The sequence below is a fragment of the Paroedura picta genome, chromosome 3, assembly GCF_049243985.1.
Source record: "Paroedura picta isolate Pp20150507F chromosome 3, Ppicta_v3.0, whole genome shotgun sequence".
In the NCBI taxonomy this organism is placed as follows: Eukaryota; Metazoa; Chordata; class Lepidosauria; order Squamata; family Gekkonidae; genus Paroedura; species Paroedura picta.
Genome location: NC_135371.1, coordinates 133,842,455 through 133,986,310, shown reverse-complemented (window position 1 = coordinate 133,986,310; position 143,856 = coordinate 133,842,455). Strand labels below are relative to the sequence as shown.

General features: G+C 44.3%; 4 protein-coding genes and 2 long non-coding RNA genes across 13 annotated transcripts; 2 read left to right on the top strand and 4 right to left on the bottom strand.

Moving 5' to 3' along the window:
• Positions 1–857: 857 nt before the first annotated feature.
• On the bottom strand, positions 858–6,779 carry LOC143831328 (uncharacterized). The gene is made up of 3 exons (XR_013228826.1): positions 6,724–6,779; positions 3,503–3,632; positions 858–945 (listed from the first exon to the last, which is right to left on the bottom strand). It is a non-coding gene; the product is annotated as an uncharacterized LOC143831328 (long non-coding RNA).
• Positions 6,780–35,788: 29,009 nt separating this feature from the next.
• On the top strand, positions 35,789–39,430 carry LOC143832886 (uncharacterized). The gene is made up of 4 exons (XM_077327975.1): positions 35,789–37,766; positions 38,236–38,319; positions 38,499–38,582; positions 38,862–39,430. Exons 1-4 carry the CDS (start codon positions 37,145–37,147, stop codon positions 39,359–39,361), a joined length of 1,290 nt encoding a protein of 429 aa, XP_077184090.1. The 5' UTR covers positions 35,789–37,144; the 3' UTR covers positions 39,362–39,430.
• Positions 39,431–61,422: 21,992 nt separating this feature from the next.
• On the bottom strand, positions 61,423–67,870 carry WFIKKN2 (WAP, follistatin/kazal, immunoglobulin, kunitz and netrin domain containing 2). The gene is made up of 2 exons (XM_077327974.1): positions 66,989–67,870; positions 61,423–63,446 (listed from the first exon to the last, which is right to left on the bottom strand). The coding sequence occupies exons 1-2, from the start codon at positions 67,196–67,198 to the stop codon at positions 61,926–61,928; spliced, it is 1,731 nt and encodes a 576-aa protein (XP_077184089.1). The 5' UTR covers positions 67,199–67,870; the 3' UTR covers positions 61,423–61,925.
• A 25,404-nt stretch (positions 67,871–93,274) lies between these two features.
• LOC143832884 (uncharacterized) lies at positions 93,275–99,949 on the bottom strand. The gene is made up of 2 exons (XR_013229436.1): positions 96,148–99,949; positions 93,275–93,463 (listed from the first exon to the last, which is right to left on the bottom strand). It is a non-coding gene; the product is annotated as an uncharacterized LOC143832884 (long non-coding RNA).
• ANKRD40CL (ANKRD40 C-terminal like) lies at positions 94,065–115,778 on the top strand. Of its 3 annotated transcripts, none has more exons than XM_077327972.1 (5): positions 94,067–94,396; positions 101,729–101,892; positions 107,597–108,070; positions 110,830–111,005; positions 112,970–115,776. In XM_077327972.1, coding segments are annotated over exons 2-5 (798 nt in total). In that variant the 5' UTR covers positions 94,067–94,396; positions 101,729–101,891; the 3' UTR covers positions 113,117–115,776. The 3 variants fall into 3 exon arrangements, with proteins under 3 accessions (XP_077184086.1, XP_077184087.1, XP_077184088.1); XM_077327973.1 differs by lacking the exon at positions 94,067–94,396 and adding an exon at positions 95,200–95,217; XM_077327971.1 differs by lacking the exon at positions 101,729–101,892 and having other exon boundaries at positions 94,065–94,396; positions 112,970–115,778.
• Positions 115,779–117,510: 1,732 nt separating this feature from the next.
• On the bottom strand, positions 117,511–142,680 carry LUC7L3 (LUC7 like 3 pre-mRNA splicing factor). 6 transcript variants are annotated; one of them, XR_013229433.1, is made up of 12 exons: positions 142,441–142,680; positions 137,854–137,920; positions 133,547–133,586; positions 133,188–133,332; positions 131,583–131,660; positions 131,395–131,499; positions 129,876–130,037; positions 128,284–128,561; positions 127,480–127,640; positions 121,874–122,072; positions 119,673–119,866; positions 117,511–118,131 (listed from the first exon to the last, which is right to left on the bottom strand). XR_013229433.1 is itself a non-coding variant. In XM_077327969.1 (11 exons), the coding sequence occupies exons 1-10, from the start codon at positions 142,537–142,539 to the stop codon at positions 121,918–121,920; spliced, it is 1,290 nt and encodes a 429-aa protein (XP_077184084.1). In that variant the 5' UTR covers positions 142,540–142,680; the 3' UTR covers positions 117,511–121,056; positions 121,874–121,917. The 6 variants fall into 6 exon arrangements, 4 of the variants coding, with proteins under 4 accessions (XP_077184084.1, XP_077184085.1, XP_077184083.1 ...); XR_013229434.1 differs by having other exon boundaries at positions 117,511–119,866; positions 121,874–122,133; XM_077327969.1 differs by having other exon boundaries at positions 117,511–121,056.
• Between the last annotated feature and the right edge of the window lie 1,176 nt (positions 142,681–143,856).

Sequence of the window (143,856 nt, the reverse complement as noted above, 5' to 3'; positions counted from 1 at the left end):
TTAGAATCATTACCTAATCTGTTTTCAGAGCATTCTCTCTTTGCATGCAGACGTCTTTACTTAACAGCTGTTACTATTTCAAAGGGTTTCCATCAAACCAAAAATGTTATTAGGGATAGTTGACTGTGACATTTTTTTCCTAATAGGAAGAAGAGCCTAAAAAGGCTATGCATTTAGCATCTCCCTGCATTGAGCTAAATGTAGAATAGGGCAGAGTTGAACTTTAACTAAACAGCTTACCAGTAGTGTGTATACCTGGGAATGCCACCAGATGGTTTGTACTATGGTGACTGCAGTGCTTGGGGGGTGGGGGGATGTTAAGTTAAAACAAGATTAGATATTTTTAAAGGCTAGTTTGCATTTGGGGGTTGGGTCCTATATGGTTTGACTGGAGTTGTGCTAAATGAAGGCGAATTCAGTTCTTTCTTCCTGTGATCCCTGAAATTGTTACTTGTAATTGTTACTGGGAAGGGGGAGGGATTAAAAATGAAAACATTGATCCTGTGTGGAAGTGCCTCATGCAAGTGGAAAAGGGTGTTAATAAAATCTTGTGCAATTGCACATCACACAGTGCTTTTCCTTTTCACTTACCATCACTGAGTGTAGTGAAAGGATTTTGTCTGTTGGCTCCACACACACATTGGCTTGGATCCAGACAACTCCTGCTACAGAGAACTGGGTGATTTCTGCTGCTTTGTCTTCCTAGCACATGCCTCCTTCCAGGTCCCATTCTTCTATCTTCCTAAAGGTCTTTGGGGAGGAACAGGTGGGGAGGGTGCAGCAGGAACTACTTCACTGGATCCAAACCATTGAAGACCAGCCAGCACAGGATGTCCACAGCTGATTTTAAAAATTGCTCCAGGAAATCTTAAAGTGATCAACTCTGTAGATTAGTCTTGCAACAAACTGCAATGTAGATTGTTCTTCATTGTCGCTTGGAATATTCTGGAGAAGAACGCAATCATGTTGATTTCGGGAGGGCTTGATTTAGTGTAATACTTTCTCTCATACAATTGAGAGCTTGTATCGGAATGCATTCTGTTTACCACATTTGAGATTCAGATGAGTAGCCATGTTGGTCTGAGTAGCCGTGTTGGTCTGAAGTAGCACAATAAAATCAGAATCCAGTAGCACCATCGTAACAGTGGGAATGATGGCCAGTTCACAGTCTGAGGAACAGTGCTTGCACTTGAAAGCTCATGCCTTGAATAAATCTTTGTTCGTCTTAAAGGCACATTTGAGATGAAATTTACCAAACTGCAATAATGAAACAAAACATCTCAATGGCTGCAGCCCCACATGTAGCTGTCCTAGCACTAACTTTAGCAGAGCAGTTTGAATGAAATGGGCCTAGCAGTCTTGGTGCCAATGTAAGGACACACTTACTTGCCCTGGGGCTCCTTGCCAGCCAATATTATGTTTGCCCATACTTGTCACTGCTTATGTACTAAGAATAGCGATTTCTAATGTTCAATCTATTTCCCACACATTGTAGTAATCCTTACAAGAAGTGTGTAAGGTAAGAGAATAGTACTAGTAGGTTTCAGATGGGGAAATTTACCTTTTAGTTCAGTTTATTATTTATTATTAATTTATTATATTTATACACCGCCCACCCCTGAGGCTCAGGGTGGTTTACACAGAACTTAGTGAATAAGGAACAGTACAGATAACTTATGTAATAGTTGTAAACGGTAACAATACTGTGATGATAATAGAATAATATGATGGAACAGTGGAACATTAGAACAATGGTGAGAACAGTAATTTAACTACAGTATACTGATGGCCCCGTGGGTTGGACAAATTTGTGGTGGTTTTCATGGGAAGAAGGCTTGGCTAATGGAAGGTGATTTGTTCAGGTCGACTTCAACAAAATGCCTGGTGGAAGAGCTCTCTATTGCAGGCCCTGTAGAATTGTTCAAGTTCTGTTAAGGAGCTCATTACACCAGGTTGGGGTCATGATGGAGAATGCTCTTGCCCTGGTTGAGGTCAAGCGAGCTTCCTTGGAGCCAGGGATCACAACTTTAAAACATTTTCATATTATTAAGGTTTCATCAGAAAGTAATCTCCAAGTTGCTCACTGCATTGTTGATGGGGGAATCTGAGGAACTGCCCTTCAGTGGGTAATCTCCTTCTTCCATGGTCAAGGACAAGGGTCACCATCAGAGAGGATCAATCGCTTCCTTGCCAACTCCCTTGTGGAGTTCTGCAGGGGGTGGTCCTCTCCCCAACATTACTTAACATCTTGCCCAACTTGTCCAGAGTTATGGGCTTGGGTGCCACCAATACACAGATGACACCCAGTTCTATTTCCTGATAGATGGTCATCCAGGTGATCCTTTGAACTCCTTGGCCCACTGCTTGGAGGTGGTGATGGAGGAATGGCTTAAAACAAGCCACCTGAGACTAAACCCTTCAAAGACAGAGGTCCTCTGGCTGGGGAGGAAAGGACCAAACCAGGAAGTGTGCCTTCCCAGACTTCCCAGACTGAATGGAGTGCAGTTTACCATGGCAAAGACAGCCAGGAACCTGGAAGTGATTTTTGATGCCTTATTAACAATGAAGGTTCAAATCACAAAGGTAACACAGCTATCAGTGCCCTTTCTGGCCCCAGAATACCTAGCCATATAACGGTCACCTCCAGGCCTGATTACTGTAAGTCACTCTACATGGGCCTTCCCTTGGCTCTACTCAGGAAACTACAGCTGGTCCAGAACACAGCTACCTGGGTTTTCACATGGACACTGTGGAGAACCCATATAAGACCAGTCTTGCAGCAGCTGTACTGGCTCCCAGTTGAATTCTGGATTCAGTTCAAGGTTTTAGTACTTTTTTTTTTTACTGTTGAGAAACCCCTGAAACATTCTTGAGGCTTCGAGATGATGGTGTGGTGTGTGATGGTGCAGAATATGGTTGGGAAGCATAGTTGTGTACATGTTGACCTGAGGCCGCCTCCCCTTCCCACCCCCTCCAGGCCCATCATTAGCCATGCGGGGGGGGGGGGAGTTAACATGACTATATATTGTATCACCTGATAATTGTCTAACAATTTTTAAAATTTATATATAGAAAATGAATTAACTCCTCATTTGGGATACCCTTCCAGGGCCATCAAGAAACCCCAGGGCTCAGAAAACCCTGATTGAGAAAGCCTGCCTTACACCGTCCATATCTAAGGAACTGCCCTTCTGAAAACATTCCCCAGAAAGCTCTACTGTCAGCCAATGACCATGGGCTGCAGATCCCTGGCCCAAAGAAATACGTCTGGCCTCAACCACCGCCAGGGCTCCTGCCTGGTGGAATGGGCTCCCCAAAGAGATCAGAGCTCTGATGGAGCTTGCTAAGTTCCGCAGGGCCTGCAAGACAGAACTCTTCCGCCAGGCCTTTGGTTGAGGCCAGGTAGGGAACATACTAGAACAACAAAATCGAGTCTCCCCTCTTCCCCTTCCCAACCACCAACACTTAATGGTAACACTGACAAGCCAGAATAGTAGTCTACCTCTCACATGACTCCCTTTGCACTGCTTGAGACCCAGGCTGAAGTCCCACACTATGTAAACGCTCTAGATCCCGCTGCATATAGCGGAATGTCTCAGTCACTGTTGCCAACACTTGAAGTTCAAATGCACCTATAAAGAATAGAATTGTCAACAATCTGTCTGAAAGTGTAAAATGATAGTCATTGGCCACAGAGCTTCTGTACCACATCTGCAACTTGGTTCCAAACCAAACACTCCACATGTTTAATCAGTTTTAGCACTGCTTGAAATAAGTTTATATAAAGAAAAGAAAGTGGGGAGGATTAACCATATCTTCAGTATGCTTTTCAGTCTAATGTTCTGACTCAAGAAGCCTATTATGCCCAATTCCTAATACATGGATGTAGCTCCAGTCCTTGTGTCTGTTCAGTCAGATACACATTTGCAATACCCGTACTGATTAATTTATGGCTTTGTAAAGAGTACAGTAGCTCAGTATGTAATATTTTTACATTATTGTTCATATGTAACTTTTCTATGTGAATTCACAAAAATAAGCCAGGTCAAAAGGACACCACATATCGGTGACTGAAAATCCATAATAAATTACCCCCCCCCCCCCTGTTTTATATATGTGTGGTCAGTAATATACCTTGTACCACCATTTGTGATAACAACAATAAAAGAATGCCTGCCATACTGTGCCTTCCTTTTTTTCTGGGCCATTTAACTATAGCATGTGCAGTTGCTGTGAATTAGAAGAATTGCACTGTGGTGTACTAATTCACAACTGCACATGCTGTAGCTAAATGGCCCAGAAAGAAAGGTTATGGTCAGTAAAATTACAGAGATGGCTGAGATCAACAGAATCTGTGATCCCATTCTTTGTTTTTCTTGTTCTTCTTCCAGCCAGTTCTTTCTCCTTTGATTGTAAGCACTATCTGCTCTCTCTGCTGTTATGACATATTTTTGGTGAGGATGCATGCTAAAAAACTGAAGGATAATTCCAGCAAGATAGAAATGTGGATGATGAACGGAAGATCTGACCTGGGACTTAAAATACTCATTCTGGGTGGGATTGCACTGCCCTTAAGGAACAGGTCCACAGTTTGGATGTGGTCTTGGACTCAGGCATACCTGCTGGATTAGTAGGTGGCAGCTGTGTGCTTTACCAGCTTTAGCTAATTAGGTAGCTATTTCATTTCCTGGGCAGAAATGACCAGGCAACTGTGATACAAACTCTGGTTACATCTAGATTAGATTATTACTGCACTAGTAATAAGACTCATGGGGGGGAAATACAACGGGCTCTAGAAAAGGTGTGGGAAAAGATGCACAGTGAGGTGTAGTAAGGGGGTAAATGGGCCCATTGGCTTGCTCTCCCCGAGCAGCCTCTCTTCCCCCCAAACAGCCTTGAGCCTCAAGACTCCACCAAATAGCTGAATTGCTCAATTGCTCCCCCCACATAGCCCTTTATGTTATTGAGAGAGCTCTCTCCACAGACTCAGAGGAAAGTGAGAGGAAGAAAGATGCCACCAGATGACCTTGCAGATCCTTCCCAGGCTGGGTCTGGAGGGAGGCATTTAAAGCAGGGGTCCCCAACTCCCGGTCCGCGGCCTGGTACCAGCCCGCAAAGGCCATCGTACCGGGCCCCCAGCGGCCGCGCCTGCCTCCCCCCCTGCAGCGAGAGGGGGGGAAAGAGGCCGGCACGGCAGCCGGCGTGGCAGCCGGCACGGCAGCCGGCACACCAGCCGGCGCGCCAGCCAGTGCGCCAGCGACACTAACGCGCATGCACAGAACTGCCACGCATGTGTGTTAGCGCCACCTGGTGGCCAAAACGCGCATGCGCATTTATGAGCAACTGCGGCAGCCAGGCCGCTGGCTCTCCCCCACCCCTGGAGGCGGTCCCCGACCAGATGAAGGTTGGGGACCACTGATTTAAAGGGCCTGCCAAAGAACTGATTCAAATTCCCCCTCCCCAGGCACATCCTAGGACAGGTTTTTGTGGGGTGGGCTCCTCCCTTCCCCAGGCCATTTCCAGACTGCAGACTGTGATTGGCCATGAGTGGGGGATATTCCACCAATAGGAAAAAAGCAGTCCAGTTTTGTCAGTAGTTGCTGGGTGGATCCCTCAGACTGCCTTTTCTTATTGGTACCAAACATCTTCTTCTTTAAGTTGTCGCCACTACAGCTTGCGTTTTATATATATATGGAATGGAATGATGTTCCACATAAGGGCTGCCTTTGGGAAGTGTTTAGAAATCTCAGTTCAGAATGCTGTTGCGAGGATGTTGATTGGAGTGGGTTATAGGGACTATTCACACGAGTTCTAGTTTGTTTCCAGGCATGTTTCAAGGTATTGGAGTTGACTGTTAAAGCCCTATATGGTAAGGGACCAACAAAATTGAAGGTCTACAGATTCCCTACAGACAACCTTAGATATGCAGATGATACCACTCTAATGGCAGAAAGTGAAGAGGAACTAAAGAGCCTGTTGATGCGGGTGAAGGAGGAGAGTGCAAAAGTTGGCTTGAAACTCAACATCAAGAAAACAAAGATCATGGCATCCGGCCCTCTCAATTCATGGCAAATAGATGGGGAAGAAATGGAGATAGTGACAGATTTTATTTTCCTGGGCTCCAAGATCACTGCAGATGGGGACTGCAGCAAAGAAATTAAAAGACGCTTGCTCCTGGGGAGGAAAGCTATGGCAAATCTAGACAGCATCCTAAAAAGCAGAGACATCACCCTGCCAACAAAAGTGCGTTTAGTCAAGGCTATGGTATTCCCAGTTGCAATGTATGGCTGCGAAAGTTGGACCATAAGGAAGGCCGAGCGTCAAAGAATTGAGGCTTTTGAACTCTGGTGCTGGAGAAGACTCTTGCGAGTCCCTTGGACTGCAAGGCGAACAAACCGGTCAGTCCTAGAAGAGATCAACCCTGACTGCTCTTTAGAAGGCCAGATCCTGAAGATGAAACTCAAATACTTTGGCCACCTCATGAGAAGGAAGGACTCCCTAGAGAAGAGCCTAATGCTGGGAGCGATCGAGGGCAAAAGAAGAAGGGGACGACAGAGAATGAGGTGGCTGGATGGAGTCACTGAAGCAGTAGGTGCAAACTTAAATGGACTCCGGGGAATGGTAGAGGACAGGAAGGCCTGGAGGATCATTGTCCATGGGGTCGCAATGGGTCGGACACGACTTCGCACATAACAACAACAACAGATTCCCTTATGAACCTACCCAATCACTGCCATCCTCTTCAGAGACCTTGCTTTGGGTGCTCTTGTTGTCTGAGATTAGGTATTAACTCAGGATAAGGCTTTCTGGGTCATGACACTCAAGCTCTAGAACCGTCTCCCTAGAGACCCTTGTCTCTTGGAGAAGAGTTACAAGAGATAAGTGAAGTGACAAGTGGAGTGCCCCAGAGATCTGTCCTGGGGCCTGTGTTGTTCAACATATTTATAAATGATTTGGATTTGGATGAGGATTAGAGGGGGTACTTATTAAATGTGCAGATGATACTAAACTGGGAGGGGTGGCAAACACAACAGAAGACTGAATCAGAATACGGGATGATCTTGATAGGCTCGAGAAGTGGGCTCAACTGAATAAAATGAAATTCAATAGGGACAAATGTAAAGTTCTGCATTTAGGTAGGAAAAACAGTTTATACCAATATAGAATGAGGGAGACTTGTCTTGACAGTAGCATGTGCAAAAAGAATCTAGGAGCCTTAGTAGACCATACACTGAACATGAGTCAACAGTGTTGGAAGCAGTGACAGAATGGTTCGAGCAGAGTCGGCTGAAACTCAACCCCTCCAAGACGGAGGTCCTGTGGCTGGGACGTAGGGGGCAGGACCAGGAAGCGCGCTTACCCACCCTGGCAGGGATGCAACTCACCATCATGTCCCAGGCCAGGAACTTGGGTGTGACCATTGACGCCTCCCTGACTTTGGAGACGCAGGTCAAAAAAGTAGCGGGCCAGGCGTTTTTCCACCTTCGCCAGGCCTGACTACTAGCGCCCTACCTGTCCCCCGAACACTTAGCCACAGTGATCCATGCAACGGTCACCTCCAGAATAGATTTCTGTAACTCGCTCTACGCGGGCCTTCCATTGTCCTTGATCCAGAAACTTCAGCTAGTTCAAAACGCAGCTGCTAGAGTCCTCACTGGCACATCTTGGAGGGCCCACATCCAGCCAGTGCTGAGGCAGCTGCACTGGTTGCCAATTGCTGCCCGGATCCGGTTCAAGGTTCTGGTTCTAACCTTCAAGGCTTTACGCGAGTTGGGACCCACATACCTGAGGGACCGCCTATCGCCCTATGCCCCTCGCAGGGCCTTGCGCTCTGCGGGTGAAAACCTGTTGGTCGTTCCCGGCCCTAGGGAAGCACGCCTGGCCTCGACAAGGGCCAGGGCCTTTTCGGTCCTGGCCCCGACCTGGTGGAATGAGCCCCCGGGAGAGCTGCGGGCCCTGCGGGATTTTTCAACGTTCCACAGGGCCTGCAAGACGGAGCTCTTCCGCCAGGTTTATGGTTGAGGCCAGGGCTGATAATAGATCTATGCCTCCCCTGGGGACTCGGGTTCTGGACCCGAAGCAAAACATCATCAGGATCTCCTCTCCACCCGCTAGTAGTGGGAGGGAGGGGGGGGGAGTTGAGCTGCCATTGTTGCCATGCCGGCAATATTGGCAATGTTATTATTGTTTTTATGGGGTTTTAATAGGGATTTGTGATATTGTTACCCGCCACGAGCCGCAAGGGAGTGGCGGGCTATAAATCTAATAATAATAATAATAATAATAATAATAATAATAATAATAATAATAATAATAAGTGTGGCTAAAAAGGCAAATGGGATTTTGGGCCATATCAAACAGAGTATCGTGTCCAGATCATGGGAGGTGATGGTACTGCTTTACTCTGCTCTGATTTGGCCTCACTTGGAGTACTGTATTCAGTTTGGGGCACCCCAGTTGAAGAGGGATGTAGACAAACTGGAGTGTGTCCAGAGAAGGGCAACAAAGATGATGAGGGATTTGGAGACCAAGACGTATGAAGAAAGGTTGGGGTAGCTTGGTCTGTTTAGCCTGGAGAGGAGATGACTGAGAGGGGATCTGATAACCAGCTTCAAGTATTTAAAAGGGTGCCATATAGAGAATGGAGCAGAGTTGTTCTCTCTTGCCCCAGAGGGATGAACCAGAACCAATAGAATTAAATTAATTCAAAAGAAATTCTGTTTAAACATCTGGAAGAAGTTCCTGATAGTTAGAGCGGTTTCTCAGTGGAACAGGCTTCCTTGGGAGGTGGTGGGTTTGCCATCTTTGGAAATTTTTAAACAGAGGCTGGATAGCCATCTGATGGAGAGGCTGATTCTGTGAATGCTCAAGGGGGTGAGAGGTTACAGTTGATGAGACATAGTGCTGTGAGTGTCCTGCATAGTGCAGGGGATTGGACTAGATGACCCAGGAGGTCCCTTCCAACTCTATTATTCTATGTCTGTCCCCTTCTTTTGCCTTCTTCCACCAGTGAGTAAAAACTTTTGTTTTGTCAGGAGTTTCCTCAGTGATCTGTCCTTCTTGTCCAGTGTTTTAATTGTTGTCTTTATGTTTTTGCATGTGCATTACTTTTGGTTTTAATTGTGTTCATGTATATTTTAATTTGTTGGCTGCCTTAATAGCCCTTGTGAGGGCAGGAAAGTGGGATATAAATGTTGTCAAATACTCTATCCATTGTTGCCAGTTTCTACATGCATAGTTTCCTCTGCAGAGTGCACAAGCAAGAACTGCCACCCCCATCCTTCAACTTCCATCCTTTGACTTGCCTCCCACCCATCCTCGCTTACTGGTGTGAAATTCCAACACCTGAAGGAATGTCGACCTGGCTGTAGTGGCCAGCTGTACCCTGCTGCTGTTTGCCAGCTGTGTGAAAGATCATAAATAGTCTATCCTTTAACTGAAAAGTTAAAAAGAGCTAAGTTTCAAACAACCCAGGACCATGATGGAAATAGCAGCATGCCTGTTTGCACACAATGTACTATTGGATTGGATTGGTTTGGGACCTCTGATATGCTAGATGGTTCTATTAATGTTTGCATAAGAAATACCACAGAGTAGGGCTGCCAGCTCCAGGCTACAAGATACATAGTGATTTGGGGGGTGGAGCCTGAGGAGAGCAGGGAGGAAACTCACTAGGGTGTGATACCATTTTCCAAAGTGGCCAAGTAGATGAACTGATCTCCGTCTCCTGGAGATCCATTGTAGTCCCAGGAGCTCTCCAGCCATCCTCTGGAGGTTGGCATTCCTGCCTCAGAGTGTGAATGTCTAGTTCTGAAACCAATGAAGCAAACAGTCTGGTTCAGCACTTTTTTTTCCTTTTTTGTCATCAGCAAGTTGATTTAAATTGAATGAACAATGTTGGCTGCATTCCTCTCGTGAGTCGCATAAAAAAAAAAGTTTTGTTAAACTGTAAAATCCTGCTGAAGTGATTGTTCCAGAAAAGTGTAGTGGCTCGACTGGGCCTGGTCAAACAGGCTGCTTCTGTGGCTTTTTGTTCCTCTGGCTTTATTTCAGTGGAGAAAGCTATCTGTGCAGAAGGGAAAACATCTAGGAGCCAAAAGGACAGACCACACTCTCCTGGGTATTCTTGGCCTGTTACTACATGGATAAAATACGATCGGTGTGGAGCATTAAGAACAGATGTAAAATATTTTTAGAAAAGTTATAGGTAGCAGGAGAAGAGATGGACTGATTGGTTGCAACTGGCTAGGGATGGGGTGGTGGTGGGGGAGAAACTTACTGGGAGCGAGAGGGCGGCTACAGTGATGTATCTACGTCACTTCTGATGTGACCTGGTAGTGATTGGGGGCAACTCTCTGGCAAATTTAGCTTTTACCATAGAGTTTTTGCCCTAATACCAGAATGTTGCTGCAGCATCACTGACATGATGAGGTCACTTCCAGGCCATGTCACAAGTGATGTAGACACGTTGCTGCAATGTTAACTGGGCCTTGCTCTTTTTCCGGGTACGTTCCCTCCCACACACTGACCAGCTAATTGGTGATGGGGAAGTGGAGCCTAGTGGAGATGGGGGGTGGCAACCCTAATTGACTTGATCAAGGAAGCCACATGCTTCAGTTTGCAAGACCTGAGCAAGGCTGCTAACAATAGGAGGTCATTAATTCATAGGGTCACCATAAGTCAGAAACAATTTGATGACACTTAATATACACACACTTTTATGGGCAGTCCCTTTAGAACTCAACATCTGTTAAGCCACAATGTATCATCCCTGTAACCTGGTTCAAGTCAGTTTGGAGACTGAATCTTTTTCTTTTAGAGTTTTATTGATTAAGAATTTAAGTCAGCCTAGCAGTTTCTTAAGTCTGCAAATGTATACAGTCTTACTTGAGAGCATAAACGTAGGCAAATAAAGAAGAAGAGCTGTTTTTTATACCCCCTTTCCACTACCCAAAGGAGTCCCAAAGCGGCTTACGAACACCTTTCCCTTCCTCTCCCCACAACAGTCACTCTGTGATGTACGTGGGGCTGAGAAAACGCTGGCAGAACTATTCTGCATTCCATGAGAACATCCCTAAGAGACTACCCCAAGGTCACCCAGTTGGCTGGATATGGAAAAGGAGGGAATCAAACCTGATTCTCTAGTAATAGCCTGCTTCTCTGCCATAACCACTACACCACACTGAGTCTCATTGGACTGATTCAGGGTAAGCATGCATAAGATATCTAATTGAAGTTTAAGGCAAGAGCTGGTGGATGGGGTGAAGGGTGGGGACCCTGAGGGGAGTGACCATTTCCTCCTAGAATTCTTTTTGAGATGGGGGACCAAGGAAATTCGTAATCAGACACATCTGTTGGACTTTTGTAGGGTGGACTTTAATGAACTCAGAGACATGATGAGAATCATCCCATGGACCAGAATTCTGGAAGAGAAAGGAGCAAGTGATGGGTGGTCTTTCTTTAAACAAGAGCTATTGCATGCTCAAGACATAACTATTCCAGCAAGAGGGAAACATGGAAAGGGATCCAAGAAGTTTATTCGGATGAACAGAAAACTTCAGGAAGAGCTAAGGAAGAAAAAGGAAATGTTCAAGAACTGGAGGGAAGGACAGGCCTCTATCTCCAGGTAACTAGGCACTGGAGGTCAGCCATCAGGGAGGCCAAAACTGGGAGTGCGCTGAGCATGTCCAAGGAAACCCACTATAACAAGAAAAGCATTTTCAAATTTGTGAGGACTAAACGTAGGGTAAACGAGACAATAGGCCCACGGCTGAGTGAAGATGGAGTGACTCTGACAGAGGACAGATAGAAAGCAGAAAGACTCAGTACCTATTTTGCTTCTGTGTTTTCCCAGAAGAAAATGGAAACATCTAGGGCAACATCTAGTAGGCAAGGAATAGTGTCTGGGTGGTGGGTTGCCATGGACATAGAGGTTGTCAAGAGGCACCTGGCTGCAATGGATGAGTTCACAGTCAGAGTAATTCATCACTGGAATTGACTACCTAAGGAGGTGGCGAGCTCCCCTTCACTGGCAGTCTTCAAGCAGTGGCTGGACTGCATTTAACAGTGAGTTGGACTAGATGGCCTTTATGGCCCATTCCAACTCTATGATTCTATACCCCAGTTTGACTCAAAAAGAGTGTGTTTGATTAAACCTGAAATTAAAAACAGTAGCCATTTTTCAGATGACTGCAGCTCTGTGGGAAGGTGACTGCTACTTGTGGTTACACAGGACTTGGAGTATCCTGACAATTTAAAAGTCGCCCTGTAGTAATCACAGAAACCTTTTGTCATATTGCCATTTGCCAGAACAAGAAGGCTTAATTTGATCAGCATGCAATTAGGAAGAGCTCACTTTACACAGTGGATTTCAAATTGTCCTTCTGAAAACAACTGCCTGCTCTGGGAATAATCTAGTTTTGGGTGACACTAAAGAGTGCCGCTCTGGCATTTTCATGTCAAACCTTTTAGCCCTTTTGTTGGACACTGCAGCTTGTTTTCATTGTGAGAGTAGGAGGACATATCCCTTCCTGTCTGAAGGATCATTCGACTTTTTATCGACAGGGAAATAAGATAAAATAAGATTCAGTACAAGTAAACACTTGCTTCTCAGTTCTGGATTTTGATATTTTCACCAAAGTTCTGCTTGTTGACAAAATCAGAAGGACCAAGATGCACTGCTGCACAGACTGTATCATCGCTGTCAATTATTATTATTTTTTTAATTCCCTAAACATTCAGTGAACCACACGTAGGGTTGCCAACCTCCAGGTGATACCTAGAGATCTCCCACTATTACATTTGATCTCCGAGTTAGTTCCATTGGAGAAAATGGCTTGCTGAGGTCCTTCCCCTCTGCCAATCCCTCCCTCCCCAGGCTCCATTCCCCAGACCTTCAATTATTTCCCAACCCAGAACTGGCAACCCTAATCGTATTAGAGGAATAGGATGGTAGGAGAAGAGTGAAGCATATGGCCAGAAATCAAGGAGTGTGGCAGAATTGCAGCGTGCTGTGTGGGTCTCTCCATTCAATGTTCTGTCATCCACTCAGTGCTCTGTCATCCACTAGCTGACTTCTAGCTATTAGGAGGGTAACTCAGTAGTCAGCCAAATGCTCAGATCATTTCCGCATGGAGGTGTAGTTGTAAGCCACATGTTTGCCTGCCTCCTCTCGTGTTTTCTCTCTGCCTTGTCATACCTTTTTAACTCCTGATGAGGCTGCAAGGGAAAACAAGCAAACTTCTCCCCCCTCCCCAGCTCCTTCGTTTGTCAATCACAGCAAGCCACCAGTCACAGCATTGCAGTTCTCTTGCGGAGTGAAACTTTCTTCCCCTTTGAGCCCTGAAGTTAATTATTTTTTAAAGGCATTTCCATGTTACCATGTGGTAATGTCACAACACAGAAGCATTTTTAATAAAAAAGTAACACTTCTGTGTTGCTATGGAGAAATGGCAGAATGATACAGCATCCCCCCTTTTTTGGGGGGGGATTTGGGGTGTTTCGGACTCTATGTCTGAGTAGGTTTGTGAGAGGCTGGAAATGGTAACTGAAGAGTGATTTTGTGTAAAAACAAAGTGCACAGATGCCTGGCTGATCTGGAGAGGGCTGCTTCATCATGCCCACACTTCCCTGTTCATTCCCCACCACCAGAAAACACAAACAGGACTATGTTTTGCCTGCCTGATCCCAAAAAGACTGTGTCACTTTACAGAAGATTATATTTTATCTTTTACAAAGTAGCATCATGGTTCCGCTGCAACATGGACTGCGCCATTTTCTTTAAAAAAAATTCTTGGTGCAGGAAATGGAGAGGGGAGGGTGGGTGCGAAAGCAGGACAATGCTACAGAGACTATTGTGCCTTTCCCCCTCCATACAGGCTTACCCCTGGTTGCTCCCGATGAGAAACGAGATAGCAAGTGGCAAATCCAGTTTTCGCAATTTCCCTCATCCTGAGGCAAATCTGGCCAAAACTCAAGCCAGCCCCTGGACAGTTTTGAGATGCAGACCATGTCATGTGAAGGGGGCTCTAAAACCCACCAGCAACAAGAGGCTGTCCAGAGGCAGATTCCTCATGCGGGAATAGTCTCAGTATACAGAAGGCCTCAGATTCCAACATCTCTACTTAAAAGGTAGCAAAGAAGCTTGGGAGGGACCCCTCCCAAAGATCTTAGACGAATACTGCCAATCAGTTGAGACAATACTAGGCTTGAGGAGGTCAATGGGTCTGAGTCAGTATAAGCAGTTTGTTTATATGGTGTTATTAATATTCACTGTAGCAAACAGAGGCTTGGATCCATCAATGTGCAAACAGAAAATGACTGTATAGTTCTACTAGCCCAGGATGTTGTGCAATGGCTAATGCAGTGAGCAAAACTGGTTGCACTGCATGTTGTGCAAGTGGAAATGTAAGTGGAAATACATTTGACTTAGTACAAGCAGACTTTTTGTGTTCCCGCTTGCTCAAGGGCACAAATAAAATTTTGTACAGGATCCCACCCAGAACATGTAGTTGATGTTTGAAATCTTTGAACAGACATGAGTAAGTGGGCAGGAAGGGATGTGCCAGGGTTTGTCTCTTGTGGCCCTTCCTTGCCTACCCAGGGAACTGCTAATTGCCACTGTGGGGTGGTATTTGAATTTCCTCCAAGCCAGGCTGGATTCTGGAGATTTTTGGTGGAGGGATCACTTGGGCATGAATTTGGGGTCACTGTGGGTGGGCAGATAGTTGTGAGTTCCTTCATTGTGCAGGGGGTTAGACTAGATGACCCTTCCAACTCTATGATACTAAGTAATAAAAATTGTGATGCTGATTATGTAGGTTCCTTCCACGGGAGTGTAATTCCTTATCTGTGCTTTCAGAGCCTTTGCACTGGTGGGGTCTCCACGTTTCCCCCTCATACCTGCCATTCTACCTGTCTCCAGAGTGTTTTTTTCCAGCTTAAAAAAAATCAATAGTATGTATACAGCTATATTGAAATGACATCATGCCAATATACCTGTGTGTGTTAAGGGCTATCAATTTGCTTCCAACTTATAGAAACCCTATGAATTAGTAACCTCTAAAACATCCTACCATTAACAATCTTACTTAGGTTTTACAAGCTAAGGGCTGTGGCTTCCTTTATTGAGAGAAACCATCTCATCTTGGATCTTCTTCTTTTCCTGCTGCCTTCCACTTTTCCTAGCGTTATTGTCTTGCCTTCGCATAATGTGATCAAAGTCCAATAGCTTCTGTTTAGGTATTTTAGCCTCTAGGGAGAGTCAGGCTTGATTTTATTTAGAACCATTTATTGGTCTTTTTTGATGGTCAATGATATCTGTAAACCTCTCCTCTAATGCCATGCTTCAAATGAATCAACTTTCTTCCTGCTAGCTTTCCTCATTGTCCAACCTTCACCCCCCCCCCAGGACATTTAAAGAAAATGACAACAAGAACAACAACAGTATGCAGGTTTGGCTCTGAACATTCATGGGAAGATGAGGAAATCTGCATCCTCCTGTCCACACAGATCCCAAACCTACTCTGATTCCAATGTTTTGGGGATGATCATGCCAAATCAGATTTGGAAAAACCTTGAAGGTGGATGTGTCTGCATGGCAGTGTTGTGTGGAAGCCTCAGGAAAAATCTACTGCCATTGGAAGGATGGTTTGGGGGGGGGGTCAAAATTAAAAGGAAAAGAGCACTACGCTCCGCTACCGCCAACTGGCTGGTGATTCCTGGCCCCAAAGAAGTATGTCGTTCCTCAACAAGGGCCAGAGCCTTTTCTCTCCTGGCCCCCACCTGGTGGAACGAGCTCCCTGAAGAGATCAGGGCCCTGCCTGAACTCCTACAATCCCGCAGGGGCTGGTGGAGCAAAAGGGAGCTCCTCCACCAGGCATTCCCTTGAGACTGACCAGCCCAATAACATCTACAGGTCCATGGCCTACACCGGTCTGACCTCTTGGGAGGTTTATCTAAGTTGTTGTTCCTGTTATATTCTTGATGATCAAATTCATTGATATTATGTTATATTTAAACCACTGTTGGATTATTGTTGATGTTTTTTTTTCACTATGTTCTATGCTTAGGTTGTTCCATGTATTATCCCACAGTGATGTAGGTAAACCACCCTGAGCCGTATGGGAGAACGGTATAAAAATCTAATAAACAAACAAATAAACAAATAAAAATGTGGCCAATTACGGAAGTAAAAATACATCCAGAATATTGGATCGCAGTATATTTTGCAGAAGATAGGATGCTAGTTACTTGGAGAACAAACATTATTTGTTCCAGTCTCCATATTAATGTCTGCAAACTGTAAAATATTAGGAACCTGGGTGGGGCAGTGGGGGGTGGGGGTGGGAGTCCATTATGTAGAACCAGAAATAGTAACTAAGCCCCATGATACCAGGTGCATCTTTTTATGAGATACTTCCTGTTTTGCTTCCTGGTTTGTATGCAGCTGCTGTTGCTAGGTGAGGTATCTTCTAGGAGTGCCGGTAGCAATTAAGGGAGAAACCAGTATGGACACGCTTTTGCTGTGTGTCGCTAAACTCATTATGTTGGCAGTCAAAACAGACAATAAAAGCTGAGTAAGCTTCTCCTGTTCCTAGGCAAAGAGTCTCTGAAAGGAAAAACATTAGGACGAGGAGCTCACTTGCTTTCGCTTTCCACTGGACACAAATCCCAGAGGAATAGATGCATTAATCTCCAGCAGCAAAAAACAAACAATTGCATAGTAACATAGTAAAGGTTAATAGCTATAGTTTGGCCTACATTTTCACATGTTACTACTGCCTGCTGGTGTTAAATTCAGCTGGGTAGCTGTCTGAGCAGAAGAACAAAGTTCAAATCCAGGGGCCCCTTTAACACCAATGAAGTTTAATCTAAAGTATAAGCTTTCATGTGAATGCAAACTTCTTCAGATACACTGAAATGGGGGTTAGCTGTCCATACATATAAGTAGCGGGTGAGCAGCAAATTAGCATACATCTTTATTACGCTGTATGCAGGTGTGTCATACACAGACTGCTGGTTGGGGGGGAGATCAGTAAGTGGTTGAAAGAGTCATGAAATGCAAGGAGTAGCTTGTTGGTCTGTATTGGTCACATTTGTATGCAGAGCCTTCTTGTAAACCCAAGGACAGAACGACTCATTCACAGTTATTAGTGAGTGACTGCTGGTAATACTATATTTCTAGTCCAGGGGTAGTCAACCTGTGGTCCTCCAGATGTCCATGGACTACAATTCCCATGAGCCCCTGTCAGTAAACGCTGGCAGGGGCACATGGGAATTGTAGTCCATGGATATCTGGAGGACCACAGGTTGACTACCCCTGAGTTACACTATGCCAAGTCAACATAGAACCATGAGCATTTAGAGAGCCAGCTCAGTGTAGTGGTTGAGAGCGGCGGCCTCTAATCTGGAGAACTGGGTTTGATTCCTCACTCTTCTTCCACATGCAGCGAGCTGGGTGACCTTGGGCCACTCAGAGTTCTCTTAGAGCTCTCTCAGCCTCATCTACATCCCAGGATGGGTGTCTGTCGTGGAGAGAGGTTGGGTAGACGATTGTAAGCCACTTTGAAACTTCTTCAAGTAATAAAAAGTGGGGTACAAAAACCAGATCTTCTAAATTTTATTTCTGCTGATGATCGATTCACATAACTCAACAGACTTAAAGATTAGATGGGTGCCTCTCTTGTGCGGTCCCACTTTTGTTTCTGTGTTTAATCAGCTGCATGGATGGGCAGATCTTGACAACAGGAGACTAAAGATCAACAGATGCAGTCCACAAAGGAAAAAAGTTTCACCAGTTAATTCCTGCTTCTCGTACAACTGTTGGGTACATCATATACTCTATTCTATTGGGTATTAATTCAGCACTGCCACTGATGTGGTCCTCCAGCCCTTTCATCCAATACCTTCACTTTTCTCTTGCATACAATAGCTGCTTGCATCTTTGTCCAGGCATTTGCAAAACACTGATGGCAGCAGGCTCAGCTGACCTCCTGTTTATCAGGTTCAGCTTTGCTAGTGAACCAGAAGATCCTGAAAAGCTCAGGGTATACAAGACAGCAGACCTGGACTTTCCTAGTGCATGACAGTCTTACAAGACAACTCTTTTAATGGTAACTAAAACACACACCCCCCTTCAAGGATCGCTGCCTTGCTGTGGCAAGGGGCCTTGTGTAGCTCAGTGAAGCTATGAGCTATGCCGTGCAGGGCCACCCAAGACGGACAGATCATGGCTGAGAGCTCTGACAAAAGGTGATCCACTGGAGAAGGAAATGGCAAACCCCTCCAGTATCTTTGCCATGAAAACCCAATGGACAAGTTCAAAAGGCAAAACGATATGACGCTGGAAGATGAGCCCCTCAGGTCGGAAGGTGTCCAACATGCTACTGGGAATGAGCAGACGGCTAGTACGAGTAGCGCCAAAATTAATGAAGCGACTGGACCAAAGCTGAAAGGATGCTCAGTTGTGGAAGTAACTGGTGGCGAAAAGACAGTCCGATGCTGTAAAGATTTTTATTCCATAGGAACCTGGAACATCAGATCCATGAATCAAGGCAAGCTGGATGTGGTTAAACAAGAGATGACAAGACTGAACATCGACATTTTAGGAATCAGTGAACTAAAATGGACAGGAATGAGTGAATTTAATTCAGATGACCATCAAGTATACTACTGCGGACAAGTAGTAGAAATGGAGTAGAAGAAATGGAGTAGCCTTCATAATCAATAAGAGAGTAGGAAAAGCAGTCTTGGGATACAATCCCCAAAAATGACAGAATGATCTCAGTTCGAATCCAAGGCAAACCATTCAACATCACAGTGATCCAGGTCTATGCCCCAACCACTGCTGCTTAAGAGGATGAAGTTGACCAGTTCTGTGAAGCCCTACAACACCTTCTAGAAGCAACACCAAAAAATGATGTGCTTATCATCATGGGGGATTGGAATGCTAAAGTAGGAAGCCAAAAGATAACCGGGATAACAGGCAAGTTTGGCCTTGGAGTACAAAATGAAGCAGAGCACAGGCTGGTAGAATTTTGTCAAGAGAATACAATGGTCATAGCAAACACTCTTTTCCAACAACCCAAGAGACGACTCTACACATGGACATCACCAGACGGTCAACACAGAAATCAGATTGACTATGTGCTCTGCAGCCAAAGATGAAGTTCTATACAGTCAGTAAAAACAAGACCAGGAGCTGATTGTGGTTCAGATCATCAGCTTCTTGTTGCAAAATTTAGGCTTAAATTGAAGAAAGTAGGGAAAACCACTAGGCCACTCAGGTATGAACTAAATCATATCCCCAACGAATATACAGTAGAGGTGACAAATAGATTTAAGGAATTAGATCTGATAGACAGAGTGCCTGAAGAACTATAGACGGAGGTTCGCAACATTGTACAAGAGGTAGCAACTAAAACCATCCCAAAGAAAAAGAAATGCAAGAAATCAAAATGGCTGTCTGAGGAAGCTTTACAAATAGCTAAGGAGAGAACGGAAGTGAAAGGCAAGGGGGAAAGAGAAAGATACACCCAACTGAATGCAGAATTCCAGAGAAAAGCTAGAAGAGATAAGAATGCCTTCTTAAATGAACAGTGCAAACAAATAGAAGAAAACAATAGAATGGGGAGGACCAGAGATCTTTTCAAGAAAACTGGAGATATGAAGAGAACGTTTCATGCAAAGATGGGTATGATAAGGGGCCAAAATGGTAGGGACCTCACAGAAGCAGAAGAGATTTAAAAAAGATGGCAAAATTATACAGAAGAACTATACAAGAGGGAGCTTAACATCCCTGATAACCACAGTGGGGTAGTTACTGACCTGGAGCCAGACATCCTGGAATGTGAAGTCAAATGGGCCTTAGGAAGTCTGAGCAACAATAAAGCTAGTGGTGGTGACAGCATTCTAGTTGAACTATTCAAAATCTTAAAGGACGATGCAGTAAAAATGCTACACTCAATATGCCAGCAAATTTGGAAAACTCAACAATGGCCACAGGATTGGAAAAGGTCAGTTTACATTCCAATCCCAAAGAAGGGCAATTCCAAAAAATGTTCAAACTACCGCACCATTGCACTCATTTCTCATGCTAGCAAAGCTATGCTCAAAATTTTACAAGCTAGACTCCAGCAATATGTGGACCGAGAACTTCCAGAAGTACAGGCAGGATTTCGAAGAGGCAGAGGAACTAGAGATCAAATTGCCAACATACGCTGGATCATGGAGAAAGCTAGGGAGTTCCAGAAAAACATCTACTTCTGCTTCATTGACTATGCTAAAGCCTTTGATTGTGTGGAGCACAACAAATTGTGGCAAGTTCTTAAAGAGATGGGAATACCAGAGCATCTTATTTGTCTCTTGAGAAACTTATATGCAGGTCAAGAAGCAACAGTGAGAACTGAACATGGAATCACTGATTGGTTCAAAATTGAGAAAGGAGTTCGGCAAGGCTGTATACTGTCATCTTGCCTATTTAACCTGTATGCAGAGCACATTATGAGAAAGGTGGGGTTAGATGAGTCACAAATTGGGATCAAGATTGCAGGGAGAAATATCAACAACCTCAGATATGCAGATGATACCACTCTAATGGCATAAAGTGAAGAAGAACAAAAGAGCCTGTTTATGCGGGTGAAGGAGGAGAGTGCAAAAGTTGGCTTGAAACTCAACATCAAGAAAACAAAGATCATGGCATCCGGCCCTCTCAATTCCTGGCAAATAGATGGGGAAGAAATGGAGATAGTGACAGATTTTATTTTCCTGGGCTCCAAGATCACTGCAGATGGGGACTGCAGGAAAGAAATTAAAAGATGCTTGCTCCTGGGGAGGAAAGCTGTGGCAAATCTAGACAGCATTCTAAAAAGCAGAGACATCACCCTGACAACAAAAATGCATCTAGTCAAGGCTATGGTATTCCCAGTTGCAATGTATGGCTGCGAAGGAAGGCCGAGTGTCAAAGCATTAAGGCTTTTGAACTCTGGTGCTGGAGAAGACTCTTGTGAGTCCCTTGGACTGCAAGGCGAACAAACTGGTCAGTCCTAGAGGAGATCAGCCCTAACTGCTCCTTAGAAGGCCAGATCCTGAAGATGAAACTCAAATACTTTGGCCACCTCATGAGAAGGAAGGACTCCCTGGAGAAGAGCCTAATGCTGGAAGCGATTGTGGGCAAAAGAAGAAGGGGACGACAGAAAATGAGGTGGCTGGATGGAGTCACTGAAGCACTAGGTGCAAACTTAAATGGACTCCAGGGAATGGTAGAGGACAGGAAGGCCTGGAGGATCATTGTCCATGCGGTTGCGATGGGTCTGACATGACTTCGCACCTAACAACAACAACAACAACAACAACAACAAAACACACACACAGAGACCACATTCTTGATCAAACTCAGCGATGAACAGAAAAGTAAATGTATTTGTTATGTAAAGTATAACGTTGGCTGTAAGAACTGCAAGATCAGAAGCTTTTCCTTAATATGTAGTAGGTTATTTTTTTAATCAAATATAATTCCTTTTGAGCCTTAGTATTGCACATAAAATAGGAGGAAATTCCCCGAATTCACCAGGAAAAATTGCAGCTGGATAATTATGTAGAGAAGCCCTCCTGGGAGAAGGTGGTTAGTACCCTGCTGGTTCTGGAATGCAGCCATCCTCTTTTACCTAGTTGACAGTTAAACTGGGAATCCTACTTGCTTCTGCAGATGGAAAAAGAAAGCTGACAGAGCTGAGTTTTGTAACTTGCCTTGTGCATACAGGGTGAGGATTCTTTTATTTGCAATTATTATTTTATTAAATTGATAGACTGCCCCTCTCTGTGAACAGGCTTGGGGCAGTTTACAACATATTAAAATTCAGTCCAAAAATACCAAAAATAATAAATACTCCATGCTATGTTTTCCTGATTCTTCTCCATGTATTCAATGATGGGATGTTCAGGAACGAGAAGGAGGGAGGCCCATGTGATTTAATTTATTTATTCTTGCCTCAACCATACGACTGGTGGAACAGCGCCATTTTACAGGCCCTGCAGAACCTAAGTAGTTTCATCAGGGGCTGGATTTCAGCTGGCAACTGATTCCACCATGTTGGAGACAAGGCAGAGAAGGGCCTTGTTCTGACCAAGGCCAGACACTCTTCTTTTGGGACCATCAACATGCTGGTATTTGAAGATCATAGTGTTATGGGGGCATACCAGGAGAGGTGGTCCCTTAGATATGCAGGGCCCAGACCATGTAAGGCCTTGAAGGCTATAACCAAGACCTTAAATTTGATCAGGAATTCTAAAGGCAACCACTGCAGCTGCTGGAGGACAGGTAGAATATGGGCCTTCCACGATGTCCCAGTAAGGACCTGTGCTGTTACATTTTGTACCAGTTGCAGTTTCTTCATCAAGGTCAAGGGCAGACTCACATAGAGTGACTTACAGTTAATTGTTTATGTAACTTGGTATTGGAAGATTATTAGGTAGGAGAATAACAAGTGGGGAGGGCAGAAGGTGGGAACGATAAGATAGGAGGCTAAGTAGATAGAGATCAGGATAGATGGGAATAGCTGGGAAAGGTTAGATGACTAGATTAGCAAGGTTAGCAAGTAGTAAGATAGTAATAAAATACATCAGACTGTGATTGTAAGTGGCCAATGATGAAAACATTGAGACAAACCATAGGAGTGACTCGATTATTAGGAAGGCCTGGAAGGGCTGGGGATCTAGATGATCCAAAGGCTTGCAAGATATGGCAGTGGGAGGAGATTTGACAAGTGAAAGCATGCAAGATATGAGGAGGCTCGCACCCTTTTGAATGTGTTCCATTCCGAAAAACAATGATGTTGTGTAATGCCAGGTCAATCAACAACAAATCCTCAACCCTGAAAGCAACCTGGTGTGCATGAGCAAGATCTGGGTGAGGGAGGGTTTAATTGTTGCTCTGAGAGAACTTACCCCCCCCCCCGGTTTCTCTCTCCTTTATCAATCCCAGACCTCAGGCCAGGGAGAAGGGGTGGCTATCTTGGTTCAAGAGGCTTTCTCCTTCAGAGCACTCCCTGTGCCAATCATCCCAGGAACTGAATGTATTAACCTGGGTTGGGATTTGGTTGAGAGTTTGGCCATCTGGCTGGTGTGCCAGCTGCCCAATGTACTGCAGATGCCCTAGCTGGCCTGCTTGAAGCAGTTGCTGCCTGGCCATTACAGTACCCAAGATTTATCAGCCCAGGGGACTTTAATGTCCATACAGAGATATCTGCCTCAGGTTGGGGCCTTGACCTAGTGTCATCCATGGCAGCACTAGGTCTCTCACAATTTGTTACCAGCCCATCCGATCAGGCCAGCTTGATCTTTGGTGCAGGGTTGGAGGCCCAAAATTTGGTGCCAGAGTCAGACCACTATACTCTGAAGGTTCGACTCAAAATTCCACCTCCTCCCCTAAGAGGTGGAAGGTGCATTTATGCCCACCCATGAAGATTTATGGACCCAGAAGGGTTCCTGAATACTCTGCAGGACCCGAAATCTTTCAGTGGATTGCTAGATGAGATGGTCAATGACAGGCATAGCTGGATGTTAGCCGCCATTGATGCAATTGCTCACCAATGCCCTTTTTTCTTCTGCTCTAAGCCAGCACCCTAGTATACAGAGGAGCTATGTTGAAGGAAACAGAAGGTGAGATGATTAGAGTGAGTTTGGAGGAAGATGTGATGAAGCAGCAAGAACATCTTATAGGATGTTTATGAAAGACGGCCTTTTGACACATGATTTGTATTCTGTAAATGATGTTTTAAAAATTTCCTCTGCTGTTAATGTGGCTGTATTGTGAGATCTGCCATTTTTGTTTTGCTGATTTTAATACTTGTATTATTGTGTCTTTTATTTGATAGACGGTATGAAGGTGTTGTCTGAAGGATGAATTATAAACATTTTAATTACCATAACAGTAGCATGGTTTGATTATAGAGTTGTCCACCTTTTTTTCTTGGCAACTCTTTCTCTTTAAAGGACAGCCTAGACAGTGAAATTTAGGAACTGCTGCAGCTGTTAATGTGCAAATACAGTGATAGAGAGAGAAGTTTTATTTGCTGAATTTCTGCTTATCACATAGATGTTAGGAGCTGGCATCTCTGGAGAGAATCTGGTTGCAGTTCCTTTTTTCTCATGTCTTGAAAGGTTGTGTACAATACCAATAATAATCCTGGCCCTTACAAACCTCTACTTGGTGTAGTGGTTAGGAGCGTGGACTTCTAATCTGGTGAGCCAGGTTTGAGTCCCCGCTTCTCCTTCACTTGCAGCTAGCTGGGTGACCTTGGGATCACCACAACACTGATATAGATGTTCTGGCTGAGCAGTAATATCAGGGCTCTCTCAGGCTCACCTCCCTCACAGGGTGTCTGCTGTTGGGAGAGGAAAGGGAAGGTGGTTGTAAGCCACTTTGAGACTGCAGGTACAGAAAATCGGCATACAAGAACGAGCTCTTCTTCTACTACTACTGACTCACATTCTGCACTCCCTTTCCATTCAGGAGGGAGTAAAGGACAAAGACTGGGCCGAGAGCTCCTTGACAGATTTCCAGTCATAGAAGATCTAAATTCAATTCCAGTAGCACCTTAGACACCAATAAGGTTTTCAGGATATACATTTTTGAGAATGAAAGCTCCCTACATCAGATGCCCATTGAGTCTCTTAGCCAAGAGCTTTGACTCTTGACAGCTCATACCCTGAAAAACCTTTTGGTCTCTAAAGTGCTGGTGGACTGGAATAGTGCGCTTCTATTGTAGACCACCATGGCTATCCTGAGCTTAGTGTTTCCCACAGTGCTGGCTGTAGGGTTGCCAACCTCCAAAACAGTCTGTTGAGGGGGCTTTGCCACATTACAGGTTGTACATGTGCTAATGAGTTTAATGGTAATGGAGTGAGTATCCCCTCAGTGCCTGATCTGAGTCAGGGAAACAGTGCAGGGAAGACAAGAACCAATCCAAATCAGGACTCTGTGAACTGAGGTCCCAGTGGAGCACTCCAAGGCCCATTCCGCACAAGGATCAATGTGGCAGATTGCTTGCAGAAAGAAATAACGGAATTTAAAATGGTGGAATTCAGCGTAACGCATACCTGCCTTTGTAGTGGAATCCATTAGCGTTTCAATAGTTTCCCATAGGTTTCTGGTCTCGCCAAAAATCGCTAGAAAGGAAGCGATTTTTTCCATGCTTTGTCCCGCCCCTGGCCATCAATCAAAGGAACAGCCAATGGGCGGTTGTTATCATGCTCCAGAGAAGCCCCTTTCCCTTTAAGAACAGTTTAAAAAGAAAAAAAGAAAAACACACGTTGCAACGAATATGCCTTGATTCCTTGATTCCTCCTAATGTAGAGACCCATCTAGTTGGCAGCTGGCATGTGAGCTGCCGATTCATCGTTGCCATGCTCCCCCGAGTGAAAAAAAAATCCTCCCCCCATGCACGGGCGCGATTTTCGGCCGAAAATAGGGGAACTTGCAAACGGGGCTGTGTTGTGCTTGGTGACTTAGGGGAGCTTTAAAGCAGCTCTGTGGAGGGACTGCAGCCGGAACAGCCTCGCTGGGTGAATGAAGGCTCGCCGGCTCATTGGTCTCTGCTCGCTCCGAGAAAAAAAAATGGCGATTGCTTCACCGGAAGTTCAGAGGAGAGAGCCAGGGGGAAGGACTTGCTGAGACCGCAACAATGTTAACGCACAGGTCTTTTTCGCTAGTGTTGCAGATTGCTTGCAAGAATGTAGCGCTTTTCAGAGGGTGAATCCACTTTTCTGGATTCCCCTTTAAGCGCTACAATGAATCGCTTTTTGCTGATTGGTTTCAGGAGTGTGGCAGATTGTGTGCGACGTTGTGCATAACTGCAAATTAGTAGCGTTTACAATTTGCCACACTCCAGCTACATTGAACTTGTGCGGAATGGGCCCAAGTCCCTGAGGCAGGCCTGTGACATGTAGATAGGCTCTCAAGTTCAGTAAGTTCCTTTGTCCACCCACTTCTCCCATTGGTTCAGGATAGAACAGTAACTTTCTTTAAAACTTTTGCAAATAGCTGCCAACTGACCTGGCACAAATTGTAAGCTACAAATACCATAGTCTAAATACCATAATACAAAATCTGAAACTCAGGCAATGGCTTTAGACATTTTAAATATGTAACTGTAGATATCAAAATGGTCTGTTTCTTTGCGATATTTATGTATCAGGGACCACAAAAGGTGAGAAAGTGTTGGACACTTCTACAATCTTTATTTAGAGATGCTGTGTTTACACTTTGATTGCATATTTCAGCCTCCCGGGGATGCTGCTTCCTGTATATCTGATTCCATAATTGAAACCAGAAAATGTTAACAAGGTACCAGCCGCAAAGAATTTTCATGTGCGTGACAAAAAAAGATGGAAAAAGTTGATGGTCATCTCCAAACTAGATTTCTGTGTTTCAGTCCACACTGGCCTACCCTTGTCCTTGACCTGGAGGTTCCAGCTGGTGCAAATTGCAACTGCCAGGGTCCTCACTGGAACATCTTGGAGGACCCACATCCAGCCAGTATTGAGGCAGCTGCATTGGAAACCAGTTGAATACAGGATCAAGTTCAAAGTTTTGGTATTAACCTTTAAGGCCATTCACAGTCTGGGCCCAATGTTCTTGAGGGACCATTTAACCGCCTATGCCTCCTGCAGAGCTTTGTATTCTGCGGGCACAAACAGGTTGGATGTTATAGAATCATAGAGTTGAAAGGTACCTACAGAGTCATCTAGTCCAACCACCTGCGTAATGCAGGGACTCACAACTACCTGCCCACCCACAGTGACCCCAATTTCATGCCCAAGTGATCCCTCCACTAAAAATCTCCAGAATCCAGCCTGGCCTGGGGAAAATTCACCTACCATCCCACAGCAGCAATTAGCAATTCCCTGGGTATCCCTGGGTATGTCCCAGACCCTCATGAGCTTTGCCTGGCCTCGACCAGGGCCAGGGCCTTTTTGGTTCTGGCCCCTGTCTGGTGGAATGAGCTCCCAGAAGAGCTGAGGGCCATCTCATAACTTCTTCAGTTCTGCAAAGCCTGCAAGACAGAGCTCTTTCACCAGACCTGGCCCTCCTCCACCACCTTTAAGCACCTCTCCTGGGCATTTATTTACTTATGGCACCAATCTTGCAGCAGGTTAGAGAGGGTGGGAGGGGTCTTTTAATACTTATATTGAACTTTTACTGCTTTATGGTTAATTGATGTCAGCCGCAGGCTAGCTGACCTAGGACGGGTGGCATGAAAGTTAAATAAAGAATAAGAAAATATAAATAAAATTTAAGATCAGAAAGATAATAAAAGTGTGAATGCTCTTCTACTGGGAAAAAAAATCTCTGGAAATGCAGGACCCAGCCAGCTCCCTCTCCGTCTTGTACTTGGCATTTCTGGGGAAGGTGGTTGAAAGGGCTGCTGTGGACCGGTTATTAGCATACCTAGAGGAAGCTTCAATCTTTGATCCATTTCAGTCTGTTTTCTGGCCTGGCCATGGAGTAGAGATGGCATTGGTTGCTCTTATGGACAATCTTTGATGACAGATGGACCAAGGTGGGTTGGCGCTGCTTGTGATGTTAGATCTCACGGCAGTGATTGACACCGTTGATTATGAGCTTTTAGCTCACTGCCTTGCCAATGCAGGGATATGGCAGACAGCTTTACAGTGGCTGATTTCTATCTCTCAGGGTCACGGACAGAGGGTTGGAGAGAATTTATCACACCATTGCCGACTCTCCTGTGGATTGTGGCAGGTTGTGGTCCTCTCCCCAATTTTATTTAACATCTTTATGCGCCCTTTTGCCCAGTTTGTCCAAGAATTTGGACTGGGATGTCATCAATATGCTGCTGATGCCCAGCTCTACCTCCTGATGGGATGCTACCCAGACTTACCCCCACAGTCCTTTACCAGCTGCCTGGAAGCAGTGATGAGATGGATCAAACAGAGTCCCCTAAAACTCAGCCCTTCAAAGACAAGATCATGTGGCTGGGTGGGAAAGGGCCAAGTGAGGAAGCGTGCTTACCCTGCCTGGATGATATTCAGCTCACAGCTGTCCATGAAACTAGGAATTTGGGTGTGATTTTTGATACCTTATGATGGAGATACAGGTTACAAGGCTAGTATGGCTTCACCAAGCCAAGCTACTAGTGCCCTACCTGCCTCCTGAGCACCTACGCCAGCTTGGTGTAGTGGTTAGGAGTGCAGACTTCTAATCTGGCAAGTCGGGTTTGATTCCCTGCCCCGCCCCCTCACATGCAGCCAGCTGGGTGATCTTGGGCTTGCCACAGCACTGATAATGCTGTTCAGACCGAGCAGTAATATCAGGTATCTCTCAGCCTCACTTCCCTGTTGTGGGGAGAGGAAAGGGAAGGCGAATGTAAGCCACTTTGAGACTCCTTCAGGTAGAGAAAAGAGGCATATAAGAACCAACTCTTCTTCTTCTATTGATCCATGTGATAGTCATAGCTAAACTAGATTTCTGTAACTTGCCCTATGCAGGTCTACCCTTACCCTTGACCCAGGAACTACAACTAGTCCATAATGCAACTTCCTGCATCCTCTCAGGAACTCCATGGAGGGCACATATTCACCTATCCTTCGGCAGTTGCACTGACCTCCAGCTGAATTCCGAATCAAGATTCAGGTATTGGATCTAACCTTTAAGGCCGTATGTGGTCTGGGCCCAATATAATCAAGGGACTGCCTCTCTGCTTATGTTCCCGACAGAGCATTGTGCTCTGCAAATGCTAGCTGGCTGGTAGTCCCTGGCTCCAAAGTACTCTGGCCTCAACCAGGGCCAGGACGTTTTCAGTCCTGCCCCCACTTGATGGAATGAGCTTCCTGAGGAGATCCAGGTCCTGTCAGAACTGGCTAAGTTCTGCAGGGCCTACAAGACAGCTCTTCCCCCAAGGGAACCCCCCCCCCCCCCCACAGAGAAGATTACATATAGACTACACCAGAAAAAGATTAAACTGATTACACTGAGATGTGTTTAAAGATTTTAATGTTTTGCATTGAGATGTGTTTTGAAGGTTTTAACATTTTACTAATTCTTAATAATTAACTTATATTGTTGTTCTTACGGTTGTATATTATTGTTCTTACTGTTGTACTCCGTCTTAAGCCAGTCCGGAAGGGCGGACTATAAATCAAATAAATAAATAAAATAAATATATTGTACAACATTCAAATAAATCAAAAATAAAAGAAACTGAAAAGGATATCTCAGCTATAGGATTGCCAACTGCCTGGAGAAAAATGTGGCCTGCTCTTTTAATAGATGATTTAGAATCTTATTTACCATGTGATGCTATTTACTTCCATGGCATGAAAAACTCCTCCACATCAAGCCCTTATTGAAGGGTTACCACATTTCTCTCCAGTCCTGTTGGCAACCCTAGAAAAAGAAGTTTCAGAATAGATTAAATTAGCAGCAAAAGTAGAAGAATCAGAACACGGTGGATGGCTCCTGAAGTCAGGAAGCATATGTAATAACCAACATGTCTAGATAACTACAGATACTTACCATTCTAAGCAGAGTCTTATTCTTCCAAGTTCATTAAAATCAATGGGCTTAGAAGGGGATGGCTCTGTAATGTGCCTACATATCAAGGAGAGCTCTGTAGTAATAATGCATGCATCACAGAAGGAATTGTGGCATGTGCTATTTGTTATGTTAAGGTGAGTAAAGAATACTTTAATCCATTAACATTTCCCTCTTGTCTATAACTGTTAGGATGCTCTGTCCTCTTTTGCATCTGGCCTCCTTACTGTGTTTTTTTTTTTAATAACACCTAAAGGCCAGCTAAGCAACGAAGTTATTTTGGATCTCCATCTTTTGATGTTAAGCGCCACCTGGTGTTCTCTTGAACAAAAGCAATTGGACAACAACCTTTTTTTCAAGCACCATCTTGTATAACATTCACAAGAGACTTTCTGCCCTGAATCAGCATCTATAGTTATGCTGAAGCATTCACCCTCCCTTCCATCCCAAATCAGATGACGTTATACAGAACTTTCATTGTATTTTGTTTGGAACTGGAAGATATAAAATTTTTAAAGTCTGAATCTGAAACATACCACATTCAATTTCTGAATCCTATATTTGTTGGTTATGAGAGTTATCTCTATGGTGGCCAGGAGAAAAACCCCATGTCCCTCGAACAGAGGTTTAATGGGATGTTAATTGCCAGGTAATGTTATTTAGTTCCAGGACATGAAAAGCTTCAACTGTTGATTTCTAGGATTAAACCTTGATTCCAGGGCATGTTTCTCCAGGCCACTTGGCAACTCTGCTAATATTGTGCCTCATAGCTTTAAATGACATCAGTCATGTTCTTCAAGACTGTTTACTTAAATTGAGAGGAGTTTGAGGGTCCTCACCTAATTGCCTTGAGAAGCCTCCAGGCTCAGTATGTGGCAGTGTAGAGGCACTGTTTGCATAAGCAAATTCATATATATAATGCTCTCCACATAATTATCCCAATAAAACAAATTCCTGATTTTATTTGTACAAGCAGATTGCCAAAATGCTCTAGTAGAACTGTGTAGGAGATGAATCCTTAATGGCAGATCTACCTTTAATTTTGATTCGGCCCCCTTATCTACATTTTGAAGTTACAGTTCCCTAGGGATATTTTTGCTTGTTTTCAGTATGTAAAGATATTAGCTAGCTCCGCCCCCCCCCCAACTAGCCCTTTCCTTTATCAGCAGGCTGACATGCAGAAACTTAGCAGGTTAAAATTTTCCTGTCCTGTAGACAAGTAGTCTAAAAAAAGATCCTCTCTTCCCTTAACTGTGCTGGAAAATCTCACCATAAACCTAAAACTGTCTGATCTTTCCGTTCCCAGAGAGCAGCTGAGATTCCTCTCACTGTGGAGGTCATTTGACAGCTATGTTTTAATTTCCTGAAAGACCATTCTGATACAATTCACTATGTTGAAGCACAAATTAGTTCAAAATATGCATAAAAAGGTAAAGGTATCCCCTGTGCAAGCACCGGGTCATGTCTGACCCTTGGGGTGACGCCCTCTAGCGTTTTCATGGCAGACTCAATACGGGGTGGTTTTCCAGTGCCTTCCCCAGTCATGACCGTTTACCCCCCAGCAAGCTGGGTACTCATTTTACCGACCTCGGAAGGATGGAAGGCTGAGTCAACCTTGAGCTGGCTGCTGGGATTGAACTCCCAGCCTCATGGGCAGAGCTTTCAGACTGCATATCTGCTGCCTTACCACTCTGCGCCACAAGAGGCTCTTCAAAAAATATGCATAGCATATGCTAAAATATCCCCCCCCCCCCGCCAATGTTTTACCTCAGAACTTTCCTACTTTCCCCTGGCCCAAGCAATCTTGCTGCTGCTTGTTTGTGTGTGCATAAAAGAGAGAGTGTGTGCAAGAGCAGGTGAGATCAGATTGAGAATTAGGTGATTCAAAGAACAGAGAAGCTTAGGCAAGCCAAAGCTATTTCAATGAGGAGTTGTGGGATACAGTGAAGTTCTGACATCTCTCTCTCTCTGGAAAAGTTTATTTTTGAGAGTGCTGAAGCACAGTGCATTTATGGTAAAATAGGAGACAGATTCTGCACACCGTCAGGATTCTTCCTTTTCCTATGGCAGCCAAGCAGCTTTTGGAAGTGCACTGGAGCAGAAGGAAAAGTGCTTATCTTTCATGGGCCAGAAAGTGAATCTGAGGTCTGTTGGTGGGAGGACTGTGGTTTCATTCATGTGTGGGTTCCTGCTACAGTCTTTCTTTCTGCGGAGAGCATTACTGGTGAGGATGAAAAATTAAGGATATTCCAGCATTACCCACAGATTGTTCTATGTTTTGATGGAGTCTGTGTAAAGCTGGCTTCAGAATGAGTTAAATAGGAAAAACATGGTAAGCTTTGTAAGTTTTGATTGAAAATATGTTGGATCAGGATTGATACCAGCTTAAGATGAAAAAAAGTAGAATTCAAGAAATTTCTTCTGATGTTACTGGGGGTTTTGGTCGATTTAGACATAGAAGTAGATGGGCATAGTGGCCGAAGCACAGGACTGGGACTTGAGAGACGGGATTCAGATATCCACTCAGCCATGAAGCCCCCAGGGTAAATTTGAGCTAGCAGTAATTTTTTCTTTGCTTTTTTGTTTTACCTCAAAATGTTGTGAAGAAAATTGAGGAGGGAAGAACTCTGTACTCTATCCTGTGCCTTTTGGATGAAGAACAGGATGAAAATGTAGTAACTCCTGTGTAATGCAATGATTAAAATAGTGAACAAGGACCAAGTCAACCTGAGTTATAATCTCTCAGCCATGAAATTCAATGAGCGACCTTGGGCCAGTCATCCTTTCACGGCCTGTCCCACCTCATAGAGTTGTTGTGAGCATAGCAATGAAGAAGGGAGGATCTTGTCTGCGTCTCTTTGCTCTTTGGACATAAGAATCCTTAGGAAAAGGGTAATAGATTGATGATAAACAGGTATCACCTGAAGCTTGCTCCAGGCATGGTTGTACAGCATTCTACATTTTGATTCCCTGACAGTTCTGCAGCTCTTCAAGGAATGTACAGCATTCTACATTTTGATCCCCTGACAGTTCTGCAGCTCTTCAAGGAAACCTTGAGGTATATAGGAGGCTGATCTTTCCCCTTCTTTTAAAGACCTGCTCAGTTTTATTCATGAATGTGAACAACAACCTGTCTTTGTGCTCAAGCCAGGCATTGCCTCTTTATGCAATTTGACCTCAAATACCTGTGTTCATATTTCTATTATGACTGATCAAGATCAAAGTAAATGAACCACTGGAAACCCATGCCTGGTTCTCTCTCTGTCTCTCTCTCAAAGCAGCTGAATAAGGGCCCAAACTGGACAGAAACTACATGCTTATTTTAATTATTTCCTCCATGTTGCTCCTGTAAATAAAAATCCTCTTCTCAGAGTTATGTGGCATGCTGGGGACGTGGAGGAAAGCATTAACCCTTCACCAGTACTGTGATACCAATCCAATTCATGCATATACAAATGCTTTTAATAGGGCATAAGTCTCCTCTCAATCCATTTTCCTCATGTGAAATGGCCCACAGGTGCCATTTTGTGTCTCATTGGTAAATCTGCATGAGTTGATGGGCTACATAGGATTTCTCAGCTTTTTGATCACAGTGCTGGAGTGACAGAATGCTTTATGTGCATAAAGATTCCTCTTTTCATTCAACTCTTTCTAAATACAGGAGTCCTCATCAGCTTTAGAATATGCTAACCTACCTCTAATGGCAGTAACATAATGCATTCATTCTCCCCTGTCCAGCACATACAAATTGTTGGAATGAGAGACTCAGGAATATCACCCTAAGTGTGTATAGGTGTTATCTCCTTGAATGAGATGCCTCTCTTTTTCTCAATCTGGGAACTGTCCTCTGACCCCTCCTTCTCTCCACATGGCCTTCCATGGAGACACATGTCCCTGCAGGTTTCTTCCATAGATACAATGCCCTTAGAATCATAGAGTTGGAAGGTACCTCCAGTCATCTAGTCCAACCCTCTGCAGAATGCAGAAAATTCACAACTACCTATCCACCACAGTGATCCCAATTTCATGTGCAGATGATGCCCCTCCCCAAAACCAGAATCACTGGAAGAAATTCACCTCCTGATCCCAATGCGGTGATTGGCATTTCCCTGGGCATGCAAGAAGGGACCACAAGAGCCAAGCACCAACAATCCCTTCTGCCCTCCCACTTCCAATCTCCCTAAACTCACAGAATCAGCAGTTCTGTCAGATAGCTATCTAACCTCTGCTTAAAAACTTAGATATTCCTTTGGGTACTACAAAGAGGGGTACAAAAGAAAAAAAGCAGCTCTTCAAAAATTGGAGGAATTTACCTCATGTGTAAAGCACTCCTTTACCAAACAATACAGCTTCAAAAGGGATTCTCTTGTTAGGATAATATTATGATTAAGATATGTTTTAACAACAAACATACTGAGTGCCTTACAGGGCACGTGATGAAAAGGTTTCTGTGCAGAAGTCTTATAATCAAGGACAGATCTACACAGGATTATTTGGTTTTTGCTATGGATTTGATAGTTTTATCAGAAAGCAAGAAATCTGCCATCCAAGTATTTGGCACAGGATTTCATGGCTTGTCTATAAGGCCAGCTGGTCAAGGAATCAGCAAGAGCTATATGCAGGTGCCAGGTTGTTTACTGGGACTAACTGTTCAATAAAAATACTTCAGTGCGGAACAAAAGAAAACTGAAACTCTCAGACAGGAACAAGAGAGAGAGAATAGGAGAGGGCTCAATAAAGAGGTGATAAATGGAATAAAAGTACTACAATTTCCCAGCTTTGAAGATGGAAGGGTCCTTGAGCAAGACACCTGCAGAAGACACGCCTAACTTGGAAGAAATGTCAGGGAAGAAGAGGTTGCTGACTGGCCCAAGGTCACCCAGCTGGCTGCATGTGGAAGAGGAGTGGGAAATTAAACCTGGCTCTCCAGATTAGATGCCTCCGCTCTTTAAGCACTACACCACGCTGGGTCTCAATGAGTGTGACTTCTCATGGAAATAAAAACTGGAGAATTCTCTCATTGCAGCTTCTGAGCTTCTTGCAAAGTTAGAAAGGGAGGAAGCTCTTAACATTATTTATTTCATTTATAAGCCATGTTTTCCCTAGTGGAGACCCAAAGTGACTTATATCATTCTCTGCCCCTCCACAGTAGACCCTTTGCCAGTCAGGGGGCCCAGCAAGTACCCAGTTCTGTCACCATGATTAAAAGGGCACACTCCTGATGTTCACCTCCTACTGTCTTTTTCTCTATCCAGAAATTATCCTGTTCCTGCAGGTGCATTTTTTCTCATCACGCTCATGTGATAAGTGATCACCACACTTAGCATTCTTGTTTGTTTTTTTGTCCATATCTCTTAAAGTAGAGTAGACTTCTCAGGGTTTGGAGCTGGTGACTCTAGTTTCCTTTCCCTTCTCTAGGGGATGTCAAAAGACTGCTGCCAAGAGAAAGTTACCTATGAACATGTTACAACAGCTTCTGTAGTTAGGCAAAGGTTGACGAGAGGAGCAAGTTAGCAATGAGAAGGAAGAAGAAAGAGCCAGAGCTCCTCTCATTTCAGTATAGAGATAAACAGGGTCATGGATTATCTGCATCTAATATATGACCATACTTCCAACTATAGGGGAAAGTAAGTTAAAACAAAATGGAGTCTGGCCTCCATCAAAGTGAAATGGATAGGTCATATATACGCTCTGTACTAGGCTGGAACATGAAGGACGAAGCCCTGTGTAATTGCAAGGCTAAGCAGCAGAACATTACCAGGGAGTAGCAGTTGTTTCTTATTAGAAAGTTGTTATTCTAGCTGAACCATTCCATTTCTGCTCAATAATTCAGACATGTACAGTACCAGACCTATATTTTCCAGTATGTACCAGCCTTGATTTAGCTGATCTGTATATACTTTGTGTTCTTTGTTTTCAAAGAGCCTTCCTATCAATGGCCAGATTAAAAATACTACGGTTAAGTGGGCAGAAGTTACTCCTCAAGAGATCCATATAGCTGCAAATCAATTCTGGCAAAATTTGCAAAACACCAAGGACCTGCCCGCTTTGGCCCACTGTATGTTGTGGGGTGTGTGGTGGGGAGTTCACAGCAAACTTGAGCATTGGTGGTTTCAATTTGATCTACACTGGATCTCTAAAAGAATGGGGCTGCAGGTGTCCCGGGCTTTTGGAGCCTTCTTCCAGTGGTCCCCCATCCCCATCTAAATGCCTCCAAATAGAGAGCTCTGAGGGGCATTTCCCACGGCTTAAAAATAGCACAATGGTAGCTGATTGAAAACGCTACTAATTTGCCATAACGCACGACGTCGTAAACAATCTGCAACAATCCTGAAACCGAACCGCCAAAAGCGCTTCGTTGTAGCGCTTCTAGGGGAATCCAGAAAACTGGATTCACCCTCCGGATAGCGATACACTCCTGCAACCAATCTGCAACACTAGCGCTAAAGACCTGTGCGTTACCATTGTTGCGGGTTCTTCAAAGTCCCTCCTCCCGAGCCTGTCCTCCAAACTTCCGGCGAACTGTTCGCCATTTTTTTTTTCTCCGAGCGAGCGGGGATCTACGAGGCAACGGGACAGCGACTGGCTTTCAAGCACGATCACTTTCGGAAATTCTGCCCGGACACCACAAGAGTTTTTCACAAGCACAGTGGCACACACCGTCACGTTCCCAAAATTTGCCCAAAGCTTAAAACCCCGTCTACCATCGGCCAGTCCTAGCGGAGTCAACGTACAGGGAGCATTTTAAAAAATTTTCCTCTGAGCGTGCCAACGAACGTTCGCCGCTCGCAGTCTCCTGCTTAGCTTAGAGGGGTTCAATAGACATGATTCGTGGTGATATCATGAGGGGCGGCTTATGTGTAGTGGGTCTTTGTGTGGTTCCCGGTGCGTGCTTGTGCTTGGGTGCGGACAACCCCTTCCATTGGCGGCTAGACCTCCGGCAAGCGGAGTTGCCGTCCCCCGTTCATTTTAAAAAATTTTCCTCTGAGCGTGCCAACGAACGGTCGCCGCTCGCAGTCTCCTGCTTAGCTTACAGGGGTTCAATAGACATGATTCGTGGTGATATCATGAGGGGCGGCTTATGTGTAGTGGGTCTTTGTGTGGTTCCCGGTGCGTGCTTGTGCTTGGGTGCGGACAACCCCTTCCATTGGCGGCTAGACCTCCGGCAAGCGGAGTCGCCGTCCCCCGTTCATTTTAAAAAACATTCCTCTGAGCGTGCCAACGAACGTACGCCAGTAACATGTCATGTTTGGTTGATTTATGCTGTGGCTGGTGAATATTATTGGGGAACTGCCGAGTACTGCCGCACTTGCTCTCGGTTGAACACCGGCATGCGTTTGTGTAATGGCGGACATTTTCCTAAAATGGCTCCCGCTGCATGTTCAAACTGCTCTTCTCGCGTGTAAACGAATACGCGCATGCGTTAAGTCAAACAACAAGGGCGCCAATCTGGCCATTAGGAGCAGATCCTGTTCCCGCGCGAGGAGTTTTGAACGTGACATGTGACCTGATGTGGCCAATGTGCGTGTCCCCTGCTGCCCTCCACCAATCAGGAGCCGGCTAGTCCCTTTGTCTTTGTGTGCGGGAAGGTATATGATCCGTTGCACCCTGCACCTCCCACCACCATTTTGCTCAGCTACTAGCGAAAGCAACATGGAATCGTCTTCTCAAGCCTCGTCCGTCCCTGCAACCGGCCGTGGCCCTACTTGGAGGGACGCGGAGATCAGGGACCTGATCGGGATTTTCTCGGAGGAGAAAATCCAGGACGCGTTCCAGTCCTCCCACAGGAATAGGGAGGTTTTTGAACAAGTGGCTATTAAGATGCGCGCCCTGGGCCACAACAGGACCGGCCTTGAATGCCGGTCGAAGACCAAGACAATGAGGGCAGAGTACATGCGTGCCGTGAACCATAATAAGGGTTCCGGCAACGAAAAGGTTACCTGCCCCTACTTCGAGGAGCAGCGCCAGCTGTACGGGGACGGGGAAGGATCCGGCAGGCCGAAGCGCGTCGGCCGGAGCCTTAAGGTGGTTCGGAAGCCGGCTGCCCCGGTCGAGGAACCACCCGCTGAGGAGGATCCCGGCGAGGGAACCTCGTCCAGCTTTCGCCCTCCACCCCCCGTCCAGCAACGAGCCGCGGAATCGGTAACGCTGGACCTGATCGCCATCGCTCCTGGGGAGCAAGAGGAGGCTCCTGAGCAAACGCCCCTTGCCTCCGGTAAGTGATTTTCTTTTTATTTTATATTTCCTTTTGAGCAAATGTGTGTTCTGACGTTTGGGCATCGTTTTCTCGTGTGTTCGTTGCAACGCATAAGATGGTAGGCTGTGGAGTGCTTGCTGTGGTTACTATTTGAAACGGTTTTAATTTTATAATTTTATAATTTAATTTTTAAAAGATTTTAAAAGAAGGTAGGCTGTGGAGTGCTTGCTGTGGTTACTATTTGAAACGGTTTTAATGTTATAATTTAATTTTAATTTTTAAAAGATTTAATAAGATGGTTGGCTGTGGAGTGCTTGATGTGGTTAGTATTTTAAACGGTCATGTTTAACCCACAGCCCCAAAATATTTGCTGCATGCCTCGCCCATAGGCCTTCTGCAGTACTTTGGCTCACTACTTTGGGAGCTTGCTTTGTGGTTCATGGTGTATGCTTGCTCATTTTTCACTATTTTCTGCTCTTGTCCACAGAGACACAGTTGCCAGGGACGGGGCCCCTAGAGTCTCCAGCAGCACCTGACGTGGATAGTGATTCGGGGGCATCAACTAACATTGGTAAGTATTAGTAAAAATAGGGGGGGGGGCTGTTTTAACTGCTTTGTGCTTTTCTGTTTGTGCAGGGCAGCAGCACTGCTAAGAGAAAGAAGAGAGTCCCTCTGCGTTGCTGGTGTAGGCTTTGAAGCTGGCTTTGCCACCCTTTGGTCCTAGATCTGTTTTTTTTCCTTTTTTTGCAGATTTCATACCCGGAACACAGGAGGAGGAACAGCCTGGGGTGCTTGGACCTCCTGCCCGGCGCAGGCGGATACAGATTCAAGATGGTGAGCGTGCATGACCTGTTCCTTTCGAGCCATAGCTGCAGGACAATGTCGCTAGGCACTAACCATGTGCTCCCTTTTAATTGTTGAGAGTCCTGCTGTGAAAGTAGGCAAAAGTAAAAGCACAACATGGGCAAACAAACAATAGCCATGTGCTCACCGGGGATTGTTTAAATTCTTGGCAGGAAAACACGGGGACAAAAAAGGACACCATGTCCACCATGGTGTGTTTTGACTTTTTTGATGTTACTAACAGTTTTGTTTCTCATTTTTTGCCAACAGAGGTTCTTTCAGATGAGGAGGAGGAACCACCCCTGCCTCCAGGCAGCCCACCACCTAGAGGTGCGCTCCCAGCAGAGGAGAGGCTTACGAGGGAACGCGGCAGGCTGAGGCGCGTCTCCGTCTTGACAAGCGTGGGAGAGAGGCTCCTTGAGCACTGCTATGAGGAGTCACGGCGTGCCGCGGCCGCTGACCAAGCCATGCTCACACTCATTGCCCAGGAGGGGAGAAAATTGAGGGCAGTCCTTAGAGAGACAAACCAAATCCTACGCGAAGGCGTGGAGGAGGTGCGACTGATAAGGAGACTCATGGAGAGGGCTGTAGCGGTCATGGAAAGGGCCTACCCTCCACAAATCGCCCCCCCACCACCACCCACACCAACACCACCACTTCCAGCACCCACCCCACCAACTCCCTCTCAGAATGCCTCCACCCAAACAAGAAGGAGGACTATTCTCGGAAAGAGAAAAATTAAACCAGCAGACAAGTACTCCCCCTCCTAGTTTTGCCCACTTTTTCTATTTCATGTTATCTGTGTTTTGTTGTTTGTTGAATAAAGTTTATATTTTTGACTCTGTCTCTGTGTACCCTACTGTAGAATCTGCAAGGCTGAAAGCGGCCTCTCTAGTGATTGTGTATATTGTGGTACTGCTGTGTGGGTTGGAGGTTGGAGGGGTGTTAGTTCAAGGAGTTTTAGGAGTGTGGTGTGGGGTTAAATATGTGCGAGTTTAAGAAGTCACACTGGAGTCTTGTTATAAAATTTGCAATAACATTTTATTTTAAACAACATTTTAACAGGGGAAAAACATTAGGGAATGAAACTTGGAGCCCCACCAGCACCACCACCCCCCACCCCCCTGGAAAACCTATTTTTTTTAACAAAGGTATACATTTAACAGGGGAAAAACATTAGGGAATGAAACTTGGAGCCCCCCCCCCAACCCCTACCCCAAAACACAAACAGGAAACAAAACTCAGTTCCCACCGCTCCCCTCCCCAGCCCCTTCCATCGCCCTAACTCTCCTGCACAGCCGTCCCACGGTCCCCCTAACTTTGCGCCGGAAGAGCTCTTCGTCCTCCTTCTTCTTAACTGTGGGGAGGGAGAAAAAGTACACATTAGTACCACACATATTTTCAAATTTCTTTAGTTTACATGCATACACTTTTAAGTGGCCTTAGCCACAGTGTGAGATGAGTTGGGCAGTGGGGAACATAACCTACGTTCTTCCGCCTCCCTCTGTTGCCTGTGCTGCTCAATCTCCCCTTTCAGCTCTGCCACTTGAGCCTCCAGGGAAGTAACTCTGGCCTCCATGGCACGCAGCCTTGCCTCCACAGTTTCAGCTATAGAAATCAAACAAAGAATTTGATCACAGTCCAAAAGGAAGCATCACATCAGGCTCCCATATGGCTCCGTGTGGGTACACACACATGGGTCTCCCTCACAGACATAAAACTCTCACCTGCAGCCTGTCCCGAGGTGGAAGGTCCCTCTTCCTCCCCCTCCTCACGCTCAGGTGCTGTTGCCAGCTTGGATGGTGATTGTGTGGCTGGGCAAAGAAAAAGACAAATCATAATTAAAAGCACACAAAACAGAGATGAAACACAGCTGGTGGACACACCACAGTTAGAGTCTAAGCGCATAACCAAAGTGGTTCTACAGTACTGGCTGGCTAAGTCTGAGGGGGTTGACAGCATCTAAATACTTTCTCGAATTTCATTGGGGACAGTAGGGGAAAGAGGCAGCTAGTCATTCCATGCATGTTTAAGGGCAAAACACAACGAGGGCAGCACTCACCCATATGCCTCCTCATGTCCAGGGGGGGCTTCCCAGCCTTCTCCCATATTTTAACCATCTGGTCGTGGAAGACCGTCCTCCCACTTGGCTGCGGGATCCCCCCCCACTGTTCCAGACTGTTTAGGAAGTCCAGCTTAAGGCGCTTGAATTTTGTCCGGACCTGCTCCCAGGTCCGGACGTAGCCCCTCTCCCTCAGCTTTGAAGCCAACACCAGGTAGGCACCCTTGGTGTGGCAATGGGTGCTGGCCATTAGGCGGCCAACACTTTTTGATTGTAGCACAAGCTCCAGAAGTGCCTCAGCCTCGGCGCGCTGCCAGAAGGAGCCCTTCCGTGGCTTCGGCATCTTCGGAATGACGGTTAGGGAACGAACGTGCGTTGCTCCGATCGACCACCCCGTTTTTTAAATGTATCAAAGCTGCCCACCAATAAAATTATTCCTTGGAACATGAGTGGATTGATCCTCCGGTTTGACAGGGGTCGCCAATACTTCCTGGCTACCCGCCTCCCCGAACTTTCCCCATTCAGCGCTTCCGTATTGTGTTTGTCAATTTCAGTGGGGAGTTAGCATTTAGGGCTGTCAAAGTGCTTTTGGACCAGAGAATCCCCGTTTTTTTGCTGGCAAAGTACACAAACCGCACAAGACAAGGTTAAACAAAGAACACAAAACTTTATTCAACAACAGAGTAGGAAAAACAATTAAACACGCCTCCTGTTTCTGTAGATGTGGGTGGCTATGGCGTCCCGAACCTTGCACCCCTCAGCATATATCCTTTTTCTCCTTGCTTCAGGGATGTCCTGTGTATCCTGAAGGACTACAGGTTCAGGTTCGTCCTCAGGGAAGGGGATGTTATGTCCCTTGTCCTCGCATATGTTGTGCAAAATCACACATGCGATTATCAGCGGAGTCACATTGTCAATATGTACATGGAGTCGTGACATTAAACAACGGAACCGTGACTTCAAACGTCCAAAGGCACGCTCCACTACATTCCTTGCCCGGGAGTGACTGAGGTTGTAGTGGCTCTGCACGTCCGTCCTTGGCCGCTTGTAGGGAGTCATGAGCCAGCGTCGTAATGGGTAGGCTCCGTCCCCGAGGACCAACGCCGGCACACGCACGCCCTCAATGGTGGCGGTGGGGTTTCCTGGAACAAAGACCCCTTCGTCCATGGCTTTCCTGAGGTTGGATTCCCTGAAAACAAGGGCATCATGCCTCCTGCCACTCCACCCCACCTCGGCATCGATAAACCGGCCGGAGAAGTCCACTGTTCCTTGCAGGAGAACAGAGCAAAAGTCCTTCCTGTTCCCGTACTCTTTTATGCTTCCCCCGGGGGCACGGATAGGGATGTGGCTTCCATCGACGGCCGCAAAACAATGCGGGAATCCAAGCCTGGCAAACCCGTCCATACTCTGGAATAAGGGAAAGAAAAGAATATAAGCCATGGCATGTCAGCGTGGGGTGTATCGCGTCTTCGTTGCTGACCTGTCAAACAAGAAAAAAAATTTAAAGGGCAAAGGGGATAGAATGACACTCACCGCTCCAAGCCGGTCTCCGAGGCACACGACTTTGCTGAACAATTCCGCCTCCATGGCGAGGCAGAACTCCTTAAGGATATCGCCAACCGTAGTGACTCCGAGTCCGAATTGCTGGGCTACTGTCCGGAAGTACTGAGGGGTGGCCAAGTACCACAATGCGGCAGCCACCCTTTTTTCAACTGGAACGGGGCGCCGCATGCCAGTGACTTGCCTCTCCATGCGTCCACGTAGAGCCTCCACGAGTTCAAAAAATGTCCCCCTCGACATCCTGAAGTTGGCAATCCAGTGGTCATCATCCCAGCGAGTCCACACAAAATTCTCCCACCAGTCAGAGGATCGTTCGTCCACCCAGAACTGTCTGGGGAACCGGACCTCTGCCAGAGCTTGCCAGCGTTTCTTGGCCGCCATGGTTACCCTTACAGAACGTCTTCTGCTGCTGGTCAGCGTTCCGGCCACCCGTTCTCGGTACTCCGCGATAGCAGACGTCCGACGCGACAAGGCGATATTCATGCGCTGGACCACCGCGAGCATGTAAGCCAGCAATTGAAAAATAAGCCTCTCCATTGCAACGTTGACCTGTGCTGCGGGCAGTAGGCTACGCAAACAAAAGAGTGAGGCCGACCGCGTGTCTGCCCAGGTGCATATAAGCAGGTAACCTGTGGGCGTGTACTGTGGGCGGGGATTAACCAATCAAACATGTCAATGCATCTGGTTCCTAGAAAACAATAGAAAACACGTTCCAAGGGCGCCAATGATTGGACGATAACGCGTTGCTACGGGGTTTCCTGGGTTTTTTAAAAAAAAAGGGAACCCCGACAAGTTCGGCTTCAGGGTCGAGGTCAAAGGTGTGCCTGCAGTTTGATTGACGGGCACGGGAGGCCAGAAGCGCTAAAAAGGGACCTCCTTTGTAGCGATAAGACGGAGAACCGGAAGCCTGTGGGTTACGAAAGTGGCGAGAAGTGAAAGTGCCAAATTCCGCAAAAACCGCAGCTGTGCGTTACGGGCACGGCTAGTTACATTTCGCTACTTGAAGTAGCGCTTTCACAAACGGCAACCAAATAGCAACTTTGAGCTCTGTGCGAAATGGCCCTGAGTCTGTCATGTTTGTTCTGACAGAAAACCTCGATAATACTTCAGCCTTGCTGCCAAATCACCCTAGAAATCAAGGGAAGGAAGAACAGTTCATGTCGAAACCATCTGAGAAATGATCTCAAGGAGAGATAGCCCAAACGGCTGATTTATGGACCAGCAACACTTCGGGGAGCTCAGTATCAGTCCCAGAACATTTCCACATTAAGAAACCTACCTTGTTTTAGCCTCGGATTGGATTTCCTTTGGATCCTGCAAGTCAATTCTAACATTTCCGCATTTGGGCTTTCCTCCCCTTATTTCCCAGGCTGAAATTAGTGACATGCTTTCTGCACTGAGACCGGCAGGGGCAGCCTCCCGTTATGTTTTGCTCCCGTCCCCTTTTCAAAAAATGTGGGTTGTTTTGCAAAATGGTGGCTGCTTGCACATTTGTTTTTGTTGCTCCCCTTACTCCCAGCATTCTGTGCCCTTGATCACTTCACTCCTTCCCCTCAAAGTGTCCAGAATGCACTTATTTTCTTAAACCCTGAATTATAACATTATAATATTATAATGTTGCTGTGTAAGACTGCAAGACTGCTTTTTTAAAACTTAGAAAGAGTGTTGTAAAATGATCAACCCTTTAAAAGAAGGCAGTATTTTTGGAATGCAGGGAAGGAGGAGGGACAGAGGGAAGATGGTGACAAATTACTCACAATGGTGGACGCAGGGGAAAATTGGATTTCATGCATTTCTGCATTGAGCAACCCTGAATTAAACCCTGTTAGACTCCACTTGAAAGGTTGAAATCCAGTTTTCTGAGGATTCCTTTGCTAAGGAGCAAGTGTGGGGGCAATTCAGGACTGTGCCTGAAGAAGCAAATTTTAGTGCAGAAATGGATGAAAAAGTCGACCCCTTAAAAATGTAAGTCCAAATAATATTGCTACTGAATAAAATGGTGCATAATTGGAAGAGGGATCTGCCCTTTCTATGGCCATACCTAGCCCATTGGTGAAGGAGAGAGACCCCAGTTGGCTGATTTATGGGCCAGCAGCAACCTCAGTGAGCTCAGTCCCAGTGCCTAGCCCACCCCAGGGAATCCACAGCCTCAACATTTTGGGTCTATTATACATTCCCTGGAAACTTATCCTATTGTTCCTGTGATTGGGAAACAGTGATAATAATAATCTTTATTTTTGTATTTATTTATTTATTTTTTATTTATTTATTTATTTATATTTCTACGCCACCCATTTCTTTGCAGCTCTGGGCAGTTATATTTGTACTAGGAATAAAGCCCATTGTAGTGAGAATACAATGGGCGCTAGCAGGTGCTCCACGTTGTCGGGGGGCGCTGGCAGGGGTCCGTGGAAGTGGTATTGTACCGCGCGGCAGCGGCGGGCCCCCCGAGTGGGTAGAAAGGGAGAGGGGTGGCAGAGGTGCTGCATCAGCAGCGGCGCGTAGTTGGGGAGGGATCCCAGAGGCAGAGGGAGGAAGACGCAAGGGCAGCGTGAGGGCAGGTAGCTTACCGTTGCGAGCAGCCATTTTGGAGGGCGGGCGGCGGCTCAGCGTCATTGTAGTTGTGGCGGTGGGCAGCAACAGGAGGTAAGAAGGGAGGCCGTGGGCTGCTGGGGTGGCTCGTCGGGGGCATCCTGATGTCGCCAGGGAAGATGGAGGGTGGGCGGCGGCTCGTCGGTGGGTTGTTCGTCTTCAGGCGCTCCTTCCGCGGCTCGCCGCCGGCCTGCCCATGTTGGCGGGGATGTTGGAGCGGGGTGGGCGGGTTGTGGGAGGGCTCCCCTGCCACGCGGCGATGTCGGTGGCGAAGTTTGAGGACGGGCGGCGGTTCATTGGGGGGTTGTTGGTATGCAGCGCCATTTTGGAGGCTTGTCACTGGCCTCCCGATCTCGGAGTGGGGTGGACGGCTCATCGGCGGGCTCTTGGGGTGCGCGGCGATGTTGGAGGGTGGGCTGCAGTGGCGGCGAGCTCGGTTTGAGGCGTCGAGGTAGGAGCGAGGACCGTAGTCAGAGAAGGGCATTCACTGTGCGGCGGGGAAGTGTTTTTCCCCGAGCCCAGGGAAGTTGGACGAGCTTCCTCCCTGGTGGCCATCCGGGCAGGATGGCGGCTCGGGAGGAGTGGAGTCTGTGGTGCGGCGTTTGGGGAACGGGCCAAGTGTCGCGTGCCTCCCTATTGAACACTTGGCCCTGGAGTGCCACTCGGAGGATAGGCATTAAATTGTTCAAGCAAAGCAAACCCCCCCCCAGTTAAAACACAAAGCATGCCTCTCTAAAGTCCTCCCCCCCCAAAAAAAAATCAAATTAATTTTTAAAAGATTCAAGCCTCATGATTCCAAAAGGGGTGGCATTAAAAAATACTATGCATCTATAGTCAGATGCATAGATATCTCAACAGGGAAGTTTTATTTTTTTTAAAAAAATCAGTGACATTGTGGGCCCTTTAAAACATGGAGAAAGGTGATTGGCTGCCTGGCTTGATTGACAGACGGAGGAGAGTTGCCTGTAAAGCATGTTGCTCTCTTCTGCCATTTCAAGCAGGTGTGAGGAGTGCTAAGAAGCACAAGAAGGCGGCAGAGGAAATAAAGATAGCCAGAAGGTGAGGAATGGCCGGAGGCGTGTTATTTTTTAGTGTTACGTCATTTTGCTGGTGTAATGCTATTTTTTCAGTGTGCAGAATTGCCCTGAATTAACTCCGGCAAAGCCCTTAGCTCTTCCAGGAGCTCATTCCACCAGACTAGGGTCAGGGCCTAAAAGGCCCTAGCCCTGGTAGAGGCCAAGCGAACCTCCATGAGGTCAGGGATTACCAACTGCACTACTCCAGTGACCACTTGCACTACTCTAGTGACCTGAGCCTCCATTGTAAGTAAGGCATCAAGAATCATGCCCAGATTCCTGGCTGAGTACAAAGTCTGCAATTGTACTCCATCCAGGCTGGGCAAATGCAGTTCACATGCTGATCCTTTCACACTGAACTACAGGACCTCCATCTTGGAGAGGCTGAGTTTCAGTCAGTTTTGCCTGAGCCATATCACCACTGCTTCCAAACAACTGGAAAATATTTCCAAGGGGAATTGGGGCAGCCATCCATCAAGAGATAGAGCTGGGTGTCATCAGCATATGGATGACAACCCAGTCCCAAACCCTGGCCCAGATGTCCCAGAGGGTGCATGAAGATATTAAACAATGTGGGGGAGAATATTGACCCCTGTGGGACCCAACAAGGGAGTTGGTAACTATCCAATTGCTTCTCCCGCACTGCAACCCTCTGTGTCTAGCTCTGGAGAAAGGAGACCAGCCATTAATGGGCTGTCCCCCAAATTCCAGCCCCAGTGTGGTGGTGCAGAGCACTTGCTATACCCACTGTTTGGCCTATAAGCGTTCCTGATTGATGGAGTGGCAACCACACTCATAGAATCATAGAATCATAGAGTTGGAAGGGGCCATACAGGCCATCTAGTCCAACCCCCTGCTCAACGCAGGATTAGCCCTAAGCATCCTAAAGCATCCAAGAAAAGTGTGTATCCAACCTTTGCTTGAAGACTTCCAGTGAGGGGGCGCTCACCACCTCCTTAGGCAGCCTATTCCACTGCTGAACTACTCTGACTGTGAAAAACTTTTTCCTGATATCTAGCCTATATCGTTGTACTTGAAGTTTAAACCCATTACTGCGTGTCCTCTCCTCTGCAGCCAGCAGAAACAGCATCCTGCCCTCCTCCAAGTGACAACCTTTCAAATACTTAAAGAGGGCTATCATGTCCCCTCTCAACCTCCTTTTCTCCAGGCTGAACATTCCCAAGTCCCTCAACCTATCTTCATAGGGCTTGGTCCCTTGGCCCCAGATCATCTTCGTCGCTCTCCTCTGTACCCTTTCAATTTTATCGATGTCCTTCTTGAAGTGAGGCCTCCAGAACTGCACACAGTACTCCAGGTGTGGTCTGACCAGTGCCGTATACAATGGGACTATGACATCTTGTGATTTTGATGTGATGCCTCTGTTGATACAGCCCAAAATGGCATTTGCCTTTTTTACCGCTGCATCACACTGCCTGCTCATGTTTAGTTTACAATCCACAAGTACCCCAAGGTCTCGTTCACACACAGTGCTACCTAGAAGCGTATCCCCCATCCAGTAGGCATGCTTTTCATTTTTCTGACCCAGATGCAGAACTTTACACTTATCTTTATTAAATTGCATCTTGTTCTCATTTGCCCATTTTTCCATTGTGTTCAGATCTCGTTGAACTCTGTCTCTATCTTCCGGAGTATTTGCCAGTCCTCCCAATTTGGTGTCATCTGCAAACTTGATGAGTAGTCCCTCCACCCCCTCATCTAGATCATTAATAAATATGTTAAAAAGTACCGGGCCGAGCACCGAACCCTGAGGTACCCCGCTACTCACCTCTCTCCAGTCTGATGAAACACCATTGACAACAACTCTTTGAGTGTGGTTCTCTAACCAATTCCCTATCCACCTAACGATCTGAAAATCCAGATTGCAGTCCTTCAACTTATCCATCAGAACATCATGGGGAACCTTGTCAAAAGCTTTACTAAAATCCAAGTAAATGACATCAACGAAATTTCCCCGATCCAGCAAACCTGTTACTTGGTCAAAAAAGGAAACTAGGTTGGTCTGGCAGGACCTGTTGGAGACAAATCCATGCTGACTTCCTTGGATCAAAGACAGTGTCACTGTATACTTGTGTATTTGCGTATATAGACAGACAGACAGACAGACAGACAGACAGACAGACAGACAGACAGACAGACAGACAGACAGACAGACAGACAGACAGACAGACAGACAGACAGACAGACAGATAGATAGATAGATAGATAGATAGATAGATAGATAGATAGATAGATAGATAGATAGATAGAAGTGTAGGCAAAATTCCCATCCTGTATCTCTGGTGACATACTAAGTACACAGAGGTCCAGGATTTCAGAATGTCATCAATATTATTTGTCAGGAGATGTAAGGTTTGCCTTAATAACTCCTAAAGGCACTGGTTTTCACGCATCCAACTGTACAGTGTCCCTGCATTTGTACATAATGCTTTACATTAAGGATATAATTTGTTGTTTTTTGGGCTAGCATCTGCAACCAGTTTATTCATTACTCATATTGCAATTGTAGTGGCTCACATCAGGCTACATAATTATTGGGTGTATCCCTATTTCAGTGACTGGATGGGCAGGCAGGTTCCCTGTCATATTTTGAATCCAATCTTAATACACTATAGACATGCTGTCCATGGCAGAGTGGGGATTTTAAGCAGGGTCTCCCAGCATAGATGACACTCTACCATTACACCACATCAAATTTCTAGAAGGGAACACCTCTACATTGTCCTCCATGACTTTGAAATCCTTACCAATGACTCGTTATATGGCTGCAGTGCTAGTATTGTCAAACAGCGTTCCTGGTCAGGACACGAATTTAGACCAGCCTTTCTCAACTTTTTTATTGTTGAGAACCCCCTGAAAAATTCTTCAGGCTTTAAGAAACCCCAGAAGTGGTGTAATTGTGCAGAATATGGTTGTGAAGCATAGTATGTACATACTAACTCGGGGGCCCTTCCCACCCCCTCCAGGCCCATTATTGGCCATTTTCAGGGGGGGGGGGACCATCAATATGACCATATGGGAAACCCTTCCAGAGCCATCAAGAATGCCTGATTTAGACTATAAATGAGACTGCCTGTGAGGTTTCAGGTGATTGCCTTCAATAAGAAAACTCCATTTGCAGGAAAATCTGTTTTATTGAAAAGAACAATAATGCTAGCTACTTGGAAGCTTTGCTAAGACTAAACTTCCAGTGTCTGTTGTTCTAGCTTAACCTCCAAGTCCCAACTGATCCCTCGATTTAGGCGTGAAGATTTCAAGATGCCATCCTTTAGTTAGCTAGGACACAACCACTCTTCAAGGCCACAGCAGAGATATGGTGCCAGGCAACAGGACAGGACAAGTAATTCCCCACTAGCCTACTAACTCCCTACTGTTATAATTCGCACCTAGGCATCTAAAAGTAATCAATAACATGGACAGAAAACAGAGCAAAGTAATAAAAGAATAAATGGTAAAATCAAGCATGGTTTTGATACTGTCAAAATTCAGAGCTATTAAACATGCCTTTGAGTCTTTAGTATGCATGATTCATAAGCAGCGGGTCCTTTTTGCCCACAGATGACTCCATGGCATAAACCAATATGAATGACTGTGGTGGACATAGGCACCTTGAGGTTATGTCACAAGGCCACAAAATTTGGGCTCTCTACAATATGACACGTTGTTACATCTCTCTGCCATCTACACAACGGGGAACCTCAATGTACCAGTGTCTACAGCACATAACTAAATTGGATTGACGCAGGGAAGATTAAGCAATGATTTCAGTTGCATTCAAGTGTCAAGACTGAACATTCCAAACATTGTTTCTTTTTTGCTTCAAGAAGCACTGTACACGGTGCTCATTTGCTGCAGGAAGCGATGCAGGTTGTGCTTTGGGGCATCAGCAGGTTCATAACTCACTGGGGACCCTTTCACCCTATAGGGTTCCAAACAGACAGTGCACGCTGCATTGCTGAAACACCCTATGGACCGAATGGTTCCCCCTGCTAGGGGGCTTGCCACGATACAGGTTCATTGCCTCTCTCACAGAATTCCTGCACAGAGACTCCACCATCACCTGGCGGTCAGGCAATTCCAACTGATGGTTCGTCTGCTAGTCCTGACTGAGATTTAAAGCAGTTACTGTACAGATAGGAAGGATGTCCCCACCCATACTGATGCCACTTTTTAAATTATCCCCCACCTCTGCCATCTTCACTCCCCCCCCACACCTGTGACCTTTTTATCAGCTTTAAAAAACAAGCCAACCAGTAACTGCTATATTGTTAGAGTCATATACCTAAAACTGTATTTTTTTTAAAGCTGCCAAAAAGTCTCCTGGGTGGAGGCAATGGAGGGCACAAGAGGAAACATAGTGAATATCCTTACATGCATACTGCAATTGCCTCTGCACACATACATCCTCTGTAGAAACTGTCGGAGTTTCTTCCAAAAGCAGGTACAAAAATGCATTCAGTGGGTGTTTCCCCCCTCTGATGGATGGGGACTACTTCTTTCCATGCCACTCCATCTCTCTAAGTCCCTGAATTGGCAAGTTTGTTGGGAAGTCTTGCACCCTGAAGGGAAAACAAAGGGCTCTTATTCATGGTCACCCAGCAAACCAAACAGCTATTGCAAGCTCTACAGTTTGAGGCAGCTCTTTATGGTTCATCCTCGAGCCTGAGAGAACTGAACTCCCTTCTCTCCAGTTCTGTGTTATTTCCTTTTTCCAGCAACAGAGGGAACCTTTGAGTGGAAAACTCCAGTATCAATCAAGTTCCACCTAGCAATCTCTTAGCCAGGCAGGACTGAATGCCCACTGGCAAGGTTGGAAGGGGTGACAAGTGCTGGGAGCATACCTAATGTTTATCCGGAGTGTACACCTTTTCCTTGCTCTAGCTAACTTACTTCCTGAAAGCAGGAAGAAAATGTGTATATAGGCACAGAACTGTGGTGCTAATTTGTGGAATAATTTTTAAAAACACTGGCACCTGTGTAAGAATGAAGAAAGAGGACCAACAAAAAGGCTGATGAGTAAAGAATCTTTAATGTCAAAAATTTCTTGTATCAGTGTTTTTTGAGCCAAATCAAGATGGGATCTGGATTTATCTCCTGCTTTCAATATACATACTTTAGTATTGAAAATAGCTTGACCCTTCAATAAAGTTCATATATACGTATTTGGTACTGTTTAACATTTTCTTTACCACTCTAATGGCAGAAAGTGAAGAGGAACTAAAGAGCCTGTTGATGCGGGCGAAGGAGGAGAGTGCAAAAGTTGGCTTGAAACTCAACATCAAGAAAACGAAGATCATGGCATCCGGCCCTCTCAATACCTGGCAAATAGATGGGGAAGAAATGGAGGTAGTGACAGATTTTATTTTCCTGGGCTCCGAGATCACTGCAGATGGGGACTGCAGCAAAGAAATTAAATGACGCTTGCTCCTGGGAAGGAAAGCTATGGCAAATCTAGACAGCATCCTAAAAAGCAGAGACATCACCCTACCAACAAAAGTGCGTTTAGTCAAGGCTATGGTATTCCCAGTTGCAATGTATGGCTGTGAAAGTTGGACCACAAGGAAGGCCAAGTGTCAAAGAATTGAGGCTTTTGATCTCTGGTGCTGGAGAAGACTCTTGCGAGTCCCTTGGACTGCAAGGCGAACAAACCGGTCAGTCCTAGAGGAGATCAGCCCTGACTGCTCCTTAGAAGGCCAGATCCTGAAGATGAAACTCAAATACTTTGGCCAGCTCATGAGAAGGAAGGGATCCCTGGAGAAGAGCCTAATGCTGGGAGCGATTGAGGGCAAAAGAAGAAGGGGACGACAGAGAATGAGGTGGCTGGATGGAGTCACTGAAGCAGTAGGTGCAGACCTAAATGGACTCCAGGGAATGGTAGAGGACAGGAAGGCCTGGAGGATCATTGTCCATGGGGTCATGATGGGTCAGACACAACTTCGCACCTAACAACAACAACAACAAACATTTTCTTATAATATCCATTGACCATCGGTTCATATCAATCTCGTGGAGGATCTCATGTAAATCTAACTCTCAAAGCAGGTCTTTCAAAATTGGGGGACCTAGTTTGAGAGTTAGAATTACATGGGATCATGCATGAAAACAAGAGGCACATCCAGACCCCATTTTGGCTTGACTCAATGAAATACTGGTACAAGAGACTTTTGATCAGCCTTTTCATCAGTCCTCGTTCTTTGTTCTGCTACTAACTTGGATCAACTGGTCATCGTTGGCAACCATGTCAGGCCTCGTAGTTGAACCACAAATAGAGCCCAAGAATTCTAGGCAAATCCAGAGGTGGAACGCAGCACAAAACCCATGAATTTATCTAAAATGTATACCTTTAAAAACACTTTAAGAAAGAAGTGGTGGGTAGCAGAATTCAGGCAAAGACATCCAAAATATGTACAATTCCATGGTGCTTTCCGCATTCGTCCAAAATAGCACAATGGTTACTAATTGAAATCGCTACAGTTTTGCCATTATGCACAACGTCGTTGACAATCTGCAACACTCCTGAAACCGATCTGCAAAAAGCGTTTCGTTGTAGCGCTTTCAGGGAAATCCCAAAAAGTGGATTCACCCTCCGGAAAGCGCTACACTCCTGCAACCAATCTGCAACACTAGTGGGAAAGTTCTGTGCGTTACCATTGTTGCGGTTTCTGCAAAGTCCCTCCCCCTGGCTCTCTCCTCTGATCTTCCGGTGAAGCGATCGCCATTTTTTTTTCTCCGAGCGAGCAGAGATCAACGCACCGGCAAGCCTTCGTTTACCCAGCGAGGCTTCCCTGGCTGCAGCCCCTCTGTTTAAAGTCACCAAGCACAAGCCCGTTTGCTGGTTTATTTTCACTTTATTTTCACTTTATTTTCACACCGTTTTCGGCCAAAAATCACGCCCGTGAGGGGCGGGGTTTCACTCGGGGGGAGCATGGCAACGATGAAACGGCAGCTCAAACACCACCTGCTAGCTGGATGGGTCTCTCCATTGCAACGAATCAATGCATATTAGTTGCAACGTGTGTGTGTGTGTTTTTTTAAACCTTCCTTAAAGGGAAAGGGGCTGTTTGGGAGCATGATAACGGCCGCCCATTGGCTGCTTGACGGCCAGGGGCGGGACACAGCTTAGCAATAGCGCTTCCTGGCTAGCGATTTTTGCAGAGACCGGAACCCTGTGGGAAATTATAGAAACGCAACTGGATTCCACTACAAAGGCAGGTATGCGTTACGCCGAATTCCACTATTTAAAATGGCGATTTTTCGTTCAGCAAACAATTTGCTACATGGATCCCGGTGCAGAATGGCCCCATGTGTTAGCTTGCTGGACAGAGTGGGGCCAGCATGTGATCTTGCTCTCCTCTACAGTCCTCAAGCTGTATGCACTTTGAATGCCTGAAGAAGAATCTTGGGGCAATTCCGAACCCATTAAAGTAGTGAAATGCTTAACTTAAGCAGTTGTTATATTCCAGCCCCTCCATATGACGTCACCAGTATCCAACGTCTGGTCAGTAAACGGCCGGCTACATCCTCCATTTTAAAGTGCTAGTTGGGGAATCACGTAAAGTGCATTCACCAACCTAAAAAGTGCTAGCTACCAGAGAGCAACCAGCAGGCAACCAGCAGAAGGAAGGTATGGAGGCTCAAACATGCTAAAGGTACCTGCCTCATCCCACCCTCGCACCCACCTCCCTTGTTTTCAGGCACAAGAATGTCTTTTTTAAAAGGTAAAACCTCCTGGAGCAAGTAATAGGTGGACAAATGTGCAGGTGATGCCAGAAATAAATTTCCCCCCAAAAGTTGTTACACAAAGCATGCCTCTCTAATGTTTGCCCCCCCTCAGGAATGAGATTAATTTTTTAAAGTATCAAGACTCATGATTCCATAAGGAGCAGCGTTCAAAATGCACTATGTATCTATGATTAGATGCATTATTAGATGCCTAGGCATTTAAATGGAGAACTATAAATTAAAAAAAAATTAGCAGGTATTAAGGTAAAGGTATCCCCTGTGCAAGCACCGAGTCATGTCTGACCCCTGGGGTGACGCCCTCTAGCGTTTTCATGGCACACTCAATACAGGGTGGGGGGTGCCAGTGCCTTCCCCAGTCATTACCGTTTACCCCCCAGCAAGCTGGGTACTCATTTTACCGACCTTGGAGGGATGGAAGGCTGAGTCAACCTTGAGCCGGCTGCTGGGATCAAACTCCTAGCCTCATGGGCAGAGCTTTCAGACTGCATGTCTGCTGCCTTACCACCCCGTGCCACAAGAGGCTCTTATCAGGTATTACGGGACCTTTAAAACAAGGAGAAAGGGGATTAGCTGCCTGGCTTGATATACAGACGGAAGAATGTTGAGTGTAAAGCGCATTGCCCTCTTCTGCCATTTCCAGCAGCAGTTGTGGAGGGTGAGAAGTGCAAAGGCGGCAGACTACAGCGAGACAGCAAAAAGGTGTGGAGGGTCCGGGAGATGCGATAATGTGTAGTGCTACACCATTCAGCTGGCTAATGCTATTTTTACCAGTGTGCGGAAATGCCCTTGTATTATGCTTTTCAAACAATTGGGCCTGTCCTGTCTAAGGATGGTGCTAACATTTTGAAAGATGCAGGGGGTTGGACTAGATGACACATGAGGTCTCTTCCAACTCTATTATTCTATGATTCTATGACAATGCTATTCTTATGTCCTGCACTCAAGTTGGACCGAGAAGACTCTCAAGCCATTTTTCCAAATATTGCAAAAACTTCAGATCAGTCATTCATAGTCAGAGGTTCTCATCTTTTCTAAAGCCAAGAAAATTAGTTGCTCAGGTCAACAGTATATCGCACCAGTTCCTTACCAAGATAAATTGTACAGTTTAAAACAAACAAACAAATAAACCCCAAACAAAACCAAAACAAAACTCTAGCCTTTGGCCCTTATAGAGTAGTTTTCTGGCCCCCCTACACCTAGTTATTCAAAGTTATAGTTACAATCAAGGCTTTAAAATTGCAGCTCCTCTCAACAGCGCAATTAATAAATTTTTGGACCCATTCCAGTCTGTTTTCCGTCCTGGCCAAGGGGTGGAAATGGCACTGGTCGCCCTCATGAATGACCTTCAGAGGCAGCTGGACCAAGGCGGGTCAGCACTGCTAGCATTGCTTGTCCTCATTAGCAGCATTTGATGCTGTCAACCATAAACTTTTAGCTTGCTGCCTTGCCAACATAGGGATACAGGGATCGGCCTTACAATGGTTGATCTCCTTACTCCAACATCGGGGACAGAAAGTAGCTATTGAGGAAGAATAGCCACATCACTGCTTACTCCCATGTGGACTGCTTCAGGGTGCGATTCTGTCCTCAGTGCTATTTAACATCTATACGTTAAACACAACTCTTCCATCACATAAATGGTCCAAAGGTTCGGGCTGAGGTGTCATCAGACACCCAGCTCTTATCTGTTGATGGGTAGACAACCGGGCCTCGTTACAGGCCGCGGGAAGCAGGGGCCGGACTGGGGCAGGCGGCCGCTTGGCAGAAGTTTAGTTGGCCAGGTATTCAGAGGCCGTGATTGGGCGGCTCCAACTGAGCCGTCTGAAGCTTAATCCCTCAAAAATGGAGGTCCTGTGGTTCGGAAGGAAGGAAATGTGCTTTCCCTGCCTTGATGGTGTGCAACTGACAACTTCACACAACATCAGCAATTTCATAGAGGCTCAGATCACAAGGGCAGCTTGCCTGGCATTTTATCATCTGTGTCAGGTAAAGCTACTAGTGCCCTACCTGGCCCCTGAAGACCTCACTACAATGATCTATGCATCAGTCACCTCCAGACTGCATTACTGTAACTCACTGTATGTGGGGCTACCCTTGACCCTGACCCAGAAAGTGCAGCTGGTGCAAAATATGGCCACTCGGGTCTTTGTGAGGACCCCTTGGAGTGTGCATATATGACCTGCCCTTGAACAGCTTCATTCTTTGCCAGTTGAGTTCTGGATCAGGTTCAAGGTTTTGGTACTGACCTTTAGGCCCTATGTGGTCTGGGTCCTGTGTATGTGAGCGACCATCTCATCTGATATGTCTCCTGTAGAGCACTCCCTTCTTCACGTGCCAATCTGTTGGTAATCCCTGGCCCCAAAGATATATACCTGTTCTCGACCAGGGCTAGGACTTTTTTAGCCCTGGCTCCAGCCTCATGGAATGGCTGTCTAAAATCAGGGCCCTGATGGAACTATCACAATTCCTCAGGGCCTGTAAGACAGCACTCTTCCGCCAAGCCTATGATTGAGATCAGGGTGGGTTAATATCATTCAGGCCTCCCTCTTCTCCTTTCTGTCTCCCTCCTCTCATTCCTCTGCTGACATATATTTCCAACCATGCAGGGCTGCAGGAGGGGGGTCTTTGTCAGTTGCTGATACTTTAACAGTTAATTTTGATATTTTTATGCTGTTTTAACTGTTGTATTGATTGTTTTATCCTGCTGCTGTGAACTGCCCGGAGCCCATTCAAATAGAGGGGCAGTATACAAGTTGAATTAATAATGATAATGATAATATAAAAATAAAAGGGAATGTCCATACCTATCTCAATCTTAAAACAAATTAAAAACAAGTAAAAAGGTTGAGGGACTTGGGAATGTTCAGCCTGGAGAAAAGGAGGTTGAGAGGGGACATGATAGCCCTCTTTAAGTATTTGAAAGGTTGTCACTTGGAGGAGGGCAGGATGCTGTTTCTGCTGGCTGCAGAGGAGAGGACACGCAGTAATGGGTTTAAACTTCAAGTACAACGATATAGGCTAGATATCAGGAAAAAGTTTTTCACAGTCAGAGTAGTTCAGCAGTGGAACAGGCTGCCTAAGGAGGTGGTGAGCTCCCCCTCACTGGAAGTCTTCAAGCAAAGGTTGGATACACACTTTTCTTGGATGCTTTAGGATGCTTAGGGCTAATCCTGCGTTGAGCAGGGGGTTGGACTAGATGGCCTGTATGGCCCCTTCCAACTCTATGATTCTATGATTCTATGATTCTATGAAAACCAAAATAGAAAAAAAACAGGCAAAACAAAACAGGAAAACAGCAGCATCCCCCACCACCATTGACCAATTGCCACAGATTGCGCAAACAGGGCCCCCACTTAGGCCCGTTATGCACAGTCCATAAGGCCCGCGCTTGTGGCAGCAGCGCTTCGGTTAAAATCACCGGGAATGCATGCTGCCGCTGCCAGCGCAGACGCCTCTCGGCCCAGGGCTTTGGAAGACCTGCGTTAAGCAAACGCGGGATCTTCTCGAGCTTCCCGGGTAAGCCGGGGCTGTGGCAGCCCAGCACTGTGCATAATCGGCAGCGCCGGGCCTGTCGGGCCGCCCAGCCTCGACTTGTGGTGTCCCTTAAGGGACGCCGCATGCCCCTGCGGGCTCCGTGGCGGCACGGAGCTGGCAGGGGTGACCCCCGGCCCCTCCCCACCTCCCCCGGTTGCACTGCTGCACTTACCTTGGCTGGGCCTCCTAGCCCCGGTGCAACCCAGCATGCCCCGCTCCCGTGCGTTCATGGGAAATGGCGGGGCATTGTGCCCCACTGCAATGGCACGGTGCCAGCATGCGGAAGCTGGCCCTGTGCATAAAAGGCCGTAGTCACACATTCTAAACAGCTCAAGGAGTTTTCTGTGCTGTTCCATTCTAACTTCCTGGCTTCTTGCAATGTCATCATTTAGCACTTATCTTCCTTTCATTGGCAATTAGGTGGGAGGGTCAAAGGAGATAAGGGAAGAATAGAAAAACTAAATGTTAATGAACTGGCAATCAGAACTCCCTCAAAGGTTCTTTGAGCTACTCTCCAACCACAACCAAACAGGATAGAGGGGGAGATTTTGGCAACAAATCTCCAAAGCAAAAGAGTACAGAAATCAAAACCATGACTTTAAAAACTGAACAGAAGCTCCACATTTAGGTAAAGGGGATCGTAAAAATAAAATACAGAGATCCACTCAGCCTTCCTACCACTCACACTCAAATGAAGGACTAAGAGAAAGGGGTGAGGAGGAAGATTGTGGAAGGGAGTATAAATGAACAGCTGAATGCGACAGTGCTAAATTAAAGAGAAATAACCAAAGACAAAGCAGATGAGACAGCTAAAGTGAAAAACAAAACTTGAATATAATATATATATATAAATATAAATATAAATTAATATTAAAATATAATAAAGTAAATATAAAGTAAAACACTCCAAGGTCAGAACACAGTTTTGTAATGTCATTGCATCAGCAATAAATAATAAATATATAAATAAAATTGAGATTAAAAGAGGTAAACTGGTTTCTTTGTGTGACCCCCCACCCCCACCAGACTTAGCAAAGAAGGGAAACAAGAAAAGGGAGCTGTGGTCACTGGAAGGATAACAAAGCTAGCCAAGGCTAAAATTATGCAGATAAGATAAAAACTTCAAAACCTCAGGAAATGTAAAAATAATACAGCAAACAGCAGAGAAGCATCAAAGAAAGAAAATATATTACTATTATTTATTTATTTATTAAATTTAGATCCTGCTGCACCCAAAAAACTGACTTGTGTTGGGTTACAGATTTACAAAACCTTTAAAAATACCCCCGGCAGCAACAATCTCCAGTCCCCGCAGCCTTCCGGTATGCAGAGGGGTCCCCCGGATGCTGGCTACCCACCAACAGTGATGGTGCTTTCCTTGATCCAATGATCTTCTCCAGCAGATCTTCCATGCCCCAGCCTCAACCATAGACCTAGTGGAAGAGCTCCATCTTACAGGGTCTGCAGAATGCCAAAAACGGTTGGGGCCAGGACTGAAGAGCCCTGGCCCTGGTTGAGGCCAGGGGGGCTTCACGGGGCCAGGATTTACCAACAAGTAACTGTCTGCAGAGTATAAAGCCCTGAGGGAAGCATAGGGCAATAGGCGGTCCTTCAGATATGTGAGTCCCAGAATGCGAAGGGCCTTGATGGTCAAAACCTTGAACCTGATCTGGGCCACAACTGTTAACCAATGCAGCTGCCTCAGCACAGGCTGAATATGGGCCCTCCAAGGTGTTCCAGTGAGGACCCTAGCAGCCACATTTTGCACCAGTTGCAATGTCCGGGTCAGGACCAAGGGCTAGCCCGCATAGAGCGAGTTACAGAAGTCAATTCTGGAGGTGACCATCACATGGATCACCATGGCTAGGTGCTCATAAGACAGGTAGGGCACAAGTAGCCCCGCCTGATGAAGGTGATAAAGCGCCTAGCGGCCTACCTTCGTGACCTGTACCTTCATGGACAATGAGTTGTCCAAAGTCACCCTCAAGTTTCTGGCCAGGGGTGCAGTGTTCAGTTGCATCCTGGCCAGAGTGGGCAAGCTCGTTTCCTGTCCTGCCTTCTTTGTACCCAGTCATAGGACCTCCGTCTTGGAGGGGTTGAGTTTCAGGTGGCTCTGCTTCAGCCATCCAGCTATGGCTGCCAAATATCTAGTGAATGGTTCTGGGTGGGAGCCCGGCCAGCCGGCCATGAGGAGACAGAACTGGGTGTCATCTGTAGACTGATGACAACCCAGCCCAAAATTCCTTACTAGCTGAGCCAGAGGGCTCATAAAGATGTTGAAAAGAGTGGGGGAAAGCACCGCCCACTGTGGGACCCCACAAGGGAGTCGAAAGGGGCATGATAGCTCATCCCCGACTGCCACCTTCTGTGTCCCCCCTCATAGGAACTTAATATAACTCCCCTCATAGGAAGTTAAAGGGGAAAGGATAAAAATAAAACCAAACAGAAGCTCTAAAAGTGGGGCACAGCCTTGAACATATGCTATCTTCTTCCTGTCTTGCTCCATCCATTCATGATTTCATCCTTCCTTTCTTTAACATTTGATTCTTCCCTTAATATTTTAACTTTTTTTAAACCTTGGAACAAATGTGTCTCTTAGCAAATCCCCCCTCACTTCACTTTCCATTATTTTCTTTCTTGCCAGCTCTCCTTTCTTGTACATATCCTCCTTAACCCTTCCTTTCTTTTGCAGGATTAATTCTCCTGTTTTTATTCAATATTTTCTTCCCCCGCCTTTCTTCCTTCCCTGTTCTTCCCCCTCTTTTTTAATTCACCCCTCCTGTTTTCCAGTAGTGCCCCGTGGGAGCAAAGCTTCACTTGAGCCCATGCTCCCTAAACCACAGCTCAAGAACTAACTTTAATAGCAACTCTGGGAGACAGATAGTAGAAGTATTAAGACAACCTATGCAAAATGCTTGCACTTAACCAGCTGCAGCCACACATTGGGTGGACTGATGGTTTTCCACCCAATGTGTGGCTGCTTTCCAAGCAGACAAGTTCAGCTCTGGCAATTCTCAGTTAAGCACTGCCTGGAATAAAGGCGAAAGGAAAGAAGACGGGCGGTGGTGCCAGAAAGTGGACAAGTGCTGTCAAGTCACAGCTGACTCATGGTGGCTATGTAGCATTGTCAAGGCAAGAGACATTCAGAGGGGGTGTGCCTGCCTTTGCATCATGACACTGGATTTCCTGGGCAGTCTCCTATCCAAATACTAACCAAGGCTGACTCTTTGGGCTAGCCTGAGCTACCCAGGTCAGAGAAGAGTAGCACACCAGAAAGACCTGGGATCCTTTCTTACTCTAGCCTTGTTCCAGTCATCCAATCAGGGATACTGACATAAAAGAAGGACGGAGAGCGTGCCAGTGCAAAGAGTTTGTGTAGGCACAGGTTATGTGCAGAATAACTGATGGAGGTCAGGGCCAGGCCTTGCAGATGCTTCCTTCCTTTGTACTCTGCACCTCCTATTTCTTGAATTGGGCTAACAATCCAGAAGGGTCTCTCTCTCCTTCCTAGGTTTATCCAAACATTTCTGTTCCTCAAAAGATAGTAAAACTGAACAAAAGTTATACTGGTCTTTCAACAAACTGGTATCAAAAGCTTCCCTATTAGATTTGGAACAATTCTCTTATATGAGTAGGAAATTGTAATGAGATAGAAAAATGGTAACCACTGATTTAAATTCCTGCTGCTCGCTCTCTCTCTCTCTCTCTCTCTCTCTCACACACACACACACAGAGAGAGAGAGAGAGAGAGAGAGAGAGTTGGCTGAGCAGGTATGATTTACTCTTCAGGAGGGACCTGTATGGTCATAGCATGTGGAAGCATACTGATACCCACTATGGGTGGAGGCAGAAGCAGACTAATTAAGGTAAGGACACATCCTGCCTCTTCTTTAACATTCCCCCAACCTATAATACATCCAGTGATATTTTATTGCTACCATCAGCATGAGCTTTGCTGGCTTGTTCCACTTGATGAGGGACAGGGATCCCCAACCCTTTTGAGCCGGAGGGAGTCTTTGAAATTCTGGCAGAGTGCTGAGTGCACCACACACGCAGAGGAAGCTTATGTGCCCAGCCAGTCAGAAGCACGGCCGGATAAGTGCCCTGCCTGGGCTCATCCACTTTCTGGAAACATTTTGTTGGGCAGCTAGAAAAGGGGACCATGGTGGGGACCCCTGAAGAAAGACAGTCTACAGAAATCAAGTTGGTAAAAAAAGAATTCAAATAAAGATGAGATCTTTTCATGTAATGATCACACTTCTGTTAGCTAGTGTAATTATTGTAAATATAGACAATAATTTACATTTTCTTCTCTTACAGCCTGCTTACGAATATGATACATTTCAGCTGCATTTCACAAATGTTCCTATACTCCAAATGAGAGCAATTATCATTAGTTCAACAATGTATACAATTTAAATCTGAACCAAACAGAATGCTACGAATTTGGTCTTCTATGATGAAAGCTGCATGGGTATTAAACAATGATTGCCAGATGGCATTTCTAGACAAACAGACAGAACTATACATATAAGAATAATCACTGTTTGCTGCTATTTTAAGTGCTTGCCGAAAAAAGGATACTGCCTCATCACTACACATAATTAATGTGTTAATATATGGCTTGTTTGTAATACATGATATCAATAAGCAAACAGGTTTTCTTTTTAGGTTTCCACGCTAGCCTACCTTTTGTTAGCACTATATGATACACATATGTGGAAAGCAGACGAAATAAAAAGCAGGGTATTAGTGCAGTCCTTGTAATTCTCTTAGGAGCTCACAGGTTTTCTTGTGGATGACCTCGCGTAGCTTCCGAACACGCCGGATGCTAGAGGCCCCCACAAAGCTGTCTGGCTGCAAAACAGCCATTCCGTTGTGGACATCACCCATTATGATGAGCTGACCATCCGCTGCGGTGATGTTGGGGCACGGGCAGCTCCAGTTCATGTTTAAAAGAGTAATTTCCAGAGGCTCCTTCCCCAAGAACCTGAGACCCATTTTCTCATCCTTCAGAATCTCTTCCACAATCACCAGCGCATGTCCGGAGTCTTGGTCCTCCGTCAGTTCCGTTACATGGCCCAGAATAACAAAGTCACTCTTGCAGAAACTGGTCACCAGTTTTTGTCGGGGCTTGCAAGCCTTGCACGCCTTGCAATGCATGTTCTTGGGGAAAGGGCACATTTCTTCGCAGGCCTCTCTGCTCTCAAAGTTGTTCTCATTGCCCCCGCAGCCTCCGTAAATGAAAGACTGGCATTGTTTTGTCAAGCTGTTATACGCCCACCGGGGCTCATAGGCTTTGCAGTGACCTTGGAGGGCTGGTAGGTTGCAGATGTTGATGGGCCCATTCATGCAAGTCAACATGCAGCTCTCGTAGGCCTCAAAGTGGTTCAGGTTGCTGTTGCAGTTTCCGTAGATGAAAGTGAAGCAGTTGTTTTTCTTTGCGTCATAGTACCAGCGGGTCTGCTCTTCCCCGCAGTCTTCACTGTCAGGCTGCTTCAGACACTCATCTGTTGGGAAGTAAGTTTTGTTCTGCGCTGCTTCAATAGAGGTGGCTTCTCCTTTGATGACTGACAAGGGGAAATCTGCCCAGACAACACCGCCAATGTTTTTAGCAGTGCAAGTGTAGATGCCTGCATCTTGTAGTTGTGTGTTATAGATCACCAGCTGGGCAATATTGGTGACAACAATGTTTCCCCTAACATGATTGGGCCTCATGACGATTTTCTCTATGCTATCTGTCTGCTTCTCCCACGTAATTTCAGGCTTGGGTCGGCCAGTGACATCGCAAAGAAAGCTAACCGTCTCTCCTATGTAGACGGACTGATGTACTGGGTTGTTGACCAGTATGGGTGGAAGTATGTCAGTGATGGTTGTCTCTGCATAGGCAGTAGTGGGGTGAGCGGTAGTCTCTGGTGGAATAGGGCTGGTATTTGGCCAGGTAAGATGATACCGACAAGTTACCACATTGAGTGTAATGCCTTTGGTACATGCTTCTGCATCCATATAGCACTTGTTGTAATAGGTAAGCCCATCAGATGCACAAGTAAAACTTGGCTCTTTTTCACACCTGTCTTTGCATTTGCAAACAGGCTGCCCATCCCAGATATCACACTCTGAACCTTGCTGGATGCACATGAAACGGTCGCAGGTTGCCTCTTTGGGCATCCCTACAGGTCCCTTCTTCCCTCTGACATCCATGTACCTAGCTGCGACACAGCTCCTTGTTCCACAGACATTAGGACAGCATTTCTCAAAGGTCTCACATTCCTAAGGCAAAAAGAAAACAAGACAATAATGACAACATGGCTATAAATAAGTAAAGGTCAGTGGTACATTTCAAATATGGTTTGTTGAATTGTTATCTTGGAACTATGGAAAAGCTAAACAGCCAGTACTAATCTCTGTGTTGAGGGGATCCTCAAGAAGTGTAAATACCTTCAAAGTGCAAGTTCTCTACACATTTTATTATATATTCTGCCGCTTCTGTGAGAAGTTCTGATTTCACAGTTCCCAGACTAGTATTTGGAGAATGAAGGTCACCAAAATGCAGGTACTGACCACTTTATAGAATTTGGCTTTGGTTTTGGGTTATGCTAAAAAGTGTGGAGCATACTGTCTCAGCAGAAGAAAATGGAAAGTATAGTACCCAGGCTTCAAAGGAACTTTTAACAGGTTTCTTCAAAAGAATTGGTTGAGCCCCTATTTTCAAATGCATTGTCAGTGTGTTAGTTTGGCCTTAGTTCAACATTAGTAGCAGTAAAGCTTAAAAATCAAATAAATATCGAATCTCTTCTGGGTATGTCCAAGACAATGCGTTCTGCAAGCATGTGATGGGGGGGGAAAGTGCTACCTAAGACTACCCCCTGCTGCTGCCAGTCTAGTAGACAACACTGGCCTTGGCAGACAAAGGGTCTGATTCAGCACAATTCCGCATGTGCATTCCTGTTAGGCTGGCAGGCAAAACACTGAACGAGGTGTGTGAATGGAGCAAGTAACTGAAGTTTCAAGTCAGGAGTGCTAGTATCACATCCGTTTGTGCCTTTGGAAAGGGCTCTCAGCTGCTCAGGCCGAACCTTTGCATGTGAGGATGTTCAAAGAATAACAGGTGAGTGCTGTGAAGGAGCAAGGAGGAGGGCAACAAAGATGGTGAGGGGTTTGGAGAGGAGACAACTGAGAGGGGATCTGATAACCATATTCAAGTATTTAAAAGGCTACCATATAGAGCAGTGGTCCCCAACCTTTTTATCACTGGGGACTGGTCAACGCTTGACAATTTTACTGAGGCCCGGGGGGGTAGTCTTTTGCCGAGGGACGTCGCCGCCGCCTGAGCCCCTGCTCCACTTGCTTTCCCGCTGGTGCCCCTGACTTCCCACTGCCTGCTGGGGGGCGCTGCCAGCAGCAGCTGCGCAGTGCCACGCCAAGGGGGAGCCCCTGCCATGGTAGCTGCTGGAGAGCACCAAAGGTGAGCCGGCGGCAGAGTGGCAGGGCAGCCCCCGAGGCAGCAGCCAGGGAGGAGGACGAGGAGGAGCCACGGCCCAGTACCGGCTGATCTACGGACCAGTACCGGTTCTCGGATCGGGGGTTGGAGACCACTGATATAGATGATGGAACAGAATTGTTCTCTCTTGCCCTGGAGGAACGGACCAACGGGGTGAAATTAATTCAAAAGAAATTCCATCAAAACATCAGGAAGAAGTTCCTGTCAGTTAGAGCGGTTTCTCGGTGGAACAGGTTTCCTCGGGAGGTGGTGGGTTCTCCATCTTTGGAAATTTTAAAGCAGAGGATGGATGGAGAGGATGATTCTGTGAAGGCTTAAGGGGGTGGCAGAGTACAATGGATGAGCAATAGAGTGTCCTGCATAGTGCAGGGTGTTGGACTAGATGACCCATGAGGTCCCTTCCAACTCCATGATTCTATGATTCTATGTGGTGTGGAGAAGATCTAACTGCTGAGTCGTATGGGTTTAGCAGAATGGCTTTTCAGGACCAGTGAATGCTCTGTAAGATGGGATCCAGATTGCCTAGGCAGAGTTTTGTTTGTGGAATGGAGCTGTCTCCCCTCCCTCTTTGTGCTGAAGGGGTTGATGAGGAAAAGGGGACTCTCTGGAACAGTGTAGGATGTGCCACGTGGGGGCTACAACCGGATGGGGGAAATCCCATTTCAAATACAGAACTGTGGACCTGTCACAGAACACTGCATGCTCAGTAAAGCCCAGTGGAAGTCCACCAAGCAAAAAATGCAGAATTAAAGGATTTTGCCTCCAACAGCTACACCTCATGATTTGAGAAGAGTTTCTGCAATGCATTTTTTTGCATTGTGAGTGTGTCTATTCCACCACAAAAACTGATGCCATGTTATTTTCCTCCAGGAAAAAAGTAACCAACATTTAGTTAAGCTTTTCACTAAAATATATGGCCAATCACAGAGGATTTGATATTCTCAGTTTGTTACAACAACAACAACAAAATTATTTTTGTGGCACTTGAAACACTAACATTTATTGTGGCACAAGCTTTCAGAGAGTACATTCCACTTAAGTGATGCACAAGAACTTATGCCACAATAATAGTGTGATCCTATGCATTTATCCCAGGTTATGAGTAGCTGGATTGTACTATAAATTGTACTATAAATCTATTACCCCTCATAGTGTCCTTGATTCCTTTGCATTTCAAAAATTGTTGATGGGCCACTTTGGAAAAAAAGTTATAGGCCAATTCACATATTGAAACATCTCCTAACCAATTGCTGGCTATCACCGGGTCATAGTCTACTGCTGCATTCATACCTGTATAGCATTTAAAGGTCACGTAAGCTTTTGCTGATCTCAGTCGTGCTTACTTATACAGTTCCTGTCCTGTATGGAATATGATTATGGGTTACTTGACGATGACAGTGAGCTCTCTTATTATAGGTGGGTGTGTGAGACAGAAAGAGCCTGGGTATTTGGATGCCACAATGAACTGTTATTGCTGCCAGCTCGATGAGATGCCTTTTTAGCTTGCCAGCTCAAATGCATTTAAATTTGGAACTGACATCCAGGGGCTCATGCCAAGCTGTCGTTTTTACCGAGTCATTTCTTCTGCTAGTGCTGGACTTTAAAATAGATGCTAGCAGAGCCATGGCATACTTACATTGCACTGCCTTGGGGAAAACAAATGTACCCATTTAAAGCCTGTGCAAAATCAAGTCCCAACAAAAATGTCTTCAAAGGGTTCAATCCAGGATGGGGTTCGATCCAGGATGTTTGTGTGTACTCTTCTTGAAAGGCAAACACACTGTATAGTGGTCATGGTGGAATGCTCATCCAGGAGCAAACCAGTCGTGTGAAGCCCAGTGTTTCAATGCTGAACTCAGCTCAGATTGGCTTATGACATTTGATTCACACACTGCGGTTGTGCTTGTCAAAACCTGACCCATGCTGGGTTCAGCCCGTGACTTCCCCTAAGTGAGCTGTCACAAGCTGGAGCTGGTGTATGCTGACTCTCTCCTGTGGCCATCCAGCTTCTGAACCAGCCCTGAATGAGACTGCCCCGCCAAGATGAAAGAGCAAATTGAACAACAAAGCAGGTGAGTCAATGCTATTTACAAGATCCCAGCTCTTTTGCAGATTTTTAACAGCGTGCTTGCTTCACCAGCCGATGTTGGGCTCATTTAATAACAACAACAACACCCAGATCTTCCATCGGCACTGCATCCCTCTTCTGCCATGATCAACAAGACAAAAAGAAATCAACACAGCCAATCAGTGCCTATTTCAAAAGGCAATCCACTTTAACACGAAGAGGAAAGAAAAGTGCATCACTCACCAGGTCAGTGTCACACTCTCTCTTGCAGGTGCTCTGTGCATCTACCCAGAGGTTGGGATTCATATCATTTGGACATATCCCAGCATGAGAGTACCGTATGGGAGGCAAAGCCAAGCCTTTGAAAGGGGCCTGCAGCAGCAATAAGATGAAGGTCTCCCCAGACAACATCCATATCCACATCCATTGACGGAAGAGTATGAAAAAGGACATCTCAGAATGTCTCCGGAGAAAAAGATCTTTGCGTGGATTGGGGCTTGGGATGTGTCTGTGACTGAAGTAAAAAAACAAAACACAAACACAAAGGAACCAACAACACCTGCTTTTTCTGAACTCCCACGGGCTTGCTTTCCACCTTGGCCGACAGTGCAGTCTGGTCTGAACCGTGTTGGATTAAAAGTCTTGGGAAGTAGCCCCCTTATTTGAAGCAAAAGGCTCTTAGTCCAAGCCAGAGTTAGCTGTATTTATACCCTGCCTCTGTACAACAAGTTGGAAAAAGTAAACTCTATTTCTGTGACAGGCACACGCTTCTTATGTCCTGGTGGCAGTCGGACAGATTTGTTACAAGGGGGAAGGAAGGAGGGGAAAAAAAGCTGGAAAGATTTTTAAAGGCTGGAACAGCTACGGTGGGGACCCCTGCATGTTTCTGAATGGAAGGAGGCCTTCTTAACCCCTTTAGACCTAAAGTACTTCCCTATGCTAAGAATGGCATTTGCTTCTCTGAAAGAGTGCTTGTCTAAATAATATGACCCTACAGTCAGACACATTTCCCTATGCCATGGAAATATACAACCGCTTGTTTAAAAGGAGCAGCTCAATAGGACTGAAGCAATTAGAGCAAAGATATCACTTTTTAAATTTAAGGAATGAGAAAAAGAAATGTGGGCTGAGAGGAGGAAAAGGAGGAGGAGGAATAACATGTTTGAACTCAGGATCTGGAAAGCAATATGTCTTTACAAATTACCCCCCAAGTCCCTAGCCTGCTTTATTTATCTTTTTTCCCGGGTTTCTTTTTTGCTACACTCCAACCCCACCATGGGAAATTTTTTAAAATTCCTTCACAGTTCATGAACATGAGACCCCTATTGTACGACTTTTTGCTGACCTCTTTAAGGGAAAAAAAATAGGAACAGTTTAACTCTATGGAAACCTGCATAAAGGAATGTACTGCATTTTTTTTTTTGTAGAGGAGGGGGAGAAATGGGAAAACACAATCCAGCCACCCTGACTGTTGTAGGAAGGGCTTATAATACCCACCAAGAAGGGTGACCTCTTTCAAAGGGCCAATGAGAGAAGACACTGAAGTACTTGGGAAAGACTGATAGTAAATAGGGTCGGCGGGTAAGCTCCCCACCACCCTTTAGATTTTGTTCTACCTCAGCTTCTGTTATGAAAAGCATGTGCTGGCTGGGATCCAAAGAGCTACTTTAGGTGAGATCCAGGGCTTGTGTGTGCCCAGTAGGATTCTTAACTTTCAGCTGCAGACTCCAAGCTATATCGCAAACTGGTTCTAATCCCCTCACCCCCCCCCCATTTCAAAAGCAGCTTGCCAGTCACTGGCACAAGGGATGTGTGTGACAGCTGTTTGAGAAATGAAAGTCCAGAGCTTCCTTTGGGTACTCCCAATAACAGTGGTCTGGATCTCATTATGGCCAAGTACTAACCCAAACACGCCAGCATTGCACGTAAAATTCTACTTTCCTGAGTGTTGTGATTCTCTCCTTCTGTTCGCCACTGGTTTTGATTTGGGGTTTAAGAGTCATGTAGGGTGAGCTTTTACTAACATGTATGTGTATGATTTCTGAAGACTTTTACTCTGGTTGACACAAGATGGTGGGGAGTAGAAGGATGATTTTGTATTTATGTTCTTCTGAACTGCCACATCTTGTGTTACAATGTCCATTTTATTGGCTGGGTGTGTTTCAGCCTCCCTGAGTCATATCGAGCTGTGACTTTCATCCTTCACCTAGATCAGCAGTGGCAGGCATTGATGAAGGATTATTTTATATATGGAGTGGGGGAGCTATTCAGAGGCAGGGCTCATTTGCATAGACACAATCGGCTGCATACCAAAATGCAATCAAGCACAAGATTGCTGGATGGCTATATAATGGCTGGATACAACCTAGCCATAGGATAGAAATAATAATTTTAAAAAGCTGGCTTAGTTGTGCTGCCTTCTGCACTGTTGTAGCTGGTACAGGGACAACTAGTTGGCATCAAGATAGTCTTCAGAAGTACCTTGTGATGTTTGCTGCCATCTTGGCTATACAACAGTATGAACAACCAGCCTGATAGTTCTCAATATGGGCAGATCAACTGGTTCACCTAAGAAGGAGGGGAGTACTGGTTGTGGCAGCATGGTCAGTAATGTCTCTCCTGTTAATTCCTTCCCCATAGAAATTAGATTTTATTTCATACTTCACCTTTAGAGGGAGAAGTGTGGCATAATCAGTGCACTAGATGGACAATTTCTCTATATGATGAGAACATGGAACTATACCTGAACTTCCACCAGCCATCACTGCAGAGGGAGCACAAGAAGCAGACAAGCACCCACCTATCATGCCTGGATACAACTTCACTGAGAACTCCCTCCCCAAAATACGTTTTGTATTCCGTTTCAACTGTCACTTGCATTGGATTTTGATTCCTGGGAGTTGTTCTGGAAACCAGTTATTGGATGAAAAGCAGTACTGAATTGTACAACCACCTTTTGCCAGAAGACCTCAAATGAGCTTTTCCCCTCTAAGCCAGGTACATGAAATCCAAAGAGAATGGCTGTATACCAATGTATGGCTTAGCCATAGAATCTGTTCCACAGATTGGTTCCATTATTATACAGCCTCACAAATGGTTTCATCCAACATATTGTGCAGGTACTAAGTCAAATTTTATATCACATGAACTACACATCATCAACATTATCAGTGCTGGGAAGTCACACTATGCTGTCATCTTCTAGTGTGTCTGGTTTTAATGCATACTGTTGTTTAGTATCAGATCAGTGAGTCCTAGCAACTCTATAGAAATAAGCTTTATTTGTTGTTGTTAGGTGCGAAGTCGTGTCCGACCCATTGCAACCCCATGAACAATGATCCTCCAGGCCTTCCTGTCCTCTACCATTCCTCAAAGTCAATTTAAGTTTGCACTGACTGCTTTAATGACTCCATCCAGTCACCTCATTCTCTGTCATCCCCTTCTTCTTTTGCCCTCGATCACTCCCAGCATTAGGCTCTTATCCAGGGAGTCCTTCCTTCTCATGAGGTGGCCAAAGTATTTGAGTTTCATCTAGAAATAAGCTAGTAGGGTCCAAAGTTAGATTAACTACAGAATAGACTCAAATGCAAGACTAGACCCCCCCCCCAGGAATTCCATAAAATGGTGTGTGTGTCATTTTACATTCTCATCTTCCACCCCATGTCCAGGCATGCTGAGTTACTCATTCAAACGCCTAGTACCAAGACACAACAAGAAGGCAAGAAGATGGCTGCCTGGATTTTATTAGAGTTTTTCAAGATTTATTACTGAGATTTTCCAGATTTCTCCTTCATGGAAGTGATTCAGAGTAAGTGCCCAGTACCTCATTCAGGGGGAAATCGTGTAAGATGAACAGGAGAGTCTAGGTGCAGATGACTATGCCAAATATATTTATAATCCTTTCACTGCTGATGACAGCAAAGTGAAATTCCATGAGCGGGAAAGCTGAATACTGACTGTTCAAGCAGGTTGAAATCTGGATGAAGTGAGTACATTCTAATTTTTCCATTGCAGAACAAGAAACCTGCAGGGCCTGTTTCAGCATATACCCAACTTGGAAGGCTATAAATTACACCTCCACCTCTCCATCGTTCATCCAGGTGGAGGCAGCTGAATTTACCAAGTGATTTTCAGGGGTAGGCAGACAATGAGCCATAACATCTTTAAGTGAAAGCCTGACAATTATTTGGTAGTCTTTACAGCAAGGCAAAATTAAATTTCTCTCCAACTTCAATTAACTTAGTTAAATAATTTTCACTTAATTCAGCATGTGTATTATGAGCTCAGCCTAGTAATACATGTATGCTGGGTTAATATAAAACATTTAATTTAATTGTTTCAATCCTAGAGAGAAATATTACACTTTCTATACATGTTTAAAATACGACAGTAACAGCACCAACTTATTTTCTTCAGTTTAAAAACCTCTTTTTCCTCAAAGAAGGAGAAACAAAGAAATGTTGATCTGTTATGCATTATGGCTGTGAAATCATTTATTTTAATGAGTCATGAAGAAGCCCTGGGGCTGGGCTTGAAGTCCTGGAATTTTAAAAGGAACACTACTTTCAGTCTGGGTTGGTATTTTATTTCTGGGTCCTTCAGATTTGTGGTCAATTGCATATGAAATTGCCAAACACCAACTATAAGCCATCCTCATTATCTTCAAAGAACTCCTACAGTTAGGTTTGGAAAATTGGTCAATGTATGAAAATGCTGTGGAAATGTTAACTGGTTAACTTCAAGGGTTCAATAGTTAAAGGCAGATGATGAATCATCTTCAGTTGTTTAACAACCACCCCAATAGCTCTACCTTCCTTACTTGCATATTAAAGAAGACTTTTAGGATACCCAGAGGCAACTCCCATCCCCTCATCAGCCCCTCTCTGTGCCTGTGAGGTTATGGTGGTGAGGTCTGCTGTAGCAGTCACAAGATTTTAAGACTAGTAGGAAAGCCCTTGGCATTCTATAATACAATGGGCACTAGCTCATGGTTTGGTGTGGGTTTAGTGACTCATTTGGAAGCTGGCAACTCTAAGAGGAGGTCTCACTGTGCACAGCAGTCTTGACCCTAGTCAGGTTTATGTACACCTAGGTAGTGTGGAATTCCAGAATATGAACCTACATCAATCTGGCAACCTTACCTCCTCCATGCAATGTTTTCTTGACCTGAAATAGGTCAGGGGGTGCTATGTGGCTGGTTAGGTGGCTCTTGAGGCATTATACCCTTTTGAGGTCCAACTTCCAAGCCTCAAGGAATATTTCTAGACCAGGGATAGCCAACTTGCAGGTGGGGCCTGGAGTTCTCCTGGGATTGCTGCTCATCTCCAGACTATAAAGATAAACTCCCCATGCAAAAATGGCCACTTTGGAGGGGTGACTCTGTAGCATTGTATCCCACTGACGTTTAGGGATGCCAGCCTCCAGGTGGGGTTTGAGGATCCCCTGGAAGTACAGCTCATCTCCAGGCAGCTGAAGGGAAAGCTCTCCCCCCTCATGTGTGCTCCCACAAAAGGAATACACATGGCCACAGTCATCCCTTGGCTAGCACAGTCTGTTGCTTGGCTGGTAATGTCTGCCTGAGTCCTACTGCTGGCAACTACAGTCTCCGTTGCTATCTGCAAGGCCAAGTCATTGCCTAATAAAAGTGGATCACCTAGTTCCCTCCACTGTCTACTTTCCTGTAAAGCTAATTCCACTTGAAATTCTGGGCCACTTATGCCTTTGATTTCATAGGACCTTCATGGCAAATACTGAGGGTATTTCTGCACCCTTTAACTGTAGCATCATGCCAGTCAAATGCAAGCTAAATATTCCAGGGCACATCCAGCGTCTGGCCAGCTGACTGCTCACTACACCCTCCATTTTAAAGTGCTTCTCTGGGAATCCCAAAGAGTGGATTTACCACCCTAAAAAGTGCTAGTGACTGGAAAGCAACCAGCAGTCAACCAGCAGAAGGACGGTATGGAGGCTCAAATGCGCTAAAGTCATGTGCAGCATCCCTCCCTCACTCTCGCCTGATCCCAGGGACGAGAATTACTTTTTTAAAAATTGCGAACTTCCTGGAGCAATGGATAGGTGAACACGCGTGTAGGCGATGCCAGAAATAAAATAAAATTTAATTCAATAAAGTGTGCCTCTTGAAAGTTTTCTCCACTGCAGAAAAAAAAATCAGGAACGATATTAATTTTCTGATTTATCAAAGGACTCAGTTGCTTTGGCTTCAGCATCCATGGAAGTCAATGACGCCATAGACTATAATGGGAATCTTGGTGTTTCCACCTTTCTTGGGGCCTGGGGGGTGGGGGTTGAGGTATAGCCTCCAAATTATCAGGGTATCTTTGGGAGGCCCTTTCCAGACTCTCCTCTAAATTTCAAAATTATTGGTCCAAAGGGTCCATGTCTAGGGGCTCCCGAAGAGGGTGCCCCCATCCCTCCATTATATCCAATGGAGACAACTGGAGAGGTGCCAGCTTTAGGCTGGGAACTACCTGGAGACTTTGGGGGTGGAACCAGGAGTGGGCAGGATTTGGGGCAGGGAGGGACCTCAGTGGAGTATATTGCCATGGAATTCGCCCTCCAAAGCTGCCATTTCCTGCAGGGGAACTGTTCTCTGTCATCTGGAGATGAGCTGTAAAACCAGGGGTTCCCCAGGTCCCACCTGGGGTCTGGCATCCCTCAGCAGGGATCCTCACTGCAGTGCTGATGGGTAGCATGGTGCTCGCTGGCACATTTCCTGTGGCCTACCAAGTATTTCTAGAAGTACATGGGATTCTTACATAGCAGCGCTCTGGCTGGCCACTAAAGATCTGATTTGGTTTGCAGAATAAATACTTTTGTGTCTGCTGTCACAATGTTCCCCTCTCATGTCTCTTTTCCAACATATTTTAAATTACCTGTTTTCTTCCCTGCGGGCTCTGCCTCCTGCAGCAGCCATTTTGTGACTGGCTCTGCCTTGTCCTATGGCAGCCATTTTGTGGTCGGACCTAGCGCCCTGTGCCAGAATTCCAAAGGTGCCCACAGGAGAGTGATCTAGAATAGCACATACCCTTTGGTTTCCTTTGGCTTGGGTGAGCATTGGTTAATGTTAATCCAGGTTTTTAACAATTTATGCATCTTCCGGAATCCTAAAATTCTGTAACACTCTGTTATAAGTTATAACACACTGCCAGTGTTACCAACCAATCAGATAGACAGACAGACAGCCGACTGACCAACCTACCTATCTACCTCCCAGCCAGCCAACCAACCAGAAAGAAAAACTTGGAGTTTGTAACCCTCGCTTCACTACTTGGAGCCACTCTGGATTGTGCATGTGCTTCATTTCAAAACTGGGCAACTATGAATTTTATTTCTAGAATTTATGGTGGAATCATACAGAGAGTGGGCTCAATAAGAGCTGATTTAACTTGCATTCCAGTTGTGCTCCTGCACATGCACTATCTACATAAATGAAAACTATCTACACTATCTACATAAAGGGAAAAACAAAGCACTGCTCTCAGAGACAATGTTGCAGTGGAGGTAAAAACCTATCCTTATCCATATCAGTGATTCCTCCAACAGTGTCTTCATAGGGATACAGTCACAAGAATTACATCACTACTGCATGGCAGGGCCTTCACATAACCAGATTTACACTGGGCACCGCCAGTCATAATTGGTCCTACTTAACATATTGCACCACCTTGTTTTGCTGCTGGGACCAGGCCCTGCTCTGTCCAGCTAGCAGGTCTGGCAGAGACTGAAGGATATCCCAAGTCAAACTAGAAAGAATATGTGACTATAGTATCCCTGCATACTTAGTCACAGATGCTGCATGCAAATGATAAGCCTGGTTCTGAGTGCGAGATTCAGCAGAACCAATAAAACCAGAAATCCAAACAATCAGACAAGAATCCTGGATAAAGCAAACTAAAATACATATTTGCAACTATAGGGAGATCACAGCAACAGGGCAAAGACACAGATCTCTCTCCAAGCAAGGCTGACACATGGCTCTTAAATAACTGCTTGCACTCGAAAGCTCATGCCTTGAATAAATCTTTGTTGGTCTTAAAGGTGCTACTGGACTCTAACTTTCCTTCTTGTTACTTTGCAAGTCACACATTTTCATTGGCCTATACATCAAACTCAAGTAACTTTGACAATGCTTGATTGGCCATATTCTCAGAGCAATTGTTCGGCCCACCATAATGGGCAGAGTTACCTCTCTTACAAGAAGAAATTATTACAGGGTGATAGTAAAAGGTAAAGGTATCCCCTGTGAAAGCACCGGGTCATGTCTGACCCTTGGGGTGACGCCCTCCAGCGTTTTCATGGCAGACTCAATACGGGGTGGTTTACCAGTGCCTTCCCCAGTCATTACCGTTTACCCCCCAGCAAGCTGGGTACTCATTTTACCGACCTCGGAAGGATGGAAGGCTGAGTCAACCTTGAGACAGCTGCTGGGATCAAACACCCAGCCCCATGGGCAGAGCTTTCAGACTGCATGTCTGCTGCCTTGCCACTCTGCACCACAAGAGGCTCTTTACAAGGTGCTAGGACCATCCTAGGATAGCCCCTCAACACATTTCTAAACTAGCAACGCTTCAGCCTCAAAGGCCGTGAGGCCTCTTGCCACTTATTATAAGTTTCCTTTTGTTTTTGGAGTTCAGGCCCACGTGACTTTCTTGCTTGTGGCTAATGGCGCTGCCAAGGCTTCCGGTCTCTGTGAAACTTAGGTCAAAATTTTAGTCAAGCTATCTGCTACTAAAGCTTAAAGGAAAGATTTTATGAAGTCTGTTTTTAGGGTCCCACACAAACCTTGCCCCAATGCCATCTCTCAATGGCTGTAGGCAAGTCGGTTGGCATGGGAATCGGCACTTCCTCCTAAGGAACTCTGTCCACTGTGCTTTGATTTGTTTGCATTTGAACCAAGGTGCAGCAGAAAGTGTTCTTACCCACTACAAATTTAAGTACCCATTGGGGATGGATTCAGCACTGTGTTCCTAAAGGTGAAATGACTTCAGTCTGCAGAGTGCAACTTTCTCAGCTCCCTGCTTCCATTACAATCTGAAATGCCTCTTGTGCAAGAAGCAGCATTTCAAGCTGCTGGAGAGGGCAGAGCTGAGAGTCACACTCCACAGGTACAAGTCCTTGAACCTGTAGAAATGCTGTGTTGGAGCCAACCCATAAGTGCCATGTATCACCCTATATTGAGCCATATTTATCTGATACAGGGTTCTGCAATATCACTTCATGCAATCATGGCTGTGCTCGTCTCAATCATTCCACAGGGGCCAATTCCGCACAGTTGGAAAAGGCCAGGGCATTGTCAGTATGGACGCAGGGCTAATCTCTGTGTCCACATGATGTTGCTGCCATTCCGGCCCCTTTCAGGGCCTGCCGTGGATCCGGTACTCATCTGGTGCCTGCTAAGGAAACGTGGGAAAATCAGTGTTCCCTTTTCATGCTGTGGGGACCAATGAGGCCTGTCCCACAGCAGGCCCATGTGGATTGGAAGAGCTGGGCCTGAAGGCCTGGCTCCTCTCTGCCCTACAAAGCCCGGGAGGGAGCAAAAAATGCCCTGGTCAGCTTTGCGGAGCTTCGTGGTGCCACGTGATAGACCAGGACTTTTAATTTTATTTGGCAGGTATCCTGCAAAATAATCCTCCTCCGCCACATCTCAGCATGTCTGCCGCATCTGTGTTCCCCAGTGGGACACATTTTAATGGTGGACTGGGTGCCCCACTGAAATATGTCCCCACAGGGGGCACATTTCAATACCAGAGCTGATTCAGCACTTAAATGTGTCCGCTGTGGGAATGCAGAAAGCTGCGGAGTATACAGTTAATGCAGCTACACAACAACAGTGGCCTGGAGTGGTGCTGCTGTCACGGAATCAACCTAAACCTATGTTTAAAATGTGCAATGGGCTACAATGGGCAACAGTGCAACCAATGTGTGTGCGTGTTTATCCACTCCTGCTTGCCATTGTTAGTTCCTCTCTCTTTTTTCCTCCTCACCATTCATGAAGTTCAAATTGAATGCATGTAGTCAGAAATAATTTAGGTGTTTCTTATTTAGGTGTTTACAAGTAGACATCAGACAATGTTTTTGCTTGCCTTGTTCTTTCAGAAAGATTACAAACCCGTAAAATACGTGTAGAAAAACATGTTTGTAATCCAAATATTTTATTCATTAGTGTTTTGGCACAGTGATCTACTACATCCTGTGAAAGCTTAACTTTAAAAAAAGCAGCTCAGTATGACACATTCCCAGGAGGTGCTTAAAATTCTTACAGCTCTGTTAACAACAAAGTTGTATGTTATTGGTGTTTCAGTTGACTAAACAAAGGCCTATTATGCATGGGTGTTTTCTTACACTTTCACCATGCCTGCCTGTTGGCTTTTCTTTGTCATTCTGCATTGATTTTGCTCCCTTCAGTGCTCACTTCACTGTTTCCCCAGGTATTCTGATAGTGCTTTTGTGCTGATTTTTCTTTTGTTTCACTTCAAGGCAGAAGAATTCACAAGCATACATATTCCCTCAGATTCCCTCCCACTCTTTTGCCACCTTCACCCTTTTGTCATTCCACACTCTCTGCACCTTCTGACAATCTCCTTCCTTCATCAGTGTACAAGCTCCATTTCCTCTTTATTTAAAATTTTAAAACATTTTTTTACAAGCAGCATGAGTCTATCAATATGAGACTATCGCTAGTCCTGGATTAAGAAAAATTTAAAACGTCAGTTGAAAAGGAACTGTGTGATGTTTCGTTCCCTGCTGGTATAGACTTGAAAGGGGGATTGGAGAGGAGCTAAGCGGAAATGTCCCTTGTGCAAAAAATACAAAAGGATTTCAAGTGCTGCATGCAAACAAAATAGTGCAGAATAAAATCTACATGAGAGACACTGGGATGGGAAGCCCAAGGCTTCAAAAACAATTTTCCCTTTAGTGCTTTAGTGGACAAAGTTTGGGAGGGTGGACCATTTTGGCAGTCTCTGGAAGCCTAACATTAAAATGGCAGCTGGGCCACATGGAACTTCTGCAAACCACCAAACTTCAATCACTTGGGATCAATCCAGTTGGAGGAAGAGTGCAATCCATGCAAGAGAAGCTTTGAAAAACTGTCATGATCATGGCCAGTGTGCAGGATCAAATCAGAGAATCACAAAGAGAAAACCACACACATTTACAAGGAAGGGCCAGAAATTCGCATTACTCTGCAGCTGTGCTAGGGCATCATAAAAAAATATACCCTTCCCCATTTTTTCAGTTTAGTAGCAAATGACTTTAAAAAAACTCTCTTCAGAGCTTCTGCCAGAGAATTCCTCCCCTATGCAAAATACAGCCCTGTGGAAAACACAGTGGAGTTGCAGCACATTTTGCACAGGCGCACACAATGCCATATTGTGTGTCATTGTCCTCTGCTGGTATGTCAACCCACCTCAATGTACATTTTGCCCTTTAACTATGCCTCCATGCTACCCAGAAGTGTGTATGTGTTCTTGGATCTCCTACACACTTCACACTTGTGGGACTCTCCTCTCACCTCCTGAAATGCTAGCCATTTTCTTTTTGACCTTTCTCCTTCTGTGGACCTCTTTGCTTTGCGCATCCTTGTTTTATCCTGTTTTTCATTTCATCCAATTAAAATCCTGTAAAAACTGCCTCGTTATTTCCAATAGTTCTCATAGGGACAAATTCCCCTATACATAGATGGAGATCCCAGTTACCCCTCCTCTTGCACAGTCTCTTTTTGTTAATTCTCCCAAACTAAGTGGAGACTGCCTATTTTGGGTAAGAAGAAGGGATAACTCATATTTTCAAGCATCTGTAAAATGTTTGGACTGAAGGTTTGGAAGATGGGATCTCGTTCAAACTAGATATGATGGGGCATCCACCTGTATTAAGTCACATGTATTCCCTTATTCACATGTCAAGTGGGACACTGAGTCTTAATTTTGGCCAAAACTGTACATGCAGGTAAGGGGGTTTAATCTTCCCCCCCACTGTCCTCTGAGCCTCCCTCCTCTGGGAACCCCTGCTGATCTGTCCAACCCACAGGGCCATCAGTATGCCGTAGTTGATTCAAGGTTCTCTCCACTGTTCTACCATTCTAATATATTGTCTACAGTTACCATCATATTATTATTGTCAGAATTATTGAGTTATCTGTATTGTTCCTGTTCTATGTAAACTGCCCTGAGCCTTCAGGCAGGGTGGTATATAAATATAATAAATAAAAAATAAACATGCCTCCCACACGACTTTAGGCATTTTTCTCCCCATTCAGCTTGCTTCTGGTGCAGTAGCTACAGCAAATGGCTGCAAGAAAAATGCTTCCAATAGTGCTGTGCAGAGAGGTCAGCCACTGGGGTTATCAGGATTTCCCTTCCCTCACCCACAGGCTCAGTTGTCAGTAAAAACAGAATCTCCCTCCCCTCTGCTTTACTTGTAAAGAGAGGGTGGGTGGGGGGTGAATCATATTGGTTCCTTTTCACTTTAAATTTAGCCACTAGCATCTTGAGAAATTCAACGATGTTATAAAATGATATAAAAATTTAAAATTAGACAGACAGACAAAGGTAAAGGTATCCCCTGTGCAAGTACCAAGTAATGTCTGACCCTTGGGATGATGCCCTCTAGCGTTTTCATGGCAGACTCAATACCGAGTGGTTTGCCAGTGCCTTCCCCAGTCATTACCGTTTACCCCCCAGCAAGCTGGGTACTCATTTTGCCGACCTCGGAAGGATGGAAGGCTGAGTCAACCTTGAGCCGGCTGCTGGGATCGAACTCCCAACCTCACGGGCAGACAGCTTCAGACAGCATTTCTGCCGCTTACCACTCTGGACCACAAGAGGCTCGACAGACAGACAGACAGACAGACAGAATTTATGTCACTTTAGTGTTTGTTTGGTCAAGTTGTTTCCATCTTGGGTCCTGGGGTGTTCTGGAAAAAGGCAGGCATATAGATTTTTAAAACAAATAAATACATATTGAAAACTGCTTTCTTTGTAGCAGTGTTGAACAGTTTGGAAACTGATGCTCTGGAATCTTACACATCATAGGTTGCTGGCCTCCCTGCATAAGAATCCCCCACATATAAGCAAAACCAATCTGCTGCCATAACCTAAACACTTCCAGTGACATTTTAAGAGGTGTTTTTTAAATAATGTATACTTTTATATTTTATTATGCAACACTGAATTGTATATTTTAATACGTTGTGCCCTGCCCTGAGCCAACTGAGAAGGGAAGGTTATAAAAATAAAAATGCATTTATTTATAATTACTTATTTATAATTATTTGTAATTGTAGTCCATGGACATCTGGAGAGCCACAGGCTGGAGACCCCTTTATTAAAGGGTCTTTCAGCTAGGCTTCTGTGTCATGCATGGCTCCCAGGGTGTCTAATTTTGTTTCTCTTATCCTCAGTTCCCATTTTCTCCTTTCATTCCTTAGTACAATAGTTTGATCTCTGCCAAAACAAATCTTACAGCAGCAAATCATTATTCAGATTTTTGGTTGGTCTTAATGGTAATTTATTACATTCTGTTTTTTCTGGGAATTTCTCTGTGGATCAACATGAGTACCTACAATCTTTGCCTTCTAGAGATTACATACATTTAAGTAGATATTCATGCCTTGCAGAATTTATTCTCAGTGGAGAATTTATAGCCCATACAGTTTAGTCCATCATCTGTATGTGCCTGTGCAGCAGGAATAGTTCAACCCACATTGCTAAGATAATTTAACATGGTGTCATAGGCGATATTAGGTAGTGTGTCTGGCCCTTCTGTTGCTCAATATGTCAATCTTCTCATTCACTGCCCTGAACTTTTTGTGTAATTACCTTTGTCTAATTCTGTAGGCTGAGAACCATGTCTGTTTAGCATTCTGTATACCACTGAGCACGTGATTGGCTCAGAATATAGGTTTGCTCATAATGCTCCCTGTTCTCTATGTTAGAGGTGACTTATGTCAGAGATCTAAAAGCTCACTAGCCTGGCTTCAGAGGAGGAAAAGGAATTTGCACCTGTTCCTGCTGCCTTGCACCAGAGTGAGATATATTCATGACATCACAAATGTCCCTGGCATGAGGACAGAGGCAGGCAAGGTCACAGCCATCCCTCCTCCTCCTCAATGCAAAGTTATGTGTGAATGAACCCTAAACAAATAATCTATTGGGCGACTGGCTTGAAAGTCAATAGCAGCATCTGGCTCTTCACATATTACTTATGTTTTCCTTAAATATAAATAGCTCAGCTTTTTAGTTCGGGTTTCCTTGTGTTATGTGCACTGCATAGGCAAGAGGTGACTTTTGCAGATGCAATTACACTGAAATGCTTCTGCTCCCATTCATTTGTCAAATGAAGATCAAGCCACTTAGATCAGGCCTATCCCTGTCTCTGTTCCAGAAACTCCAGCTAGTACAAAATGCAGCCGCTAGGGTCCTCACCGGCACACCTTGGAGGGCCCACATCCAGCCTGTGCTGAGGCAGCTGCACTGGTTACCAATTGCTGTCCGGATCCGGTTCAAGGTTCTGGTTCTAACCTTTAAGGCTTTACGCGGGCTGGGACCCACATACCTGAGGGACCGCCTAGTGCCCTATGCCCCCCGCAGGGCTCTACGCTCTGCAAGTGAGAATCTTCTGGTTGTTCCCGGCCCTAGGGAAGCACGCCTAGCCTCGACCAGGGCCAGGGCCTTTTCGGTCCTGGCCCCCACCTGGTGGAATGAGCTCCCGGGTGAGCTGCGGGCCCTGCGGGACCCTTCAACGTTCCGCAGGGCCTGCAAGACGGAGCTCTTCCGCCAGGTCTATGGTTGAGGCTGGGGCTGCTGGGGTACATCGACTGCTCTCCCGCGGGCTTCTTGACATCGTTGACCTCCTTCTCCTCCACCCCCCCTTTTTTTAGGAATGGGGGTAGGAAGGGGATCTTATTATTGTGCTGCCATGTTGTGACATTTTTAAGTCTTTTAAGGGGAGTTTTATTGGGTTTTTTAAGACATTGTAACCCACCGCGAGCCATTTGGGAGTGGCGGGAAATAAATCGAAATAATAATAATAATAATAATAAATTATTCAGTGAATTTATTTAAACATTTTCCCTCCCATTATGCAAGATAAAATGCAGCACCTTAGAAAAATTAAAAGGCAAACAGTAAAGTAAACCATGGGCATTCCCAAAATATATTTAATAAAAGCAACAGCCAGCTACAAAATCAAAATATCAGAACACTAAAGCTGTTATTCAAAAGGAGAGACAAACATCAAGCATTTAAAAAACCCTGTAAATTCCATCTGCAAAAGAAAAAAAATTAATCTGCAAACCCTTGAGAAAGTAGAAACTTCTTAATGATAATTTCTGTTGAAGAAATAGAAGGGTCTGGTGAGCTTCAGCTCTCTCCTCCCCCAGCACCACAGCCTGGACCTAAATTGGCCAATTTATGGCTGATCTTAAAGAAAAGACTGGGGGAACCAATAGATTTTTCGTATGTGTAATGTTATCTTTAGTCACTTGTCTGGAGTAGCAATACTGGTAGATGAGCCAGTGAAACAAGCAGCGGCGGCCCAGCCTGCCCCCTGGGCCTAGAAGCACACCTGCAGCCTCTTCAAGGCCCTGGGTGTGCTTCTGGGCCTGGTGGGAAGGCCTCCTTCCCCCCTCCCCCCAGGTGCTTCTTGGCCCGGGAGGAAGGCCTCCTTCAGTACCCACGCCATGGTGCCGCTTCCCCGTTGCTTTCTGGACTGTCCTAGTGAAGGCCCAATCGGAAGGTGCTTTGCACCTTCCAATTGGGTCCCCACCCGACTGGCTAGAACTCTTGTCTGTCCTGGTGAAGGCCCAATCAGAACGCACTTTGCGCCTTCCGATTGGGCCCTCACCTGGACCAGCCCGGCCCCATCTCCACCCACGTAGGCCTTAGCCTTTTATTTAACAGCAACCCGCTGTTAAAGATGTGGGGAGCATCTCTTGGGATAGGTAGATGCAGCTAACTGGCCCATCCCAAAATGTCTTGGGCCAGCCCCTTAAGTATTTTATGGAGGATTATCACTGGATTATTACCAGACAGAGACTGCAGTAACTGTGAGACTGCCATATTTTTCTACAGAGGTTATGGTAGCCATGGCAAAGAACCAGTATGTGCATTTAGACTGTCCATTCATTCTTGTGAAGAGAGAAGAAATTGACCTCTCTAGGGATGCCAGCCTCCAGGTGGGACCTGGGGATCTCCAGGAATTACAGTTCATCTGTAGGCTCTGGAGATCAGGTTGCCTGGAGAAAATGGATGTTTTTGTAGGAAGCTGTAACTCTGCGTGCAAGAAGACCTAGGAGGGAATTGGTTAAGAGAATTCTCTCACTCAAAGGCACTTGGCAGTTGGCCACACTCTATCTTCACTTGCCTTCTGTTTTATATTCTACTAGGGACAAAGCCCGTTGCACCCAGAAATACATTGGGTGCTAGGATGCATGCCTCTACGGTGTTCTTCCTGGGTACTGGCTCTCCTCCCCCTGCTCCCTGCTTGATTTTAAGATCCAACATGGTGAAGTGGTTAAAGAGTAAAGGTAAAGGTATACCCTGTGCAAGCACCAAGTCATGTCTGACCCTTGGGGTGACGCCCTCTAGCGTTTTCTTGGCAGACTCAATACAGGGTGGTTTGCCATTCTCTTCCCCAGTCATTACCATTTTACCCCCCAGCAAGCTGGGTACTCATTTTACCGACCTCGGAAGGATGGAAGGCTGAGTCAACCTTGAGCTGGCTGCTGGGATTGAACTCCCAGCCTCATGGTCAGGGCTTCAGACAGCATGTCAGCTGCCTTACCACCCTGTGCCACAAGAGTAGCAGACTGTAGCAGAGGGGTGGGGGGGTTCAGACCATGCCCTTGTGTTTACAGTCTAGTTAAAGAGTAGCAGACTGTAAAAACAAGGGCGGGGTCTGATCCCCCCCTCTGCCTCCAGGTTCTGGCAGCTGGATTGCCAACCTCCAGGTGGGGGAGTGATGATAATCAGGAATAACAACTAATCCCCAGGCACCAGTTCCTCTGGAGAAAACAGTTGGAAGAAAAAAGGAAAGAAAAAAGAAAGAGGAAGGAAAGAAGCAAAGAAAAAGAGAGATAAGAAATTAAAGCTTTTGATAAGGTTCCACATGATATTCTTGTTGACAAGTTGGTAAAATGCGGTATGGATACTATTAGTGTTAGGTGGATCGATAACTGGTAGACAGATCGTATCCAAAGGGTACTTGTTAATGGTTTGTCATCCTTTTGGAAGGAGTGACAAGTGGAGTGCCTCAAGCATCTGTTCTGGTCCCTGTGTTGTTCAACATATTTATAAATTATTTGGATGGATGAAGGAATAGAGAGGGGTGCTCATTAAATTTGCAGATGATACTAAACTTGAAGTAGCAAACACAGCAGAGGAGGGCAACGAAAATGGTGAGGGATTTGGAGACCAAGACATATGAGGAAAGGTTGAGAGAGCTTGGTCTGTTTAGCCTGGAGAGAAGATGGACTAAGAGGTGATATGATAATCATCTTCATGTACTTGAAGGGCTGTCACATGGAGGGTGGAGCAGAGTTGTTTTCTGTTACCTCAGAGGGTCAGACCAGAACCAATGGGCTGAAATTAATTCAAAAGAATCTCTGGCTAAACAACTGGAAAAAGTTCTTGATAGTCTCGGAGTATGTTCTTGTCCAAGAAAGATTTTAAAAATGCCTTGCTGGGTCAGACCTTTTTCCTCATCTTTATAAGATGCCCAGCTACCAGCAGGTTCACTGACCATAGAGCAGTGGGTCCACAAGTGAACCTCGATTTATTTTCTGCTGCAGTTTTTAAGGTTAATGTTGTGATGACATGGGAGCTTCTGGAAGCAGTTGTTTGGCTTTCCACGCTAGAAAATCCTGTTCCCTGGCATTGATCATTTTTTAGTGCAAAGCAGGGACCAGCAGCAGAAAAGAGCTTAATACCCTGGTACGACTCTAGTGAACAAAACAAATATTAATCCTTCTTTTAGTTCCTTTAAAAATAAGTGTATCTTTCTTTGTAGATATGTGTATTTTACTACCTCTCACATTAAAGTAATGGGAACAACAATCCAGCATTAGAATAATGAAATATTTGCTTTGGATTTTAGTGAATCCTCATCTGCCTTGACACGCACCATTACAAATCCACCAAGATAAAAGCAGTGGGTCAGCTGCATTCTGCTGATGGAAAAGATATACAAGCTTTTGAGTTATGCAGAAGAGAGAACTGTAGTCTTTGACTAGTGGCGAGAATGACTTTTGAATGCTGTCTGGTATAATGCAAATGTCCCTATTTCACATTTGTTTCTGTGCTGGAAGAAATGAACCTGGAAGCCTTCATCATCCATGCACTGCTGCTTCTTTCTTCACACTGAATTTTCTCATTAATATTAAGACATATAAATGGCATTAATGTGGTGTAAAGTGCATTCGTGGCATGAAACCAGCCAAAGAACAGTCAGTGACAACTATGAAGATAAAGTGAACTGGAAACAACATACAAAATTAAAAAGAAATGAAAATAACAATATCTATTCATCCCTGGTTTTGGCAAAATTCACTCTTCAATGGAAGAAGCTCTTAGGAGACAATTGAATGTCAGGGGAGTTTATTACATGGCTGTTAACCCCTGCATAAACTCATTTATTTTAAATGGGAAGAAGGAGTAGGTAGTTCCCAGCAGCATAATTTATGCCCCTGCAGATGGCTTCTGTTTACGTAGCTTTATCTTTCGAGAACAGGCAATACAAGTAATCACCATTTGTTTTCTTGTTGTCTGCAGCAGTAACCTGGCAAGGAAGTCATTGCAAATTGGATGGCAGTCCATTCAAACTTGGCTCATTCTGTCTGAATTGCGAGAGATCAGAAAACTACAAATGTTAATCTTTGGCTGTGAGCTGCAGGGTGAAGCTAGGATGGTTAGGTCCCCCTAGCCACCAGCAAGGGACAGAGGTGGGGTTGCCAGATCCAGGTTGAGAAACTCCTGGAGATTTGGTGATGGATCTTGGGGAAGGACAAGACCTCAGTGGGGGGACAATACTATAGACCGCGCCCCCCAAAGCAACCACTTTCTCCAGGGAAACTGATTTCTGTAATCTGGAGATGAGCTGTAATTCCTGGGGATCCCCAGGTCCCACCTGGAGGCTGGCATCCCTACGTGAACCTGATGTATATTGTTGTTTGCTGCAATGGATGTTCTAGACATTTAGCCTAGTAGGACAATAATGGGGGTGCCCATATTGATCCTGTGCTGTATCTGTGCCCCGTTGGAAATTGTGTGCAAGTTGTAATACAGTGATCATGTGCAATTGGATTGTCTCATCCACTCAGGAAAAAACAGTTGGAAATGTTCACTATAGTGCAATGAGACCATAGTAGCCAAAGAAGTGTAGATGATGTGCTGGTCAGTTAGAGAGCTGATATCGAGGGAGATACAATGTGAGAGTATACTGACTACATAAGCCAAGCTTGTCATGAACTCAGGCTTCCATAGCATAGGCAAGACCCTTCCTTAGACTTAATCCAAATGACTCCATGGAGTAGATAGGGAATAAAAGTCCTTATTGAAGGTTTTCACCTGGCCAATAGAACAAGCAAGAGTGGAATTGCTTAGATTAGAGTAACAGTCACAAGAGGCTGCCTGTAAGGCTATTCTGTTATACAACGCTGCATAGCAGCAAGACCCAGAAGTGAATTTGGGGATCTGTCTTGTCTCTAACCCGTTATTTGGAGGGATTATTTGGCAGCATCCATCTAGATCTGAAAACAGGCATCTATTTTACAGCCCTCTGGACCCACTCAAAGGCATGTTGTAGGCTTTGATTTATGAGGCTAGTATCATTTGCAGGAACAGGGTCCAGTGACCTCCATGACAGATTCAACCTGTGGTGCATGGATTTGGCCAGCCATACCACTCTGAAGTCACAGGCAGGCAGGCAGGCATATATTAATGGCACTGAGAGTTCCTGTTGCTTATTGGGACTACTCTGATTCTTGAATTTCAAGACCTTGTTAACTGCCAGTCAGTTAGTAAATAGCCTGCCTTTGATCCTTCCCTAACATTTAGTGAGGTCACCTTGACCTAGCAGAGATGCACACCTCAGGTATTTAAGGCCACACTGTTTTTCCTTAGGTTCCATCTAAAGCCTTCAGTAGAGATATAAGGGGGGAAAGGCATGTCCTTCACAATGGAGATAGAGATTTAAAAAATGAAAACTGGGAATTCAGAGATTTGTTATAACGATTCTCAATTGCCAATTAAAAAACAAAACTTAAAATGTCCTGGTAGCTGGGAAGTGGGAATAGCAGGTTCTGGTGCACTTGAGTAAGGAAAACATGGGGAAACCTACTACATGCAAGTCCTGTTGCTGCTGTGCTGAACTGCCGGTTGCAATCATAACTACCCAAGCCTGTCTCAGTGTTGAAAACACATAAATTAAGTCCCGGTGAATTCAATGGAATAATTTGGAAAATAGTGCTCAATTTTGTTGGCAGAGCAGCATAGAGCAGCAACAGTGTACAACCTGATTAAAGGTTTATTCAGGAATTAACATGCTTGATAGAAAAGAGGAAAGACAAAGGTTCTTAACTACCTCTCGAGCTAAGAGAGAGAGACTATGGTGCTTCTGAAGAGAAGGGGGAGATTGCTCTACGAGTAGCATTCTGGAGACAGAAGGTGCTGACCTCCTTATCCTGTCTAATTGTCTTCTTGCTGGCCCCTGCAGAGTCCTCTTCTCTTCTTCTTTGAACACCAGACACTGCCTTTTCCAACAAACATTTGCTGAGGAAAGCTGTCCTCTTTTTTATTTGCATAATAAAAGGGACATTTTGTTTTTAGAAGTTCCACAGTCACACTTTCCTTTTCATTTCAAGGCTTGCATGTCTATATAATCTAAATCTTTCCCATTTACCAAAATAATCCATTAAAATAACATGATCAGAAATATAATTTTCAACCAAATCCTTTAAAGGCTGAATAGTGTTAATGTCAAACAAGACAGATTTGGATTCCAAGTTCATCATAGTGATTTCTCAGGGGAAATCTTAGGTATATCATAAAGAACTGGACAGGCAGACACACTCATATATACCCAGGTTAACAACAGTAGACGCTTTCATGGCCTTTAATCCTGATGACAAAATTACTTGAACAAACACGTCTTGTGTCCCCAATATATATTATGTAAAACCTTGTGATTTTGATTATGCGTCTATAATACAGATTAGTCTGTTTGGGTGTTTGGTGCTGACCTCTAGTAAGCTTCTAAGCAGTAATAAGAATTTGTAAGTGACAGGCAGGCAGAGATGCCATTCTTCTTAATTGTGTCCTACAAACTCCAACCAAGTATATTTATAAACTGTTTTAACTTTGCTTCTTTCAGTGGTTTATTTGTTTTTCCTCTTTTTCCCACCCACGACTTCTTTGATCTTAGTGCTAACATGGCACAGTATAACAAAGACTATAGCTGAAAGATCCATCTATTGCTTGATTTGTAAGTCTCTGGTAGGTAACCTACCAGTATTAGGATCTGAATTCTAGGTCCATGTGATAAACACATCAAGATAGAGATGGGTTAGTGGGTTGTAATGTATTTTTGTCAGTATAGCAGACATTGTTCATACTGATAGGTATTTTTTAGATCATTGGGTTGAATGTACCAAACTTTCATTTGACTTTGAAATAAAGTACACATACTTGTTCTTTACTGTGCAGTAAATATAGTATGCGCCCGAGTGCTCAAAGAACTTTCTGGAGAGCTCGTGGAACCCTTGTCCATCATTTTTAGGACCTCTTGGAGGACTGGAGAAGTGTCAGAAGACTGGAGAAGAGCAAATGTTATCTCAAGCTTCAAATAAGTGAGGAGAGATGACCCGGGAAAGTATAGGCCAGTGAGTCTGACCTTAACTGCAGGGAAGATAATGGAGCAGATTTTAAAGAGGGCAGTCTGCAAACATCTGAAGGATAATTTGCTGATCTGGGGAAGTCAATATGGATTTGTCTTTAACAGGTCCTGCCAGACCAACCCGGTTTCCTTTTTTTGACTGAGTGATGGGCTTATTAGATCGTGGAAACTCAGTGGATGTTGTTTACGTGGATTTCATTAAGGCTTTTTATTATATATTATTATTATTTTTATATTAGATTCATTTCCCATCACTCCCAAGTAGGCTCATGGTGGGTTACATGTAATAAAAACCCCACTAAAAACCCCAGTTAAAACATAAGGTTCCCCATGATATTGTGATGGGTAAACTGGAGGGCTATAGACTGCATTTTCAGATGATTAAGTGGAACTGGCTAGAAAACCACACCCGAAGAATTATTTCAGTAGTATTTCGTCAGAGTGGACTTGAAAGGCTGGCTCTCCTTGCAGGTCCCCAGACCTGCAAAGTCCACAGATAAGAGGATAGCAAAGGTGACCTGGAGGAATTCTCTTGAGATCAGGAGGCCAAAAGGAAAAATGAAGTGTTAGACAATATCCTCAAGGTATCTACAGTCAAGAGCCACCCAAAGAAACCTTCCAGGGGTCCCACATCCCATCCGGATTCAGACCAGTTGTCATACCATAACAAATAATGCCTCATGGGCTATTTCCCCACATTCCATTCTTCAAATTTATATCTTACCAATTAAGACAGTGTGAATGAACCTACACCCATTTTATAACAACCCTATGATACTAGGCTGACAGACAACTATCAAAAGTCACTCTTATCTTCCTCTAAACAAAATGACCCTATTATTGTTGTTCTTGATGATGATGATGATGATAATGATAATAATAATATTTGTACCCCACCACTCCCGTGAAGGCTGGTGGCAGATAACAATGACCATAAAACCCCCAATAAAATTCCCTTAAAACAGTTTAAAACTCAAGCACTGGAACACAACAATCTATGCTCCGTGGCAAAGAAGCAACCAATCTATGCAATAATAGACTCAGGGGTGGACAGAGGGTTTGATCTTTACTCTTTAATCCGCCGATAGTAGCCCAATGGAGGGGTGGTCTAGATCTTCCTTAAACATAAACCTGGCGGAAGAGCTCCGTCTTGCAGGCCCTGTGGAACGCGGAAAGCAGAAAGCTCCTGCAAGGCCTGTAGCTCTACCAGGAGCTCATTCCACCAGGAAGGGGCCAGGACCAAAAAGGCCCTGGCCCTGGTCCCGATGGCCGGGAATGACTAGCAAATTTGTACCTGCAGAGCATAGAGCCCTGGGCAAAAGGCGGTCCCTCAGGTGGGTCCCAGACTGCGGAGGGCCTTAAAGGTAAGTACCAGCACCTTAAACCAGATCTGGACAGCAACCGGTAACCAATGCAGCTGCCTCAGCACAGGCTGGATATGGGTCCTCCATGATGTCCTAGTGAGGACCCTAGCAGCTGCATTTTGCACCAGCTGTAACTTCTGGATCCAGCTCAAGGGAAGGCCCACGTAGAGTTATAGAAGGTGACTGTTGCATGGATCACTGTGGCCAGATTTTTGGAGGACAGGTAGGGTGCTAGTAGCCGAGCCTGGCGAAGATGGAAGAATGCCTGGCTGGCTACCTTCTTGACCTGAGCCTCCAGCGTCAATGAGGTATCAAACGTCACTCCCAGATTCCTGGCCTGGGACGCAATGACTAGTTAAGCGCACTTACAAACCTGCCCCCCTATTGCCCAACCACAGGACCTCCATCTTGGAAGGGTTGAGTTTCAGGCGACTGTGCTCTAGTCATCCAGCCACGGCTTCCAAACATCTGGCAAATTTACAGATGCATGCTAGAGGTACCTTGGGCCTCCAGTAAAGGTGGGACTTTCAGAATTTTGGACCCCTAGTCCTCTCTTTCATTAACCCTGGTCAAATCCTTCCCTCTTAACACCAAAGGCATACAACTGGAATAATGCAATGTGCGAATCAAGTACACACTAATTCAAATAGCTATGATTGTGGGCAAGATGCAAGAAGATATTCAATGCCAAAGAGTCTTACTGCCCTCCATATAATCCTATGTTCAGCATTGCTGCTTTGGCAATAAATAGCTGATAATATTTATATATTTTATATACGATACTATGGCTCTAGTGATGAAATTATGAGTTAATGATTTAAAATTTGCATTTGATTCCATAAATCTTTTCAAATGTTATAAATTCATGAGTGGAATAACTTTTGCAGAGTTCTCATCCATCAACAATTTCCTTGGGTTATGTGATTCTGTTTAGGTTCTCAATATTTCTCTCCAAGCAAAAGCAGGAGTATTTTGCTAATGACTGTCAGATTCCTTCAAACATAGGGATGCCATATTTTGCAGCTTCTGCTGTTGTGACTCCTAAAGCCAATGTGACACTAGAAATTTAGCAGATGTTTGTTTGATATAGAGATGAGTGATGGGGAAAATACTTTCTACTAAATTTCAATGCATTTGTTTGCTGTTAAAATGACATCTAGTGAAAAAATAGTAACTTTCTACCAGCTTGACTCTAGTTCTAAAGGCACATGCATATATTTTGTTTTATTTTAAGAAAAGGACATCCCCATTTATTGAATGAATTTGGCCACAGTTAGTACTTGCATGGGAGACAGCCTGGGAACACTAGGGATTTCCAACCAGGGGTCTATGGGAGTTCTGGAGTCTTTCCCCTCCTGCCTTAATGACTTCTGTCACAAGCCTGTGAACTGGCCCCTTCTGTCGTTCCCTGTACTACTCTGCCAGGCCACATCTAATCTGAGTCTCTCTCTGCACCCGTGGCCATGGGACTGCAGTCAAAACACAGTCCAAGAACAGGGTCACATACTCCAAGGTCAAGCTGGGAATGAGCAACCAGGTTCAGTAGGCAGAGACAAAATCCCAAACAAGGCAGAAAGTGGTTACCAGGAGACAATCCTGAAGCAGGGGAGGCAGGCGGGGAGCAGGATGCTGGGGCAGTAAGTCGAATCTGGAGGAGAGCTTGGTGGGTTGTAGGAATACGGGCACAGGAGTCAAGTTATCAGAGAGAGTCACAGATCCAAAGAGCAAGCTGAGGTCATAGTCCAGAAGTTCAAACCAATGGAGCATTGCCATAGCGAGACCAGAATCAGGAGTCCAAGAGGATGGGCAGGAAAATGTGAATGTTGCACTTACAAGGAAACCCCATCACCCTTTAAATGCAGCTTTGCCGCCCTTCCCCAGTACCGTTAGTACCCCTGCTCAGTCTTCATCAGAAGAAGGATCTCCAGCTGTATTCCATCTAGCCTGACAGACAGCTGCCAACTGCACTACACTGGCATGCGGTCAAGCTGGCTCACCTGCATCGCTGCTGCCATTGTGGGGACCCCTCAAGGCTGGAAGTAGATGGCAAGGTGGATTCTGGTCTTACAGTGCACTGAATGGGGTAGGCTCATGGCTTGGGGCTGGCAGCACTGGGTCTTCAGTTCTTGGTAGGTCCCAATCCCCCATGGGCTCTCTAACCTCGGAATCTAATTCCGGACATGCTGGTTTGGGAGTGAAACCACCCACTTGGCTCCTCATCCAGGTCTGTCTCAGACACCTGCATGTCTTCAGTCAACGACCCCTCCAGCTGGGACATGACAGCTCCCCCTCCTGAGAGTGAGTTCTTTCAATGTTTCTATGCCTGGGAGGGGGGCGGAAACTGCATGCTTACCACCAGCTTAAATCAACTCCTGTCTCTGTCCCCAGTCCCGCCTGTTAACACAGGAGGTGATGTCACTTCTAGGGCATGGCAAGGGGGTGTGGCCAGCTGATACCACTTCCAGGCCTCCTTGAAACCTAAAAAAATATTTCAGGGCCTCCATGGCCAACAGGTTGCAAAGGGCTGGCCTAGGCAGTGCGAAGGAAGGCAAGGACAAGCCACTTCTGTTTCTTCTTGCTTTGAAATTCCCACAATGGGGTTGCCATAAGTTGGCCATGACTTGATGGTCAATTTGCCATTTATTTATTAAGTTATTATCCAGAGCCAAACACTGAAGCAAGGTGGAGAGAAAGACAGCAGGCTGAGTCTCAAGAAAATATACATCATTATGCTCTGAAGTAACTTAAGAAGAATGTTATTCTTGTCCTATCCTATGGTTGAAGCCAGGAAACTAACATCAACAAGATGCCAGCCTCCCTATCTAAGAATCATCTTCCAAGAAACAAAACCTGCCCAAAAACTGACCAAGCCCCCCCCCCCCAAAAAAAAAAAAGATTCTGGTTACAATGAGGAGGTGGCTTTTCATTTAATTTTAACACCTAAACTCAACTTATTTAATTAATGTTATATTGTGTGTGCATTGTAATATATTGAAGCTGGATGTTTTTAAATTCTGAGGTTACCTGCCCCGAGCTGACTAGGGAAGGGTAGGATAAATAACAACAACAGCAGCAACAACAACATTAAACTGTGGAGACTGGTCTTTTCAAAGGATCAAACAATTTTGAAATAATGAGATATAATATTCTACATTATTTTGACAGTAGGCCGTGGTATCACCACAATATTAGGAAATTGTTTTGAGGAACACACTTCTCTCACAACCACTGTGAAAAGATGGGGAAACAGGGAGGCTGGCTCTGCAGCTCTTTTTATTGTTCAATTTCGACCTCTAGTGGCTTCATGATGAAATGACTTACAAACACTTTACATTTGAAAGACTCCAAAGGTACTTCCACAGTCTCTCACACACGGCATCACCATAGCTCCATCATTGTTCACTGGAATATGATGGCAAATTAAATGAGATTCTGCAAGAAAGATCTAGGGGCAGAAGAAATGAAGACGTTTGGAATAACATATGGAGATCAATACAATTAACATAAATGTTTCACAGGGCAATACTAAACACATTACATCCTTAAGACCAACAAAGATTTATTCAGGGCATGAGCTTTCGAGTGCAAGCACTCTTCCTCAGACTATGAACTCCTTACACGTAAGGAAGCATCTTCTCTCAGGCCAATCAAGTGCACTGTTAATATTAGGCAAGATAACATTTAAGATGTTAAGTGGCATTTTTATCAAATGGCCATCGACAAACAAATCTGTTTTTTGCTTGGAGGGGTATGCACAAGAAAGAAATTACTGTTTGGTACAAAGAACGAAGGTGCCAGACTCTTGTCTGCAAAGGAGAAAGCCTCAGGGTAATATATTTATGCATCCTAAAACAAAGATCAGCTTGTAACTGGGACCTCCTTACTGATATTGTGGAATTCTGCTGCTGCCAGTGTTGATGTACAGGCCCATTCAAAACGATTATTATCCACTGTTTAATAGCGCATTGTCTTATTTGTAAGCATTTACGATGCGCTTTGACTGAACAGGCCGCCGGACTCCTCCGTTGTTAAGGCAACAGGCCTGAAGCATCCATTCCCACGCCCTCGTGTACCAAGACAGGCCTCTCCACAGGCTCAGAAGGCAAGAGGATTTCTACCTCTACGAGGAACACGGTTTCCTCAGGCTACTTAGGGACCTGCCACGCACCGCACGGTCGGGAACAGGAAACCAGCCGCCTGGTGCGTCACTGACCATGGAGTCCCACGACTAGAGGCGGGAAAGCCCGGGCCGCCGCCGCCGCCGCCGCCAGGGTGCTTGGCCTTGAAGGCGCGCTCGGGGCGAGGAGGAGGCGCAAGAGCAGCCATTGGGAGGACAGCCTCTGAGAAGCCGCCGCTCCAGAAGCGAGCTCAATGGCTGGTAAGGCTCCCCTCCCGGCGTCTGTGCCGGGCGTGCGTTCAATGGGCTTACTTTAGCATTTCTCCACCAACACGCCCCTCTCCAGGAAACTTCTGTTGAGGCGAGCTACGAGTGCGTGTGAGAAGGAGGCCCGCGTCACCGCTCTGCAGGCGGGCTCTAAAGCAAGACAGCTGCTTGAGCCGGGGGCCAGCCGGAGGGAAGCCCTTACGTCGTTTATCCGTCTTGGCAATACACTCTCGCTATCCCTGCTACCAAATACGTGTTTTATTTAGGGTTATACTTGTCCGGTTAAAGGCACTTTTGTGACCCCCGCCCCCCACTAGCTATAGAAAGGTTCTCAAAGGAGGGCAACTCTCCCCAGGGGGATCCTTTCATTTGGCTACTTGTCTACGAGAACAGCGAAGAGGCTTTTCAAGCGTTGATTCTGGATATCTCTGGAATATATAGCCGCTCTGCGTTTTCAGTTGGGCTTCGGCTTCCTGGTTTCGCCAATCTGCTATCCATCAGGATAGTTAATAATATTTTATAGTGCTTTAAAAAAATCAACAGTGTGCAAGCATGTCACTAATAGTCTTAAAAATGATGCTGCAAACAGGTTAGGATTATTTCTGTCATATTACCAATATATATTTAGTGCAAGAGAACAGTGAACTGCCATGGCCGTGGTGAGATTTGAATCGGGGTGGGTACTCCACACTCTTAACTCCTGTGTCTCATGTCAGAAAACAGGTGACAAAATTATACAATCCTGTACTTCTTCCTAAGGACAAGTCACAATTTCCGTCCATTGCTTTGTGATATAAATTCTTTGCATGATCCAGGTTAGGTTAACGGAAATGCTAGATTAATTGCTGAATTATGGATTTGAGCAAGCTCCTGTTGCACCAGCAATGAGCAGTTGTCTGAGGATGCTTCTATGTGGAAAATTATATTGATGCCTTCAAAATTTTCCATAGCTCAAAACATGGTAGATGTTTTCATATCTAAGGTGAATGTGAGAGCTTTGGTCCACCTAGTCTTGTGTTGTCTGTATTGGTTGGCTTCAGCCTTACCTAACCTGGCCACCTGACAGCCTTTCAAACTGAGATGCTATGGCTAGAGAATAAGTCTATGGATACCTACTAACTATGGTGACTGAGGGGAACCTACACATTTAGAGGTACTAAAAGTCTGAATCCCTGAGCCAGGAGGTAATATCGGGGAAGACCTCCACCTCTATACCCTGTTGTTGGCCCTTCTGAGAAACTGGTTGGCCACTATATGAGACAGGAATCTGGACCAGATGGGCCACCGGTCTGATCCAGCAGGGCTCTTCTTATGTTTGTATGGCCTTCATGGAAAGCAAGTGCTCTACCACTCCCCACCTTGCCCCGCATCTTGCTCCATCTAATGAGATGCGAGGATTAGTGATTCAGTAGAAGGATGCCAGCATGGTTGTTTTCATATGGATTGATTGCAAGCAGAGTAAACATTGTGACTCTGGCATTTAAAGAGGTACGAAGCATCAAAAATAAGCATCAACTTTCACGACCTTCAGTTTAAGTCTGATCATCTGACCAAAGTTGATTTGCTTATATTTCAAATACATTTCAAATATATTTGCTTATATTTGCTTATATAAGATTTGCTTATATTTCAAATATATTTCAAATCAAAAACATAAATAGTATGTTTTTGTCATAACTAATGGACCCTCTATTGTTGCTAGATAGGCAAGAAAACAAAGAATTATGAAATGAAACTGGGGTTACCATTTCAGTCCTCTTCATAGGAAGAAGAAAAATCCTGTAGCACTTAGCAGAAGGCTATTATACAGAACAAAGTATTCAGATTGGCTTTGTCCATATCATTTTTCAAAGACCTTTGAAATCATATGAATGATAGGCATGACAAAGTTTTCCTAAGGCGGGAGAGACAGAAAGACAAAGACTTGTTAAGCGTCAAAGTTCACATGGGGAACAGTGTGAGGTGGGAAATTCAGTGCATGGTGTCATTTGACCAACATAGTAGATTGCAAACTAGAGCTGGAACATTCATTGCCCTCTTTTTGTTATTTTCCAAATCTAGAATTGTTTACCACAGTGGGTAGGGCAGTTTTCAGAAAAAGTGGAATTTATCATGAGATTTGGAAAAAAATATAATTTGATTTGTACTTTCTGTCTTTCAAGCTCCTTTGATCCAATGACCTCGAGAAACGAATAAGGAGCCTTTATAAGGAAAATATGGTGGAGAGATATTTGGCCAAAGGTAGTGTAGCCCTTGGATCACTGTCCACCAACAGATTTATTTTACAATTTATGTCTTTTAATATAGTAGGAGGTAATTTAAAAATAGGAACAATCCATACTAGCTCGCAATAAAAATTATGAGGACATTCCAGTATTATATGGGACAAGGAGTCAACCTTCTTCAAATCACTATGACAAAGCATATCCAAATAAGGCAGTTTACATTATCTCCCATATAGGACTGCTGAAGGGGCAGTGTTCAGACATGTGAGCAAGAATGCTGTACAGTAACTGTAATTTATAAAAATTCCACCCTTTTTTGGTTACTGACCTCTAAAAATTTGCATAGAAGACCAACCTTACAATTCTGTATCTCTGCTCCTGCTTCTTTAAGGAAGTATTCTCTTCTGAAAATAGGACATCATGTGAATTGTCCCGCGTTTACTTTGGCTCCTGGCCAGCTATCACCAAGCCTGGGGTTATTTCCATGATTAGGCATTTACACCTCCCCACCTAGAAGTAACCTGTAGGTCACATTCATAGAACTCAAGAGACCAATAAATCTCTTTGACACTATATCCAGGATTGTGGGAAAACTTGAACATATTTCAATTGACAAAATATTGCTCTGGCAAATAAAAAAAACTCTACTCTCCTCCTTTTGTGTGGCTCAAGTCTGCTGTAGAGAAAAGGGAGAACTCTTGGAGTGCTTTCGTCTTGGTAGACGAGTGAAACGAAGTGGTCTCTTAGCATCTTTACTTTTTTATTTGTATCTCAATGACCTCGTAGCTGCTCTTTTCTTCAGCAGAATTTCATCTTCTGCCCTGAGTTTGTGAAGATAAATGTGAAATATAAATTTCAAAATACATTATTTATTTATATGATTTCTTAACCACCATGCCCAGCATGCTGGCTCGTGACGAGTTACAATGATAAAACCCCAGAGTAAAACAATAAAAACAATCCCCACCTTAGAACCTTAATGCTCCCCAATGGCAAACACTAAACCTCGTCCTCTCCCCCCACACTCAACAGCACCCCCAGTGCCTCAGGGAGATTAAGGGGAGTGTAGCTTGCTGTCTTGGCTAAGTTGAGGAGGGGTCCCTGATCTTAATGACCCTGTCCTCAATCAAATGCCTGGTGTAAGAGCTCCATCTTGCAGGCCCTGCAGAACTGTGAAAGCTCTTCTGGGAGCTCATTTCACCGGGTTGAGGCCAGAACTGAAAAGGCCATGGCCTGGTTGAGGCCAGGTGTACTACTTGTAGACCAAGGACTGCCAACAGATTTGCAACCCATAGGGATAGAAGTGGAGCCCAGACCATGGATGGCCTTGAAGGTTAATACCAAAACCTTGAACTTGATTCAGGACACAGCTGGCAACCAATGCAGCTGCCTCAGCTCCAGCTGGATTTGGGCCCTCCAAGGTATTCCAGTGAGGATCCTAGCAGATGCATTTCTCACCAGCAGCAATTTATGGATCAAGGACAAGGGAAGACCTGCACAGAGCAAGTTGCAGAAATCAATCTTGGAGGTGACCATCACATGGATCACTGTTGCTAGGTGCTTGGAGGACAAGTAGGGTGCTAGTAACCTCTCTTGGCATAGGTGTAAAAACAATTGAAAAAGTGATATAAAATAACTTGGCAGACTATGAACATCTCGTGGTCTAGAATCACACAAGTGCTTCGGGGCAAAGCAAGTCAAGTGATCTCTAGTGGAAACCACCTTACATATGCTAGATGTGTTCTCTCCTGGGCTAGTCTAAAGTTCACATCTATGTTGTGTTGCTAGTGTCATCAGAGACAGTAGGTGGAAGGGTGTGGACAGAGGTTTCTGAGTGCTCAGAGGAAAGAGGAAGGAATAATTCAGGAGGCAAGGCAACTAACATTTTAAAGCAGAGAGGAAAGTTTCTTATGTTGCAGAATACAATAGTCTCAGTACAGTTGGAGAAGTTCTGAAGTAGCTAGAGGGAGTCTAGTAATTTCAGCAGTGGTGAGGCAGTTCTAGGGAGCTAAAAAAATAATTTCTCTCTTGATAGCTCACACATTTTCACCTGGGCATATACTATTAGGACAGAATACTATTATTTGAATTTTTGCAATAGAGGTGGAGAAGAATCAAGATCCTGGCTTTTATTGGCAGATTTTAATTTAATTGTTAGGAAAAGGGTAAAGGAGAGAAAAAGGTAATGGAGAAGGCAAAATACGATCTGAATGATCAGGCTAACAAAGGCCAGGATTGTTTCTGCAGTTCAGACTTTGTTGAGATGTCGAATTTAAGCCCGATCTGATACTTCTAAGTTTACTCTACTGGTTCTGCAATAGGGCCTTTAAGCGAGGATCAGATCCGCTGAAAGCTTTTTACACTCACTTCAGAAGGAGTCCGTGCTGCCTGCCTATATGCATTTCCTCATTTTCAGAGCCTTTTTTGCAAATGCTCAGCAAGCATGTTTTTACTGCTTCTTTTTTTTTAAAGCTTGTTTTTGCAATATAGTGAGGGAGGAAAGGGCTTCCTTGGGATCCCAAATTGCTCTCAGTCATAATGAATATTGCTGGGAGTGCTTGGTGAGGGAGAAGAAGAGATAGAAGTATTGCCCTCAAATGTCTAAGTAGAATTCTACTCCCCAGCTGAGGGGTAAGCCAGGCACCTTTTCTCCCTTCACATCCAATTCACTGGAAGAATATGCTGATCGATTGACTGAGGCCACGGGAGTTGCTAGTTCCTACTCTTGGTTTTCCCAGTTGCAATGTATGGCTGCGAAAGTTGGACCATAAGGAAGGCCGAGCGTCAAAGAATTGAGGCTTTTGAACTCTGGTGCTGGAGAAGACTCTTGCGAGTCCCTTGGACTGCAAGGCGAACAAACCGGTCAGTCCTAGAGGAGATCAACCCTGACTGCTCTTTAGAAGGCCAGATCCTGAAAATGAAACTCAAATACTTTGGCCACCTCATGAGAAGGAAGGACTCCCTGGAGAAGAGCCTAATGCTGGGAGCGATTGAGGGCAAAAGAAGAAGGGGACGACAGAGAATGAGGTGGCTGGATGGAGTCACTGAAGCAGTAGGTGCAAACTTAAAAGGACTCCAGGGAATGGTAGAGGACAGGAAGGCCTGGAGGATCATTGTCCATGGGGTCACGATGGGTCGGACACGACTTCGCACATAACAACTCTTGGTTTTGCTAAGTAGCAGCCCTTCATGCCAAAGACCAAGGCTGGTGGGCTTTGCTTTTAGTCAAAGGCAGAAACAACCACAGCTAGCCAGAAAGGACCCTGCATCCCCCCTCCCCTTACATACCCTCCCAGGCAAAAGTGGCAAAACAAACACCCTCCACCTTTTGCCCTTTTATGCTTTTCTTCTGCAAACAAAAGGAATAGGTTCCTGGACTAGAAAAGAGATCACCTATTTCTCCCCAAATGAGGTGTGTGTGTGTGTGCTTTTGGAGAAACTTTTCTGAGCATGTGGCACTGGCTTAAAAAAACCAATAACTCCAGAATCATGATATTCACATCTAGTAAACACAGAGCGTCCCTCTTTCTGGCAGCTCAAGTCAGCCAAGAGCCAATCTACAGCTTGACTTGCCATTTAAATGTAAACAGGATACTTGAAAGTCACTGAGGAGGTTTGGTTACTTGGGGCAACCCCCCCCCCCACACACACACACACATTGTATAGGTACACAGACTACAGCCTCCAGTCCACAGATAAGGCAGGCAGCTTTCTGTCCCAGATCTAGCTTTCCTGCATTCAGGCTTTGTTGCTTGTCAGCTCTGTCCTATTCAGAACGTTATAACGTTGAATTCCATAATTCTGCATCCCCAGAAGGTGGGGTTTGGATTGTAACACAATCCTGTGCATTAAAAAAAATACAGAGGGAAGGGGGGAAGGGTGAGAGGAGAGGCAGATTATGGGTAGAAGTTGATAGGCCATCACTTGAAGCGAGAAATGGAGGGGGAAGCGGACTTGAACCTTGTGCTTCCTTCCTGAATGTAAATTCCCTCCCAGGGGAGGTGGAAGAAGTAGTGTTTTACCAGAATTCACAAACTGCATGGCAAACAGGAAATACCTTCGGATCTGCGCCTGAATATTAAGAATTTTGTGTGAAATGTTTGTGATTTCGTGGAGCTTTAGGGCAGCCATTACACCATTTTTGGTGACTGCAAGGAGAAAGCTCATGACCCTAGCTTCCTTATGACTAAGTTTCTAGAGAAGTGTGCATCCAATATTGAGATCTCTAACACCGAGATCATGGTCAGATCTATTGTATTGGTGCCACCCTCTTCTGAACATTATTCTCTCCACCAGGCTGAACTAAGATCAGAATTGTGACCACCGCCGCTATATGTTATGTGATATGTTATATGTAACTTTTAATTGGGGTTTTTATGGGGATTTTATTGTGTTTTAACTATTTATGTTGTAAACCGCCCTGAGACCTATTGGGAGAAGGGCGGTCTAGAAATTAAATAATAATAATAATAAATTCTAAGACAGATTTTTGGATGCTCCTAGAAGGCTGATTATTGTTCTTCATACCTCATTAAGCTCTCGGGAAGCCAAAGAACAGCCATGGTCAAGGTGTGTCTGAGCTCCCAGGAGAACCTGGCTTTTCCCTTATGCACTGATTGCCTGTAGCCATCAGATCAGCTTTAGTATCCTTTCCCCAGCAATATCAGATATCACTGAGCTGGAGAAGTCATGAAATAGGGTTTCAGGTGTGTCCCCCCAATAAGCAAGAGGCCATGGATCTTTCCTCTGTTTTGGTAGCATTCCTTCTCTCATTGCAGCCCACTGGACTTTCTGAAATATCCCTCTTCCACTAGAGGAAAATTTAGATCAGGTTCAACTCAGGTGTAATTATTCTTGATTCTGGCTAATGATTACGAGTTTGAAGTATTAGCTTATAGAGTAATAACATAATGGTTTGAAAACCCTGCTTTCCACATCTGTATTTTAAAGTCCAGCCTGATGAAGAGTCATGCTGAACTCAAAAGTGTGCACATTGATCAGTGTCAATTTAGTTGGTCCTAATAAAAGGTATTACATGGATTTTGTTCTTGTTATTGGATTTTGGAGTAAGGTTACATTGGCGTTTGTATTTCACACACAGGATATGCTTGCACTGGGCTTGCAAGCAGGGTAATACCCAAGTGGTGTATTATTTTGATGCTGGTAAGGAGATTATCACTAATAAAGACCTGGCAGCACATTTAACTACGGATATCGAGATCAAGAGGATGGTATCCTTGACATTTTGAATCAGTCCTTCTAAAAGTAAGTTATAAACTTTTACTGTAGCCCTTCCAGCCAACTAACCCCCTTCACACATACTTGTATGTAATGGTTGAGGACATATTGTTTCACTGTATCTGAAGAAGTGAATAGAACTTAATTGGTCTTAAAGGTGCCACTAGATTCAAACTTTGTCCTGCTGCTTCAGGTCAATTTGGCTACCCACCTGAATGGATTATGCATCTTGATTATGCATCTTGATTCTCATTGGCCCTTCCTGGCCACTAACCTCCTCCCTCCTCTGTCTGTTTCACTGTATCTGAAGAAGCATACATGCACACAAAAGATGATATCTTGAAGACGACTTTGTTGGTGTTAAAGGTGCCACTGGATTCAAACTTTGCCCCCTCCCCTGCTACAGTTCTGTATATTAAGCTTCATTCATGAGGATCCCCTCCAATATTGAGATCTCTAGCATCGAGATCATGGTTAGATCTATTGCATTGGTGCCACCCTCTTCTGAACATTATTCTCTCCACCAGGCTGAACTAAGATCAGAACTGTGACCACCGCAGCTATATGTTATATGTAACTTTTAATTGGGGTTTTTATGGGGATTTTATTGTGTTTTAACTATTTATGTTGTAAACCGCCCTGAGACCTATTGGGAGAAGGGCGGTCTAAAAATTAAATAATAAAAAAAAATAATAATAATGTGGGCAGTTCCAGGAATTTGTGAAGTTCATAAGGGGAGGAAGAGCAACAGGGGTTGGGTCTTTTCTTACTCATTTAACACCCTGATAAAAATATTTATTTAAACATGTCACCTGGCTTAATTTTTTGTATGATTTTTTTAATTGCCCCCCTTTTAATTCTTGCAGCATTGAGTTTGATTCTGTGGGATGGACAAAAGTTGCATGAATCCTTTGCACAAAAGGCTCTGTTTAACATGATGCTTTTTAAAATTAGCATATTATTTAGGATCCTTGTGCTGTGCTGGCAGCTGCCACCACCAAATAAATGTTTTTTTTAAAAAATCTGCAGACAGTCAGAAGCCTTGTTGGGCAGAAGCCCCATCTGATCTTACCCACTTTCTAAAAACACTTGACAGGTGCCGGGAAAGATGAAAGTAGGTTGGAGACCCCTTTGTTATTATTACTTATTAAATTTCTATTCTGCCCTGTCTTGGGCAACATGTTTAAAATTCCATAAAAATATATAATTCACTCTAAAATCTAAATTATATTAAAATTAATGTTTGCTTACAAAATACTAGTCTGGAACTTGGGGGGGGGGTATGATGTTCTTTCCCTGATGGTCAATCAAGGTGGCAGATGGGGGTGGGGAGATTCGAGAGATTGATGTTTACCCTTCTTAGGCTACAGCCATAGGTCTGGTGGGAAAGCTCTTCTTCAGTGGTCCCCAACCTGTGGGCCGCGGCCCGGTGCTGGGCCGCGAAGGCCATGGCGCCGGGCCGCAGCTCCCTCTCCCCGCCCCCCCCCCCGCAGTAAAAAACTTGCCGGGCCGCAAGCTTGCGGCCCGGGAAGCTTCTTACTGCGGCAGGGCGGGGAGAGGGAATTGGGGCCGGGCCGCATCCGATGCGAGGGCGCGGCCCGATGCGTGGCTCGCGGGCGTGGCCCGATGCGTGGGCGTGGCCCGCGCGCCCTGCCGGTCCCCAACCTCAGAAAGGTTGGGGACCACTGCTCTTCTTTACAAGCCAAGCAGAGCTGTCACAGAGTGTTCCGTCAGGCTGGAACCAGTGCTGATTTGATCTTTCGGGCCAGGGATTCTAAATAGATGTTGATCATTCAACCTTAATGCCCTATGAGGTGTAATGGAAGAGGCAGTCCTCGATGTTAAGAAACCCAGTCTGTTAAGGAACCAGAACCTTGAAAATGATTTGGTCTCCCATCTGGAGCCAGGGCAGCTGGGTGGGCACAGTTCACAGATGTTACCACATTTTAAAGGGGAAAGGAATGAACAAAGAATGAGTTTACCTATCTTCAGTCTGCTGAAGTGAGTAGAATCATAGAATTTGTCTGTTAGTGTTTCAAGTGCCACAAAAATAATTTTGTTGTTGTTGTAACAAACTGAGAATATCAAATCCTCCGAGATTGGTCATATATTTTAGTGAGTTAAAAGCTTAACAAAATGTTGGTTACTTTTTTTCCTGGAGGAAAATAACATGGCATCAGTTTTTGTATGGTGGAATAGACACACTCACAATGCAAAAAAATGCATTGCAGAAACTCTTATGAAGCATGGATTTGGGATGTTTTATAAAGCCGTGAGTCACCACAATTCCATATCATCCATGTTTTCACAATGCCTGGTTATAAAGGACAGTTCAGGTGACAGCAGTATCATCTCACTTCCTATTCCAAAACTGAGAACCCAAGGTAACACATGATCAGTAGCACTTTAGAAGAGCAACACAAAGGCCTGCTGGTTAAATCAAGTTATTCTTCTGAATTAAACAGCATGTTAAGCTATTGTTTGTGGGCATTTGCCAAGGACAGTAATATTTTTCAGCACACCACTGAGGAAATGTGTGACCCAACAGCTACAGCCGAATCGTATCTGACCACAATGCATGAGAATCTTACAGTGTACTTCTCAAATCATGAGGTGTAGCTGTTGGAGGCAAAATCCTTTAATTCTGCATTTTTTGTTTGGTGGACTTCCACTGGGCTTTACTGAGCATGCAGTGTTCTGTGACAGGTCCACAGTTCTGTATTTGAAATGGGATTTCCCCAATCCGGTTGTAGCCCCCATGTGGCACATCCTACACTGTTCCAGAGAGTCCCCTTTTCCTCATCAACCCCTTCTGGAGAATACAGCACAAAGAGGGAGGGGAGACAGCTCCATTCCACAAACAAAACTCTGCCTAGGCAATCTGGATCCCATCTTACAGAGCGTTCACTGGTCCTGAAAAGCCATTCTGCTAAACCCATATGACTCAGCAGTTAGATCTTCTCCACACCACATAGAATCATAGTGTTGGAAGGGACCTCATGGGTCATCTAGTCCAACCCCCTGCACTATGCAGGACACTCACATCCCAATTGTTCATCTACTGTAACCTGCCATCCCTTTGCCTCCACAGAATCAGCTGCCTCTCCATCAGATGGCTATCTAGCCTCTGTTTAAAAATTTCCAAAGATGGAGAACCCACCACCTCCCGAGGAAGCCTGTTCCACTGAGAAACCGCTCTGTCAGGAACTTCTTCCGGATGTTTAGACTATCGTGACCTGCCACGAGCCTACGGAAATAAATCTTAATAATAATAATAATAATAATAATAATAATAATAATAATAATAATAATAATAATAATAATAATAATAATAATAATAATAATGGGATTTCTTTTGAATTAATTTCATCCCATTTGTTCTGGTCTGCCCCTCTGGGGCAAGAGAGAACAATTCTGCTCCATCCTCCATATGGCACCCTTTTAGAGTACAGTGTCTGTTATTAGGCAATCCAGAGATTCGGTATAGGGGACCTTTAGAGTTCCCAGTTAGCCTAAGTTTATCATGAGAAGGTAAGGCAGCCATTTTGGTTGCCAGAACAGCAATAGTTACAGGAGCTGGCACAAAAGAATATCAAAGAAATAATTGTAAAATTCAGGGTGAGTCCAGGATATGAATCTGTGGAGTTCCTGCCTCTGATTGAGGGAATGGGCTTACCGGAAAGGTATTAAAGGCAGATTGTACCAGGCTTCACCCATTCCTGAGGGAGTTTGGGAAGAGAGGCTTAGGTAAGGTCTGTAAAAGCAATCAAGCCCACCTGGCTGCATGATGGCAATTAGAGCTTGTATCTAGGAAGACTTGCCCTGGCTGATGACTTTACGTTTATAGATCTAAGTGAGTGCCTGGCTTGGCAATGGGTAGGTATGCACAAATCCCATCAGTCAGCAGCCCTGTTCTGGCTGCTTGTTAGAATAGCCTGAGGAGAGCCATGACCTCATCTTCTCCAAAGGATAACATTGCTAGCTCCTAAAATGACTGCCAAGGTAAACTGAGCCAAGATGGAATCAAAGCAGGCAAGCACACCTCTATGGAAAGAGCCCCTGGTAACACTCGCATCAAGCAGGCCTGCTTGGTCCTCTTATTGACACGCACAAACTGATAGTGAGTGAAATGCGTCATTCAATACTCCTTTCAGCAGCACTTGCAGAGGAAGACAGAGAACAGCTCCCAGCAGTTTTCATTGTTGCAGTTTTAATCAAAGAATCTTGGATAAGGGTTCCTAGGAACATAATAGGAAAGCCACCATGGCCAAGGATTGGTTGTGTTTGGGATGGAGTGACCACAGTAAAGTTAAAGTTTTTAGTATACAGTTGTTTTTGATGTTTTGTATTAGTCTGTTTTTGTATCGGTGCAAGCTACCCTGAGACTATTTTGGAGGGTGGCCTAAAAATCTCGTTTTTTTAAATAAAAAGAATGGCCACAGACTTGGAAAATAATGCTGCATTGTTACTTAGGTGAGCATAGTGAGACCTAACTTTACAAAAAAAACCCTGAGAAATGCATTGAGGTGGATGTTTTCACGTAAGGCATTGCATTTGTTCGAGCAGTCTTTCGAATTCTGGAATCATTTGATTCCTTTTGTGGGGGCAGGGTAATGAATTGGACCGGCTTTAGGGGATTTGTTCAAACCATTAGGCAAATTATTAGGAAGAACGGCTAAGGCCTAGTCTGAGGTTCCTTTCTCAAGTCACACTAATTGCAGCATTCGTACTTTGTCCTCCAACACTGTCCTACAGGGATTCCAAAACTTTTTCTGAGCTCCCCAGAGAAGTGCATAGTGTGTAAACATGTATAGCAGGGAAATAGATTGAAGTTTTCTTTGGTCTATATATCTGCAGATTTCACCCCCCCTCTCATTTAGCACACCACTAAATCAAACAAAAACAAAGTTCAGCAGGAGGTGCCTCCCATGAGCCAAAGACTTGATCATCCAGCTGCCCTGGATAGCTCCACAAGTACAATAGGTGAATTATACTGTATTTAGTTTTCATGAATTATTGTACCACTAGTAATAAAGCCCGCTGTATGGCGAATACAGCGGGCTCTAGAAACTGACCTTTTCGGGCGGCGGGGCTCACGGCGGCGGAAGCTCTGTTGGGCGGCGGCTGTCTGAGGTGGCGGGCTGACGCGGCGAGAGTCGCTTTGCACCTCTCGCCGTGTCAGGCCGCCGGGCAGGGAGCCCCCGGCAGCCGTGCTCCGCGCAACTGCCGGGGGTTCCCTCGGGCGGCGGCCTGACACGGTGAGAGGCACTTCGCGCCTCTTGCGGCATCAGGCCGGGAGCAACTGCGAGCTGGCGCGCAGTTGCTGGGGCTGGGAATCAGAGGGACCAATCGGCAGGCGCAAAGCGCCTGCCGATTGGTCCCTCTGATTGTCTGTCCTGAGGAAGGGTCCAATGCGGACCCTTCCACATCCCGGACATATCCCGCCCCAGAACGCCTGTTTTATTTAGTCCGTTGTGCCCGCGGCGCCACGGGCGGTGTACAGATACTTTATATTGGTTTTAACTGAAAAAAAAACCTTTTGTTATTTATCCACATCTTCTAAGATGAGTTTCTCATTTTGAAAATGATTGCCTCCTGAGCCCCCCGGGAGGGCGGTATATAAATATAATAAAATAAGTAAATAAATAAATCGTGCAATTCTGTCACATTTTAAATGGAGGAAAATATTAACCGGTTCTATTTTTTTCTTTGTCCTAAACTTCCCCTGAAGTGGAAGATGACAATGATGAACAGAATGATGTAAACCTGCCAGCTGTTGAAAACTGTATGACAAAGCTACCATTCCCTGACCAAGAAAGAGAAAAGGTCTCCAACCCCTCCGAACTTCAGGACACAAGCACACCTACCTCTTATTTATCCAAGGGTGACGCCAGCTGTTGTTTATCAACAACTGAAGATGACAAGGATTGCAAACCCTCTTCATTGTGCAATGAAACTGAACTAGCTGGACAAGGCCATAGCGAAGGAGAATGTGGTTTTCCTATTGGCATGAAAACATCCCAATGCACAAAGCATAGCATCCACAGCTGCCCTGTTTGCACATCTTCAGTGTTTTGCAACAGAACTCTCTTTACTTCAGCTGCATCTACACAACACATTCCTCAGCAAACAAGAACCTGTATGGACACTGCACTGTCAGGGCAGCCAGTACTTCTCACAGGAACATTCCCATCTAACATGCAAGGTAGTAAAAGGTCATTTACCATTTGAATGCTTTTAACCATCTAGTTCAGCCTTTCTCAACCAGGGTTTTGTGATGGTGCTGGGTTTCCTGGATAGGTGGGAATCAATTCTTAAATTTGTTGAACATTTATCATGTGATATGACAATATATGATCACATTGACTCCTCCCAAATGGCCAGTGATGGGCCTGGAGGGGGTGGGCCTGGCTGGGCATGTACACAGCTATGCTTCCCAACCATATTCTGCACGATTGCACCACTTCTGGGGTTTCTTAATGGTAAAAAAGTTGAGAAAGGCTGATCTAGTTGTAGATTTAAGATATGTCTGCTGGGTTATCCAAATCTTTCTGTCCTTTTTCTTAAAAGAAGCTAGAGGCTGATCAGATTAGAGCTTCTTGCTTTGTGACAAGGAGTCAACTTCTGTGGCAACTACATTTTCTGCCTTTCTTGGTCTAATGAAGTTGAAAGATGGATCCATCCTTCACTGCACAGTTGGTGTGAGAGAAGGGAGAACTGATGCTTGTGTAATGAAGTTAGCTTTTCTCTGGCATAGGACATGGAGCTGCTTCTCAGTGTTTAAAAATCTTTTAATGAATGGGTATCTGGGTGTGGTGCAAAGGATGGCAACGTTATAATGGAGAGGGAATATGTCTCTTTCACTGACTGGCCCTTCACTGAACAATGAACCCCTCCCCCTCCTCCCAGACCACCTGCCTACTCAGGGGACTCTCCAAGTGTGACAGAAAGCTGCAACTTTGTAAACTAACTAAAGGGGAAAAACAGCCTGAGAAGGATATGTGAACCAGGAAGCACAGAATCTTGGACAACTGCTGAATGTTAGAAGGGGTAGGTGAATGGTAGCGGAGAGAAACTAGCCTGCTCAAACCCTTGAGAGTTTAGAGCAGTGGTTCTCAACCTTCCTAATGCTACGACCCTTTAATATAGTTCCTCATGTTGTGGGGACCCACAACCATAAAATTATGAAAGTGTTCTTTGACCGATGGTGTGAAGATCCATTGTTCATGATTGTATATAAAATGGGTTTTTTTCTGGGGTTTCTCAGTTCAGTACTGCCTCTTGTCCTGCCAAGCTGTGCTGCCACCTGGAGCGCCTGGCAGGAGACTGCACTGCACTGGAGGCACTGCTGGAGTGGCTGGCGGCCAAGCGCAGGTGTCTGCAGGAGGAGCAGTAACAGTGGCAGTGCCCCCCCCCCGCCAAGTTGCTCGCCCCACCACGACTCCTGTGTAAGGGTCATTTGACCCCCAGAGGGGTCCCGACCCCCAAGCAGAGAATCAATCACTGGTTTAGAGAGTCATGCAAGTTTCAAGGGCACAAGCAGGAGTATCAAATTGCCCCTTCCATGATTTCTCAGATCCCCTTATCCTCTAATTTTTACTTCTTAGGAATTTGGCTGGTTCATTATGACTTCAAGCAGCAAAAAAAAAAGGCTATCCACTGATAATCCCGGTCTACTTGTGGGCTTTCCCAGCTAAACATGATTTTGTAAACAAGTAAATCGAAAAAACAAATTTCACAGAGATTGTTGACAGCAGCAGTTACAGATAGAGAGAAAAGACAGGAAGATTATTTTGCCCCCACACTTTAGAGGTTAGAGAATCCCAGAAGTGGAGTTTGGAAGTGGGATTTCCCCTCCCCCAAGGGCCCCCATCTTCTATGACCTAATCATCAGATTCGTTTTTGTAAAATGAAGTATTGAAGATGGGATTTACATATCCCAACAACTGTGCCAGAACAACATTAAAAACAATACTCCGCTTAGGACAGCGGTTAATAGCATCGCATAGCTGCGTCATGCCCTTTTCTTCCTTAATTTCTCCCATTCATGCACTTTATGGGGAGGTATCTACTGGAACCAGAATGCACCATAATTTTTTAAAAGCACATTTCTATATGTTGTTCCCTCAAATTATTGCTTTATTTGTCTTACCAATTCAATTTGGCTTTATTGCAAGGGCATTAAAAACAAGAAAAATGTAAAATAACAAACATTAAAACTACCAAACTAGCAAATAGTTTTGCTACCAAAACTACTGAAAGTTACTTTTGTAACAAAATCAATTTTAAAAGAATGGCCTTTCAGAAATTCATCCTGCTGGCTTGATCTTTGGACACTAACTTACATTGGATTTCCTTGGCTGCTAGGGCAAAAAGAGCAACCATATGGGAGACTACTGGTTCCTCATCAGAAAGGATAACCAAAACTTTCTCCCATCATGGTGCTTGAGCCTAAGATAGCTAGAACAGTGTCTAAGAATTTCTGACTGAGAGAATAAATCAACAAGGTATGGCACAAATCTGGTTCTGGGGCCCATTTGGTCAGATTTTGTGATAACAGCTTGGCCATAGTTAGTACTTTTCTATTTTGTCTCTTAACTTTTAAAGATCATATTTTACCAAACATTAGTAATTATTTAGTTATGCTGACATTATATAGACATTTGACTTAGAACCTAGTCACAATATAACAATTTACAACAAAGTCCCTCTGATATGAGGGCTTAACGCTGTTGATTTCAGTGGGATTTTGTCACTAACTTGTTCTTGATTGTGCCCTGTGAGACTAAAAAAACCCTTAAAAAACTAAAATTACAGGAATCCTGTAATTTTAAGACCAATTATTAGTAAATTTTGATTGAAATTAGTGGTGCATCTTTCCAAGAAACTGTGCTTAACGCTGCACTGTGCTTTTTCAACTTTGTGGAAGAAAATATTAAATATTTTTCCCATCCTGATATACAGAGTTGGTGCTTAAAGTAAGAGTTCAGAATTCAAAAGAAAATGACTTTATTGAAATTGAACTGAACCGAGAAAAGATGACTTATCAAGATCTACTCAGAGTGAGCTGTTGTGAACTGGGTGTTAATCCTGAACAAGTAGAGAAAATCAGAAAACTACCAAATACACTAGTAAGAAAGGTAAGGATTGGTGTTTTTCTTTAAGCTTTTGATTATATGTTGACAGCGTTCTTTGACAGAAATATATCCCTAGCCATCAGAGAACATGGTCTGTTAGTTAATGCAATTAACATTTAAAAACTTACACAATAATCAAATTTCCGGTGGTCAATTAGAAACTTTTCCTGTGCATAGGCTCCATCTGGTACTGGGTACTTTCTAAACACACTTGGTAGGCCTGGAAAAGTGTTGACTGGGGCCATGATGCCCGTGGAAATCATGTGGGAGACAAGTAAGAAATCTTTGTACACAAGAGCAAGCTGCTTTTAATAAGAATATCCCTTCAAACAGATGTTCAGCTTTTTGGGCTGGGGAGGATCTGAGGCCTCCAAAGCAAGGTTCCCAACTTTTAGACTATCATTCTGTCTCTTTAATATTAGTCCACTTGGCATGCAATTATGTGACTTTATTTGACTGCATACCATGTAAAGCTTCGGTTATCAGTTTCTATTAATTAAACCTCTACTGAAGGGACAGTCCATATTGCTCCATTCACTTGGCAACATTACACCAAATGTGCCCATAATCTAACTCTCAAACTGCTACAGGTTATGGGAAGGAAAATATGTAAGTGAATTATTGTGTCAAATGTAATGTCATCTACTGCCCTGATGCATTTCTTTGGGCCATGTGAGTTCACTATTCCCCAATCTAAGCATCCTTTGCTCCTTGCTTGTGAAAGAGCCCCATTCCTTCCAAGTTTCAGGTAGCAGCCATTCTCTCCTCTTTGGTGGCCAATTTGCCCCTCCCCCCTTCAATTCTTAGGGCAAATTAGGTGCTTCAAGAGAGGCAAGTGGTGATAAACAGGTCACTGGACAGGTTGCATATATGCTTTCTAGGTAAATAAATAGTTGGTAAATCTTCCTGTTCCGTGTTCCTGCAGCTTCTTTCGGCTTGCTCTACTTTTAGGATTTTCAATATTATGGTTGCACACAGGCCTAGACGTTTTTCATGACAGGGAGGTAAATATTACTTGGTAAATAAAATCTGATTATGCCATAAAGCAGTGGTTTGCAACCTTCCTAATGCCGCGACCCTTTAATACAGTTCCTCATGTTGTGGTGCCCCCAACCATAAAATTATGCAAGTGTTCTTTCACAGAAATTAAAACGAAACCAACCAAATGGCGTCAAGATCCATTGTTCATGATTGTATATAGATTGTACTTTTTCTGGGGTTTCTCAGTTCAGTTCTGCCTCTTGTCCTGCCAAGCTGTGCCACCACCTGGAGCGCCTGGCGGGAGACTGCACTGCGCTGGAGGCACAGCTGGAGCGCTTGGCAGCTGATCATGGGCGCCTGCAGAAGCAGCAACAGTGGCAACACCCCCTCCCCACTAAGCTGCTCACCCTGCCGCAACCCCTGTGAAAGGGTTGTTTGTCCCCCAAAGGGGCCCCGATCCCCAGGTTGAGAACCACTGCCATAAAGACAGCATGTTCGCCAAACCTGTTGGCAACCCTAAGGACGATTTACTACTCTTATCTATAGTCAAAGGTAGATTTGATTTTTTTCTAGCATGGTGACCTTGAACAGCTTGGCATATAGAATGTTTTATTTTGTAACCAAACCACTTAACTTTAAGGTACTAAGTACTTTACTGTAGTGGTCCCCAACCTTTTTGAGGCTGGAAGTGCTGCGCATGTGCGTTTTCGCCGCGCATGCACAATGCGTGGGCGTGGCCCTGCTTCCCTCTCCCCTCCCACCCACAGTAAGAAGCTTGCCGGGCCACAAGCTTGCGGCCTGGTAAGTTTCTTACTGCGGGGGGGGGGGGGGGGGAGAGGGAGCCGCGGCCCAGTGCTTGGGGACCACCGCTTTACTGCATTGAGAATAGACAGTCTTACTAGGTATACTATTTGCTTTCATTATTCAAATTGATACTTTACCCCCACACAATAAATGAAATAATACTATCTTCCTCTTTATTTTAGGATAAAGATGTTGCTAGGCTTCAGGATTTTCAAGAACTGGAATTCGTTTTGGAGGAAAGTATCAACTCTCCTTTCAGAAGTGCTGCAACTACATTGACAGAACTATCTTGTTGCTACAGCACTAAAGCAGCAAACTTGACATATTGAGGTATCTACACAGGTTTTCAGAAGAAATGGATGAAATGTTTATAAAACTAAGAATTTATTATAGTTCTTCTGAATAGAAAACATTCCTTTTGTATCTTGATATTAAACTGAAACACATCTTTGAATGTATTTATTCTCTTAGTTAACTAATTATTGGTTATGCAGTGTAATCTACTCAATATACTGAATTCAGATTGAACTAGCTATTATCTTTTAAATAACCACAGCACTAAGGATCTTCTTAGTGTTAATCATAAGCTAGAAAGTGTGAAGAGAAAATATAGCTCATAGGAGAAATTTCCTGAGTAGTTTCTTTCCCCTGTGGTTTTAACCCAAACATTTATATTTTTTAAAAAGCTGAAACTTCTATTTTAAACTTAACTATCCTCAGACAAAACTAAATATAAGTTTAAAGAAAAATTTCATTAACTTTTCATAACAAATGCTTGTATCTGAGCATATCTATGCATTTAGTAAACTATTGTTTGTGTATTTTGTAAAAAAAACTAAGTCACACTATATAAACTAAATCAATAGAAGGTGCTATATATCTGTGTAATGTACTAAAAATGTAATTGTTTTTCCAAAGGCAGATTTCTTTTTTCTTCTTGCATTCCCAAGCTGTAGAGTTCATTGTGTTTTTTAAAAAATGAAGTTTGGTTTTAATCTTGATTAAAATGTTAGAAATAAGATACTATGGAAAATTAGTATAGTTTCACTGTAGATCAATTACAAGGTGTGGCTTCTACTTTAAGAGCCAGTTTGGTGTAGTGGTTAGGAGTGTGGACTTCTAATCTGGCATGCCAGGTTCGATACTGCGCTCCCCCACGTGCAGCCAAGCTGGGTGACCTTGGGCTCACCACGGAACTGATAAAACTGACCTTGGGCTTGCCACAGCACTGATAAAACTGTTCTGACCGGGCAGTGATTTCAGCACTCTCTCAGCCTCACCCACCCCACAGGGTGTCTGTTGTGGGGAGAGGAATGGGAAGGCGACTATAAGCTGCTTTGAGCCTCCTTCGGGTAGGGAAAAGCAGCAAAATATATTCAATACATTCTTCTTCTAATAGTTGAGTCAATTTTTTTTTCTATGCACACAAATTGAAACCTGCCTAAATTTGAATTGCGGTAAGGTACATGTATGTGTGCATTGTCATCTGTTCATTTTCCCTTGTACACTGACAAGAGTTCCCATTATACTAAAACTCCTCTAACCTTCCATCAAGAACACTGTCTGCTCCCTAAATCTTTTGCGCTGGAGTTCTCTGAAGTGCTGAACTGTTCTTAAACATTTTATACTTCACAGAAAATGAGACTGAGAGCATATTTCAATTAGATGAAGTCCAGAAACACTCTACTAGGACTGTCTACAGAGGTTTATTTATTGAATTTATATACTACCTCAGAATGAGCTTCATTTATATTCCGTTTCTGCTAATCTGTTTTCCTACTTTTCAGCAAAAAAAATATGGACACCAAAGTGGCTCACAGGAATCTTTAACAAAAATACAAAAGGCATTAAAATTCAATACATAAGTTTCTTGGGGAGTGGATTCTTAGCTAAATAGGGCCTGGGCACCATGTCAGGGTGCCTGGGTTATTCCTGCCCTCCCTTTGATGCCTTAGCAACTGCACGTAAAGGGACTTTTAAACTGATGCTTACATTGCCTAAACAGCAAAGAACAAACTGACAAAAGAAATATAGAAAGGACAAAGGAAAAAATATAATTGCAAATTAGTCCAAATCCTGGTAGCATCTAGTACTTCTCAGAAGCTTTCTGTTTTTGTCTTTTATCATGACTTCAATTTATTTCATGTTAAATGTTGTTAAAAATATATTTTAAAAATATATACCATCTGATATCAGCAAAAGCAAATAAGGCTGCAGGCTGGTTTGCTGGCAAAGGCCATAGCAAAAGATCCATCCCCTTCAGCCTTTGTGCTACTGAAGTTATGGACATTTTTCTGAATTCTTTTCTCCCAAGTCCCTTGTTTTTTCTACCACCCTCCACCCCTAGGTTTTCATAACAGAGGAAGTTGGGGGGGGGGGGGATGATCATGCTTTATGCTTTTAAAAAATGTGTTTCCCTGGTACAGTGAAGCATTTCTCTCCCCTCTGTTTTAGCCTATTTAACATGTTATTTAGAATAAAGGTCTAATATCTACAAGTTACTTTATACATGCAGGTAACTGTGGGATTTAATTTTTCTCCTAGCTATTATCATTTATCCACCAGATTCAGCCAGAATTTGTGCACCCAGCCTTGATTTTGCAAATATTATCTGTGCCATAAATAAAACTGGTGAGGGGTGGTAGGTGATGTTGCACTTATTGTGCACCTGATTGGCCATCTGTCCAATGAGTGGTCAATCAGGTGGCCTGTCCTGCCCCTGGCTGCATCCCTGCCAACTTCATCCACATGGATGAAGTGCCAGCCCACTCTACCATGACGATGCCCAGAGGTGAGCCGGCTGGGCTCCTGGGCCCATGGTGTGGGAGGACTTGGCCAGATGGTGGCTGGGGCCTACCAGGGAGACAGCCTCTACCACTTGGAGGGGGGGTGCTGCCAGCAGCCACAGAGACAAGGTGAGGGAGGGGTGGGCTGTCACATGGGCCCTCATTACGACATGCCAAGCCATTGGATACCCCACCTCCGAGCTGTGCCATGCAGGTGCCTCCAAGCTGTGCCGGCTGTGCCATGCAGGTGGCTGCTGGCCTCCAGCAAGGAGGGCGCCTATCTAGTGGGGGAGGGAGGCCCCACCATCAACCCATGAACCGGCCTGGCTTCTGTGAGGGGGGGGGGAGATGACGGCGGCCATGTTGCCCACCATCCCTGCTGCCTGCCTGTGGCTTCAGGCTGCCTCAGAGCTGCGTGTTCAGCTGCCCTCCTGGGCATGCTGGATTCCCATGAGAAGAGCTGGGGGGGGGGGGGGAGGTGAGCACAAGCATCGCCGCTGCAAGCAATCCCTGCTACTTTGGAAAAGCCGGGAGAAGGGCCTGGGGCGGCTCGACTTTTGTGGGGAGGCAGGAGGGGTAGCCTTGGCCAGTTGCAAGAGCTACCTTCCTTACTGCTTGCATGCCTGCAGCCCCAGCATGCTCTGCTGCCAGTGTGGACTGGGTGGGTGCTGGTCTGCCAGGAGGCTGACCAGATAGGGGAGGCAAGATCTACAACTGGGAGCCAGGTAGGGGGGCTAAGGGTTTGGTAAGTCTTTGTGGGGCAGTAGAGGGAGGCCAGCTCTTCTCCCCTCACCCCTACCACTTTCTCCATCTCTGCCCCAAAAATGCTCCCCCAGGTCTCAGCTGGCCTGCCCTGGGTTGGGGAGAGAGGCCCTAACAGTCATTGTACTTTGCAATACAATGGGCTTTTTAGGTATCACATAAAACGTGCTTCCATGGAACATGCTTCCAACAATGTGCCAGCTGTCCAACTGGATTTCATGGGGAAGGGCCTTCCCCTCTGAAGACCAATCAGAAGGCTGTCGAGCCACAGAGCAATGCCCACCTCTTCACTGCTGCTACTGTCTCGGAGGTCTGCTTACCTGCTTGACAATCCCCGAGGGATGCCCATCCCCTCCAACAGCCACTCAGTTTACTTGGCATTTTGCCACAACTCATCAGATAGCCATTCTCAAGGACACTGTTGCCCCCCACTGAGGGCTGCTGAGATGCTTTTATGGTCCTGAGAGGACCCCCCCTTCCTATCTCCACCATTGCCTCCCTTCCTATCCATCTGCCCACACATCCCAATGAGTTATGGCCTCGCCATGACTCACGCCTCACAGTGGTAAGATGTTATATGGTAAGGGGCTGTCGCTGGTGCCCACCCTCTCACCCTGTTTCTGCAATTAGCACTCCTCCCTGCTCTCACAGCCTCTACATTGCGCTAAGATCATTGCCAACGTTCTCCGAGGTCCCACCCCACCCACTCCCCTCCTATTATTATTTTATTATTTATTTGATGTTTATACTGCTGCTCGCAGCGGTTAACTCCTAAATTCTGCTGCCAGCCTGCCAAGTCCTCCACCCTAAACCCACTATCCTCCTGGCCTCCAGTAGTCCTAAGATTCCAAGTTGTACCCTCTGCTCCGGCACCCACCCCTGCGCTGCTTTCTTGCACTTGCAAGAGCAGCAGCACTGCCTGCCTGCTCTTTTCACTACCACCACGCACACTGGTAACTGCCAGCAGCATAGCTAGCAGGCCTCCCCCACCTCCCCTTCCTGAGCATACGCCTCTTCATTTGGGGGCCCATCTCCTTCCTACCTGTTTTTAAATTGGGCTTAACGCCTCATATATTATATATAATCTATGTAAGTAGATCATGAGGCAATATTGTGAATATATTCCAGCACAAACCAAGGAAGGGAAAAAACAAAGCACACTGAACAAATTGCAGTATCATGCACTGCTTCCTTTATTTACATGTTTTTAGTTATGGAAGCATCTGGCCAGAATCTGTGAGTAAATTTTAGTCAAGAAAAGTAAACTTCTTTAAATTGTAGAAAACAAACAAGAATGAGCTTAACACATTTGATTTATTTGGAAAGAACTCTATTTTAATATTAAACACTCAATGACAATCAAATGTGTAACAGAAATTCATACTTTTTTCCATTTGGGTATATCAAGAAGCTAGGAATAGCCTTGTAAAAATGGGATTAATTTTAGTCTGAGTCACACAATACTAAACATTTATCCTTTGTTTCAAAGTTCAAGAATGAAAACTTGCAGTTAAACACTGAGCAAGCCATGTGTTCAGGTTATGTTGGTTTATCACCTTAAAAGTCTTATAGGAAAAAAGGAAAGGACTTAAAATTTTCAGTAGCGTGTTTTGCTTATTAACATCTCTCTGCAATGCTGAGAGGCCACAACAGTCCTGAATTACTTTTTATTTTAAAAATCTAACCGAACTTTAATTTTTTCTATGCCACTACAGCTTTCTTTTCACCTCATTTTAAAGCAGAACTTCAAATCATGTAGTCTTCAGGATTCTTCGCAGTCTTGTCTCATGGTTGTCCTAGAATGTAAAATGTTAGGAAAAGAGAGTCAGATAGTAGGAACATAAGAGGATTCTTGTTTGTCACTCCTAATTATTGTTTTGCTGCCTGCTTAAATTCTCTCATCAATATACAGGGGCTTTAGATGTAGTATTTGTTAGAGGCCACAATTAACCACCCATAGCTTTTGAGAAGTCCTCATGTACATGAACAGGGCTTGCAAAGGAATTAAATCCAAGTGTTGCCGAAAGGACTCCAGGCTGTGCAACACCAGTGCTCAAAGACCTGCACTCCAACTGTTTAGCAGCTTTTAGGAGATAATTATAGCATGTTAACACTTATCTTTCAAAAAAATTAATTCATCTGATAATTTTAGTTGGGGGCTACTTCCGTATTAAGGAATGACCCAGAAAAATCATAGGTTAAGAATGGATGGTTATATTTAAGATTTAATTCAATTTAATTATGTGATGTGGCTGTATACATTCCTGCCATTTATTTATACCTATTGGGTGTATCTGAATTGGCCTTTATTTTCATTTGCCTCCCAAGTCTGGTATCAGCCAGTATAGGTCTCTGTGTGCCATGGCTGCCTGGCAATTCTCCTACGCAGTAGGAAATTATAAACACATACCTCTTAAAGACTTGAAATGCATTGAATGTAACAAGGCGATTATTATGTAGTATTTATTGCATTTAATACGCTTAATATCTAATTCTGGGCAGCACTGCATCCCTACACACAGTTGAAAGAAAATTCCATCAAGTTAATTACATGTTAGCAATTCTTCACAAAATATGTACAAAGATTCCTTTTTCACTTTTTGTAAATAAAACACAAAACAGTTAAGCTTAAAGATTACAGGCAACAGCATTCAAACATGGATGTGGGTAGAGAAAGGAGTACCTGGCATGAGTACCTGCTTAGTTTGACTGAATCCTTGATTTTTAATTTGGCTTTTCATGGGCCGCTCACAACACCAACGCTGTGTGAGGTATGGTAGTCAGCTGCAATTATTCATAAACCCTACACTTCCATCAATCCAATGCTACTGGCTCTCGAGTTACAGAACAAACTGCATTAGAATGCAAGGCAAAGCAAAAAAACTAGAAACATCCTTGACAAAGAAATACTAGCAGTTTATATAAAAACAAAATAGTCCAACATGTGCCTCAAATATTAAGTATTATAGCAAATGTTTCTGATGCACCAACACAATATGGACTTAATTACAAAATCAGTTCAAGTTGTTTTTTTAAAAAAAGATAACAAATCCCCTACAAATAAAAAAATAGGACAATTAACTTCTATGGTGACTCTGTTACAAATAAGCTCCCAAGAGGCACACTAATGGGGGTGGGGGATGAGTCTGCTACACAATAGCCGATACAAAACAATGTACCTCAAAAGATTTTGCAGGGCTACACTGTGTTTTCCTTCAGAAGGTGCTTTAGTATCTCTTCATACTTGGCTTAGTTCCGTCTTCATCTGTACATACTTACGCTGAACTGTTAAACAGTAACAAAAAGCCCTAATCAAAGTTTGAAATAATGCACTTACCTCTGTCTGATCTGAGGTCATATCAGATCAGTTTTAATTGGACTGAGTGTCACCTTCAGATTTAATGTCTTCATTGGTCCCATTGACCTCATTCTTAGCATCGCCTTCCTTGGAGTCCATGCTTGTATCTTCACTCTGTTTTTCTCGACTACTGGACTTCACACTACTTTTTTTATCATCAGATCCCCTCTTTTCTGCCATGAAAGAAGACATTGACTATGGACTTCACAGTAAAGACATACATGGCATCACTTTTTAAAGGCATGGTGTGCATGTGGATGCATCAACTACAGCTGGAGAATTGAAAACTAAAGAGATCAGCATTGCTAATATTAAAATGAAATATTCCATTAGAAAGACTGAGAGTTGAGTTCAGAAGGGCAATGGATAGAACAGCACTGGGAGGGCATTACTGATCACAATGCAAATACCTGTATAATTGGTCAAAACCACAAGCCACACGTGCTATCTGACCCAGAAGTACTATCATAATAAAACCATAGATTTAGCATAGTACATAGTTCAATTTCTGCAGGTTTGTCTTTTAAGACTTCAGATGCCAATACCAATGACATGCTAATAAACGTCTGTGGGTGTATCTCAGCATGTTCAAGCATGATTTTTATTGTCTTCCCTGAACAATCTCCTATGCCTTCCAAAAGCGGACACTGAGGATTAGGGGGCCCTCCAGAACAATATGCCATGTGGCACTAGGGAATGCAGCAAGGGACAATCCACCAAAATCACTGCTGTAAACATACATTTTTGCTCTGCCACACCTGCTCAGGCAACATGGTAATTGTTTGGGAGGATCCTGGAGGATAGAGTATGCTAACTGCTTCTGCGAACTTACTATAATTGTAGAAGATTGAAACTAAATACATTTTTTAAAAACTTCAGACCGTAATATTTGCCTTCTAAAACATGTTGAAAAGACATAAGAAAAAACAGGCTACTGTAGAAAGAACTTGGCAATCGTTGCTGAATTAGCACAATACCTGTAGGAAATTTAAAAACCTAGGATATAAAGATAACCTTTGATGTAGCAACTATTGGTGAAATACAATAGTATCTAAGTAACACTAATTTTATTTGGAATATAAGTCTGTGGTTCGTATAGATTCATACAAATCTTTCAATAGCTGTTAACTCTGTCAAATATTTGCCATATGTTGTCATAAACCTAAGTACTCCCCACAATCGGAAGTAGCTGCTTTCTTCCTCACTCTTTTCCCAGAGTCCATTCCATCTGTTTTACCTTCATTTGCCTGTTATGCCCCATCACCTCACCAGCAGTTGGGGGTTGTCTCCCTATCTGCCACCACTGCCAGGAAGGGAGAGTCTGTGAAGGTGCACCATCAGGCTGATATTTAACAATCCATGACTGTGGGGAGCAAAAACAGTAACCTTCAAAGCAGTCATAAGCTTGCTTATTTTCATCTTTCTATCCTGTTTGGCATATCTGAATCTAATTTTCACAAGCAAAATAATGACAAGTTACAGACTTGTTCCAGATGAAGCCATAACTTAATGGGACCCCTAGTTCGTTAAAACTGGACTATTAACTGCAGGGACAAGCAGGAAACAGACTGACAAATGGGCTGTTTCTTCATGAACAGCCATCAGTTAAGGTAGTAAGAGCCAAGAACAGCAGTTTCCCAAGGAAAATATAAAATGAGCCTAGTCATAATGCAGTCCTGTGTGTTTTACATTATGAGCATTCCTCTTATTCTCAAGGGACAGTCAATGCCAGTGTCCATATAGTAAATGGTTAACATTTTTATTCCATTAAAACAGTTCTCATAACAAGCATATAAGACATAAGTGAAGCATACCATTCTCTGACATGGTGAGCAAAAAAAATTTCTTTCAGCATCCAGACTAACAATAAATCAGCTGATCTGGATAGATTTATTTAATGCAAAAGAAAGCAGAAATTGGATACCAACAGAAGGACTTTGTTCTGGATAGGTAACTGTGCTTACAGCTTATAAGCCCAATCAAAAAGATAGTTTGATGGTAATTTTGACTGCTACTGCCAAGAAAAGATAACCAAAAAATGGAAAAATGCACAAGGGAACAATTTCCTAAAGAACACCACCACATATTTGGCACTTAAGAGAAAACAGCCTGTTAACCAGAACTCTTAAAAGAAATCTCTTCCATGTGATAAGTGCTCGGGTAGAGTTGCTCTAACTAACCTTTTTGAAAGTCTTCGATTTTTGCTTTATTAGGTATCGCCGATTCACATGTAGATCCACTGAGGAACAGCAGTCTTGTTGCCCCGCAGAGGACTAGCGGTCAGTCCAATAAGCTTATCTTCTATGTAGATACAATAGAGCTCAACAGCCCTATGAATAGGCAGAATGTGCAGATCCTCCTGGAGGTGTTTTAGGGTTGCTTTGAGTTTGGACAGATGGAAGAGAAGGCTGTTTTTGGCAACTATAAAATGATTATTTACCTGTGGGTTGAAAGATGAACCTGTACTATGACAGCTGTCTGCATCTTCAAGCTGTTTACAATAACTAGTATAGCTAGTATATGCAGTGTACAAGAAATAGTTATAACTACTTCTTGAACAATTAAATTTTGGTAGGCTACCTATATGCTCTTTTTGCTTCTTGAATATTGCCTTTCTGATTGTAAAAATTCTGCTTTGGTTACTCATGCAATGTCAACGCTAGAATGATGTTTTCTTAAGATTAACTGTGACCATGAAAGAGAACACAAGAGTTATCAATGGGTATGATTAAAATGTGGGGCATTCTGGGCGGCAACAGGGAGAAATTCTCTTTCCACATAAGTATGAATGAATCACTGCAAGCATACATTTCCTGCTACCTTCTTACATGCGGTGGCTTTTATCACAAGGATCCAACAAGTGAGCAAAATTTTCCAAAGTTTCAATTCCTCAGTAGACCATCATAGAAAAATTTTGAACACTTTCATCAAGATTTTCGTTGAAAAGATCTGAATGTAATTAACTGTATTTATTTATTCATCAAAGAACAGAATAAGGAACACACACTAGGATAGACAGCCCGATAGCTGCTTAGTTCTGACTAACAAATACTGAATAATGCTATGATGATGTAGAAGAAATCCAAAGGGTAAGTGCAACAACAATTTATAAAAAGCAAAGGGAACCAAAAACTGTAAGCATAACAGAATTTTTCTAAGAGCAACACTGTGTTGTGAGGACACGCAGTGGATGGTTAAAATCTCCTTTCTTCACTGATATGTTTATGTTTATTAGATTTTTAGATCGTCCTCCCAGCAAGCTGGCTCAGGGTGGAGTATACACAGATATAAAATATACAATAACAGTGATAAAATTAAATTTAAAATTCATTTAAAATAAACGTTTCAAAAGGTTAAAAAGAGCAATGATTATGGAATATTGAATCCTCCCAGAAATTCAAGATGATTTATGAGTAGATTAGATGGACCCAATGGGTGGATGGGGCCATGAATAGGTAGGTAAATAGATGCTAGCTTTGGCCCCAAACAAAAGCCTGGTGAAAAAGCTCCATCTTACAGGTATAAAGCAAGATTTGGTTCAAACCCCAAAACAAGAAGCCTGGAAAAAGTATCTGTTCTATTCAGATTAATATTTTCTCATTTGATTTACAATTTGGTTACTCAACCTAGATGAGAATTTTGGGAGATCCATGAACCAATGTATTCAGTTTTCTTTTAGGAATTTTAAACAATGTGAACAAATATGCAGGGATTCCAGTTCCCATTAAGATGTATGCATGGGGAAGAGGAAGGTTTAATCCCCTACTCCATAATTATGCTCTCTGTTCCTGATGGGCATCATCTCTATGTCTGTCTTTTTTTACCCATTCAAGGGCTGACATACTTATTTTATTTAAAAATGTATGCACTACCTTTCTACACACCTGCTTGAGGTGGCTCATCAAGTAAAACATGAGAAAACCAAGAGTCACATAAAATTGTGAAAAAGCATTCGAAATTTAGCCATTAAAACTCCAAGAAAATAAGTAACTGTCCCATTTTCCAAAACTACAACCTCAAAACACCTGTGAGAAGTATCAAGAGTAGCAATACAGAGGGAGGGGGATTAATCCCTTCCCCCTTCCCCCACACCAAGGCCCTAATATACACCCCAGTGTGTTGCAAACTAACCCTTTCAAATGTTGGGAAGATCTATGAATAGATCTTCCATGGACTCATTTAGCTGGGCCCTAGGAACTTGATATTAGGACTAACTTATTGGTTAGATAAGGAATGTCAATAAACACATTAACTCTATATTATGAAAATCAGTCAAACTCAAGCTCAGACACTGATATAGTACCTGGATCACAACCATACCCTCCAATATTTTCATATATCTGCATTCATGTCAGGTGTGTGCTCTGGCACCATTCCTTAAGCATAAATGCATTAAACACAATAAATGGAACCATTTGGCCAAAATGGAAGTTAGAGGCTAACAATAGCAACACTGCCGGATGACCCCAGCAATCTAAACAGAACAGCAATATGAGAAGTGACCAATATGTATATAAGCAGATCCGGGTGAAAAACATGACTGTTTTCCATTGAGGAGGGATTTGAGTAATCGGTACACCTGTTTTCAAGCAAAGACACACTGAAAGCTGATCCAGAACACATGTATCAACCAGCACATCGTTCACTAATATTTCCGAATGAATTGTCAAGCATTTTAAGACACAAATAAGTGTCCGTCATCTAGAAGTATGCTGTAGTGAGATTGAGTGACTCACACTATTGCAAAAATAAATATTTTAAGTTTTTTTTCCTGATTAATAAAGTGTCAAAAAACAGATCACCCTGACACACAATATGACAAAATACTAGTGTTGACTTCACTATTGGAGAGATTAGTATGACTGCAGCACTGATCTTTAGAAAGATGTTTCAATGGCTATGAGGTATTCTTTGATACTTAACTAAAAAGTTGTCATGTCCAGAACCTACTCAGATTCAACTATGTAGAAGCCTGAACTGTGGGGTTCCACAGGAAGCCATTCTTACTCTGATGCTGTTCAATAGCTATATGCACCCCCTCACCAAGCTGATCCCAAGTTTCGGGCTGGGTTGTCCTCAGGATGCAGATGTCACCCAACTATTTCTCTTAGCTGACGTAGTAATTTGAGGTTTAGCCTTAAAATGGCTAGTCTTTCCTCCAAGGTCAGGAAAGCGGGTGGCACTAAGGGAGAGAATATCCCAGCAGCAAGCCTTAATAAGCAGGGTCCCGTAGGGAGCTAATCTCTCCCTGATGTTATTCAACATCTATATGCATCCCCTTGCTCAACTGGTCTAGAATGTTGATCTGGATTGTCATCAATACACAAAAGACACCCAGCTATTTCTGTTGATGGATGGTCATCCATTAATACCCCCAGACACTTTAGCCACATGTCTGGAGGCTGTAGTGGACTGGTTCAGGAGGAGTCGGCTGAAATTAAATCCAGCAAACATGGAGGTCCTCTTGCTGGGCTGGCAAGCTGAAAGAGATAGGGTGCAATTCCCAATGCTACAACTACCATCGTGTGTTTACGTGTAATTCTGGACACTTCCCTATCCATGGAGGTCCAGATCAAAGGATGCCCACCAAGAATTCTACCACCATTGCCAGGCGTGATGCCTTGTACTGTACCTATTGGCATCCAACCTAACCTAGCCACTGTGATCCATACAACAAACCTCCAGACTAGACTTCTTACTCACTCTATGCAGGGCTGCCCTTGAAGCTGATCCAGAAACTCTAGCTAGTCCAGAACACTGCATCATGAGTCCTTACTGGGATATAATGGAGAGCCCACATTTCATCAGTGCTCTCCCAGCTGCACTAGCTTCAAATCACAGACCAGATCAGGTTCAAGTTTTTGGTGTTAACCTTCAAAACGCTTAACAGTCTGGAACCCCAGTACCTACAGGACTGCCTTTTCCGCTATCTTCCCCCCATCTCCCCCAAGAGCACTAAGATGCAGTGACCACCACTTGCTCAGGATCCCTGGCCCCAAAGAAATAAACCCGGCCTCAATCAGAGCCAGGGCTTTTTCAGTCCTGGCCGCAACTTGGTGGAACACTCTTCTTGATGACTTCAGGGCTCTCCGGGAACTTCAACTGCTCCACCATTGTGGCTGCCCTCCTCACAAAACCAATGTGCCATCCTCAAACCAACCACACAGCACAAATGAAGTTCCTCTTACAAGACCCTAATAGATACGGTTTAATACATTAATAATTTAATATAATGTAATTAATTTATATTATGTTATCAATGTAACTTTATTACATGTACATGCCTGGTGTCACTTGCCCTGAGCCAATCAGGAAAGGCAGGCGATGATAATGATGATGATGATCCATCGATCAACATCCCCAGACAATCTGGATAGGTGTCTGAAAGGTGTGGTGGATTGGCTTGAGCAGAGTCAGCTGAATCCAGCCAAGACAGAGGTATTCTGGCTGTGCCAATATGCGGAGAAACAATATGTGGAGATATGGCTCCCAGCACTTGACGGGGTGCAAGTGATACCGGTACCTACCATCAAGAACTTGGGCATGATTTTGGATCACCCCTTATCAGTGAAGGCCCAAGTCACAAAGACAGCCCACCTAGCATTTTTCTGTCTGCACTCAATGAGGCAGCTTGCAGCTTATACCTCAGAGTCAGACCTAAGCAGTGATCCATGCAACAATCACCTCTAGATTAGATTTCTGCAACTCACTCTATGCAGGGCTGCTCTTGAGACTGCTCGGGAAACTCCAACTGGTTCAAAATGTGGCTGCACAAGTCCTGACAGGGACTTAATGAAAAGCACATATCACAACAGTGCTCGCCAGTCGCATTGGCTCCAGATTTAAAGCCCTAAATGGTCTGAGGCCAGTGTACCTTTGGTGTTCTCTTCAAGAGCTTTAAGATCCTTGGATCAAGACCTACACATTTTTCCCAGGTTGAAAGTGAAAATGGTCTTGACCAGAGCTTTTTTGGTTGTGGCCCCAGCCTGGTGGAATGCATTCCTGGGAGAGATCAGGGGCCCTGTGGGACCTAAATCAGTTCCGCAGGACTTGTAAGACAGAGGTGTTCCACCAGGCTTATGGTTGAAGTCTAAAGTAACATCTGCCATGAAAGGCTGGCCTCACTTCTGGGAGCCAAATTCCCACTTTGTGGAAATTTTAGTTGGAGGGGGGGCATTTATAATAATTGTAATAATTTAAACTGTTGTTTTTATTGTTGTCACCTGCTCTGAGCAATATGGAAGGGTGGGATAGAAATAAAAAAATATTATATCATTATATTATTTCACCAAGTTTCCTAAAGTGATTAGATAGGCAGGCAAAGACGATAAACACAGATGTGGGGTAAAGGTATGCCTTGCAAGGACTGATATCTACTTAAGAGGTGTACATGAGACAATCACAGGAAAAATAATTTCCTCTTCTTTTCTCCATGAACACTTTGAAAATCACAATTAGGAAATAACATCAGAGTTGCTGCTTGAGAAGAACAAAGGATGGCAACAAAAACTAACTTGTCTTGTCGTTTGTGTAAAGAAGCTCCAAGGATGGCAACAGAAGACTCACCTGAATATATGTACAAAAATACTTAAAATTAAATACTTATGAAAATACCAAGACAGTGGGTGGCTGGATTAAGAGTCTAGCTTTCCAATCTGGTATGTGGTAGTCCTCAAATGGAGAAAAATGGACCTTAGTGCATAAGAATTGGTGTATAGTTTAGAAGAGTTTAGATAGAGAGTTTTTTCACGGTGGGTATGGCATAATTCTGTTTATATGAACTAACCTTTCTCCTTAGATTTCCTGTCTTGTTCTCGGTCTCTGCTTTTGCTTCTGTGCTTGTAAGATTTCCGATCCCGGCTCTTTGACCGCCTTCTGTCCCTACTGCGTGATCTGTGTTTTCTGTCTGACCTATCGTGACTTCTACTTCGGCGCCGATCTCGACTCCTGAACATTTAAAATACAAAGATCAAAGCATTTCCACAGTTAAAAGTTTTGTTAGTAACTAACATGGTGATCAACAGGGTGTGGGAGAAAACTTCAAATGAAAATTATGACAGCAGTAGCCTGCAGCTTTATATGAAATGTTTGGCAACAAATGGTCCTAACAGTAATATACTGCACTGTTCTACTTAAATCATTCTAATATTTCAAGGAGGGGTGTGCAAAAGGTAGTTTTCAGGTTCCGGTGATCTGAATCTGAAAAATATTGGTATTTACCAATATTCCCCAATCCCAATACTAGTATGGTATTTGGAGTCAGTAAATATTGGGAAATGCAGAATATTATTGGCTCCATGAGTCCAAGGCATTTAAAGGGATCATGGTCCCTTTAAATGCTTTCTCTACTTCAAGCTGCAAAGTCACAGCTTAGAGCTTGACTCCAAGTTCAAAAGCATTTAAAGGGATCCCAAGTCCCTTAACTCTGGCTATCTGGTGGCCCTGAAAAATCCCAAACATTTCCAGCATTTTTTGGCCTCAACCATTTTGATAGCTAGAAAAATAGCAAATAATAATTTTTTACAGGTATTTTTTTGGCTCAGGTTAGCTATAGCCATACATAGTTTTAAGTTACTACATAAAGATTTACCTGCTTCGTCTTCTTTCCTTGCTTCTTGATCTTTTATGGTCCCTTGACCGACTTCCTCTCCTATCAGAGGTTCTGCTTGAATGTCTGCTTCGTGAACGACTCCTCTTTCTCCTCTCTCTATCACGAGCTCTCTCTTTTTCCTTTTCTTCTTCCTCACGCCGCCGTTTTCTCTCCCTTTCCTCTCTTTCACGTTCCCTCTCTCGCTCTTCTCGTTCTAGTTTCTCTTTTTTTAATCGTTCATCACGATCAGGCTCTTCAGTTCTTTTTCTTAATTTTTCCTTCAAAAAGAAATTCCAGAATAGTTACTAGAATAAAAGAACAGGTTTCCAGCAATTTGTATTGCTAATAATACATTTTGTACAATAAAGCTTGAAAACATTACAATCTGCACTTGTAGTTTAACAACTCAAAGTATTTAGACTTCCCTTTATGGAGGGGAAAACAACACTAAAACACCTAGAGAGAAGTTTTTAACAACAAATACTACTTACAAGCCCAACATAGTTAATTGATGCCAGCCAGTAAAAGTGTCAAGTTAAAAGTATATTGGGTAATTTGACAATCCACAAACAATAAAAGCAGCATCTGTAGCTTGAAGCAAGAGACTCCCTCAGTGGTTGTTCATAGGCAACAACTGTATTTAGGTTTGTTTCTGTGAGTAAAAAGATGGGGGAGGACCCTTCCCAGGCCTACTTTGGCCTTTGAGGAAGGATGAATTGGTACCCAGGCCTGACTAGGTTTGCCAGCTCCAGATTGGGAAATTCCTGTGACAAAGTCTGAGGACTGCAGGGTGTGGGGACTGACCAGTCATGGTATAATGCCAAAGAGTCTACCCTCCAACAGCTGCCATCCTTTGAAAGTCAATGTGATGTATCAGAGCTTCAGAGTAGATGCAGGTTCAGATTCCCATCATGCTGTGGAATCTGACCGTGTGATTATGGAGTAGACATACTTTCAGATTAACCTATGTCACAGGATTATTGTGCAGATAAAAAGGAGAAAAGGACAATACTAGTAGAGTCTGCAGGGAATGAGGTGATGGAAAGCTGAAGACAGAGGGGCAGATAAAGACAGGTTGGCTATTATGTGGGAATGAGCTAAGGCTGCCAGGTTGGGAAAATCCTGGATATCTGAGGGGTGGAACCTGAGGAAGGCTTTATTTAAGGATGGGAAGGACCTCTGACAAGTATAATGTCATAGTCTCTACCATCCAAAGCAGCCATTTATTTCAGGGAAAGTGGGGGTGTGAATCTCGAGGTGAAGGCTGGAGATCACCTGCAATTACAACTGTTCTCCAGCTGATAAATTAGTTCCCCTGGATAAAATGGGTGCTTTCGAGGGTGGATCCTATGGCATCATACTCATTGACACTGCTTCCCTCCATAACCCTTATCTTCCCAAAACTCCATCCCAGGGTCACAGAAATGGGAACTGTTTCTGAAGATACCACTAAATTAGACCTTGCTATCACTAAGAATTATTCCAAAGTTTGACGTTCTTAGGATGAAAAACTACTTTGGCAATCACTAGCAATTGCAATACTTTTCAATAAAGCATTATAGTTTATCTGTAAATCAAGAGAATTGACTCACTTTTAATTCTTCAACCGTAGCCTTAATTTTAGCATAGCCCATATGCTGTTTTCCCATCAAATGATCGTCTACCCTGGACTGTGCATCTCCTACAATTAAAAAGGCTCCACACACTTCACAAACTTCCATCTGCTTTTCCTGAGCAGCAAAGCTCTCAATTGTCTGGGAAGAAAAGGCACTTGTTAATAAAAGAACTGAAATTAAAGCTTTATCTAAAATCTAACCAAACAACTTATTTTATTTTTCCTGAATTCTATCCTCCACTTTTTGGATCACAAATACCCTCCAAGGTAATTCGAACAAATTCACACAGAATAAAATATTAAAATCTAACAAATACACCATCAAATGTACCAACTTCACCCAGGTTATAGGCTGGATCCAGCAGAAGATTTCCAGAGCTGGAAGGCAGGGTGTGTGTGTGTCTGTGATAATTTTGCTAGTTCCTGCCTCATGCTGTTCTCATTATTATTATTCAATTTATTTCCCACCACTCCCTAAGCGGCTTGTGGCGGGTCATAATGTCTTAAAACCCCATTAAAAGACTTAAAATCCATCACAACATGGTGGAAACAGAAAATCCCCTTCCTACCCCCATTGCTAAGGGAGGCGGAGAAGGAGGAGGTCAACGATGTTCAAGAGCCCGGGGGGGGGGGGAGCAGTAGATGTACCTCGCCGACCCCAGCCTCAACCATACACCTGGCGGAAGAGCTCCGTTTTGCAGGCCCCGTGGAACGCTGAAAGATCCCCACAGGGCGCGCAGCTCACCTGGAAGCTCATTCCACCAGGTAGAGGCCAGGACCGAAAAGGCCCTGGCCCTGGTTGAGGCTAGGCGCGCTTCCCTAGGGCCGGGAACGACCAGTAGATTCTCACCTGCAGAGCGCAGAGCCCTGCAGGGGGCATAGGGCAATAGGCGGTCCCTCATCCCATAAGATGATTTTGGGATGCATGGACATCATTTTATGCCAACTACACAGAACGTGGCACCACAACACAAGTTCTCAGATACAGCCCTTACAATTTTTAATTGTCAGTGAATTACTACCAAGATACAGACCTATCAAAAAAACGCAATTAGAAAATTTGAATGGCAAGCAGAGCTACCGTATTTGCCAGCGTATAAGACGACTGGGCGTATAAGACAACCCCCCAACATTTCCACTCAAAATATAGAGTTCGTTATATACCCGGTCCGCCCCTGGCATCTCCCTGTGACCGGCACTAGTGCGCAACTGCGCATGTGGGCGGGCATCAGGAGGCCACTATGGGCAGCTATGTCTATCCCAACTAAAGTGCACCTGGTGTATAGGATGACCTCCCCACTTGGAGTCATGTTTTTCAGGGGGGAAAGGTAGTCTTATACGCCAGCAAATACAGTAGTTACAATCAGGAGGGCAGTATATAAATTTAATGAATAAATAATAAATACAATAAACTAAATACCAGCTTGTAGTAGTGGAAAGAAGCTCAGAATATATGATTCCAACCTGTCGTGCCTTTCAGGGATCAGAATACTTACTGAAGTTGTAGATCTGAGCAACTCCCTTTCTTCTTTTAACTGTTCAACAAGTTTCATCATGCCTTGAGCCTCTTCCACCTTTCCTTCAGAACCCAGTTCTTCAATCTGAAAAGGAGAACACTATCAAAGTGTTCTTAGACAAGCTTTTAATTATTAATATTAATATTTTATTTCAAGGTAACTTTTACCTGTTGTAGAAGTACATCAATTTTGTCAGTTAAGACCTGAATCTTCTCTTCATTTTTACCAGTCGGTCCTGTTGCTTGCTAAATATTAAAATTCAAGTATCAGTTATCTAACGTACAGAAAATAAAACAATGTATGTTTAACTAGACTATGGTATGGCTATTGTTAAGACACATGCATAAAAATAATGCCATAAGCAAAGAGAAACTCCACAGTAAGTTTTAATTAATAAAATGGTATGTTGCTACATATAGTATGTGACAATTTGTTTGCCAGCAAAATGGATATTTTAACTTATACTGCTCATCTGAGTTTAGAACAATCATGCACCTGGTAATCTATTTGAGAATTATGTGCCATGCAGAGCTAGGAAAGCATTGGAACCCTATATACTGTCAGAAGCATAACAGTTGAATTGCTTTATTTATTGAGAACTTCCTGTAAAACATTTCTCCAGAGAAACTGAGATAGCTTACAAAATAAAATATGACAAAAAAAACAAGACCATAAAGAGCATTTAAGTTAATGATGGTTTTACCACTGTTAACTCCTATGATGCTATGATGTTTACAAGTTTATGCAATTACTAGGGCCATTCTGCACAACGACCAATGTTGCTAAATGTTTGCAGTATGCAGAAATGCTATATTTAATAGAGGAATTTCGTCATTCCGCACACCTTCAATTCTAGCAGAATATTGAAGTCCCAGTAGCAGTCTATTCATTCCCCACAGGTTTCCGGTATCGCCGGAATCGCAACAAAGGAGAGGCGATATTTTTCTGCGCTTCTTCCCGCCCCTGGCTGTCAATCACACAGAACAGTCAAAGAACTGTTATGTTTGTGCTCCTGAAAAGCCCCTTTCCCTTTAAAAACTGTTTTTTAAAAACCTGAAAACACCAGTAGCAACGAATATTTGTTCATTCAATGTCTCAGAAAGACCTTTTTCGCTGGCGTTGGCACTTAAATCGTTTACATGCTCTTCAAGTAAAAACAAAATTTCCCCCCAATGGGTGCAATTTTTGGCTGAAATTATGGGCAGTGTCGAATAGGAGGCTGTATTGTGCTCAGACAATTGCAGAAGGGAGCTTTGTTTTACTGTTCAACACTTCTGTGGAGGGACTTCAGGCGAAGAAGCCTCGCTTATTTGTTGCTTTCGCTGGTTTAAGGGGGGGAAAATGGCAATCACGTCTCTGGAAGCTTGGGGGCGAGAGCTAGGGAAGAACATTCTTTCTACCGCTATTTTGAGAATGCACATGTCTTTCGCTGATGTGTTGCAGCTTGTGCTCAGAAGTGTAGCGTTTTTTCCGGGGGGAATCCACTTTTCTGGATTTTCCCTAAGCGCTATAAAATTCCGATTGTTGCTGGAGTTTGGTGGGAGTTTTGCGGTTTGTTTACGACATCATGCAAATCGTTAAATTAATAGCGTTTACAAAAGATAAGACTTCAGCTACATTTAAGTTGTGCGGAATGGCCCCTAGAATTACTCTATTTAAAAAAAAATTCCTATGAGAGATATAAGCAATTATGTATCTTTAATTTGGTTTCCCACTACTGAGATCAAGCAGAAACTGTTCTTTTTTGCTTTGGTATCTGCATTTGCACTTACACCTGAAGCCTGCTGATTCTGGGATAATGCTAAGCGGGCATGGCCTCTTCGAATTCGCCGTTCGACTTCTGCAAGCAAGCTCTGTAGATAGCGAAGAAAGTCTCTTTCATAGCCTACTTTCATAAACCGAGAACTCTTCTCATACCTGAAAAATACCCAATGAATTATTTTTATTAAACTTGAGACAGAGATCAAGTTTACATTGCACAATCAGAAGTCCAATACCTAAAAGAATGAGAAGCAATCGATTCTTGTAAAATAATAAACTTTTAGATTATTTTGCTGTCACTTAAATGCTAATACTACTGTTTAGCATTAGTTAAACTGAGCTATTTCTAAAATGTAAATAGCATACTCACTGTTTTCTGAGATTTTCATCATGGATTTTTTCACATGGACCTGGAAATAAACAATGTAAAATTACTTAGAAGCACAGAGCTGGTCTCAAGGATCATGGAGTCTATGATGGCCCCCAACTACTTCCCTCCCTCAGAAGCAAGACTTTCCCTCCATTTTTATTTCTCTGTCTGATTGAGCAGCCCTAATAAAGTGCTTTCTTTTTTTCTGAAGAACTCTGGCTGTCCCACACTGTGCTGCAGCACAATATTTTGGCTGTTGGCTCAGCCTAGGAACTGGAAGGATCAGGAGCCCAGTTTAACTTAAGACAACTTAAGTGGCATTCAAGGTATTTTGAAACTCAAAAATAGCAAAATATTGTTTTAATGTAGAAGGGAAAGGTCAGAAGAAATCAGGGGTTGAAATTCTGAGGTAAATGCTTAGGCTTTCATTCTTAAGTTTTCCACCGTGACTTATTTATGTTCCTGTGCTTTTCCTGAATACTACTAATTTTTGATTAATCTCATTTGATTAATCTCATTTGCTTAATCTTTTATTAAAATTTGATTAAAATTTGATTAATCTTTGACTAATCTCACTTTTGGTTTCCAGAAAGCTGGAACCCCGTCCTCATGAAACACCAGTACTCCATACTCATTTTAAGTTTTTAACTGACTCTGAAGGTTTCTCAACACAAATTCTAACCACACAAGATCTGGGATCTCTATACTCTTCAAGGTCAACTCCCCGTTTAATTGGGTAAGGCAGTGGTCCGCGGCCCGCTGCCGGGCCGCGAAGGCCAGGCGCCGGGCCACGGTTCCCTCTCCCCGCAGTAAAAAACTTCCCCGGGCCGCAAGCTTGCGGCCCGGGAAGCTTCTTACTGCGGGAGGGGTGGGGGGAGAGGGAATCAGGGCCGCGCTGCGCATCGCACATGCGCGGCACTGTTGCCCCGCCAGTCCCCAGCCGGAAAAAGGTTGGGGACCACTGGGGTAGGGAATTTTCTTCTCTCTCTCTCTAGAAGTTCTAACTCCCATCCTTGGCTCAAATGAGAGTCTCCTTCTACTTCCCAAAATTCCTTGCCAACTTTCCCCCAGTTCTCATGTTAAATTGCTCTCAGTTAAGGCTGAAATCCAACTCTTTCCAGTAAAGGCAGAAATCTGACTGTCAGTATTTAACTCAGTCAAAGCAGAAATCTGACTCAAGCTCTCCTCAGCATTCAGCTCTTTCAAGTATTTCTCTACTCAACGGATATCAACCAAGCAATTGCTTGGAGCATTCTGTCACTCAAAGCCTGTTTCTGTGAATAATTAATCCTTGCTAGTCATTCAGCAGCTTGTACAACCCTTCTAACTGCAATCTTGTCACACAATCCAAGCCCTATACAATGCAAGAAATTCACAACCACTCCAAGTAAGCCCCACTCTTTGCCCAGAGGAAGGGAGGAAAACTTGAAAATCCTTGGGCCATTCTAGTCTGGAGGAAAATTCCTACTGGATTCCAAAGTGGTAATCATTAATCAGGGCATATAAAAAACAACCATGAGAGCAGAGCACAGGGTCTTTTATTTAGGATTAGCTATACTGGAAGCCAATCAGAACTGAGAATCTGTAATCAGCTTAAACAATACCTCAAAAATCAGTAAGATATTTTTCAGGTATTGTTTTTGGCTGGTTTAGTTAAATGCACACCCCTAGTATGTGTGGCATCAGTAACAGTATAAGGATATGCTCAATACACTAAGAGGAATGATTATGAAGTTGTAAAGCTTGGGAACACAAAGAATATCTGGGAGCAAATGAAAGACAATGTTCTGACAAGAGCCTATCAATCTGGCATTGTAACATCTTGACTGACATACCATTACAAGAGCATCAGCTAAAACTGTTTGGGCTAACAAAACCTTTGCATGGCCCACACCAGTAACAGTATTTGCTTGTGCAACAAAAGCACTCATACTGGACCTTAACAACATTAGCAATCTAATTTTTAAACTTAAACCTTGATATACAGCAGGAGAACATTTGATGTATTTGCTGTAAACTTCAAAGAGACTGCGGCATAAGACAGCCCAAAAGAGCAGAACACTGGGGAGCAGCTGCGCAGCTGTTTTTCAGGCTTTCTGCAAAGCCAGTTAGAGAGACTGCAATCTCTTTCAATGGGGTTAAAGGGACTGCCGTCTCTTTCAATGGGGTTTGCAGAGCCACAAACCGGTTCATGAATGAACCTCCTGGTCATCTGAGCAATGAACCGTTTTTCCCCCCTGGTTTGTGCTCATCCCTGGTTACATGTGTCTTTCTCCGGAGCAAGTAAGGAAAGGGGATATTTCCTTGCCAGATAGATCCTGAGTCATGTTAGTGAATAAGCTAAGGAGTCAGTTTATTTAGGCTATTAGGTTTTATGTTGTTTTATCTGTTTCTGCATCCTTCTATCTGTATGTAATCTTTCCATTATGTTTATTTCTCCCCTGAAACTAACTGCATCTGCCTTTCTTATTCTAATTTCCCCAAATCAAATTAGAACTTATTGCCTATGTTACCCCAGAAAACTTGGTTGAAATGAACTTTATTATTATTGTTTCTTTAATTTATTATTACAGTTCAAAATACAATATAGAATTGTTTAATGAATTTAATTAATTATAATATGGAACCAACCCCAAAGACTACTAACAGTAGTCCATAGTGGCTAACAACATTCATCCATGACCCCACCATCCTTTGTAAGCCTCCAAAACAGGAAGCCATCACCAACTCCATCAGCACCCTGTGTATTGTGTGGATGAAAGATGTCACCGATTAATATAATAGTAACAACAACCAACAATATCAACGTCAGTCATAAAAAAGAAGGAGGGGGGGGGGACAACCCAGAGATCTTTCAGCCCTAGCCCCGACCAAATGCTTGGGGGTAGAGCTCTGTTTTACCTGAGGAACTGAGACAGCACCGACAGGGCCCTCAGCTCATCTGGGAGCTCATTGCACCAAGTCAAAGCCAGGTGTACTTCACATGGGCTGGGAACTACCAGCCTATTAGTACTCACAGGGCAAAGGGCTCTGCAGGGAACATAAGGAAATAGTCAATTCCTCAGGTATGCAGGGCCCAGACCACAAAGGGCCTTGAACTTGATCCAGAACACCATTGGTAACCAATGCTGCTGTCTTAGCATTGGCTGAATATGGGTCCTTCAAGATGTTCCAGTGAGGACCCTAGCAGCAACATTCTGCACCAGTTGCCACTCCCGGGTCAAGGGAAAAAGGAAGGCCTGCATAGAACGAGTTACAGAAATCCAATCTGGAGGTGACCATTACATGGATCACTGTGGCCAGGTGTTCTGGGGCCAGAGAGGGTGCTAATAACCTTGCATGGCACCAACTGAAAAACACCAATTGGCCTACTCTTGTGACCTGCACTTCCATTGACAGGGAGGCATCAAATATTGCCACCAAATTTCTGGCCAAGATCTCTAATTGTACCCTGTCCAGGCAGGAAAGTTGCACTTCCTGATCTGGCCCTTTATGACCCAGCCACAGGACCACCAACTTGGAAGGGTTGAGTTTCAGGTGACTCTGCTTGAAACAAACCGTCACTGTTTCCAAACATCTGTCAAAGGTTTCCGGGGTGGGAGTCAGGCCTGACATCCATCAGGAGAAAGAGCTGGGCATCATCTGCATATTGATAACAACCCAGCGATAACTCTGGATCAGCTGGGCCAGAGGATGCATAAAGATGTGTGGGAGATGTGGTACTCCACATAAGAATTGGAAAGGTCACAAAAAGTTCTCCCCCTCTCTGTCCAGTTCTGGAGAAAAGAGACCAGCCACCAAATGGCTGGTTCACAAATCCCAGCTCCAGCGAGGTGGCGATTGATCACACTGAATGCAGCCGACAGGTATAACATCACAAGAAGTGCTGACCCACCTCGATCCAGCTGACACCGGATGTTATACATCAGGGTGGCCAGCACTGTCTCCACCCCACAGCTGGGACAGAAATCAGACTGGAAAAGGTCAAGCACTAAAGTCTAGGACAGCTCTTAAGTGAGCCATGCTTTATGTGAAGGTATGGGGTGTGAAAGAGGCAGAATTGTGGGGGGAGTGAGCCAAGCAAGAGCCAAACAGGCCCCAGGAAAGTAGAGCCCTCCATTGCTGCTTCCCCCTGCACTTCCTGGTGTGCGTGTCACAGGGTATTCAAGGTGGCTTTTCATACATTAAAAAGCAGACAATATAAAGCAACATCAAAGAGTATTAATATTTAAAAAGCAACACCAACAATTATAAAAACTGAATATAAGATGACAGCATCAAAAACCATTAATCTCATACACACTTACCTAAGTCAGAACGTGTGTTTGTGAACAATTCAGCAGGACAAAATCCACAAAGGTAGTATTTACAAACCTGTAAAAAAAAAAAAACAGGTGAGGATTTAGTTATTTATTTAGAGGTACTCCTAGGAAACAACAGTAGGAGTGATCACTTTCCAGTGATTTTTTCTACTTTGGTCTGTCCCTTCTTCTGTATTACAGTTGCCTACCATCACTCCACAAAAGTAACTAATTTCTAAGAGAAAAAGGGATTGCAGTTCCCAAGCACATTATTGTTCTCCATGAAATGAGAGGTAAAATACCCATGTTTCTTTAGCTACATTTGTAATTTAATGCAGTGAGTCAAGTGAGTTCAAGTAATTACTAGGCAAAAACCAGGAATAAGAGAATAAGGGTTAAGTGGTAGTGCATCTAGTTTAAATGCAGGGAGTCCAAAGTTCAATCTCAACAATTCCTATTGTTAAGAGTGTTACATATATATTCAAAATAAGATGCCTATTATATTGTACTGTTTTCATGAAAGTTCTAAAGTAAACTGCCCTGAGCTGCAAGGGTGGGTGGTATATAAAAGTAAATAAAATAGAGAATCAGGTAGCAGATGATGTGAAAGACCTCTACTCAAGGCTTTAGAACTGCTGCTAATCATAAGATATTGACTTTGATATACCAAAGTCTGCCTCAGTAAGAGACAGCTTTATATATGTTTAGTGGATAGTGGATGACCACAGCAGTGACTGATTAGTCTCTGGCTGCAATATTAGGTCATAATGTAACTAAACAAACATGGGATGACTAACCAACATATTATTCCTACAAGCCTTTCTTTACAAACAAAAAAACATTGATAATAATGTTCAGCTTTAAGGTATTATGTATTCATTAAAGACAGATTCCATTTTAAATCAAATTATTTTTAAAAAAAGAAAGAAAAGAAATGGACACTTTAAAAGGTCCTATGGTTGGGACGTAGGGGGCCAGGAGAGGAAGTGCGTTTACCCTCCCTGGCAGGGATGCAACTTAAGATCGCGCCTCAAGCCAGGAATTTGGGGGTGCCCATTGATGCCTCCTTAACTCTTGAGGCACAGGTCAAGAAGGTAGCCAGACAGGCTTTTTTCCATCTTTGCCAGGCTCGGCTACTAGTGCCCTACCTGTCCTCTGAACACCTAGCCACATGATCCATGCAATGGTCACCTCCAGAATAGATTTCTATAGCTTGCTCTACACTGGCCTACCCTTCTGATTGATTTGGAAACTTCAGCTGGTACAAAATGCAGCTGCTAAGGTCCTCACTGGTACATCATGGAGAGTCCATATCCAGCCTGTGTTCAGGCAGCTGCATTGGTTACCAGTTATCTTCCGCATCCAGTTCAAGCTTTTGGTTTTGACCTTTAAGGCGGTCTGGGCCCAACATATCTGAGGGACAGCCTGTCACCCTATGCTCTGCAAAGTGCTAATCTATTGGTCGTTCCCAGCCCCAGGGAGGCGTGCCTGTCCTTGATGAGGGCCAGGGCCTTTTTGGTCCTGGCCCCAACCTGGTGGAATGAGCTCCCAGAGGAGCTGCAGGCCCCGTGGAAGCTTCCAGCTTTCTGCGGGGCCTGTAAAACGGAACTCTTCTGCCAGGTTATTGGTTGAGGCCAGGCGGCAAGAAAGATCAGGGCCCCCCTATAGGGCTGATCGGAGTAGCATTAGCGAATGTTAGCAGCGCCCTGTCTCCCTCCCCTCTAGAATAGAATGGTTTCTTTGGGGTAGGCTGTAGTTAGCTATTGTTTTTTACCATCACATCTTATCCCCAAATGAGGGGATATTTTATTGTGTATAGGGTTTTTTAATTGGTTTTAAGCATTGTAACTCACCTTGAGCCTTTGGGGAGAGGTGAGTAATAAATTTAAATAATAATAATCCTATTTAAAAACCAATTTAAAATAACACATTGATGTCTATGCATCCTCCATACAATAAGCTGCTCTGACAGTAAAGACCTCCTATTTTCTCTTCTTTGTTTCATATATAAAGAAGATGGGCACAAACCTAAAAATTCCAGTTGAGGGCCCCATAACCAGAATTTTCTCAAACCAGACCGTTTGGATCCCCAAGGCGGCGGGGGGGGGGGGGGGGTTAATCTGTTTTATGGCTCTCAGTCATTTAAACCTAACAGCTGACTGACCTGCCATGCTGTTAGGTTTAAATGGTTAGCAGCCATCTTACCAATCTATTTAGCTTCCCCGCACTTGGAAGGGGGGAGCAAAACAGATGGGTTAAATGGCTTGTTGCCATTTAAACCTAACAGCAAATGGGCATACCCACCCTGCTCAGTTGTAAGGTTTACATGACCCAAACAGCTGAATCAGATAAAAATCAGTTTAATATTCAGGAAAGGCACCTACTGTGAACACTGTTTGGGGGCTATCAACCTGCCAAGTTCATACCAAATTTTGGCTGATGAACCAATTTATGCCAGTCCCTAGTTTTATATACAGAATCTACTAATTGCTTTTTTAACCTTAAGAGACACTAGCAAATGACTATACTTGGTGATGTATAAGAGGCAACTGATGGGAGTGCCTAACATTGAAGTATGTAGCCAAGGCACAGGATTTCTTGAAAGCTGCGATCAAGGTGGCTAAACTTGACAAGCAAAAACCAGTAGATACATGTAACATCAAAGTACACTGTAACTAGCAAATATAGCAATAACTCTTCTTTCTGACTGAGAAAACAACACATATTTCTCTTTTTTTCATATGAGTTTTTTGTTACTTGAATCTTTGAAACACTGGATCAGAGTATTTTGGGAGACACCAATGTAATAAACTTTAAACATAATGTTTTCCCAGTAAACATGTATAAGGTAAAGGTATCCCCTGTGCAAGCACCGAGTCATGTCTGACCTTTGGGGTGACGCCCTCTAGCGTTTTCATGGCAGACTCAATACGGGGTGGTTTGCCAGTGCCTTCCCCAGTCATGACCGTTTACCCCCCAGCAGAAAGCTGGGTACTCATTTTACCGACTTCGGAAGGATGGAAGGCTGAGTCAACCTTGAGCCGGCTGCTGGGATCGAACTCCCAACCTCATGGGCAAAGCTTTCAGGCAGCTGCCTTACCACTCTGCGCCACAAGAGGCTCTTAAACATGTATAACTCAAACCAAATGGCCAAGAGAAATTTCTAGCTCACCTGAGGTTCAAGAAGTCATAGCAGAAAGTTAAAGACAGTAGGTAGCCTAAGCAGCACCTAGAAACAATATACTTGTGACTATGACATCCTAATTCACTATAACAGAACTGGTGCCAGTATTGCATCCTGAAAATTAACTTTCTGTCCTCTTTACTCTTCCATCATTCCAATCCGTTTATCAAAAGAATATCACATTCTAAAATGAAGGCTTAACACTATACAAATAATCTAACATAAATTTAATTACAATGTGTGTCTCATCCCAGTTGAGTTTTCTATAGGAAAAATACAGAGGAACATGGTTACCTAATCATACTACTCCCTACAAGGAAAAATAGTGCCATATTCAAGCATCTGGAAATTATAATTTTCTAATAAATAGACAATTTGTTCAATCTATTCCAACAAGCATTTCCAAACACTGCCATGGCTCCAAACAGAACAAAATACTGATTAAATCATCAGTATACGTTTGTATTTAAATATTTATATTTATACCCTGTTTTTCTTTACAATAAGAAAACAAAGCATTTCCCATCATTTCCCCTTCTCCATTTTAATCTCACAACATCCACTTTATGAGGTAGGTTAGTCTAAAAGAAAATGAGTGTCTCACAGTGACCCAAGTCAGCTTCCATGGCAAAGTGGGACTTCAAACCGAGACTTCTAGTAACCAGCCCAAGACTCCAACCAACCATGCTGATACTTTCTATAGAAAACCTATGCCCAAATGCTTCCCATTTTAGCTAGTGAAAGAAAACACACATGGCAACCATTTCCAAACTGTGGACTACATGGTCACACGCGCGAATACAGTATTACAATTCTGCTGGAATTTATGCACAGTTCTCTCGAGGGAATTTATGCTCAATGCTTCGGACAAAATCCAGCGCCTAAAAGCGCCATGAAGGCCGTCCCGCGTTTTTCTTACCAAGGTGGTTCATACAATGAAGACAACCCAGACATAGCCACGTGAATGCAACCCCGCCAGTGACATAAAAGCAGCAAGCAGATCTTACCACGCACACAATGAGCCTCTACTCCCCCTCCCCCGTGTCCTCGAAGGTCCAGCCAGAGGCCTCTTCCTACTCTTCGACGCTAAAGACGCCATTGTTCGCCCACCGGACCCTCGGCAGGACCACCTTTGCTTGCCCTTCACCTCCAAAGTCACAGAAACGCCCCCCGCCGCCGCGCTCATCGGACCTGCTCTTAATCCCAGAGGCCTACGCGGTCCCGAACCAGGCAGCCTCCTCGCTACCGGCCGATGACTCCCTCCGCAAGCGGCAACCCCTCCCCGTTCCAGGCTTCCCCGCCGACTGTCCGGATTCCGTTAACTCCGGCGCCGGCGCCATCCCAACCCCTCTGGGGCACGCGGCCAGGCGAGACAGGGCCAGAGGCCTGCATCGCTCCACAGCACTTACACTTTCGTGGTCCCACCGCACGTTGCTGCGCTTCTCATCTGGGGCCAGGTTCCTATCCCGGCCCATAAGCTCGTCCAAAAGCTGGGCAGCCGAAATCATGGTGCCTGCCGTTTAATCGGTCGGCCTGGCCGCCGCTGCCTCCTCCACGTCCCCTCACCTACGATACACCAACCCCGCGCCGCTGCCAGTGAGAGAAACAAAATGGCGGCTCCCTCGAGCCAAGGCGTCCCCCACAATGCATTGCGCGCAATGAACCTGCAGCGGTTTACGCTTACAGGCCGCGCAAAACGGGCGTAGTTCTCTGGTTTGTGAGAAGAAGTCAGGCGAATGTGGTGTATGCACTTTGTTTCAAGACGATGCCTACTAAACATCCGGTGTACTTTTTACACAGATTCCACAATACTTGGGTCAGGTAGCCAATAAGGCACAGACCTTTACTGTTGTTCTTAGAACAAGCTGCTTTAGGTTTTACAGACCACAAGCAGCACAGTTACTTTCTAAACAGAAGTTCAATCCTCTTCCAGTTTTCAAGAGCACCACAGAAGATACAAATTACTAGAAATTAAATAAATATTCGTCCAAGAAGTACGCACTGTTCCACATAAGTCCAGAGCTCAACACTGCTGCCAAGAAACAAGTTCACTTTTAGAGGTAATCTAAAATGCACAACTGTATTGAGAAATAATCAGAACACTTCAGCTGTAAAATGCATGTACAGCTACTTTCTCTGAAGCGAATCTTTTAAAACTTGTAGTCATCACGTATTTTGGCAATGAATTCAGTGTATGATGCTTGCTTTCTGCGTCTGCAACTACCCCCTATCCTTGTTTGATGCTGAGTTCTAGAGTAGTGTGAAGAATAAAAACATTTCCCCTGTACCTTGCATAATTTTAAATTTATTTCCCCTACTTATTTTTCATTAGGCAAACAGTTCATATATAAACATACAAATAACCATACACAATGATTGTCTTCTCTATTTTTTCAGCACTATTATAGCTTTCTGGTGATCAGCACTACAAGAAGGCACCCTCATAATGGAGACAGCTTTATTTTTCAATCTCCAGTCATTCCACACATTACATTTTCCTGTATCCCTATTACATACTTATTAGATATTTTAATTCAGCTGTATTCTACCATCTGTTTACCATGACCCCAAGATCTCTTTCCTGGATAGTCACAGTCAGTTAACATTCTGTATGTGCAGCTGATTTTTTTGTCCCTGTGTTGCAATGCATTTACCAAGGCTATAAAGGTGAAGTATGTCTCCAGGGGGATGTGTGCCTGAGGTATATAGAAATCTAGAAAACACAGCTGTCAATAACAGAATAAATTTCATAAAACATACTAAAAATCAGTTCAGCTGGGACAAGATTTTAGAATCAGAAGGATGAGGATGAGATTTTAGGATGA

Bases quoted from the DNA above. Each gene is read 5' to 3' on its own strand.
- LOC143832886 (XM_077327975.1), top strand. From the start codon at position 37,145: ATGATCCGTTGCACCCTGCACCTCCCACCACCATTTTGCTCAGCTACT. The intron at 38,320-38,498 runs GTAAGTATTAGT...CTTTTTTTGCAG, and splicing joins GGGGGCATCAACTAACATTG to ATTTCATACCCGGAACACAG. The intron at 38,583-38,861 runs GTGAGCGTGCAT...TTTTGCCAACAG, and splicing joins GCGGATACAGATTCAAGATG to AGGTTCTTTCAGATGAGGAG.
- WFIKKN2 (XM_077327974.1), bottom strand. From the start codon at position 67,198: ATGTCCTTTTTCATACTCTTCCGTCAATGGATGTGGATATGGATGTTG. The intron at 63,447-66,988 runs GTGAGTGATGCA...TTTTTGCCTTAG, and splicing joins GAGAGTGTGACACTGACCTG to GAATGTGAGACCTTTGAGAA.
- ANKRD40CL (XM_077327971.1), top strand. The intron at 108,071-110,829 runs GTAGTAAAAGGT...CCTGATATACAG, and splicing joins ATTCCCATCTAACATGCAAG to AGTTGGTGCTTAAAGTAAGA. The intron at 111,006-112,969 runs GTAAGGATTGGT...TCTTTATTTTAG, and splicing joins CAAATACACTAGTAAGAAAG to GATAAAGATGTTGCTAGGCT.
- LUC7L3 (XM_077327967.1), bottom strand. From the start codon at position 142,539: ATGATTTCGGCTGCCCAGCTTTTGGACGAGCTTATGGGCCGGGATAGG. The intron at 133,587-137,853 runs GTAAGTGTGTAT...GTTTATTTCCAG, and splicing joins AAACACACGTTCTGACTTAG to GTCCATGTGAAAAAATCCAT. The intron at 131,500-131,582 runs GTAAAAGTTACC...TCTCCTTTTCAG, and splicing joins TTGATGTACTTCTACAACAG to ATTGAAGAACTGGGTTCTGA.